At 55.4% G+C, this 140,965-nt stretch overlaps 17 protein-coding genes across 17 annotated transcripts; 8 read left to right on the top strand and 9 right to left on the bottom strand.

Annotated features, from left to right (window-relative positions):
* Positions 1–38,285: 38,285 nt before the first annotated feature.
* Positions 38,286–47,858, bottom strand: IUM83_16571 (dihydroorotase, homodimeric type; the record flags this gene model as incomplete). The annotated part of the gene is made up of 4 exons (XM_067941460.1): positions 38,286–38,758; positions 38,858–38,985; positions 39,052–39,267; positions 47,509–47,858. The coding sequence occupies 4 exons, from the start codon at positions 47,856–47,858 to the stop codon at positions 38,286–38,288; spliced, it is 1,167 nt and encodes a 388-aa protein (XP_067783228.1).
* A 2,637-nt stretch (positions 47,859–50,495) lies between these two features.
* Positions 50,496–51,270, top strand: IUM83_16570 (Rab21/Rab5 family GTPase; the record flags this gene model as incomplete). Its single annotated transcript, XM_067941459.1, has 2 exons — positions 50,496–50,820; positions 50,921–51,270. 2 exons carry the CDS (start codon positions 50,496–50,498, stop codon positions 51,268–51,270), a joined length of 675 nt encoding a protein of 224 aa, XP_067783229.1.
* Positions 51,271–51,792: 522 nt separating this feature from the next.
* Positions 51,793–55,155, bottom strand: IUM83_16569 (ATP synthase F1, delta subunit; the record flags this gene model as incomplete). The annotated part of the gene is made up of 4 exons (XM_067941458.1): positions 51,793–52,489; positions 52,724–52,735; positions 53,323–54,962; positions 55,054–55,155. The coding sequence occupies 4 exons, from the start codon at positions 55,153–55,155 to the stop codon at positions 51,793–51,795; spliced, it is 2,451 nt and encodes an 816-aa protein (XP_067783282.1).
* A 511-nt stretch (positions 55,156–55,666) lies between these two features.
* IUM83_16568 (uncharacterized protein) lies at positions 55,667–56,002 on the bottom strand (the record flags this gene model as incomplete). The annotated part of the gene is made up of 1 exon (XM_067941457.1): positions 55,667–56,002. The coding sequence occupies one exon, from the start codon at positions 56,000–56,002 to the stop codon at positions 55,667–55,669; it is 336 nt and encodes a 111-aa protein (XP_067783296.1).
* Positions 56,003–56,096: 94 nt separating this feature from the next.
* IUM83_16567 (exosome complex exonuclease RRP45-like protein) lies at positions 56,097–57,755 on the top strand (the record flags this gene model as incomplete). The annotated part of the gene is made up of 2 exons (XM_067941456.1): positions 56,097–56,281; positions 56,387–57,755. The coding sequence occupies 2 exons, from the start codon at positions 56,097–56,099 to the stop codon at positions 57,753–57,755; spliced, it is 1,554 nt and encodes a 517-aa protein (XP_067783302.1).
* A 145-nt stretch (positions 57,756–57,900) lies between these two features.
* On the top strand, positions 57,901–60,210 carry IUM83_16566 (kinesin-like protein KIF9; the record flags this gene model as incomplete). Its single annotated transcript, XM_067941455.1, has 3 exons — positions 57,901–58,017; positions 58,109–59,835; positions 59,925–60,210. 3 exons carry the CDS (start codon positions 57,901–57,903, stop codon positions 60,208–60,210), a joined length of 2,130 nt encoding a protein of 709 aa, XP_067783301.1.
* Positions 60,211–62,118: 1,908 nt separating this feature from the next.
* On the top strand, positions 62,119–62,640 carry IUM83_16565 (Uracil phosphoribosyltransferase; the record flags this gene model as incomplete). The annotated part of the gene is made up of 1 exon (XM_067941454.1): positions 62,119–62,640. The coding sequence occupies one exon, from the start codon at positions 62,119–62,121 to the stop codon at positions 62,638–62,640; it is 522 nt and encodes a 173-aa protein (XP_067783304.1).
* A 10,296-nt stretch (positions 62,641–72,936) lies between these two features.
* IUM83_16564 (GATS protein 3) lies at positions 72,937–73,557 on the bottom strand (the record flags this gene model as incomplete). The annotated part of the gene is made up of 1 exon (XM_067941453.1): positions 72,937–73,557. The coding sequence occupies one exon, from the start codon at positions 73,555–73,557 to the stop codon at positions 72,937–72,939; it is 621 nt and encodes a 206-aa protein (XP_067783303.1).
* Positions 73,558–75,022: 1,465 nt separating this feature from the next.
* IUM83_16563 (UcrQ family protein) lies at positions 75,023–75,328 on the bottom strand (the record flags this gene model as incomplete). The annotated part of the gene is made up of 1 exon (XM_067941452.1): positions 75,023–75,328. The coding sequence occupies one exon, from the start codon at positions 75,326–75,328 to the stop codon at positions 75,023–75,025; it is 306 nt and encodes a 101-aa protein (XP_067783298.1).
* A 1,692-nt stretch (positions 75,329–77,020) lies between these two features.
* On the top strand, positions 77,021–78,403 carry IUM83_16562 (Exoglucanase 1; the record flags this gene model as incomplete). The annotated part of the gene is made up of 1 exon (XM_067941451.1): positions 77,021–78,403. One exon carries the CDS (start codon positions 77,021–77,023, stop codon positions 78,401–78,403), a length of 1,383 nt encoding a protein of 460 aa, XP_067783297.1.
* A 597-nt stretch (positions 78,404–79,000) lies between these two features.
* Positions 79,001–80,010, top strand: IUM83_16561 (Glutathione S-transferase; the record flags this gene model as incomplete). The annotated part of the gene is made up of 2 exons (XM_067941450.1): positions 79,001–79,795; positions 79,864–80,010. 2 exons carry the CDS (start codon positions 79,001–79,003, stop codon positions 80,008–80,010), a joined length of 942 nt encoding a protein of 313 aa, XP_067783300.1.
* Positions 80,011–82,366: 2,356 nt separating this feature from the next.
* On the bottom strand, positions 82,367–84,174 carry IUM83_16560 (uncharacterized protein; the record flags this gene model as incomplete). Its single annotated transcript, XM_067941449.1, has 2 exons — positions 82,367–82,659; positions 83,895–84,174. The coding sequence occupies 2 exons, from the start codon at positions 84,172–84,174 to the stop codon at positions 82,367–82,369; spliced, it is 573 nt and encodes a 190-aa protein (XP_067783299.1).
* An 8,583-nt stretch (positions 84,175–92,757) lies between these two features.
* IUM83_16559 (uncharacterized protein) lies at positions 92,758–93,132 on the top strand (the record flags this gene model as incomplete). The annotated part of the gene is made up of 1 exon (XM_067941448.1): positions 92,758–93,132. One exon carries the CDS (start codon positions 92,758–92,760, stop codon positions 93,130–93,132), a length of 375 nt encoding a protein of 124 aa, XP_067783281.1.
* An 8,354-nt stretch (positions 93,133–101,486) lies between these two features.
* Positions 101,487–101,948, bottom strand: IUM83_16558 (uncharacterized protein; the record flags this gene model as incomplete). Its single annotated transcript, XM_067941447.1, has 1 exon — positions 101,487–101,948. One exon carries the CDS (start codon positions 101,946–101,948, stop codon positions 101,487–101,489), a length of 462 nt encoding a protein of 153 aa, XP_067783224.1.
* A 122-nt stretch (positions 101,949–102,070) lies between these two features.
* On the bottom strand, positions 102,071–103,338 carry IUM83_16557 (uncharacterized protein; the record flags this gene model as incomplete). Its single annotated transcript, XM_067941446.1, has 2 exons — positions 102,071–102,336; positions 102,477–103,338. 2 exons carry the CDS (start codon positions 103,336–103,338, stop codon positions 102,071–102,073), a joined length of 1,128 nt encoding a protein of 375 aa, XP_067783223.1.
* Positions 103,339–103,599: 261 nt separating this feature from the next.
* On the bottom strand, positions 103,600–104,659 carry IUM83_16556 (uncharacterized protein; the record flags this gene model as incomplete). The annotated part of the gene is made up of 2 exons (XM_067941445.1): positions 103,600–104,229; positions 104,291–104,659. The coding sequence occupies 2 exons, from the start codon at positions 104,657–104,659 to the stop codon at positions 103,600–103,602; spliced, it is 999 nt and encodes a 332-aa protein (XP_067783279.1).
* A 30,975-nt stretch (positions 104,660–135,634) lies between these two features.
* On the top strand, positions 135,635–135,919 carry IUM83_16555 (uncharacterized protein; the record flags this gene model as incomplete). Its single annotated transcript, XM_067941444.1, has 1 exon — positions 135,635–135,919. The coding sequence occupies one exon, from the start codon at positions 135,635–135,637 to the stop codon at positions 135,917–135,919; it is 285 nt and encodes a 94-aa protein (XP_067783280.1).
* Positions 135,920–140,965: the final 5,046 nt, after the last annotated feature.

Here is a 140,965-nt window from a genome sequence, read left to right as displayed (position 1 = left end):
GGACGGAAAACTCAGTGGTGCGCAAGTTGCACCTGGAACCGTGTGTGGTGTATGCGCGACTGCGAAACAAGCACGCAAGCCATTCAGTTCAACCGAGAAGGAGCTCGAAGCCAGGAGAGTGCACGCAATGACACCACCGTGTGCTCTGATGTGTTGGGGCCTGTCACCCCCGCATCCAAGTCGGGCTACAAGTATATTGTGAGCTTTATTTTGATGAAAAGCCGTTTTGTGACGATCTATCCACTGCGCAAGAAGAGCGAAGTGTGTGAGGCGTTCAAGAAATTTCTCAAAGAGGCAGAAACAAGCGCGGGCATCAAGGTTAAGGTGTTACGCAGTGATAATGGTGGTGAGTATTGCAACGCAGCAATGGAGACTCTTTGCAACGACAAGATGGTCAAGCAGGAGTTTACGGTACCATACAACCCGCAGCAAAACGGTATGGCAGAGCGAATGAACTGTACTCTCGTCGAAATGACACGCTGCATGCTGAAAGAGAGCGGGATTGACAAGTCGTACTGGTGTGAGGCTATGATGACTGCAGCAGACATTCGGAACGTGTTGCCTAACACTTCAAACCCACACTCAAGTCCGTTCCAACTGGTTTACAAAAGGGAGCCACGTCTGGAGCACATGCGCGTTTTTGGGACCGAGTGCTATGCCCATGTGACCAAGCAAAAACGCAAAAAGCTGGATGACTCGGGTATCAAGTGCGTTTTCCTCGGCTACGCCAAACAGCACAAAGCATATCGACTGCTGGATCCAACTAACGGATCAATCGTGATTTCAAGGAGTGTGACGTTTGCTGAAGCCCCACTCGCTACGGCGCGTAAGGAGGGCAGCCAGGAGGCGATCGATATCATCGGCAACGACGAAGAAGAGGAGCGCACGGAAGAACCCAGCGTTGAGGAAGGTTTCCGCACACCCCAACTCACCCACGCCGGGAACCTGATAATCACAGCGGGCCGACTGACTCTGTGCCGACGCGTGGCTCTAGCACTCCGGGGAGAGATGGCGAGGAGGAGTGGATGGTGCGTCCGGCACGCAAAAGGCGTGGAGTTGTGCGCTACCAGGACGAGTACCCCGGGACTCGACGTGGTGAGTTCAACTTGGACGATTTTGAGGGTGAGTTCGATTCCCTCTACTGTCTACTTACTGAAGACGACGACGGCGAGCGTGCTGTTTCATACGACGAAGTTATGCGCAGCAAGTACAAGGACGAGTGGCTGCGTGCCATGGAAAGCGAGATGAAGTCGCTTGAGGATCACCGCACCTGGACTTTGGTGGATATGCCATCAGACAAAAAGGCAATCGGCTGCAAGTGGGTTTTCCGCATCAAGCGAGACCCGAGCGGGAAAATTATCAAGTTCAAGGCTCGTTTGGTGGCAAAGGGCTTCACACAACGCCCAGGAGTTGACTACACGGAGACGTTCGCTCCTGTAGCACGCAAGGAGTCCATCAACATGGTTGTGGCAATTGCTGCAGAGGAAGACATGGAGGCTGAAAACGTGGATGTTGACACCGCGTTTCTATACGGTGACGTGGACGAGGAACTCTATATGGACCAGCCAGATGGTTTCGAGGACCAAAGCAACCCGACTAAGAAGTGTTTGCTGATGCAAGCACTTTACGGCACGAAGCAAGCGGCGCGTCAATGGAACAGCAAGCTGAATAAGCACTTGGAAAGCCAAGGCTTTTGTCGATCGGCGGCGGATCCGTGTGTGTACGTTCGGCGTTCTGGCTCAAAGTTCAGCATTATTGTCGTCTATGTGGACGACCTCATGATCTTCAGCAAGACGAAAGCAGATATTACTGGGATCAAGGAGGCGCTGAAGCGTGAGTTCAGCATTAAGGAGCTCGGTGAGCTAAAGTACTGCCTCGGCATCGAGATCCACCGCGACCGTGAGAGCAAGGTCATTATCATGAACCAACGAGCGTATATTCAGCGACTCGCAGAAAAGTTCGGTGTAGAAAACTGCAAGGCAGTGCACACACCAGCGGATAGCAACTCGAAACTGGTGAAACCCTCGGAGGACGAAGTTTTCGCGCCTAAGTACCCGTACCGCGAGTTGGTGGGGGCTTTAATGTACCTCGCAACTTGCACCCGTCCGGACATTGCTCAAGCTGTGGGTGAAGTGGCCAAGTTTTGCGAGTACTACAACAAGTCTCATTGGGTGGCCGCAAAAAGGATTTTAAAGTATTTGAAGACGACTCAAGACTTGGGGCTTGTGTTCAACGGCCGGACCCAGGGAGAGTTGTTCGGTTACGCGGATGCGAACTGGGCAGGCGATCTGGACACTCGGCGCTCGACTACAGGCTACGTGTTTTTCCTGAATGGGAGTGCGATTTCGTGGAAGTCGAAGCGGCAACCGACAGTGGCAACATCGAGCACGGAGGCAGAGTATATGGCCTTATACAATGCCACCCAAGAGGCAGTATGGCTGCGTCAGCTACTAAAGGACGTGGGGGCTGAGTGTGTGGGTGCTACTACAATATTCCAGGACAACCAAGGATGCATTGCGCTGGCCAAAACCCAGCTTACCACTCACGTACGAAGCACATCCACCTGAAGTATCACTTCTTGCGCGAGAAGGTGGAAGACAAGATCATCGTGCTTGAGTACAAGCCGACAGACGAGATGGTCGCGGACGGGTTTACCAAGGCGCTGGCACGACCCAAGCACCGCCAGTTTATCGTTGGACTCGGCATGGACGACTAAGACGCCAGGCACAGCGCATCAAGGGAGAGTGTTAAAGGGTGATGCGTGCGCGTGGCTTCACACTTGGCGCGCCATTGTGTGTGCGTGCGTGTGCGTGTGCGTGCGTGTGCGTGTGCGTGCGTGTGCGTGTGCGTGTGCGTGCGTGTGCGTGCGTGTGTGTGTGCGCGTGTGCGAGGCTTTGTGGCGGCGTCCAATGCTCAAGATGAGACGCGCAGGCTGCGTGTGCATGAGGACGAGCGCGTGGGAGCGCGTCTGGATGTTCAAGCTGCGTGGATGCGCGGGTGGGTGCATAGTATTTGCATATGTAGAAGTAGGGTGTCCATGACTTTGCACAAGTCTGTATTGCTTAGTGGGTTAGTACCGGGTCTTTGACTCGAAGGTTGTGGGTTCGATTCCCACAGATGTTTGCTTTTCTTTTTGCCAACAAGAGAGCATAGTAGGCAGGCTAGAAGCTAAAACTCACTCAATCAATCTTACTTTTGGTTTTGCAATCTCGGCCCGAAGCCGTCTTTAAGTGTTTCAAGCTTTACAGCTCGTAGTCCAACTTCCTTTTGTTTTATCGTCTATTATTGGGTCGCGGTTTTATAGAGTAATAGTCGGTTATCACTCACACTGATTTGGTTTACTATAGTGTTTGTTGTAGACATGAATCGAGTTACATCCACACAAACAAACAAACAACACCCACCACGCAAACACGCACGCACGCACGCACACCAGCGCCGCCGTGCTGCGTTTACCGAACCCCAAACGATCGCACCATTGCCACGCCCCCGCCCCGATGCAGCCGCCCACCCATCGCATCGCCAAACACACCAAAGCACAATTGACACCACACCCACCCACCCTCACGCATGCGCTACACTAAACACACACGCCGTCCACATGCAGCAGCCCGGCTTCGCCGTCGACAGCGCATTGGGCCTCTGCTACAGCTACGAAAGAACTCAATTGATACGACAAGCTTCGATTCAACAAAACACCGACAATACGATGCGGAAGGCGGGGCGAAGTACCGAGCCAACGCATCAGATAAGGCAAGAAAAGGACCCCCCAAAGGCAGCACAGCACGCACGAGGCGGAGCATAGAGAGACAAGAAACAGAAGCCAACAGCGCACACACAGAGACGGAAACGGACAAGCAAGCGAAACGAGCGCCAGAAGCGCAGCGAGCGTCGGAAGAGCAAAGGGAAAGGGTCAAAAGTCAAAAGTCAAAAGTCAAAAGTGTTACTCAAGGTCAGCGGGATTCGCGGAAGAACCGCGAAGTGCACATTTGGGAAAGTGCTGATGCCAACTGATTTTATCACAGTAACATTGATCACAGTGGAGAAGCAGGGTATCGATCCCTGTACCTCTCGCATGCTAAGCGAGCGCTCTACCATTTGAGCTACATCCCCAGGACAACAACCTACGCGCCCTACCTCCACACAAACAAACAAACAACACCCACCACGCAAACACGCACGCACGCACGCACACCAGCGCCGCCGTGCTGCGTTTACCGAACCCCAAACGATCGCACCATTGCCACGCCCCCGCCCCGATGCAGCCGCCCACCCATCGCATCGCCAAACACACCAAAGCGCAATCGACACCACACCCACCCACCCACCCTCACGCATGCGCTACACTAAACACACACGCCGTCCACATGCAGCAGCCCGGCTTCGCCGTCGACAGCGCATTGGGCCTCTGCTACAGCTACGAAAGAACTCAATTGATACGACAAGCTTCGATTCAACAAAACACCGACAATACGATGCGGAAGGCGGGGCGAAGTACCGAGCCAACGCATCAGATAAGGCAAGAAAAGGACCCCCCAAAGGCAGCACAGCACGCACGAGGCGGAGCATAGAGACAAGAAACAGAAGCCAACAGCGCACACACAGAGACGGAAACGGACAAGCAAGCGAAGCGAGCGCCAAAAGCGGAGCAAGCGCCAGAAGCGCAGCGAGCGTCGGAAGAGCAAAGGGAAAGGGTCAAAAGTCAAAAGTCAAAAGTCAAAAGTGTTACTCAAGGTCGGCGGGATTCGCGGAAGAACCGCGAAGTGCACATTTGGGAAAGTGCTGATGCCAACTGATTTTATCACAGTAACATTGATCACAGTGGAGAAGCAGGGTATCGATCCCTGTACCTCTCGCATGCTAAGCGAGCGCTCTACCATTTGAGCTACATCCCCAGGACAACAACCTACGCGCCCTACCTCCACACAAACAAACAAACAACACCCACCACGCAAACACGCACGCACGCACGCACACCAGCGCCGCCGTGCTGCGTTTACCAACAAACGATCGCACCATTGCCACGCCCCCGCCCCGATGCAGCCGCCCACCCATCGCATCGCCAAACACACCAAAGCGCAATCGACACCACACCCACCCACCCACCCTCACGCATGCGCTACACTAAACACACGCCGTCCACATGCAGCAGCCCGGCTTCGCCGTCGACAGCGCATTGGGCCTCTGCTACAGCTACGAAAGAACTCAATTGATACGACAAGCTTCGATTCAACAAAACACCGACAATACGATGCGGAAGGCGGGGCGAAGTACCGAGCCAACGCATCAGATAAGGCAAGAAAAGGACCCCCAAAGGCAGCACAGCACGCACGAGGCGGAGCATAGAGACAAGAAACAGAAGCCAACAGCGCACACACAGAGACGGAAACGGACAAGCAAGCGAAGCGAGCGCCAAAGCGGAGCAAGCGCCAGAAGCGCAGCGAGCGTCGGAAGAGCAAAGGGAAAGGGTCAAAAGTCAAAAGTCAAAAGTCAAAGTGTTACTCAAGGTCGGCGGGATTCGCGGAAGAACCGCGAAGTGCACATTTGGGAAAGTGCTGATGCCAACTGATTTTATCACAGTAACATTGATCACAGTGGAGAAGCAGGGTATCGATCCCTGTACCTCTCGCATGCTAAGCGAGCGCTCTACCATTTGAGCTACATCCCCAGGACAACAACCTACGCGCCCTACCTCCACACAAACAAACAAACAACACCCACCACGCAAACACGCACGCACGCACGCACACCAGCGCCGCCGTGCTGCGTTTACCAACCCCAAACGATCGCACCATTGCCACGCCCCGCCCCGATGCAGCCGCCCACCCATCGCATCGCCAAACACACCAAAGCGCAATCGACACCACACCCACCCACCCACCCTCACGCATGCGCTACACTAAACACACACGCCGTCCACATGCAGCAGCCCGGCTTCGCCGTCGACAGCGCATTGGGCCTCTGCTACAGCTACGAAAGACCTCAATTGATACGACAAGCTTCGATTCAACAAAACACCGACAATACGATGCGGAAGGCGGGGCGAAGTACCGAGCCAACGCATCAGATAAGGCAAGAAAAGGACCCCCCAAAGGCAGCACAGCACGCACGAGGCGGAGCATAGAGAGACAAGAAACAGAAGCCAACAGCGCACACACAGAGACGGAAACGGACAAGCAAGCGAAGCGAGCGCCAAAAGCGGAGCAAGCGCCAGAAGCGCAGCGAGCGTCGGAAGAGCAAAGGGAAAGGGTCAAAAGTCAAAAGTCAAAAGTGTTACTCAAGGTCAGCGGGATTCGCGGAAGAACCGCGAAGTGCACATTTGGGAAAGTGCTGATGCCAACTGATTTTATCACAGTAACATTGATCACAGTGGAGAAGCAGGGTATCGATCCCTGTACCTCTCGCATGCTAAGCGAGCGCTCTACCATTTGAGCTACATCCCCAGGACAACAACCTACGCGCCCTACCTCCACACAAACAAACAAACAACACCCACCACGCAAACACGCACGCACGCACGCACACCAGCGCCGCCGTGCTGCGTTTACCGCACAAACGATCGCACCATTGCCACGCCCCGCCCCGATGCAGCCGCCCACCCATCGCATCGCCAAACACACCAAAGCGCAATCGACACCACACCCACCCACCCACCCTCACGCATGCGCTACACTAAACACACACGCCGTCCACATGCAGCAGCCCGGCTTCGCCGTCGACAGCGCATTGGGCCTCTGCTACAGCTACGAAAGACCTCAATTGATACGACAAGCTTCGATTCAACAAAACACCGACAATACGATGCGGAAGGCGGGGCGAAGTACCGAGCCAACGCATCAGATAAGGCAAGAAAAGGACCCCCAAAGGCAGCACAGCACGCACGAGGCGGAGCATAGAGAGACAAGAAACAGAAGCCAACAGCGCACACACAGAGACGGAAACGGACAAGCAAGCGAAGCGAGCGCCAAAAGCGGAGCAAGCGCCAGAAGCGCAGCGAGCGTCGGAAGAGCAAAGGGAAAGGGTCAAAAGTCAAAAGTCAAAAGTCAAAAGTGTTACTCAAGGTCAGCGGGATTCGCGGAAGAACCGCGAAGTGCACATTTGGGAAAGTGCTGATGCCAACTGATTTTATCACAGTAACATTGATCACAGTGGAGAAGCAGGGTATCGATCCCTGTACCTCTCGCATGCTAAGCGAGCGCTCTACCATTTGAGCTACATCCCCAGGACAACAACCTACGCGCCCTACCTCCACACAAACAAACAAACAACACCCACCACGCAAACACGCACGCACGCACACCAGCGCCGCCGTGCTGCGTTTACCGCACGCCAAACGATCGCACCATTGCCACGCCCCCGCCCCGATGCAGCCGCCCACCCATCGCATCGCCAAACACACCAAAGCGCAATCGACACCACACCCACCCACCCACCCTCACGCATGCGCTACACTAAACACACACGCCGTCCACATGCAGCAGCCCGGCTTCGCCGTCGACAGCGCATTGGGCCTCTGCTACAGCTACGAAAGACCTCAATTGATACGACAAGCTTCGATTCAACAAAACACCGACAATACGATGCGGAAGGCGGGGCGAAGTACCGAGCCAACGCATCAGATAAGGCAAGAAAAGGACCCCCCAAAGGCAGCACAGCACGCACGAGGCGGAGCATAGAGACAAGAAACAGAAGCCAACAGCGCACACACAGAGACGGAAACGGACAAACAAGCGAAGCGAGCGCCAAAAGCGGAGCAAGCGCCAGAAGCGCAGCGAGCGTCGGAAGAACAAAGGGAAAGGGTCAAAGTCAAAAGTCAAAAGTCAAAGTGTTACTCAAGGTCGGCGGGATTCGCGGAAGAACCGCGAAGTGCACATTGGGAAAGTGCTGATGCCAACTGATTTTATCACAGTAACATTGATCACAGTGGAGAAGCAGGGTATCGATCCCTGTACCTCTCGCATGCTAAGCGAGCGCTCTACCATTTGAGCTACATCCCCAGGACAACAACCTACGCGCCCTACCTCCACACAAACAAACAAACAACACCCACCACGCAAACACGCACGCACGCACGCACACCAGCGCCGCCGTGCTGCGTTTAACCAAACGATCGCACCATTGCCATGCCCCGCCCCGATGCAGCCGCCCACCCATCGCATCGCCAAACACGCAAAGCGCAATCGACACCACACCCACCCACCCACCCTCACGCATGCGCTACACTAAACACACGCCGTCCACATGCAGCAGCCCGGCTTCGCCGTCGACAGCGCATTGGGCCTCTGCTACAGCTACGAAAGAACTCAATTGATACGACAAGCTTCGATTCAACAAAACACCGACAATACGATGCGGAAGGCGGGGCGAAGTACCGAGCCAACGCATCAGATAAGGCAAGAAAAGGACCCCCAAAGGCAGCACAGCACGCACGAGGCGGAGCATAGAGACAAGAAACAGAAGCCAACAGCGCACACACAGAGACGGAAACGGACAAGCAAGCGAAACGAGCGCCAAAAGCGGAGCAAGCGCCAGAAGCGCAGCGAGCGTCGGAAGAGCAAAGGGAAAGGGTCAAAAGTCAAAAGTCAAAAGTCAAAAGTCAAAAGTCAAAAGTGTTACTCAAGGTCAGCGGGATTCGCGGAAGAACCGCGAAGTGCACATTTGGGAAAGTGCTGATGCCAACTGATTTTATCACAGTAACATTGATCACAGTGGAGAAGCAGGGTATCGATCCCTGTACCTCTCGCATGCTAAGCGAGCGCTCTACCATTTGAGCTACATCCCCAGGACAACAACCTACGCGCCCTACCTCCACACAAACAAACAAACAACACCCACCACGCAAACACGCACGCACGCACGCACACCAGCGCCGCCGTGCTGCGTTTACAACAAACGATCGCACCATTGCCATGCCCCCGCCCCGATGCAGCCGCCCACCCATCGCATCGCCAAACACACCAAAGCGCAATCGACACCACACCCACCCACCCACCCTCACGCATGCGCTACACTAAACACACACGCCGTCCACATGCAGCAGCCCGGCTTCGCCGTCGACAGCGCATTGGGCCTCTGCTACAGCTACGAAAGAACTCAATTGATACGACAAGCTTCGATTCAACAAAACACCGACAATACGATGCGGAAGGCGGGGCGAAGTACCGAGCCAACGCATCAGATAAGGCAAGAAAAGGACCCCCCAAAGGCAGCACAGCACGCACGAGGCGGAGCATAGAGACAAGAAACAGAAGCCAACAGCGCACACACAGAGACGGAAACGGACAAGCAAGCGAAGCGAGCGCCAAAAGCGGAGCAAGCGCCAGAAGCGCAGCGAGCGTCGGAAGAGCAAAGGGAAAGGGTCAAAAGTCAAAAGTCAAAAGTCAAAAGTGTTACTCAAGGTCAGCGGGATTCGCGGAAGAACCGCGAAGTGCACATTTGGGAAAGTGCTGATGCCAACTGATTTTATCACAGTAACATTGATCACAGTGGAGAAGCAGGGTATCGATCCCTGTACCTCTCGCATGCTAAGCGAGCGCTCTACCATTTGAGCTACATCCCCAGGACAACAACCTACGCGCCCTACCTCCACACAAACAAACAAACAACACCCACCACGCAAACACGCACGCACGCACGCACACCAGCGCCGCCGTGCTGCGTTTACCAAACGATCGCACCATTGCCATGCCCCCGCCCCGATGCAGCCGCCCACCCATCGCATCGCCAAACACACCAAAGCGCAATCGACACCACACCCACCCACCCACCCTCACGCATGCGCTACACTAAACACACGCCGTCCACATGCAGCAGCCCGGCTTCGCCGTCGACAGCGCATTGGGCCTCTGCTACAGCTACGAAAGACCTCAATTGATACGACAAGCTTCGATTCAACAAAACACCGACAATACGATGCGGAAGGCGGGGCGAAGTACCGAGCCAACGCATCAGATAAGGCAAGAAAAGGACCCCCCAAAGGCAGCACAGCACGCACGAGGCAGAGCATAGACAAGAAACAGAAGCCAACAGCGCACACACAGAGACGGAAACGGACAAGCAAGCGAAGCGAGCGCCAAAAGCGGAGCAAGCGCCAGAAGCGCAGCGAGCGTCGGAATAGCAAAGGGAAAGGGTCAAAAGTCAAAAGTCAAAAGTCAAAAGTGTTACTCAAGGTCAGCGGGATTCGCGGAAGAACCGCGAAGTGCACATTTGGGAAAGTGCTGATGCCAACTGATTTTATCACAGTAACATTGATCACAGTGGAGAAGCAGGGTATCGATCCCTGTACCTCTCGCATGCTAAGCGAGCGCTCTACCATTTGAGCTACATCCCCAGGACAACAACCTACGCGCCCTACCTCCACACAAACAAACAAACAACACCCACCACGCAAACACGCACGCACGCACGCACACCAGCGCCGCCGTGCTGCGTTTACCGCCAAACGATCGCACCATTGCCACGCCCCCGCCCCGATGCAGCCGCCCACCCATCGCATCGCCAAACACGCAAAGCGCAATCGACACCACACCCACCCACCCACCCTCACGCATGCGCTACACTAAACACACACGCCGTCCACATGCAGCAGCCCGGCTTCGCCGTCGACAGCGCATTGGGCCTCTGCTACAGCTACGAAAGACCTCAATTGATACGACAAGCTTCGATTCAACAAAACACCGACAATACGATGCGGAAGGCGGGGCGAAGTACCGAGCCAACGCATCAGATAAGGCAAGAAAAGGACCCCCCAAAGGCAGCACAGCACGCACGAGGCGGAGCATAGAGACAAGAAACAGAAGCCAACAGCGCACACACAGAGACGGAAACGGACAAGCAAGCGAAGCGAGCGCCAAAAGCGGAGCAAGCGCCAGAAGCGCAGCGAGCGTCGGAATAGCAAAGGGAAAGGGTCAAAAGTCAAAAGTCAAAAGTCAAAAGTCAAAAGTGTTACTCAAGGTCAGCGGGATTCGCGGAAGAACCGCGAAGTGCACATTTGGGAAAGTGCTGATGCCAACTGATTTTATCACAGTAACATTGATCACAGTGGAGAAGCAGGGTATCGATCCCTGTACCTCTCGCATGCTAAGCGAGCGCTCTACCATTTGAGCTACATCCCCAGGACAACAACCTACGCGCCCTACCTCCACACAAACAAACAAACAACACCCACCACGCAAACACGCACGCACGCACGCACACCAGCGCCGCCGTGCTGCGTTTACCGCCAAACGATCGCACCATTGCCACGCCCCCGCCCCGATGCAGCCGCCCACCCATCGCATCGCCAAACACACCAAAGCGCAATCGACACCACACCCACCCACCCACCCTCACGCATGCGCTACACTAAACACACACGCCGTCCACATGCAGCAGCCCGGCTTCGCCGTCGACAGCGCATTGGGCCTCTGCTACAGCTACGAAAGACCTCAATTGATACGACAAGCTTCGATTCAACAAAACACCGACAATACGATGCGGAAGGCGGGGCGAAGTACCGAGCCAACGCATCAGATAAGGCAAGAAAAGGACCCCCCAAAGGCAGCACAGCACGCACGAGGCGGAGCATAGAGAGACAAGAAACAGAAGCCAACAGCGCACACACAGAGACGGAAACGGACAAGCAAGCGAAGCGAGCGCCAAAAGCGGAGCAAGCGCCAGAAGCGCAGCGAGCGTCGGAAGAGCAAAGGGAAAGGGTCAAAAGTCAAAAGTCAAAAGTCAAAAGTGTTACTCAAGGTCAGCGGGATTCGCGGAAGAACCGCGAAGTGCACATTTGGGAAAGTGCTGATGCCAACTGATTTTATCACAGTAACATTGATCACAGTGGAGAAGCAGGGTATCGATCCTGTACCTCTCGCATGCTAAGCGAGCGCTCTACCATTTGAGCTACATCCCCAGGACAACAACCTACGCGCCCTACCTCCACACAAACAAACAAACAACACCCACCACGCAAACACGCACGCACGCACGCACACCAGCGCCGCCGTGCTGCGTTTACCGAACCCCAAACGATCGCACCATTGCCATGCCCCCGCCCCGATGCAGCCGCCCACCCATCGCATCGCCAAACACACCAAAGCGCAATCGACACCACACCCACCCACCCACCCTCACGCATGCGCTACACTAAACACACACGCCGTCCACATGCAGCAGCCCGGCTTCGCCGTCGACAGCGCATTGGGCCTCTGCTACAGCTACGAAAGACCTCAATTGATACGACAAGCTTCGATTCAACAAAACACCGACAATACGATGCGGAAGGCGGGGCGAAGTACCGAGCCAACGCATCAGATAAGGCAAGAAAAGGACCCCCCAAAGGCAGCACAGCACGCACGAGGCGGAGCATAGAGAGACAAGAAACAGAAGCCAACAGCGCACACACAGAGACGGAAACGGACAAGCAAGCGAAGCGAGCGCCAAAAGCGGAGCAAGCGCCAGAAGCGCAGCGAGCGTCGGAAGAGCAAAGGGAAAGGGTCAAAAGTCAAAAGTCAAAAGTCAAAAGTGTTACTCAAGGTCAGCGGGATTCGCGGAAGAACCGCGAAGTGCACATTTGGGAAAGTGCTGATGCCAACTGATTTTATCACAGTAACATTGATCACAGTGGAGAAGCAGGGTATCGATCCCTGTACCTCTCGCATGCTAAGCGAGCGCTCTACCATTTGAGCTACATCCCCAGGACAACAACCTACGCGCCCTACCTCCACACAAACAAACAAACAACACCCACCACGCAAACACGCACGCACGCACGCACACCAGCGCCGCCGTGCTGCGTTTACCGCACGCCAAACGATCGCACCATTGCCACGCCCCCGCCCCGATGCAGCCGCCCACCCATCGCATCGCCAAACACACCAAAGCGCAATCGACACCACACCCACCCACCCACCCTCACGCATGCGCTACACTAAACACACACGCCGTCCACATGCAGCAGCCCGGCTTCGCCGTCGACAGCGCATTGGGCCTCTGCTACAGCTACGAAAGACCTCAATTGATACGACAAGCTTCGATTCAACAAAACACCGACAATACGATGCGGAAGGCGGGGCGAAGTACCGAGCCAACGCATCAGATAAGGCAAGAAAAGGACCCCCCAAAGGCAGCACAGCACGCACGAGGCGGAGCATAGAGAGACAAGAAACAGAAGCCAACAGCGCACACACAGAGACGGAAACGGACAAGCAAGCGGAGCAAGCGCCAGAAGCGCAGCGAGCGTCGGAAGAGCAAAGGGAAAGGGTCAAAAGTCAAAAGTCAAAAGTCAAAAGTGTTACTCAAGGTCAGCGGGATTCGCGGAAGAACCGCGAAGTGCACATTTGGGAAAGTGCTGATGCCAACTGATTTTATCACAGTAACATTGATCACAGTGGAGAAGCAGGGTATCGATCCCTGTACCTCTCGCATGCTAAGCGAGCGCTCTACCATTTGAGCTACATCCCCAGGACAACAACCTACGCGCCCTACCTCCACACAAACAAACAAACAACACCCACCACGCAAACACGCACGCACGCACGCACACCAGCGCCGCCGTGCTGCGTTTACCGAACGCCAAACGATCGCACCATTGCCACGCCCCCGCCCCGATGCAGCCGCCCACCCATCGCATCGCCAAACACACCAAAGCGCAATCGACACCACACCCACCCACCCACCCTCACGCATGCGCTACACTAAACACACACGCCGTCCACATGCAGCAGCCCGGCTTCGCCGTCGACAGCGCATTGGGCCTCTGCTACAGCTACGAAAGACCTCAATTGATACGACAAGCTTCGATTCAACAAAACACCGACAATACGATGCGGAAGGCGGGGCGAAGTACCGAGCCAACGCATCAGATAAGGCAAGAAAAGGACCCCCAAAGGCAGCACAGCACGCACGAGGCGGAGCATAGAGAGACAAGAAACAGAAGCCAACAGCGCACACACAGAGACGGAAACGGACAAGCAAGCGAAGCGAGCGCCAAAAGCGGAGCAAGCGCCAGAAGCGCAGCGAGCGTCGGAAGAGCAAAGGGAAAGGGTCAAAAGTCAAAAGTCAAAAGTCAAAAGTGTTACTCAAGGTCAGCGGGATTCGCGGAAGAACCGCGAAGTGCACATTGGGAAAGTGCTGATGCCAACTGATTTTATCACAGTAACATTGATCACAGTGGAGAAGCAGGGTATCGATCCCTGTACCTCTCGCATGCTAAGCGAGCGCTCTACCATTTGAGCTACATCCCCAGGACAACAACCTACGCGCCCTACCTCCACACAAACAAACAAACAACACCCACCACGCAAACACGCACGCACGCACGCACACCAGCGCCGCCGTGCTGCGTTTACCGCACGCCAAACGATCGCACCATTGCCATGCCCCCGCCCCGATGCAGCCGCCCACCCATCGCATCGCCAAACACACCAAAGCGCAATCGACACCACACCCACCCACCCACCCTCACGCATGCGCTACACTAAACACACACGCCGTCCACATGCAGCAGCCCGGCTTCGCCGTCGACAGCGCATTGGGCCTCTGCTACAGCTACGAAAGACCTCAATTGATACGACAAGCTTCGATTCAACAAAACACCGACAATACGATGCGGAAGGCGGGGCGAAGTACCGAGCCAACGCATCAGATAAGGCAAGAAAAGGACCCCCCAAAGGCAGCACAGCACGCACGAGGCGGAGCATAGAGAGACAAGAAACAGAAGCCAACAGCGCACACACAGAGACGGAAACGGACAAGCAAGCGAAGCGAGCGCCAAAAGCGGAGCAAGCGCCAGAAGCGCAGCGAGCGTCGGAAGAGCAAAGGGAAAGGGTCAAAGTCAAAAGTCAAAAGTCAAAGTGTTACTCAAGGTCAGCGGGATTCGCGGAAGAACCGCGAAGTGCACATTGGGAAAGTGCTGATGCCAACTGATTTTATCACAGTAACATTGATCACAGTGGAGAAGCAGGGTATCGATCCCTGTACCTCTCGCATGCTAAGCGAGCGCTCTACCATTTGAGCTACATCCCCAGGACAACAACCTACGCGCCCTACCTCCACACAAACAAACAAACAACACCCACCACGCAAACACGCACGCACGCACGCACACCAGCGCCGCCGTGCTGCGTTTACGCCAAACGATCGCACCATTGCCACGCCCCCGCCCCGATGCAGCCGCCCACCCATCGCATCGCCAAACACACCAAAGCGCAATCGACACCACACCCACCCACCCACCCTCACGCATGCGCTACACTAAACACACACGCCGTCCACATGCAGCAGCCCGGCTTCGCCGTCGACAGCGCATTGGGCCTCTGCTACAGCTACGAAAGACCTCAATTGATACGACAAGCTTCGATTCAACAAAACACCGACAATACGATGCGGAAGGCGGGGCGAAGTACCGAGCCAACGCATCAGATAAGGCAAGAAAAGGACCCCCCAAAGGCAGCACAGCACGCACGAGGCGGAGCATAGAGAGACAAGAAACAGAAGCCAACAGCGCACACACAGAGACGGAAACGGACAAGCAAGCGAAGCGAGCGCCAAAAGCGGAGCAAGCGCCAGAAGCGCAGCGAGCGTCGGAAGAGCAAAGGGAAAGGGTCAAAGTCAAAAGTCAAAAGTCAAAAGTGTTACTCAAGGTCAGCGGGATTCGCGGAAGAACCGCGAAGTGCACATTTGGGAAAGTGCTGATGCCAACTGATTTTATCACAGTAACATTGATCACAGTGGAGAAGCAGGGTATCGATCCCTGTACCTCTCGCATGCTAAGCGAGCGCTCTACCATTTGAGCTACATCCCCAGGACAACAACCTACGCGCCCTACCTCCACACAAACAAACAAACAACACCCACCACGCAAACACGCACGCACGCACGCACACCAGCGCCGCCGTGCTGCGTTTACCGCACGCCAAACGATCGCACCATTGCCACGCCCCCGCCCCGATGCAGCCGCCCACCCATCGCATCGCCAAACACACCAAAGCGCAATCGACACCACACCCACCCACCCACCCTCACGCATGCGCTACACTAAACACACACGCCGTCCACATGCAGCAGCCCGGCTTCGCCGTCGACAGCGCATTGGGCCTCTGCTACAGCTACGAAAGACCTCAATTGATACGACAAGCTTCGATTCAACAAAACACCGACAATACGATGCGGAAGGCGGGGCGAAGTACCGAGCCAACGCATCAGATAAGGCAAGAAAAGGACCCCCCAAAGGCAGCACAGCACGCACGAGGCGGAGCATAGAGAGACAAGAAACAGAAGCCAACAGCGCACACACAGAGACGGAAACGGACAAGCAAGCGAAGCGAGCGCCAAAAGCGGAGCAAGCGCCAGAAGCGCAGCGAGCGTCGGAAGAGCAAAGGGAAAGGGTCAAAAGTCAAAAGTCAAAAGTCAAAAGTGTTACTCAAGGTCAGCGGGATTCGCGGAAGAACCGCGAAGTGCACATTTGGGAAAGTGCTGATGCCAACTGATTTTATCACAGTAACATTGATCACAGTGGAGAAGCAGGGTATCGATCCCTGTACCTCTCGCATGCTAAGCGAGCGCTCTACCATTTGAGCTACATCCCCAGGACAACAACCTACGCGCCCTACCTCCACACAAACAAACAAACAACACCCACCACGCAAACACGCACGCACGCACGCACACCAGCGCCGCCGTGCTGCGTTTACCGAACCCCAAACGATCGCACCATTGCCATGCCCCCGCCCCGATGCAGCCGCCACCCATCGCATCGCCAAACACACCAAAGCGCAATCGACACCACACCCACCCACCCACCCTCACGCATGCGCTACACTAAACACACACGCCGTCCACATGCAGCAGCCCGGCTTCGCCGTCGACAGCGCATTGGGCCTCTGCTACAGCTACGAAAGACCTCAATTGATACGACAAGCTTCGATTCAACAAAACACCGACAATACGATGCGGAAGGCGGGGCGAAGTACCGAGCCAACGCATCAGATAAGGCAAGAAAAGGACCCCCCAAAGGCAGCACAGCACGCACGAGGCGGAGCATAGAGAGACAAGAAACAGAAGCCAACAGCGCACACACAGAGACGGAAACGGACAAGCAAGCGAAACGAGCGCCAGAAGCGGAGCAAGCGCCAGAAGCGCAGCGAGCGTCGGAAGAGCAAAGGGAAAGGGTCAAAAGTCAAAAGTGTTACTCAAGGTCAGCGGGATTCGCGGAAGAACCGCGAAGTGCACATTTGGGAAAGTGCTGATGCCAACTGATTTTATCACAGTAACATTGATCACAGTGGAGAAGCAGGGTATCGATCCCTGTACCTCTCGCATGCTAAGCGAGCGCTCTACCATTTGAGCTACATCCCCAGGACAACAACCTACGCGCCCTACCTCCACACAAACAAACAAACAACACCCACCACGCAAACACGCACGCACGCACGCACACCAGCGCCGCCGTGCTGCGTTTACCGAACCAAACGATCGCACCATTGCCACGCCCCGCCCCGATGCAGCCGCCCACCCATCGCATCGCCAAACACACCAAAGCGCAATCGACACCACACCCACCCACCCACCCTCACGCATGCGCTACACTAAACACACACGCCGTCCACATGCAGCAGCCCGGCTTCGCCGTCGACAGCGCATTGGGCCTCTGCTACAGCTACGAAAGAACTCAATTGATACGACAAGCTTCGATTCAACAAAACACCGACAATACGATGCGGAAGGCGGGGCGAAGTACCGAGCCAACGCATCAGATAAGGCAAGAAAAGGACCCCCCAAAGGCAGCACAGCACGCACGAGGCGGAGCATAGAGAGACAAGAAACAGAAGCCAACAGCGCACACACAGAGACGGAAACGGACAAGCAAGCGAAACGAGCGCCAGAAGCGGAGCAAGCGCCAGAAGCGCAGCGAGCGTCGGAAGAGCAAAGGGAAAGGGTCAAAAGTCAAAAGTCAAAAGTCAAAAGTGTTACTCAAGGTCAGCGGGATTCGCGGAAGAACCGCGAAGTGCACATTTGGGAAAGTGCTGATGCCAACTGATTTTATCACAGTAACATTGATCACAGTGGAGAAGCAGGGTATCGATCTCTGTATCTCTAGCATGCCTAGATCCGGGACTGCCGACTCTGATCGTTTAGCCGGGGCATGATGGTCCGTCGATCGTTGTATGATCGAGCCAACTGGACTCCTTCTGAGTGTCGACGGAGGCGTAACATATTTCGGTTGCTCCACCGCGTGTCCCAGCGTGACCTGTAGTCTCTCGTGTACTTTGGATCCCTCATCGGTAGTAGCCTGGAACGCCAAATTCTGCCATTCCGTATAGCATCGAGATCACATACCCCGGCAGTCGGGGTACCCGATCGCCTGCCAGCCATATTCCGATCCGTTCATTTCGCTGCAGGATAACCTTCTGGTCGCTGATGTTGGTGGTCCTGAGGTATGTCGTGCAGCCAAACCCACTAGTTACCGTAGGTACCCAGCGGTCCCCGCGAATGAGTCATAATTGCTCTCGATCGGACACCCTCAGGCGCGTCGGGGGCTCAAAAGACTTACCGGATTCGATCTGTAAGTGTCCCTCCACGTCTACATGCCTGGCATTCCCGGTGTAGAGCTGGCGCCGGCCACTTAGTTGAATCTTGATCTCGTCCAGCAAACAGATGAATCCGTAAGCCAGATCTAGCCTAATGCAGACCGGGACCTTAACGTCCATGCCTAAAATCGCGTCCTGTCCGGCCAGATCGTCAACCCATATATCGGAAAAGTATACCAACGATCCCGCCAACGTAATCTTGATCTTGGTCCTTCCTTCAGTTGTAAACACGTTTTCGCCGATCCTAACACAACTCTTGCTCCGACTCATGTCGATATAGCACCCAACCTTACTAGCAAAAGTGGTATCCACTATGGACACCTCGGCACCAGTATCTAAGAATAAAATCGCCTTCTCATTGTAGATCGTGCCTGTGATCTTGGCCTGACGAAACATTTCCCAGGTGAGTGGTATCTCCAGTATCCCCTGGATTCTCCGGGAAGGAGATCGGATATTACCGCACCGGATCAGCGAGTTTCCCTAATATGGGGCAACGCTCGATCAGGTATCAGCGGCTCCGTCGTGACCTCGCCTTCAGCTGGCTTGAACCACTCTTCAGGTTGAGATCGCTTCGAATACCCTCTGATTTCCCCAGATCGAAGGCCCAGAGGTGCGTCGGTGTCAGATCGGCAATACTCATCGGTTCCGCAAAGACTCATAATCTTAGCGGAACGTTTCACATGCAGATCACATGTATTACCGCATAGATCGGGTCGTTCACCTAGTCGATCTACCGTATTCCTGGCACACACGCGTCGATTCAGTTTCCAGAACGCTCGGCTCGTACCGGATTCCAACCCGGCGAGCGTCCTAGCTTAACATCTTCTCGGCGAACGCGGGCAGCATGCCTGCGTGCTTCGACGGGTTATACAATTGACGGATCTGGTTGTAGAACTTTTTCATCGTACACTTGCCCGCGTCGTATCGCTCACCGCACCCGCGTCACACAAATAAGCAGTGATCCGCCGGGTGTCTCCTCTTGCCGCACTTGTGGAACGTGACACGCCTCCAGCAATCGAGGTCTGTGTGCCGGCGGGATCCACAATGTGAGCGACGATCGCGATCCGATCCGTCATACCGGTTTCGAGATCGAGAGTCCGATCTGGGTGGATTGGCCTTGTTCCCCCTTTGGCGCGGCGACTCCGTCTCCTTCGACATATCTTCACCGTCATGGCTCGACTCCTCTGCGGAGGCGAGGTAAATTCGGCGCGGATCGTCTTCCGAGTCCGATCCGTCCGAACCAGTGTCTTATCCGGAGTATCGATTGACGATCTGAGCTGCATGCACGGCTCGCTTAGCTGGGGTAGCCGGCGCTGCGGTCGGGTCTTTCTGGCGGTACTTCGATCCAAAAGCCGACCTCTTCTGTCTGTTCTTGGTTCTCCCGCGAGCCCGTAACATCTCCTCTAGGTCATCCGAATCCGCAAGTCTCAGTAGGATGAGTTGATCGGCCAGATCCGGATCGCCTAGCGTCTCGATGAACTGTTCCACGTGCTCGCGGCGCGCTTTCGGGTTGTCATCCTTGATCTTCAACTTCGCGCGGAGCGCGGACACATTCAGCCGATAGAGATAATCGAGCGGCGATTCGTCGGATCGCTTACGGGAATGACAATATTGCCATGCGACCGATATCCCAAGTCCGCAACACTGAATCTAAAAACGCGCCGTAGATCGCTCCACTTGTTTCGAGTCGATCTGGCAAGCTGTCGGTGCCAATTCTTGGCCGGTCCCGTCAACAGATCGGCGAAAGCGAGGCACGTATCTTCATCCGTCGCCTGATCCCACAAGAACGCGGACTTAACTTTGCTGATCCACGCCCTGGTTCGTTCTTCATCTTGATCCTTCCCACCGAATTCCTTCATATCGGAGATCGCCGAGATTCGAACTCTTGGGGTCAGGGACGTCCCGGGCGCTCCGGTTGCAGTCACCGAAATCGCAGCTCGGTTGGGTTCAGGTGTATCGGCATCGTCGGGATCGTATTCCCCTTAAGATCGATTGGGATCTCGTGAACAAGTGGACTCCATCTCAGCGTCCTGCATGCCGGGGTTATCGGCCATCCTCTTCACAGGCCGGTCCGTAACTACTTGCTGTTCTCTCAAAACCCGACTCATAGCGGCTTGGAAGTATGACTCCAATCGTCCCGTCGACTCATCCGATCGGGACTGATTTGGTTGGGTCATCGGCTTCACACTCTGTTTCCGCGGTGATCGCCGTTGCATAAATTCCTTCGATAGGTTTTCTAGCATAGTCGCTCCTGATGGACCGGGGAATATACGCTGGGCGATGTGTCTGATTGGAGCTCGATGGCTGACAGATATGGTGAAGAGGTTCGGCATCCAGTCGATCCGCTCTGAGGCAGTATGCCTGGATCCTGGACCACCGTGTCTGGAATGTTCGGGATCTCCTTCACCAGGGGCCTCAGTCTGTGGATCGCTGTCCTAATCGAAGCTCGGATAACCTCCAGATCCAGTCCGAATACTTAGCTCACTTTGAAGCTCCCACCTCGAACCCTGCTTCCTTCAGCAGGTGTACCAAGCTTTTCACGGCTGATAACTTGTTCATCATGACAGGAGGTGTGGGGATCGACTCCACCAGATCTCCGATCAGCTTCAGTCGGATGATCAGCATCGCAGGGTCATGGCAAAGGAAATCGTGAAGCTCTTTCCGGTAGTAATGTTTTTCCAGATCAGCCTCCGTCCAGCCGGGTGTAGATCTCCGAAGGTCTCCGTTGTCTGGCTCAGGGGCCTTTATCTGCCTATGCGCGGGCTTGGCTTCCGTCAAGATCGCGGTACGTCGGGAGGCATGAGGGATGTAGGGGTCTGGATCAGGGTTGATCAGCGAATCTGCGAATGTATATCGGTTTGATCCGGCCTTAGTATGTTTTGTTAGTGGATCTCGACGCAAGTCGAGATCCACAGTGTAGTGGGTCTAACTTGACTCACTACTTTAGCTTACACGTCGCGCTACGTGTATGAGGAAGCGTAGGAGTTTATTAATAATTTGAATTAATTATACTTGAGTCCACAAGTATAATATAAATCAAATAAAACACCAAGTAGCTAGTTTAAGGTAAAACGAGAACTGTATTGCTTGTAAATTGATCTTCCTCCTAAATCTGCTAAAAACTGTTTATCATCTATGAAAGGGGTTGATAGCGGCTGGCTATCAGAGCCCCACTAATATGCACGTCTCTGATTGGTAGAAAGATGCTGCTTTCTACCAATAGGATCTTTGGGTATGTGTGGACCACTCATTGTGGTGGTCCACTTCAATGTATCCATTGGTGTGTCTTACACCAAGGTGAGGAAGTACCCAAAACTTTTAACAGATAACCTATCTGTTAAATTCACAAGTGGCTTGCAGCCACTTGTGCGTGTAACCCCGTTACACCATCCCCCCCTTAAGGTTAGACGCGCGGGTCTCCGCACGTCAATCTTCGGAATTGACCATTCGTCAATTCTCCGCGTTTGGAGAAGAAATCCGCGCTCATTCAACGATGAGCGCGCCTCAGAAGAAGTCCGCAAAGTCGGTGGGGAGTCATCTCTCCATCGACGACTACTTCGAACGCCAGAAGGCGAAGTACGGCGACGTCGTCGACTTCAACGACGACGATGAAGACATGGAGGGCGAGGAGGACTCGCCCTCAAAGCGTAAAGACTCAGTGTCGAGCGAATCGCTCGATCCTCACGCCAAGAACGTTCGCCCGCGTGAAGGGGACGAATCGGACGCTTCGAGTTCGAAGCGTTCGCGTACTGAGAGCGATACCCCACTCGTTTCCGCTGGGGCTCTCAGTACTCCGCGCGCTTCTGCTGCAGCGCGTGATGTCAAAGCTCAAGGCTCTCCGCGCGCTGCACCTGCAGCGCGCGATCCATGGATGCCGTCCGCGTCCGAGATCGCGGACCGGTATGGGAACTCGGTACCTCCGACTGAGGTGCCGCTGTACGTATGCAGCGCCATCAAAGATGACGCTGTGGCTGCCGAGCTGCACTTTGGTGCGGAAACGCATCAAAGGCGCGATTACTACATCGGACTCTTTCATGAGCTCCGATGGTTTCAAAGCAAGAAGACCTCTTCTCGCAGCAAAGTGCCCGAATGGCAGGCACTTTGTCAAAGTTGGAATGCCTTTGTTGAAAACTTCAACAAGAGGCCGAGTGCTTACCGTGATCGGATTAAGCAAGCGCGTGATCGCTTCGAGACGTACTCGAAGCGTGGAAAGCTGGAGCAACTTCATGTTGCTGCTGAGGAGGCAAATGTGCCGTGCGCTGTGCCCGAGGGCTTTCAGTGCACGAAGTGCTTTCCAGGCGCGGTCCGCTTGAGCGACCGCGACCTGAACGGGTACACGTCGTTCCGTGTGCCCGAGAGTCTCAAAGAGCTCCGTGCTAAGTTCTTAGCACGTGAGGGTTCGGGCGCTAGCGATGATCGCAGCGCTCGTATTACTTCTACTGCACCAGCGCGTACTGCTCCTCGTACGCCCTCACCATTTCCGGAACGTCCTCCAGCAAGACGTTCCGCGGCTCCCATGTATCTCGATGGGGAGGAAATCCTCTCCAACGAATACGAAAACGAGCCCCTTGAGGGTTCGTTTTCGGGATACTATGGTCAACAATCCGCTCAACAATCCAGCGGGTTGAACCGCGGGCGTCACGGATCGGCGGTGGCGGGGGTGGGAACACGCCCCGGGTATGATCAGCCCCGGGCTGATCAGTAGGCGCCTCTCCACGACCGGGTGACCGCCGTGGAGCGTCTGCAGGGCGCTGAGTTCGCCGCCCTGAAACAGGAGCTGGCGAACCAGAAGGCCCAAGTCGCGGCGGTCTCGCAGACCGCCTCGAATATCCAGGTCGAGCTGGGGACCCAGATGAGGGGGTTGCTCCAGCGCGCGGACGCGCTGGAGGAGAGGCTGCTCGTCGCCGAGGCCAAGTCCTCCGCTTCTGCCTCGGCTCCTGCCGAGGCTTCGGGTCAGCCGAGCTAGATGGCTCGTGCTGCAAGTATGGCTTCAGCCATCCGACGTAAAAGGTCGGATGGAGGCGCATGCTAGACGGTATGTCTAGCGTGTATGCGTTGCCGTGCCGTGCCAACACAGTGAACGGCCCGATGAAGCGCGGAGCAAGCTTGCTTGCTCCGAAATCCGAAACTGCATGTCTAGGCAGGTTTTGTGTAGCTAACAAAACTAATGAACCAACTTTAAATCCATTTGTGTTGCCTCTGCCCGCATTGTCTGCGTTCAGCTTCTGTTGATCAACAGAAGCTGCTATTGTGTCTTGGACAAACCGAATCACGGCTTGTCTTTTGGTGATGAAACTGATTGCATCCGAGCTGAAGTCATTCAGCTCGCTCTCCGCTAGAGGCCCGGCCTCTGCGTGGTTCTTTGCGGTGTCTGCGCCCTGCGCAGACCCGTGGTCTTTGTCCTTGTTGTTGGAGGAGTCTGCGCCCTGCGCAGACTCATGTGGTTTGTCCATTGTTGCAGCTGACACTGTGCAGGTGTCAGCGGTTTTCTGCGACTGCTGTGTTGCAGTCGTAGATCCTCCCCCACTTAAAGTGGGAGCTATCACTCCGAGTAAACTCGGTAGGCGTGGATGCCGCATGGCATTCGCGTAGAACGGTGTATGCCCGGTCGAGGCATGCACTGAGTTGTTGATGGCAAACTCTGCCATCGATAAGCACTCGCTCCAGTATTGGAACGAGTGAGCGTAGCTCTTCAACATATCGACGAGCACGCGATTCACGCGCTCGGTTTGACCGTCCGTCTGCGGATGATCCGCAGTCGACATGGAAAGCTGGCTCCCAAGAAGTGTAAACACTTCTTGCCACAGATGCGCTGTGAAGCGCGGGTCTCTGTCCGACACGATGTCGGACGGCATGCCATGGTGTTTGAACACCATGTCGACGAGCAGACGGGCCGTCTGCTTCGCGGTCACTTCTGCCGGCACCGCTGAAGCGGTCTACAAAGACCACAACACCGGTATTCCCTCCGCTGTCCGGGGGAAGACCAAAGATGAAGTCCAAAGACATGGACTTCCAACACTCCGACGGAGTCGGTAGTGATTGCAGTGGAGCCTGCGCGAATGGCGCAGGCTTTACGCGTTGGCATACCTCGCAAGCACGGATGTACTTGCGCACCCACTTATACTGGTGGTGCCAGTAGAAGTCGCGCGTGAGAAGGACGTAAGTCTTCTCACGTCCGAGATGTCCCGCAGTCGGGGCGTCATGGTATTCGTACATGATCCTGAGTCGCAGGTCATGGTCATTTGGCACGACAACGCGATCCGCGTTGTCGTCGACTGCATTGTAAAGCAGTAGGCCGTCGTGCACACGAAAGCGGTGTGCACGCGCTCGAAGGTGCTTGGGCAGCTTCTGACGGGACTTGTCAGAAGGCGCTGTGCCATAGGCCAGCAAGAGCTTCGTGTCCGCGTCGTGCGCGTACGCGGCCTTCACATCATCCAACAGAGACGATGTGGGTTTGCTCGATCGCATGGCGTCAATGGCATTGACGTCAACAGCTTCTGCATAGTCCGGCCGACGTGATAACGCGTCGGCCACTACATTCAGTCTTCCGGGTTTGTATTCGACCCGGAAGTTATACTCCGCAAAGAATGAGAGCCATCTCGCCATTCTTTGTGAAATATGTGGCGACTTCACTGCGGTGCGCAGTGATGCATGGTCGGTGTAGACCACAAATGGTCTACTTCCAAGCAAATACACTCGGAACTTTGCGAGTGCGTACTTCATGGCAAGGAGTTCCTTGTCATGCACCGGATAGTTGCGCTCAGCTGGCTTCAGCTGACGCGATTGGTAGTAGACGACACGATCACGGCCCTCGTGATCGTGCTGCATCAATGCGCATCCGATTGCAAAGTCGGATGCGTCACATACGACGTGGAATGGACGATCTTGGTCAGCTACTGCCAAGATCGGTGCCTCAGTCAAGCCCCGCTTGACTGCATCGAATGCCTTTTGGCAATCGGGTGTCCAATTCCACACAGCTTCCTTCTTGAGAAGCTGTGACAGCGGGCGGATCTTGCCCGCATAGTCCTCCACGTACTTGCACAAGTACGTGGCCAAGCCAAGGAACTGCCTCAGTTCCTTGACACTTGAAGGCGTTGGCCATTCGTTAATCACTCTGACCTTTCTTGGGTCAGGGCGAACACCATTCTTCCCTACGAGACACCCGAGGACGGGTATCTCGCTCGCCCCGAAGATACACTTCTTCAGGTTCGCGTAGAGCTTATGCTTTCGCATAAGCTCGAGTAGCTTCCGGAGATGCACCCTGTGCATCTCTACGTCGGTCTTCTCGTCCACAGCCCGGCTGTGGATGAATACATCATCGAAATAGCTCGGCGCGAAGCCGCGCACCGAGCGCAACAAGTGCGTTACGCACCTGTTGAAAGTCGCAGGGGCGTTCTTAAGCCCCTGTGGCATTACTAGCCATTCCCAGAGCATGCCGCTTGGCGTGCTCACTGCCGTGAGAGGGATATCGCTCTCACGCATTAGGATTTGATAAAATCCATCTCGCAAGTCGAGAGCACTGTAAACGGTGCTCCCGGCCATCGAATCGATGATAACATCTTTTCGCGGTATCGGCGTCTGCGCCGGTACCGTCGCATCGTTCCGCTTGTTGTAGGCATGAACGATGCGCCATCCGCCCTGTGGCTTTTTGACACAGAACGTCGGAGCACTGTGCGGGGACTTTGATTCCCGCACTTGTCCTGCTTTACGACGACTTTCAAAGAAGTCGTCGATCGCTTTCACTTGCTCTCGCGGCAGTGGCCACTGCCGCGTGACACAGTACTTCGTGCCCGGCACGAGATCAATCTCGTGCTGAATGCCCTTATCCTGCGGAAGCTCCGCAGGAATCTCTTCCGGGAGTACGTCTTTGTACTCCCTCAACAGTTCGTACTAGGGACTCGACTTCAGCGAGTCCCAACCTTGTTCCTCGAAGCGCTCTCGCTTCGTCTTCGCACTGAGAGTGTCTTCACTCTCAGTGGTACTTCCCATGAAGAGCTGCCTCAGCTCTTCGCTCTCGCTCTCCATTCTTTCGCTGTTCGAAAGAACGCAGACCTGCTCGATGCGTCCATCGTGCAAGTCGCGTGTGAAGCGTTTCCAGCTCATGGCTGGAAGCGAAGTCAACTCCGACGCCATCGTCGGAGGACTAGCGAGTTCCATGTCACGATACTGGAATCCAGTATCGGTGCGCGTCAAGACGCTTAGCGTCTTGACATTCGGCGTCACCGCCGCAGTCTGCCCAGCAGACTGCTCTTGTTGCGTCTCGGTCCCGGACCGAGACTTGCGCAGCGTTTTCCGCTTGCGCCGTCTTCTTGTTGTGCGGAGCCCGGCTCCGCACAGTTGTTCTTCTGGTCCAGGCCCGGCCGTGGACAGTTGTTCGCCGGCGGACCCTGTCCGCGGGCGCGCGGTATCAAGCCCGGCTTGACCGCATTTTCCTTCGTGCAGCCCGGCTGCACGGTAATGTGTCCCTTCGCCGGCAGACCCTGTCTGCGGGCGCGCGATATCAAGCCCGGCTTGATCGCATGGCGCTTCGTCGTGCAGCCCGGCTGCACGACAGCATGCAAATTGCGTCAGTGCGGTACGCTTGCAACCGTCCGCACTGGTTGCAGCGTCAACTCCCGGAGTTGACACGCCTTCGTCACCTCGACGCCATTCATTGTCGGAGCCCCTCATGACCGAGGGTGCGTCGGCTCCCGGAGCCGACGCGTCGTTGTCGACCTGACCGCTTCGGGTCAGGGACTATCCCTTACACGCTTGAACGTGGGTGTTGGTTCCCGGAACCAACACATCTTTTTCTTCCGACGTCGGCAGCATTGCCGACGTTGGTCTCACTTGTGCGCGCCCTCGCGCACTCCTTGGGCACTCCGGGACAGCGGCATAAAGCGCTGTCTCGACTGGTGAGCCGCGCGCACCTGCTGGTGCGTGCGCTGCGGTAACAGGGCCATCGCTCTCTGCTCCGCTGTCGCGTCCGAAGCGCACGAGCGTGCGCTTCTTCCAGTCTATTACCGGATCATGCCGTGCAAGCCACGGCATGCCCATTACTACGTCGAATTTATCGTCCAGGTCCAGGACGATAAAGTTTTCGACAAACACTCGTTGTTTGTACGAGAAGCGCACGTTCACGATGCGCTTCTCGGTCTTCACGATGGCACCTGTTGCCAGTCGCACTTCCAGAAGACTTCGAGATACTTTTACCTCCTCGAAGTCAAGTCTCGGCAGGCTCCGTAGTCGAACAAAGTTGCTCGACGCGCCTGAATCTACCAAAGCTCGAAGAGAGTCACTCGGTCTCTTCGAGTAAACCTTCAAGATGACTAGGTTTGGCCTGTCATCTTGTTTCTTGCAGTGAGAGCTGGTCTCACTGGGGGCTGCAGTCCTCAGTGTCGCGTGCCCGATGTCGGCACACGCGACTGCATTACCAGTAGGGCGCCCCGCGCCTACTGGATGTTCGCGTTTTTTGTTGGTCCGCGGCGATGCCTAGCATCGCCACGACGGCCACCTCCAGGGGGCATGGGAGCTGTGCACTCCCGTGCAAAGCGACCGATCCTTCCGCAACGGAAGCATCGCACGTTACCTCCCTGCTGCTGGTATCCAGCAGTTGTTGCGTTCGAGAGGTCCATTGGCTCCGGACCTCCCGTCCTCGCTACCGGGCGCGGTTGCGGCCTCGGTACGTTTACATGGAGTTTAGCCTGCCGCAGGCTAAACTCTTCTTGCATGGCAAGAGTGATTGCAGCTTCGAGAGTACTCGGGTACTCTCGGAAGAGATAGGTCTTCACGGGCCCATCTCTAAGTCCTTTCATGAACGTGACGACCTTGGTCGCCTCGTCAATCGGGTTAGTCACGATATTTGATACCAAATATCGTGCGCGCTGCGCGTAAGCATGGACGTCATGCTTACCCTGCTGAAGGCCGAGGAACTCCGCCCTCGACCGGAACTCGTTTTGCGGGGGCTCAAACGCTTGTTTGAGCTCCTCTTTGAACACTTCGTACGTGCTGAAGCACGTAGGATCGGAGAGTCGGCGTCCATACGCCCAACTCCTTGCGCGTCCGCCAAGGCAGGACATGGCGAACGCGACCTTCGACAGCGGGTCGACGATGCGTCGAGCCGCTATGGCTGTGTCGAGTTCGACAAGCCATCGGAGGAGAGGTTCGCCCTCTCTTCCCACGTAATTGCTTACGCTCAACTTTAATGGTTGAGCACGCGGTGTCGTCCCTGACGACGCCGTCACTGAGGAAGCAGCATCACGCTGCTCCTTCATGATGAAGCCCAGAGCAACACCATGTTGCTCCGTCGGCGATAGCGTACGCAGCATCGTGGCTATCGCCGCTTCTCCAATGACTGTTGACAGTCGTTGGAGGGCCTCCCACTCTGGGTCAGACAGGTGGGGGCAGTCAGCGCGTGCAACATGCGTTGCAGGCGTGTTGGAGCTCTCCATGGGCACCTCCGTGCTCATGTGGTTCTCGGCTCCGCGTTCGTACACCGCGTACGAACGTCAAGCAGTCGGTCGTTGGACGGACTACAAAGTGCTACCAGGTGTAGTGGGTCTAACTTGACTCACTACTTTAGCTTACACGTTGCGCAACGTGTATGAGGAAGCGTAAGTACTTAGTAATTACTTAGGTTAATTATATTTGAATACACAAATATAAGTTAAGTAAGAAAGGATTCCAAGTGACTTAGATTAGGTAAAATGAGAACTGTATTGCTTGTAAATTGATCTTCCTCCTAAATCTGCTAAAAACTGTTTATCATCTATGAAAGGGGTTGATAGCGGCTGGCTATCAGAGCCCCGCTAATATGCACGTCTCTGATTGGTAGAAAGATGCTGCTTTCTACCAATAGGATCTTTGGGTATGTGTGGACCACTCATTGTGGTGGTCCACTTCAATGTATCCATTGGTGTGTCTTACACCAAGGTGAGGAAGTACCCAAAACTTTTAACAGATAACCTATCTGTTAAATTCACAAGTGGCTTGCAGCCACTTGTGCGTGTAACCCCGTTACACCATCCCCCCCTTAAGGTTAGACGCGCGGGTCTCCGCACGTCAATCTTCGGAATTGACCATTCGTCAATTCTCCGCGTTTGGAGAAGAAATCCGCGCTCATTCAACGATGAGCGCGCCTCAGAAGAAGTCCGCAAAGTCGGTGGGGAGTCATCTCTCCATCGACGACTACTTCGAACGCCAGAAGGCGAAGTACGGCGACGTCGTCGACTTCGACGACGACGATGAAGACATGGAGGGCGAGGAGGACTCGCCCTCAAAGCGTAAAGACTCAGTGTCGAGCGAATCGCTCGATCCTCACGCCAAGAACGTTCGCCCGCGTGAAGGGGACGAATCGGACGCTTCGAGTTCGAAGCGTTCGCGTACTGAGAGCGATACCCCACTCGTTTCCGCTGGGGCTCTCAGTACTCCGCGCGCTGCTGCTGCAGCGCGTGATGTCAAAGCTCAAGGCTCTCCGCGCGCTGCACCTGCAGCGCGCGATCCATGGATGCCGTCCGCGTCCGAGATCGCGGACCGGTATGGGAACTCGGTACCTCCGACTGAGGTGCCGCTGTACGTATGCAGCGCCATCAAAGATGACGCTGTGGCTGCCGAGCTGCACTTTGGTGCGGAAACGCATCAAAGGCGCGATTACTACATCGGACTCTTTCATGAGCTCCGATGGTTTCAAAGCAAGAAGACCTCTTCTCGCAGCAAAGTGCCCGAATGGCAGGCACTTTGTCAAAGTTGGAATGCCTTTGTTGAAAACTTCAACAAGAGGCCGAGTGCTTACCGTGATCGGATTAAGCAAGCGCGTGATCGCTTCGAGACGTACTCGAAGCGTGGAAAGCTGGAGCAACTTCATGTTGCTGCTGAGGAGGCAAATGTGCCGTGCGCTGTGCCCGAGGGCTTTCAGTGCACGAAGTGCTTTCCAGGCGCGGTCCGCTTGAGCGACCGCGACCTGAACGGGTACACGTCGTTCCGTGTGCCCGAGAGTCTCAAAGAGCTCCGTGCTAAGTTCTTAGCACGTGAGGGTTCGGGCGCTAGCGATGATCGCAGCGCTCGTATTACTTCTGCTGCACCAGCGCGTACTGCTCCTCGTACGCCCTCACCATTTCCGGAACGTCCTCCAGCAAGACGTTCCGCGGCTCCCATGTATCTCGATGGGGAGGAAATCCTCTCCAACGAATACGAAAACGAGCCCCTTGAGGGTTCGTTTTCGGGATACTATGGTCAACAATCCGCTCAACAATCCAGCGGGTTGAACCGCGGGCGTCACGGATCGGCGGTGGCGGGGGTGGGAACACGCCCCGGGTATGATCAGCCCCGGGCTGATCAGTAGGCGCCTCTCCACGACCGGGTGACCGCCGTGGAGCGTCTGCAGGGCGCTGAGTTCGCCGCCCTGAAACAGGAGCTGGCGAACCAGAAGGCCCAAGTCGCGGCGGTCTCGCAGACCGCCTCGAATATCCAGGTCGAGCTGGGGACCCAGATGAGGGGGTTGCTCCAGCGCGCGGACGCGCTGGAGGAGAGGCTGCTCGTCGCCGAGGCCAAGTCCTCCGCTTCTGCCTCGGCTCCTGCCGAGGCTTCGGGTCAGCCGAGCTAGATGGCTCGTGCTGCAAGTATGGCTTCAGCCATCCGACGTAAAAGGTCGGATGGAGGCGCATGCTAGACGGTATGTCTAGCGTGTATGCGTTGCCGTGCCGTGCCAACACAGTGAACGGCCCGATGAAGCGCGGAGCAAGCTTGCTTGCTCCGAAATCCGAAACTGCATGTCTAGGCAGGTTTTGTGTAGCTAACAAAACTAATGAACCAACTTTAAATCCATTTGTGTTGCCTCTGCCCGCATTGTCTGCGTTCAGCTTCTGTTGATCAACAGAAGCTGCTATTGTGTCTTGGACAAACCGAATCACGGTTTGTCTTTTGGTGATGAAACTGATTGCATCCGAGCTGAAGTCATTCAGCTCGCTCTCCGCTAGAGGCCCGGCCTCTGCGTGGTTCTTTGCGGTGTCTGCGCCCTGCGCAGACCCGTGGTCTTTGTCCTTGTTGTTGGAGGAGTCTGCGCCCTGCGCAGACTCATGTGGTTTGTCCATTGTTGCAGCTGACACTGTGCAGGTGTCAGCGGTTTTCTGCGACTGCTGTGTTGCAGTCGTAGATCCTCCCCCACTTGAAGTGGGAGCTATCACTCCGAGTAAACTCGGTAGGCGTGGATGCCGCATGGCATTCGCGTAGAACGGTGTATGCCCGGTCGAGGCATGCACTGAGTTGTTGATGGCAAACTCTGCCATCGATAAGCACTCGCTCCAGTATTGGAACGAGTGAGCGTAGCTCTTCAACATATCGACGAGCACGCGATTCACGCGCTCGGTTTGACCGTCCGTCTACGGATGATCCGCAGTCGACATGGAAAGCTGGCTCCCAAGAAGTGTAAACACTTCTTGCCACAGATGCGCTGTGAAGCGCGGGTCTCTGTCCGACACGATGTCGGACGGCATGCCATGGTGTTTGAACACCATGTCGACGAGCAGACGGGCCGTCTGCTTCGCGGTCACTTCTGCCGGCACCGCTGAAGCGGTCTACAAAGACCACAACACCGGTATTCCCTCCGCTGTCCGGGGAAGACCAAAGATGAAGTCCAAAGACATGGACTTCCAACACTCCGACGGAGTCGGTAGTGATTACAGTGGAGCCTGCGCGAATGGCGCAGGCTTTACGCGTTGGCATACCTCGCAAGCACGGATGTACTTGCGCACCCACTCTATACTGGTGGTGCCAGTAGAAGTCGCGCGTGAGAAGGACGTAAGTCTTCTCACGTCCGAGATGTCCCGCAGTCGGGGCGTCATGGTATTCGTACATGATCCTGAGTCGCAGGTCATGGTCATTTGGCACGACAACGCGATCCGCGTTGTCGTCGACTGCATTGTAAAGCAGTAGGCCGTCGTGCACACGAAAGCGGTGTGCACGCGCTCGAAGGTGCTTGGGCAGCTTCTGACGGGACTTGTCAGAAGGCGCTGTGCCATAGGCCAGCAAGAGCTTCGTGTCCGCGTCGTGCGCGTACGCGGCCTTCACATCATCCAACAGAGACGATGTGGGTTTGCTCGATCGCATGGCGTCAATGGCATTGACGTCAACAGCTTCTGCATAGTCCGGCCGACGTGATAACGCGTCGGCCACTACATTCAGTCTTCCGGGTTTGTATTCGACCCGGAAGTTATACTCCGCAAAGAATGAGAGCCATCTCGCCATTCTTTGTGATATGTGTGGCGACTTCACTGCGGTGCGCAGTGATGCATGGTCGGTGTAGACCACAAATGGTCTACTTCCAAGCAAATACACTCGGAACTTTGCGAGTGCGTACTTCATGGCAAGGAGTTCCTTGTCATGCACCGGATAGTTGCGCTCAGCTGGCTTCAGCTGACGCGATTGGTAGTAGACGACACGATCACGGCCCTCGTGATCGTGCTGCATCAATGCGCATCCGATTGCAAAGTCGGATGCGTCACATACGACGTGGAATGGACGATCTTGGTCAGCTACTGCCAAGATCGGTGCCTCAGTCAAGCCCCGCTTGACTGCATCGAATGCCTTTTGGCAATCGGGTGTCCAATTCCACACAGCTTCCTTCTTGAGAAGCTGTGACAGCGGGCGGATCTTGCCCGCATAGTCCTCCACGTACTTGCACAAGTACGTGGCTAAGCCAAGGAACTGCCTCAGTTCCTTGACACTTGAAGGCGTTGGCCATTCATTTATCACTCTGACCTTTTCCGGGTCAGGGCGAACACCATTCTTTCCGACGAGACACCCGAGGACGGGTATCTCGCTCGCCCCGAAGATACACTTCTTCAGGTTCGCGTAGAGCTTATGCTTTCGCATAAGCTCAAGTAGCTTCCGGAGATGCACCCTGTGCATCTCTACGTCGGTCTTCTCGTCCACAGCCCGGCTGTGGATGAATACATCATCGAAATAGCTCGGCGCGAAGCCGCGCACCGAGCGCAACAAGTGCGTTACGCACCTGTTGAAAGTCGCAGGGGCGTTCTTAAGCCCCTGTGGCATTACTAGCCATTCCCAGAGCATGCCGCTTGGCGTGCTCACTGCCGTGAGAGGGATATCGCTCTCACGCATTAGGATTTGATAAAATCCATCTCGCAAGTCGAGAGCACTGTAAACGGTGCTCCCGGCCATCGAATCGATGATAACATCTTTTCGCGGTATCGGCGTCTGCGCCGGTACCGTCGCATCGTTCCGCTTGTTGTAGGCATGAACGATGCGCCATCCGCCCTGTGGCTTTTTGACACAGAACGTCGGAGCACTGTGCGGGGACTTTGATTCCCGCACTTGTCCTGCTTTACGACGACTTTCAAAGAAGTCGTCGATCGCTTTCACTTGCTCTCGCGGCAGTGGCCACTGCCGCGTGACACAGTACTTCGTGCCCGGCACGAGATCAATCTCGTGCTGAATGCCCTTATCCTGCGGAAGCTCCGCAGGAATCTCTTCCGGGAGTACGTCTTTGTACTCCCTCAACAGTTCGTACTAGGGACTCGACTTCAGCGAGTCCCAACCTTGTTCCTCGAAGCGCTCTCGCTTCGTCTTCGCACTGAGAGTGTCTTCACTCTCAGTGGTACTTCCCATGAAGAGCTGCCTCAGCTCTTCGCTCTCGCTCTCCATTCTTTCGCTGTTCGAAAGAACGCAGACCTGCTCGATGCGTCCATCGTGCAAGTCGCGTGTGAAGCGCTTCCAGCTCATGGCTGGAAGCGAAGTCAACTCCGACGCCATCGCCGGAGGACTAGCGAGTTCCATGTCACGATACTGGAATCCAGTATCGGTGCGCGTCAAGACGCTTAGCGTCTTGACATTCGGCGTCACCGCCGCAGTCTGCCCAGCAGACTGCTCTTGTTGCGTCTCGGTCCCGGACCGAGACTTGCGCAGCGTTTTCCGCTTGCGCCGTCTTCTTGTTGTGCGGAGCCCGGCTCCGCACAGTTGTTCTTCTGGTCCAGGCCCGGCCGTGGACAGTTGTTCGCCGGCGGACCCTGTCCGCGGGCGCGCGGTATCAAGCCCGGCTTGACCGCATTTTCCTTCGTGCAGCCCGGCTGCACGGTAATGTGTCCCTTCGCCGGCAGACCCTGTCTGCGGGCGCGCGATATCAAGCCCGGCTTGATCGCATGGCGCTTCGTCGTGCAGCCCGGCTGCACGACAGCATGCAAATTGCGTCAGTGCGGTACGTTTGCAACCGTCCGCACTGGTTGCAGCGTCAACTCCCGGAGTTGACACGCCTTCGTCACCTCGACGCCATTCATTGTCGGAGCCCCTCATGACCGAGGGTGCGTCGGCTCCCGGAGCCGACGCGTCGTTGTCGACCTGACCGCTTCGGGTCAGGGACTATCCCTTACACGCTTGAACGTGGGTGTTGGTTCCCGGAACCAACACATCTTTTTCTTCCGACGTCGGCAGCATTGCCGACGTGGGTCTCACTTGTGCGCGCCCTCGCGCACTCCTTGGGCACTCCGGGACAGCGGCATAAAGCGCTGTCTCGACTGGTGAGCCGCGCGCACCTGCTGGTGCGTGCGCTGCGGTAACAGGGCCATCGCTCTCTGCTCCGCTGTCGCGTCCGAAGCGCACGAGCGTGCGCTTCTTCCAGTCTATTACCGGATCATGCCGTGCAAGCCACGGCATGCCCATTACTACGTCGAATTTATCGTCCAGGTCCAGGACGATAAAGTGTTCGACAAACACTCGTTGTTTGTACGAGAAGCGCACGTTCACGATGCGCTTCTCGGTCTTCACGATGGCACCTGTTGCCAGTCGCACTTCCAGAAGACTTCGAGATACTTTTACCTCCTCGAAGTCAAGTCTCGGCAGGCTCCGTAGTCGAACAAAGTTGCTCGACGCGCCTGAATCTACCAAAGCTCGAAGAGAGTCACTCGGTCTCTTCGAGTAAACCTTCAAGATGACTAGGTTTGGCCTGTCATCTTGTTTCTTGCAGTGAGAGCTGGTCTCACTGGGGGGCTGCAGTCCTCAGTGTCGCGTGCCCGATGTCGGCACGCGCGACTGCATTACCAGTAGGGCGCCCCGCGCCTACTGGATGTTCGCGTTTTTTTGTTGGTCCGCGGCGATGCCTAGCATCGCCACGACGGCCACCTCCAGGGGGCATGGGAGCTGTGCACTCCCGTGCAAAGCGACCGATCCTTCCGCAACGGAAGCATCGCACGTTACCTCCCTGCTGCTGGTATCCAGCAGTTGTTGCGTTCGAGAGGTCCATTGGCTCCGGACCTCCCGTCCTCGCTACCGGGCGCGGTTGCGGCCTCGGTACGTTTACATGGAGTTTAGCCTGCCGCAGGCTAAACTCTTCTTGCATGGCAAGAGTGATTGCAGCTTCGAGAGTACTCGGGTACTCTCGGAAGAGATAGGTCTTCACGGGCCCATCTCTAAGTCCTTTCATGAACGTGACGACCTTGGTCGCCTCGTCAATCGGGTTAGTCACGATATTTGATACCAAATATCGTGCGCGCTGCGCGTAAGCATGGACGTCATGCTTACCCTGCTGAAGGCCGAGGAACTCCGCCCTCGACCGGAACTCGTTTTGCGGGGGCTCAAACGCTTGTTTGAGCTCCTCTTTAACACTTCGTACGTGCTGAAGCACGTAGGATCGGAGAGTCGGCGTCCATACGCCCAACTCCTTGCGCGTCCGCCAAGGCAGGACATGGCGAACGCGACCTTCGACAGCGGGTCGACGATGCGTCGAGCCGCTATGGCTGTGTCGAGTTCGACAAGCCATCGGAGGAGAGGTTCGCCCTCTCTTCCCACGTAATTGCTTACGCTCAACTTTAATGGTTGAGCACGCGGTGTCGTCCCTGACGACGCCGTCACTGAGGAAGCAGCATCACGCTGCTCCTTCATGATGAAGCCCAGAGCAACACCATGTTGCTCCGTCGGCGATAGCGTACGCAGCATCGTGGCTATCGCCGCTTCTCCAATGACTGTTGACAGTCGTTGGAGGGCCTCCCACTCTGGGTCAGACAGGTGGGGGCAGTCAGCGCGTGCAACATGCGTTGCAGGCGTGTTGGAGCTCTCCATGGGCACCTCCGTGCTCATGTGGTTCTCGGCTCCGCGTTCGTACACCGCGTACGAACGTCAAGCAGTCGGTCGTTGGACGGACTACAAAGTGCTACCAGGTGTAGTGGGTCTAACTTGACTCACTACTTTAGCTTACACGTTGCGCAACGTGTATGAGGAAGCGTAAATACTTAGTAATTACTTAGGTTAATTATATTTGAGTACACAAATATAAGTTAACTTTAGACAAGACTCCAAGTAGCTAGTTTGAGGTAAAATGAGAACTGTATTGCTTGTAAATTGATCTTCCTCCTAAATCTGCTAAAAACTGTTTATCATCTATGAAAGGGGTTGATAGCGGCTGGCTATCAGAGCCCCGCTAATATGCACGTCTCTGATTGGTAGAAAGATGCTGCTTTCTACCAATAGGATCTTTGGGTATGTGTGGACCACTCATTGTGGTGGTCCACTTCAATGTATCCATTGGTGTGTCTTACACCAAGGTGAGGAAGTATCCAAAACTTTTAACAGATAACCTATCTGTTAAATTCACAAGTGGCTTGCAGCCACTTGTGCGTGTAACCCCGTTACACACCTCGATTAATCGCGCAGTACCTCTAGCTGCTCCTCTCTGCTCAACGCAGTGGTCTTGATCGCGCCACTGCTTTTGCTTTGTGAGGCCTGTCCGCTTGAAGGAACGAAGCGGCCATCAGGACCGTGGCAACGCCGGTAACGTTTCTTCTTCGGACCCATTTCTCGAAATGAAAGAATTGATCACAGTTTTGTTGAAGTCTATTGGCTCCAATTTCCTACGTTTTATCAAGAGGGTTAGCAACCAGTACACAGCAGACCATTGCTACTCATAGGCTGAGAGATGACCTCTTCTTGTCGGGCAGACACAGCGTCGAACCCGATCGCGGCCTGAACGCACTTGACACGGGAGGCAACGACACTTAGCACTGCGATTTTGATGTCGATGCAGCCCCAGGTACCAGTCTATCACAGGTCTTTATAGGTGTCGGCCATGATATGGTAGTTCATCTTGTCGGAGCAGTTGAACACGTAGCCATACAGCACCATGGCTTCATCCAGTTCCTTCGTAGCCTCCGTATTACCAATGTCAGCAGGCCCGGCAGGGGCTCCACTCAAGAGCGGTTGCAACCACCGTCAAGATCTATCCGTAGGCAGAGTGATCATGAGGTGACCAGTGTTACAAATCCATTCATACGAGTACTTGGACCGGAAGTCCGCGATGTGAATGTCTACGTCATACTTCTCCAGGCGCCAGATGAACCGGAGCTGCTGCTGCCTTGGAGCCGGACTCGACGCAGTCGCTGCTGTTAAACCGGGTGGGCACCACGGTCACCTTGGCCATAGACGTGCTCACGACCTTGGCGAAGGCCTTGCGCACGAACCTCAGCTGCTACGGGTACTTCACCTGAACTGCCCACACAAGAGAGAAATCACCACACTAGTGGCGCGCTGCAGCTTCCAGTGGATGGTTTCGCCGGCCGTTGGGGGGGGGGGGGGGGGGGGCGACGACGCCGTTGTCGAACAGGTAGCGTCCGGAACCTTCCACTCCTCCTGTCTCAAGACTGTCTCGTTGCGCTTGAGGCTGTAGAAGTCCGCGCCGTTCTCGCTCTCGAACGCGCGGAGCAGATCCATCATGCCCATCGACTAAAAGGCTTCGGCCTACAGCTCGGGCACAGCGTGGACCGAGTAGATGCCCGCGCGACCGCAGCTGACTCCTTTGGCGAGACGTGGGGCGCGTTGTCCGTTCCGAGGAAGGCTTTTTGCTGCCGCCGGCAACGGCATGCAGGGGAGCCTGACGGTGTGTCTCGCGCTTGAGTACCAACAGGCAGTACTTGAACAGCGGCACTGCGGCGTGATGGTGGCAGCGATGTTGGCCGGCGCGTTGGTAACGAAATCGGTATCCTCCTTGATCGTCATATTCTCCACGACCACCTTGAGCGGCGGGAACTTGGCCATCAGCGGCTTGATCAATTGCTCAACGAAAGTAGCCGCGCGGTCGAACAGGTTTGCGGACGGGTCAGTCACCTCGTTGTGCACTAGCTGCGGCATGCCGAACTCGCTCATGGCCTCAAGCGCCAGGTAGATGTTGTTTATCTTGGTCACGCCCGAGTCCGGGTTGGCCGTCGCTCCAGCTGCAGCACCAGAACATCAACACGTCAGTCAGTACGTGTAAGTGTGCGTGCTCCTTGCTGCTGCTAACACATTTCAAGCGCGAGTTGTGTGTTGGGTACCATGGTAGGGCTTGACGACGAAGATCTTGTTGGTGGCGGCAGCGCGGCGGATTTCGTCGGCAGTGGTGCCGTCCGTCATGTAGAACGTCACGAGCGGCTCACAGCCCTTGACGCCTCCCTTGGCGCCACTGGGGTGGCGGAGCTCCTCGGGCACATCCACCAGAATGTGATCGCGGTAGACCAGCGCCCGTTACGTGGTGGTCACGGGCGGCACCAGGTTGGGCATGACGATGCAGCGCGCGAACTGGGACGTCGCGTGGGACACGGTCCGTGCCAGCGCCGCGTCGCCCTCGCGCAGGTGGTGGTGCAGGTCATCGGGGCGAGCGCTCACCCACTTGGCCTTGGTGCTGCATATTGCCTGGGGCGCGCACTGCCCTCTGCCTGCACGCTCATGTTCATGCACTCTTTTTCTAATCATTATTAGCACAGGGGTAGGTTATAATAGTGATTTGATTGTCTTTGAATTTGTCACCTCCTCCGTTAAAAGCTGCTTTGGCTTGTCCAACCATTATACAACCGTGAAGGAGGGGTCAATGCGGTGTTAGTAGTCATAGACACGTACACGAGGTTTGTTACAGTGTATCCCGTGAAGACGAAGCACAATGACGACGTAAATCCGCTGTTCAACTGAATGCGACTCCCGATATGTGACCAGACCTACATTATCACATATTCTGTTTTCGTTTGCTGTTCCAGCACTCTCTGCATTGTTCTCTCGTCCGCGACGGTCAGCATTCGCCTTTGCCGCAGCAGTCATAGCTGCCCGATGCTCACGTCGAGCTTGTTTGGCCGTTCGAGCCTCAGTATCTTGCACTTCCGTAGGTACCGCATACAATGCATCCGTCTTGAACTCGTCTGACACGTACTTGAGCACTACTTGGTGCATCGTGTACACCTTTTCGGGGTTGACTGGTGGTGGCGGAAGCGCGGATAGGAAGTGAATGAACTTCCTGGTAACCTTTGTGCCTTTAGTGAGCACTCAGTCAATCTTTCTCCGAAGATCCTTCTCTTCCACCGCGCTGTCGGGACGCTTTCTGGACTGCATCACGCCTAGTTTACAGCTCTCCATGGTGAAAATCTGGTACTGATGAACGCCAACTAATGTCTTGTAGAGTTCACTGACCAGTGGGTTGTAGCTCATGAAGAAATCATCACGCCAGGATATGTGTACTGCAGTGTTCGATACCACGAAATCTTTCACAGCAGTTACAATGTGGTCCATTGTCCACAGATCTTGCTGTGAGACGTGCTTGCGAATGTGCCCGAAATCTCTGTCGCAGGAATTCTTTGTGTGTCGTTTGACAAAGAATTTGTACTCGATTCTCTCGAACACGCCCATTTGAACCTGGGCTAGTAGGAACTTGATCACGAGGTTGTTTTTATTCAGACCGGAACATAGACTATCAAATTTTCTTCTTAGCCGGAACAAGACCGGTTCGAATAAAGTGATCAAGCATAGAGTTCACTTGATCTGTGCCCTTCCGACTGACGCTCTCACCATACATGTAGCTTGTCTGAATGTCATCATTCTCGTAGAAGATTCCAAAGACGTTGAGTTCACAGGCGAACAAAAGTACCACTGTGACGGCGTTGGCGAAAGCAAAGGACTGTCAGATTTTGGGAAACGTCCATGACAATGCCAGCCGTGCCATTGGCTGACGCATCGGAACGTGCTACTGCCTTGCAACTTTGTATTCCTTTCTGTTTAGCAAAAGTAGAATAAAATGAGATTAGTGTCGTTAGCCAAATAAAAGGTTACTTCTATCCACATCACTCGTTGTTACCTCATGCGTCTCCCTGATTCTGTGTGAAGCACAAGCTCCTCCGATTCATCAGCAGTCGGACCGCTTCGCATTCTGGACTGGTAGATAGCGTAGAGGTCACAAACGTTCGACCGGGGAGAACGAATACGAATTGTTGGGCAGTGAAGGCTCAGCAGCTTTCGCATCGTGGCTGGGACTGGCTCCCTCACGCACAGACTGATCTGGTCCACATAGGTGTGCATCTCGTCGTAAATAGCGGTCCATGAAAAGCAAGCCGGTAGCATGATGTGGTCCTCGCGACTATAATATTTTGTCGTTTCCCCATTAACGGTCTTCTGGAGACGAACTCGTACAGGAACCACATCGCCAACTTCTGCGGCAAACGCTTGAGGCCACTTCACAAGCCACACAACATCAACTTTTGCTGCGTGCTTGCTCAGCTTATTGCCATGTGCTTTCGGGGCGATATTGCCATCACGAACGCTGCGCTTGTAGCGTTGGGCAGTGAGTGGGGCGACATCGAGACACCCTGCAAATGACGGACGGCACACTTGGTCGATGAATGGAAGGTAATAGTGGAATTTGTCACGCGCTCCCGCACCTCGGCGTCGAGCCACAGTGTCTGTCTGCATCAGCAATGCAAGCATCGTGTAGATACTTATCGTTCGCTCATCTGAGAATGGGAGCACACCAACCACTCGATCTCGCGCGCTTTCCCCTCCACACAACGACGTTCGCGTTCGTCTGCCTGGATCAGGCTAGCGTCCTTCTGCTGAAGATCGACCTCAATCAAATTGTCACATATCCTCGCCAGCGCTTTCTACACTATCAGCCGTCCAATTGGAGACCTCCTGATCAGCAGTACTCTCCCCCTCACTCCAGTCCTCGCCCGCACTGTCATCTGGATCGTCACTCGTCTCTTCTTTGCGTTCACTCTACATATCGCTCTCACAACCTCGACTCTGGATTCGTTGAGAGTCTTGAGCAAGTTCGATGTCGCCGTGGGGGGTAGTTGCAGTTGCAATCTGACATGGGGACAGGGGCGTCAGCGTCGGCGAAGTTGACAGGGGTTTGTCCACGGTGGGAGGGCCGGACGTGGAGCTTGAAGGCACGGAAGCTGATGACGTAACGGCGGATTACATCGGAATGGTGGATTGCAATGTGAGTTACAACAGTGTGGTGCAGTGCGCAGGGCGGTTTCAGTTTAGTGACTGGTTGAAAAGCTGCCGTTTCTCGAAACTTCACTTAACTACGAAAATAACTTCATCTAACTTTAAAGGCGATTATCTCCAAAACAAAAAGGCGGATTAGTAACCAGATATTTGCCGAAATCTCATTTTAGAAATGTTGAGTGTATAAGGTCAAGTACGCGCTTTAGGGCCTTCACCAAAGCGGCCGCGAGTGGCACGATGAATTGAACGCGAGGCTGGAGAATCACGGATGGAGTCGCTGTGCCTCAGAATCTTGCTTGTATGTGTACAACAAGGTGTGTGTGTGCGTGTGTGTGTGTGTGGGGGGGGGGGGGGGGGGGGGGGGTGCGCACGCTCTTGCTAGTCTATTTGGATGGCATCATCTGTGGAACGATCAACGAGGCGTGGAAGGTGTCGTTCTTTGCGGAGCTGAATGCAAGATACGGCATTAGGACCAAGTCAGGCTGCATAGCTACCTGGGAGTGCAGATGGAGTTCACAGAGGAGGGTGCATTCTTGCATCGAACCAAGTACGCTTAGAATGTTCTTCGTAGATTTGATTTTGAAGATGCCCGGGGATGCAGATCATCGCTGGACCTGATGATAAGGTTGCGGCCAATGGCTGGCGTAGATAAGCAGCCGGATATTGACTACAGTGCTGCTATCCGCTCATTGATGTGGCTACCAGGTCCGACCTGGAGTTTCCGGTAGGGAACTTGAGTCGGTTTGTGGAGAATCTGACCGTACAACTTGGTGGTGCGCTCAAGGGCGTGCTTCGGTATCTATAGTGGCCTCGGCCGACCACGGGGTTTCTTCAAGAAGCCGAAGGCTGATAGTACGTCAAAGGTGAATGCTATCAAGATTGAGGGATTTTGTGACTCGGACTGGGGGAACTGCCCAGAAACCCGGAAGAGCGTCACGGGCTACGCCATGCTGGTAGCTGGTGGATCTGTTGCCTGGGCTGCGCGTAGGCAGACAGTGGTATCGCGAAGCACGGCGGGAGCGGAGTATGTAGCATCATGTGAGACGTGCATGGAGGGACGGGGTTTGGCTAACGTGCTGACAGAAGTCCTGCCGAAAACGAGAGTCAACTTTACGCTCGGAGTCGATAATCAAGCAGCAAGTACATTGCAATCGAACCCGACCAACAGCAGGAAGACCCGACATATCGAGTTGAGGCTGCAATAAGTTCGCGAGCAAGTTGCGCGAAAACCAGTCACCATTTGGAAGGTTGGCGGCGATGTCAATCCCGCTGATCTGCTCACCAAGCCGCCTGGGTACCTGCGGCCCATCAAGGTGAAGCAGCTAATCGGTATGCACTCCGAGACTGAGCCGGCTCCACGCGAGAAGCAGCGCAAGCACTACCACGATGAGCAGCAGTGCGGCAGAAGGGCAAGTTCGAGGGGGCTGACTAGTTCCGAGACTAATACTCGGAGGCGTAGCTTGTAAGTGGTGGAGACCAAGAGACTACAAGACAAGACCGAGAATGGCTCAAAGAAGATCCAGGGAAAGTTGACATGTCGAGGCTGTGGTAGTCGTGGCTCTAGTTTTAGCCTCAATGTCAAAATCGCAGTGTCGAAGCAAGAGTAGCAAGTTCCAGGGGGCACTGGAGCAGTAACAATTCAACAGGTTACATTTATTTCATGGACGAAGCTGCCGTCCAGGTATTTCGAAGGGTTAGGTCAAGTATACTTCGGGTATTTTCCAGGTCTGGCGACAGGTTTAAACCAGGTATCGAATTTACACATAAACAGTGCGGTAATTTTGGTTTATATTACCTGTGCAGGTATTGCCCGGGTCCAAAACCTGGACAAATCATACGTGTGCAACTTTGGCAAAAGTGCAAACGACGAAGATCGCTAATCGTCGGTACCTATCTGAGCAAGCAAATCATCACGCTAACATTTGTCTCGACCCAGGTATTTACCAGGTTTAGTCCATGTATTGACGATGAATTACTTCAGATAACAATTTCAGGTGCTACTCTGTGCAATGCTTCATCGCCAAAATCGCATCCATCATCTGCCAGTGTAGCTTTACGATGCCCGATGGCGAGAAGTCCTTTGGAACTCGAGTTGCCACCTGGCGCATAAAATGCATGCAGGTGAAGACACCACAACTACTTCCATCCTTTTGACGTGGTAGCTTCACGACACTCACGGTGTATTTTTCACCCAACACTGCACTATTGACCTCATTTGCAATTGTCTTCAACACCTTCTGCACAGCTCTTGAATGCATACTATCGTACACGAGCAGAGTTTTTGAGCCCCGAACGACGACAACACTGGCCCAGTGGCTCTTGTCGAAGTTTACCGGCAAAAACACATAGTCACATCCTTCACGTACACACTCGTGGATGCGCAATATACTTTCTCCCGAAACAGCATTTTCTTCGTCGCTCGAGGCTTGTGGCAAGAGCACACAGGCGTTGTTTTTGTATTGCTTTTTGAGAACGGATGCATAGGCCAATATGGTATTGTCATTTAGCCATGTTCCACCGCGAAAACGATATAGTTCGCAGTATAGCATTTGCACACCGGGAACTGAATCGTAAGGCCATGCATTCAGGAGCATTTCGGATACGCCGTCCACATTACCGTCATTGTCCACCAGAACTTTTACTCTATCTTTCAGCCACATGCAACATTCGTTTCCGTTGTTGCATATACTCAGCAAATTCCACAGATATTTCATGGCCTGCAACTGATCACGTGTAAATTGGCCGATCTTCTCGAAAACGACTACCACATTATCTTCATTGCTCTCTCCATCTATCACAATTTCGTTCAGTAGCGGCTTTCCGCCATTCAAAACAAGCTTTTCTTTATCAAGTCGCGTGAGTGCCATATCCACTGTAGCCTCAGGGAGGCGGTAACGCACAGTATCAGGCACAAAATCTGAATCCACTTCCCAAGTAAAGGCAGGAACTCCGCTTTGTAGGTACACATGATGTGTAGCTAAGTACGAACCTGCTTCCTGGAGAGAAGGAGTAATTTCATCGAGGCAGGCCACAAAGTCAGAAACGTCCTTGTCTCGAAGGAGGGCTCTCAATTTCATGCCTCTATTGTACTCTTTCAAAGCGCAGCGAGCCGCGTTTCGACGTTGAACCCGATTAACGCGAGGCCGGCCCACCACAGGAGCACAGACATTCACTTTTATAGCAACCTTGGCTTCTTCAAGACGATCGTCGGATGCAACTTGCGTAGGCGGCATATCGTAACAGTCATCACAATCTTCATTGTTCTGATTACCTTTATCATCTCCTTTACCGGTGCTCTCTGCATCCTGGAGGCTCTTGGGTTCTGCAGCAGCGCTGTTTTCGCTCAGCACACGACCATCACTTTCGCCACCGTGCTCGTTGCTATCATTGGCAGCGACGGGTGATGTAATCTCCACGTTGCCTTGTCTGACATTGTGCCACCATTCATCAAATTTGGACATTGCTGTGTTGAACATCGCGTCGGAAAGCTGGCACAGCTCCCCGCTCATACGGCCAAATGCTTGCTGAGCGCGCCGGTATTTTTCGCGCTCAGTCATAGGTCCTCCATGAGATTGATTTTCAGCTTTGTAAACTTTGGCAAGAAACGGCGAAGATAATGTACTTACTCGATCCATAGTACTGCGACTCTGGCCAAACCACCTACACAAAAGAAAACGTGGCATGTGAGTGAAAACCTGCTCGATACCTGACCAATACCTGGTAAAAACCTGGCAAAATCTGCGCGTACCTTGGTTCGATCGCATTGAATGGGATGAAGAATGCGCTACCAGTTGACTTCTTGTACACCATCGCGTGACGGAAAGGTAGCTTCATTGTTTTCGCAAAATCACAGTCGCAGTCTAGTCCATCTTTTTGTATTTGGTATTCGTGATGCTTGCCTCGCACTGTAACTGAAGTGTCGTTGTCTGTGAAGGTGTAGCCTGCTGCCAAAGTTGGATCCGATGCAATCTTGTACTGCGTCTCTATGGCTTCCGCCACCCACCGAGTAGTCATGCTTAGCACAATATTCATCTCCTCTGAATATTCCTTAATCCGTAAAGTTCCTGGCATCTCCACAACTGACTTGTATTCATCTTCCTGTCTGCGTTTCCAAGCCAATAGAGCAGCAAGACTGGCGCGCATGGTGAAATGGCTTTTCATCGTTTGCTTGACTTTCCCAAAAAAGCTCTCCACTCGGTTATTAGTGTGATTGTTAAAATGTGGGAGCTGCGAGCGGTGTGCCATCACCCACATATCCGAACAAGCATCCCAGTTATCGAGAAAATACTGCCAGAGAGCGTGCTTTCCATCTCTTCAAGCCAAACTCTTAAATTCGTCCCGATGAAATTCGTAAACATCAACGGCTGTCGAGTAAGTCATGTTTGTTATAACATGCTTCAACTGCTCGACCACGTCCTTTGAAAATGATTGATACTTCCCACTTCGAACCACCTCGTGCAGCCACTTTATGACATGGAAGTGACACAGAAAACTACAGGCTTCAGGAAACTTGCGTCGAATGATGTCCACATCCCGCATATCCTTGTCCACGATAACGATTCGAATGAACCGCCAGTGTTCGTTCGCACGTTTAACATGATCGAGAGCTTTTGCCATGTGCCAATCCGATGTAGTCTCGAGCAACGAGTACTGAACCGGCTGACCATGCCCAAATTGATCCATCGCTACAATCGAGAGCAGTTGGTAGTTGTACCTGCACAATACCCGGTTAAAACCTGTTAAATACCTGGCAAAAGGATGTTACTGTGCCCACCTGTTCGTTTTGTGAGTACAATCCATTTGCAGCACCTCTGGAAAGCTATCAAACATTGCTCGCATGTGCCCAGTTGTGAACGATATAACCCCTGTATTTCCTTTGGCACTCTGATTAGCGGTGGAGACATTCTTGGCGGATTGTAAATTGAAATCAACTAGCATTTCGGTGACAGCGTCGTCATCTGAAAGTTCATCACCTACAAGTATCCAACATTATCCCGCATTAGATGCTCAACATACATGACCGCCTCTGCTAACACCACGCACCAGAACGACGTAAACGCGCCACCAAATTCTGAACATCCTTCATAGTGACACTGTGAGACGAATTCTCTCTGATGTAGTCGTAGATGCTTGAAGGTTTTGCATTAGACTGCATGAGCAATTCAATGCCGGGCATAAGTGGAGAATTGTGTGAAACCTGGCGAATACCTGGGTAAGACTTGTAGATATTCTCGCTGATGTCGTGGTTGTGTCTGTAGTCCTCTCGACGAAGTTCAATAGCCCACGATTCGTCATCCTGCTTCGTCACTTGAGCCAGAAACTGAAAGGGGCAATCAGCCCGTCGTAATTTGTGAACCTTACGTTTACCGGTGGTAGATCGCTCGCGCTCGCCCCACCCATGGGAACATATGTATTTGCGCTGGTATAACTTCATCTCAGCTGGAATGAAAGGAATCTCGTCGTCTGACTTGCCTTGGTACTGCTGCTGCGCACGCAGTGCATTGTTGCGTCTTTTGACGTTAATATTCTCCTTGACGACGAGAACCTGGCTGGTGTTCTTCGTGTAATCTTTGAGGGCATCCTCGAAAGAGGCCAGCTGCGTTGTCCTGCACCTAATGCAGGAACTGTCACCATGACTTCGTCTTCGACATCACTCAGCGTGCGCTTCTTCTTAATACGGGATGTGATTGCTGCTGCAGCTTTTGCTTCGTCTGACCTTTCCTCCACATCAGATTTGTCATCATTGCGATCCTCCTCGTCATCCTCCGCACGTTCCTCCTCCTCGTCCTCACCTCGTTCCTCTTCGTCAGCCTCAGCACTCCCATCTTCGTCTTGCATCCCTTCATCTTCGCTGGCATTGCTAGTGCTACTAGACTGCGGCACATTTGGCCCACCAGCATTCCGCTCTTCAGCAGCCTTCTTCATCGCTTGTGCCTTCTCCGACCTCGTCCGTGCCGCCCTTGTGCTCTCTCTGCGTGCTTCCTCTGCTTCCCTGGCTTCCTGCTCCTCTCTAGCTTCATCAGCCATGCGCTGCTTGATCAGCGCCGTCTTGTGGGTGCGTGCCATGGTTGCCACGTGCCGCTCCCGCCGATTTGAGTGAATGAGTGGCTGGAGGGTGGTAAGAAAAAAAATCGGAAATTTATTTCAATTTACATACCTGGATAATACCTGTTTCAAGGACTGGCAAATACCTGCTACTCAATACCTGGACGCGAGCTTTGCCGTTATTTCATACTCGCGCCGCTGGCATTCGCAAAGCAACAGCGTACACAGGACACCCGATCTCAGCATAGCTGAGCGGGGTGACCGCAGCCCAAACTTTGCAGGGATCAGGTCAATCCATAGTCGACATCAGTCATCATTACCGGAGTCATGGTAGTCTCATCGATGTGGCCGAGACTCTCAGCCGAAAGTGTATCCATGCGCTCCGAGCCAGTTCTGGTTGAAGTGACTGCTCCTTGAACCTCATCTAATAATAGCCATTCGTGGGACTTAGGGTGCGTTGTCGGCAGGCTGATGACGCGTTCGCTGGAAAAGTCCGAGCACACACGAGCAACCTTTTCTATCGGATTCCCGAGCTTCATGTTCATTAGCTTCATCCCGAATCCGACAAACACGGCTGCTGTACTACGATAGCTGACCGAATATGAGATGCAATCGATGAAGGCTTCAAATTGATCCCGATCTACAACTTCAACTTCGATCATGCAATCCCCATCGTCCCACTCGACAAATAGCGGTCCAACGTTTGATTCTTCATTGTCAAAGTACAAACACCTCAACAATGCCATCGCCCTCGCCAGCACACGCATCGCGAAAGCAGGCTTGGTCAATACGAGGAAATGGGCTGCTCTTGCTTGAAGTAGTTCGCGCGCACTTAGGCGGGTTTTGGGAGCTTTCCGAACTCCGCCCAGCGTTGTGGATGCTAACAAATCGAGTACCTTGAGATTATCAATCCGAAACGCTGTGAAGACAGCAGGCTTTTTTCGACGTTTATTCTTCGGCGCCAAATCTCCAGCAAACTGAGACGCATCGTGTACTTCAGCAGAGGCCTTCATGTCCTCACGGCCAAAGCGCGCACAGAACTTACAAACAGCGCCCGAAACGACACCTCAATCGGTCGTACTCCCTGGTTTTATTACCAAAATCATCCCGTAGCGCGACTGCCAATCCTCACGCGATTATCGTATTGCCCGCTTCGTCTTCGTGCTGGTAAGAGACTCGCCGATGTCTCCCGCTCGCTTGTCGTGGCTGTCGTCAGCTTCTATTGCTCTCGTCATCTTGCTGGAGGTGAAGGTCCGAAGGCTGCGCCAGAGCCCTTCGGACATGTGCCCAAAGCTAAAGCACGGGCGGTTTGGGTCTAAGGGAGTTGTCAGGACTCCAAATGATGCTCGCTCGATCTTTTCGGCCTTTAGCCAGTGGTTTCATTACGATTGCTTTGAATCCGTAGCGTGACGGTGCCGACAGCTGCCGACGGCAGCCGACAGCGTCATCATTGGTGGAAATACAGATTTGGTTTATAAACCCAGCTATTGTTCAATTTCAACTGGCTCTGGTGTAGTCCACAGCGGAGCCATTTGAACGAAACACACACCAAGTCAAGTCACCGCGTCGGCCGACGAGGGTGGGGGTGGGGGGACCGGCTCCGGGCGTCGGAGCATGACGAGGGTGGGGAGCATGACGTGGGCGGAGCATGACGAGAGCGGGGAGCATGACGAGGGTGGGGAGCTAAAGGAGGGCGGGGAGTATGATGAGGGCAGGATGATAATGGGCGGCGGCCTAAAGTGCAGCGGGTGGGAAGGAGGATGGCGAGGAAGCTAGAGCACAAGTACTGTTGACTACGAATAAGTTGTAATAAAGTGTTTATTGTTTATATTTATTTATCCTCTTCGTGCTTTAAGTGGCGCGCTCGTATCTACCTAACTCATGTTGAATGCTGCTCGTTCATGTCGTGCTGGGTGAGTTGGAGGGCATGTCCAGGAAACTCGGTTGAGTTCGCGACAGTAGTTGAAACGCCATTGCAATGTTCTCAAAGCAGTCTGACAGTCAATACAAAAGCTAAGTAAATTTGTCGGCTACATGGCAGATTTTCGTATTATACGTTAATCACTGAGATTCACTATGTGCTGGATACATATTTTGGCGGCATTGCCGACATTATTCGTCGGCACGGTGTCGGCAACAAATAAACCTATCCCTAAATACGATGATTGGCCTAAATTTGATTCAACCGGCTGCTTATTCGCTATAAAGATACCTTAAACATCTGATTGGGCCACGGAGGACATGCAGTGGCCAAGTCAAAATAATATATGTCGGCACCGTCACGATATTCATCCATGTCTTCGAAGGAGGTTTCAAAACGGCCGAGCTTCTGACATAGCCATACATCCATCCTGAAAATCTAAGATGCTGTGGAATTTTAACGTTAATTCAGGCAGTGCACCCAACTTTTGTACACTCTTCGTAATTTAACGGTGCCTGCCAATTAGAGGCGGCCTCTTGCGAATATCATCCAAACTTTGCGTTTTGTCCAAAAATCGTTTTGGTTTAAAATTGCGAATTCATTAGAAAAAGACATTTCGTGCCTTGTTTAACGTGGCTCACACAATTGTGTGTACCGTACCGCATCACTCCTAAGGTGTCTCTTTTTTTTGGGTTCTTCCGCATAGAAGACCAAGTCCCGAATCAGCCGGCAGCAGGATGGAGGACGTGGGGCTCGACCGCAAGCTGGTGATCATCGGCCCCACGGACGTGGGCAAGACGTCCATCACCATGCGCTACTGCCACGGCAGCTTCTCCACGCCCACGTCGGCCACCATCGGGGCCTCGTTCCTGCAGAAGCGCGTGATCGTGGGGGACGACGCTGGCGCCCGGCGGAAACTGACGCTGCAGATCTGGGACACGGCCGGCCAGGAGCGCTTCCGCTCCATGGCGCCCATGTACTACCGCAACGCCAAGGCAGCCATCCTGGTGTTCGACCTGCAGAGCGAGGCTAGCTTCGAGAAGATCAAGGAGTGGCTGCAAGGTGCGTCATCTTCTTCTTCTCGTTCTCCTTCTCTGTTCCATGTAGAGGCGGTATAGTGAGAGTGACACCCCTTCTCCTGTTCTTTTCCGCCGACCGGCAGACCTGCAGCACCACGTGGGGGACGACATCGTGCTGGCGGTCGTGGGCAACAAGAGCGACGTGCCGTCCGACTTCGACTTCTCCAAGGCCCAGCAGTTCGCGGACGAGATCGGCGCGCTGGTGTTCCGCACGAGCGCCAAGACAGGCGAAGGGGTGCAGGCGCTGTTCGAGAGTCTGGCGGTGCAGCTGCTCAAGAAGCACGACCAGGAGCAGCGGACACGATCGCGCGACGGATCCAGAGCAGGCAGCGCGGCCGGCCCAGGGTCCTACGGCTACGGAGGTCAAAGCCCCGTCATTCTGAGTCAAGCCAACGCCTCAGGGGGCAAGTCATCCAAGGGCGGCTGCTGTTAGTTCGTCTACAGGTCAGCGCATAGAACGACAGGCAAGGGGCAGAGGGCGCCTCGTGCACAGCACAACACAATTTGAGGGCGGGCAGGGAGCAGGAGAGAGGGAGAACAGAAGAGGGCATCATGCCGTCGGGGAACAGCGCGCTCGGCGTGTGGCGCCATCGATGCTAGCAAATGTTTTTTTATTCACAGCAAACAAGTCGCGTTTCGACTACGTTATGCCTGCGCTTCAAGTGCTCGAAGTGGCGTTACAGTAGTTGACAATGTTCGCTGTATTTGACAAACCAGGGACGCCGACAGGTTGAAGGACCAACCACCAACACCAACTGGGACGCAGATGACGAACACGAGCTCATTCATTTCCGTTGTAAGTTCTTCATTTAGTCGTCGGCTTCCGTGCTAGCTCCGCCGCTCGCCGAGCGAAACCTCGTTGCTACAGACACGTGGGCATGGATGAATGCCCTCCCGGCCTCCCACTAGCTACGCCACGTTCACTCGTAACCCTGCCTGTCGTCGGAAGACTGACTTACTGCTGGCTCGAGTTGGCGAGCAGTGTGTTGATCTTGTCGATCTTGGTGGCGAGCGACAGGTCAATGAAGTAGTTGCCGATCTGCACCTTGAGACCGCCCAGGATCTCCGGGTCCACGACCGTCTCCAGCAGCAGCTTCTCGTTCTTCTCCACGCGGGCACCCAGAGCCTTCTTGACCTGGTCCAGCTGGGCCTTGGTCAACGGGTCAGCCGACGTGACCTTGGCCTGCACCTCGCCGCGGTAGGCGCCCATGAGCTTCTTGTAGGCGGAGATGACGCCGGCGGCGTCCGGCAGACGGCCGTTCTCGGCGAGCACCTCGAAGAGGCCAGCCACGGGCTTGGAGAACTTGGCCTTCTCCATAACCTTGGCGATGTCCTCCTTCTTGGAGGCGCGGGCGATCGTGGGGTCGTGCAGGAACGAGGCGAAGTTGGGCTCCTTGGCGATGGTCTCCTCGATGGTCAGCAGCTCCTTCTCCACGGACTCGAGCTGGTTCTGCTTGGCCGCCACGCTGTACAGGGCGTTGGCGTAGCGGGCGTGCAGGCCGAAGAGCTGCAGCTTGGGCTGCGTCATCTGGCCGAAGCCGCCGATCTCCTCCACCTCCTTCGTGGACGAGGCGGCCGAGGCCAGGCCGCGCGTCAGGGTGGGGGTCACCGCGGCCTTGCGCACCGAGTTCTTGATCGTCGAGGACAGCATGCTGGAGGTGGGGGAGTAGCAGCAACAAGAACAGGGGACACATACGGTCAGTCAGTCGGCGGACTTCGATGTCTTCCCTTGCTTCCGGCGCAGCTTCCAGGGCGCCAACCACAGCGCCACGAGCGCCGAAGCGAGCGCAACACGCGGACCCGTCTAGTGTAGTCGCGGATGGGCTCGCCCTGGGCCCGGAGCGCGTCGTTTAACACCCGCATCTTTCATCCGCTCGCGTACTCACCTTCCGTTCCAGCTAAAGTCGCGAGTGGTCTTTGAGCCCCCTGGCCCCCTCGATGTGCGGCTCCAAGCCACTCAGTCCGCTGATTGGTCCGCCGATTCGTGTGTGGTACACCTTAGAAACCTATCTTAAAAGGTCTATTGATTTTAGAAAGGTCGTCGAAAAAGTTTCACGCGCGGTGCACTTCACTTTGAGCTTGGGCGTCAGGGCATATTGCCGACCAAAAGCATCCAAATTGATGAGCCACCATGGAATTGCAGTCCGACCTTCACGGCTATTGACCAAGAATCTTCCATCAGAGACCCCAGCGGATCCACTCACCAATTCAACGAAATGTCACGCGCCCGAGGCACACCGGAAGCCAAGGTTATCAACGGCGTGTGACGGCTCGATGGCCCTTGAAAGGCAAGTTGCCCCAAGCACCATAGCTCCGGCTACTTCAAACACGCGCTGGCTTTCGTCTACCGTGTCTATGCGGAGCCGCCCCCCATTCCTGTCCTCTTCAATTGCAGCCAACTGCGTCCTCGCCTCGCGGACGTTCGCCTTCGCCTGCTCCAGATCGCGCAGAGCCTCCGCGCCGGGGTCTGCGCCGCCCACCGAACCGGTCGAAGAGCTCCTTGTCGCTCTCTTCGGAGGCGGCCGGCGCTGATGCTCCGCGCTCTTGTCGCCCTTGCCACTCTTGCTGATGGTCCCTCTCCGGCCTCTGGTTGTCTCTGAAGATCGGCGGCAGCACCACTACCGCGCCGTCAGTCTTGCTGTTCTTGCTGCTGCAGTTGGTGCTGCTTGGGGCAGACGACGGACTGGGGCCAGGAGGCGTGTGGCCTCGCAGCGCGCGGATCTGCGCCACCATCTTGCTCCCAGTTTTGCCTGTCGGAGTTGGCGCTGGCACGGCAGACCCTTTCATATCAAGGCACAGCGAACGGAACGTGTGCAGTAACCGCTGCACCTGTCGTAGACTCTCAACCGGAGGGACCAGCTCGGCGTTGTCCAAGAACGCGGTGATCTGCTGCCGGCGAGAACGTTCTTCTTCAGCAGCACTCTCTTTACCGTCGTGAGTCTGTCCAGCGATCGCGTCATACAGCGCCAACTCCTCACGCAGGACCCGCGTCTGTCCAGCGATCGCGTCATACAGCGCCAACTCCTCACGCAGTCGCCGAATCTCGTCACGGTACGCAGCGCGCTCCTCACTCGCCAGCTTTGACCCAGCAGCCCCAGAGCCTGATGCCACAACGTTGACAACAGCCTGCGTCTTGACGCGACGCATCCTCGCCGCGAAGCGCAGCGTGGCCAGGCTTTGGTCTGCGTGAGTCGGCGCTGGCCACACGCATGCCACCAACAGCGTGCGGCAGTTGCCACCCAGCGAGTCCTTCAGCAAGTTGGTCAGAGGCGTCTGTCGAAACGGCACGTGCGCTCTGGTCTTGCTGCTCAGCGCGAGCACAACCTGTTCCAGGAATGTCAGTGACCGGTTGATGTAGCAGGCCTCGTTGGCCCGTGTAGAACCCGACTCCGTCATCGTTTTCTTCATGCGCTCCGAGCCGGCCAAATCCACCAGGTGCAGTTTGCTGTACACGACATCGTCGTCGCCGTGTGAGCGGGACCCGCTTGCTTCGTCCCCAGATGCATCTCCCTCGATGAACTGGGTGGACATGACGCTCCGCTTGCGCTCCAGGTACAGCGTGAAAATGCAGTGAGACCGCGTAGACGCGGCGTTCAGTGCGTGCTCCGCCACCGCGCGGCTCGTGTCGCCCTGGAATACAAGGTCCAACGCCTGCTCCTCGCTAGACACGAGCGCTGTTGTGAGTCCCCGCACGAAAGTCTGTCCTCGAGCGTTCTCCTGGATGGCCAAGTCGTTCGAGGCGTTGCAGGTGCCTGAGCTGCCAACGTCCGGGGCAAGCAGGTCAATGAGGCGGTCGTTGTAAATCTCCAGGTACGACATGCGTAACGTGTAGGAATGGTCGGCGTCCTGTTGCGTGCGCTGGAAGACGCGAGACAACGATCGAGCAATGAGCCCGCGATCCTCGAAGCGGCGACGAGGACCCCCTCCAGACATTGTGAAGGTTTTCCCCGCCCCCGTTTGTCCGTAGGCTAGAATGCAGCCGTTGTATCCGCTCAACGCTCCGTCCACTACGTCAGACGCTACCAACCGGAACACACCGGCTTGGTCGATGTTGGGAGACAGCACTTGGTCAAACCGGAAGCTCGTGCCACCGCCCGAGGCCGTGTTCGTGACTACACTAATAGTCTGCAGCACACGCGAGGAACTATCGTTAGGTCATGATGATACGCTTGATACCAGCAGCAAAGAGACTCAAGCAAGCCACACCCGACCTTACCTGCTGTTGTTCATCAATTGCCACTGCATCGCTGTAGCCGTGGTCAAGGGAGCTGGGAACATATTCGATCGTGGCAGACCAAGGGCAGCACGCGCAGTTCATTAGCTGCTGGAAAACCAAATGCAAAGGAGTTTCTTGTATCACTCAAGAACCAGAAACTAGGGGATCATTATGCCTGTTGATGATCCCTTGTAGTGCATATCTGTCCTTGCCAATGTGCATCCATTTTAACCATGTTGCGTATCGAAAGTTCCAGTTACAATACCATGATGCCCTTAGCTCTCGACAATCATAAATGAAGCCAGTAGTAGCTGGCGCGCGTGTACTCACTCACAGGCCGCTGCTTCTGTTGTCCATTTAGTGCTCAAATGGAGCTACGACAGTCCTGCGCTAGTGAGTTGCTCTATGTTGCAAATTGCTTGTCCTCAGCTTCCATCACAGCTCAAACGAGCCATCATACGTAATTCACCGTATCCTCATCGGAGGTGCTAGGCAAACACTCAAGGTAACCATGTAGATCGGCAACCTGACCACTGATTCTCCAACCCCGATAAAGCCCTGTCGCGTCCGACGAATGGCGCTCGAGCCTCGCTCCTGCAGGAACTCGATATAATCACGATCTCTGACGCAGTTTCAGCCGCACGGGCACCTCCTGCTCCCCTCCCTGGTCCTGCTGCGGCAAGTGCAGGTCGGCGACGCAGTGGTTCAGCCTGATGTCGTGCGGCTGGGCGCGCGCCTGCACGCTCCAGTCGTCCAGGAACCGGTTGAAGGCCGTGAGCTGCCCCGCCAGCTCCAGCGTCTCGTGCGTGGACGTCCGGCGCAGCTCCGCCTGCATGGCCTCGTCGAAGAGCGCGAAGAGCAAGTCTCCGTCCAGCTCCAGCTCGCCCTCCAGCTCGCGCAGCGCGTCGGCCAGCGCGCGCCCCAGCAGCGTCTGCCTGTACCCATCCATTGCTGTTGTATCGGTTGGAGAATTGGCCAATCAGCGGGCGCGTCGCTCCTGCGCCAGCAGCTCCCGAGCCACTCGAGCACTAGAGCAGAGGACGATGGCGCTGCGGGACGAGCACGACTTCCTGAGCGAGAACGAGCGGCAGTTCCTGGCCAACTGCCTGCGCCAGCCGCCGCACGTGCGCGCGGACGGCCGCGAGCTGCTGCAGCAACGCAAGATCCGCGTGCAGTTCCGCCGCAGCGAGAGCGAGAGCCAGGCGGAGGTGCAGCTGGGGCGCACTCGGTGCGTCTCCGTCCTTCGCCGCAGCAGTGAGCTGACGCGCCCGACTGACGCTTACCTTGTCTCTCTCTGTCTGTCTGTTTCTCTGTATGTGTTGTGGGTGTGCAGGGTCATCGGCAACGTGCACGGCGAGATCGTGCCGCCCTTCCCGGACCGGCCGACCGAAGGCTTCCTGCACTTCGCGGTGGAGCTGTCGCCCATGGCGTCGCCCAGCTTCGAGGCCGCGGCGTCTGCAGGCCGCGGCGCCGCCTCGTCCGTCGCCGCTGCGGAGCTGGCGCGCCTGGTGGAGCGCGGCGTGCGCGAGAGTCGCGCGCTGGACACGGAGGCGCTGGCCGTGGTGGCCGGCGAGAAGGTCTGGGCCATCACCTGCCACGTGCACGTGGTGGACCACGGCGGCAACCTGGTGGACGCGGCCTCGCTGGCCGCCATTGCAGCGCTCATGCACTACCGGCGCCCGGAGGTGGCCGTGAAGGAGGGCTCCGCAGGCAACGGAGGAGTCACCGTGTACAGCGTGGACGAGCACGCAGCCGTCCCGCTGAGCCTCCACCACATCCCCATCTCCATCTCGTTCTGCTTCCTGCAGCCAGCTGCGACGATGCAGGCCAACGCTGGCAACGAGGGCGACGTCGACGCTGACGAAGACGGCGAGCCCATTATCTTCATGGACCCCACGGACCGCGAGGAGCGCATCACGGACGCGCGCATGAGCTTCACGTTCAACTCGTTCCGCGAGCTCTGCGCTGTGCACAAGATTGGCGGTGCCGCCATTTCCCAGTCGACTGTGCTGAGGTGCGCGAACGTTGCGGCAGCGCGTGTTGTTGAGCTGACGACGTTTCTAAAGGAGGAGGAGGACAAGGCGGACAAGGAGGCTGTGCAGCGCCGCCGCGCATTGCTTCGCGGCCGCGCATTTGCTGATGTTTCGTCAACGCTGGATGAAGCAACCGCTAAGAGCACCGTGGAGAAGGTTGACTTGGGTGCAATGACAGACTTTTCGACCCTGCACGCTCCTATCGCGCTGCGCGACGACCCGTCAAAGGAGGAGACGGCCCAGCAGGTGACGTCGATGGCTGAGCTGTTAGAGTCCCTCGAGACTGCCGCTGATCTTGCAGAGGAGGAGCCCAAGCCAGCTGAAGCAGGCCTTGCGATGACTGATGCAGCTCGAGATGAGTTCCGGCAATTGGCCAACAGCGAGACTGTGCGCGACTTGATCCACGGCAGCAAGAAGGAGCAGTTGAAGTCAACTCAGCCCGCCAAGAAGAAGCCCGTGGTGGACAGCGACAGCGACAGCGAAGAGGAAGGTGGTCTACTGCAGAGCGAGTTTGGCACGGCAGCAAAACAGGAGGAGCCCGTCAAGACAAAGTCAAACGCAAAGCCAGTGAAGAAGACTCCTGCCAAGAAGGGCAGAAAAAAGAAGGTGGAGTCTAGCTCAGATGAAGACGAGGACATGGATCTCAGCGCCGCCATCAAGCGCAAGTAAGTTGGCAGGGATAAACTAATAGGACTACGGTACGTTTCGCCATACACATCGTTTGCTGCGCGACCGTTTCGAAGCGACGCCATCGTACGAGCCCCCAAAATGCTGGGGATCTGCTGGGTCGACAAGGTGATTGCAGCGTCGTAGAATGCAGAAGCGAGTCAAAGTCTGCATTCGGGTGCGGCCTACCATCACTAGGAAAGATGCTGCCAGCTCCCTTGACCACGGCTACAGCGATGCAGTGGCAATTGATGAACAACAGCAGGTAAGGTCGGGTGTGGCTTGCTTGAGTCTCTTTGCTGCTGGTATCAAGCGTATCATCATGACCTAACGATAGTTCCTCGCGTGTGCTGCAGACTATTAGTGTAGTCACGAACACGGCCTCGGGCGGTGGCACGAGCTTCCGGTTTGACCAAGTGCTGTCTCCCAACATCGACCAAGCCGGTGTGTTCCGGTTGGTAGCGTCTGACGTAGTGGACGGAGCGTTGAGCGGATACAACGGCTGCATTCTAGCCTACGGACAAACGGGAGCGGGAAAAACCTTCACGATGTCTGGAGGGGGTCCTCGTCGCCGCTTCGAGGACCGCGGGCTCATTGCTCGATCGTTGTCTCGCGTCTTCCAGCGCACGCAACAGGACGCCGACCATTCCTACACGTTGCGCATGTCGTACCTGGAGATTTACAACGACCGCCTCATTGACCTGCTTGCCCCGGACGTTGGCAGCTCAGGCACCTGCAACGCCTCGAACGACTTGGCCATCCAGGAGAACGCTCGAGGACAGACTTTCGTGCGGGGACTCACAACAGCGCTCGTGTCTAGCGAGGAGCAGGCGTTGGACCTTGTATTCCAGGGCGACACGAGCCGCGCGGTGGCGGAGCACGCACTGAACGCCGCGTCTACGCGGTCTCACTGCATTTTCACGCTGTACCTGGAGCGCAAGCGGAGCGTCATGTCCACCCAGTTCATCGAGGGAGATGCATCTGGGGACGAAGCAAGCGGGTCCCGCTCTCACGGCGACGACGATGTTGTGTACAGCAAACTGCACCTGGTGGATCTGGCCGGCTCGGAGCGCATGAAGAAGACGATGACGGAGGCGGGTTCTACACGGGCCAACGAGGCCTGCTACATCAACCGGTCACTGACATTCCTGGAACAGGTTGTGCTCGCGCTGAGCAGCAAGACCAGAGCGCACGTGCCGTTTCGACAGACGCCTCTGACCAACTTGCTGAAGGACTCGCTGGGTGGCAACTGCCGCACGCTGTTGGTGGCATGCGTGTGGCCAGCGCCGACTCACGCAGACCAAAGCCTGGCCACGCTGCGCTTCGCGGCGAGGATGCGTCGCGTCAAGACGCAGGCTGTTGTCAACGTTGTGGCATCAGGCTCTGGGGCTGCTGGGTCAAAGCTGGCGAGTGAGGAGCGCGCTGCGTACCGTGACGAGATTCGGCGACTGCGTGAGGAGTTGGCGCTGTATGACGCGATCGCTGGACAGACGCGGGTCCTTCGCGACGGCAAAGAGAGTGCTGCTGAAGAAGAACGTTCTCGCCGGCAGCAGATCACCGCGTTCTTGGACAACGCCGAGCTGGTCCCTCCGGTTGAGAGTCTACGACAGGTGCAGCGGTTACTGCACACGTTCCGTTCGCTGTGCCTTGATATGAAAGGGTCTGCCGTGCCAGCTCCAACTCCGACAAGCAAAACTGGGAGCAAGATGGTGGCGCAGATCCGCGCGCTGCGAGGCCACACGCCTCCTGGCCCCAGTCCGTCGTCTGCCCCAAGCAGCACCAACTGCAGCAGCAAGAACAGCAAGACTGACGGCGCGGTAGTGGTGCTGCCGCCGATCTTCAGAGACAACCAGAGGCCGGAGAGGGACCATCAGCAAGAGTGGCAAGGGCGACAAGAGCGCGGAGCATCAGCGCCGGCCGCCTCCGAAGAGAGCGACAAGGAGCTCTTCGACCGGTTCAAGTCGGTGGGCGGCGCAGACCCCGGCGCGGAGGCTCTGCGCGATCTGGAGCAGGCGAAGGCGAACGTCCGCGAGGCGAGGACGCAGCTCGCAGCGCTGGCGCTGACTGTCAACCGCGTGAAACTGTACGTGGCATGTGATTGGCCAACCACTTCAACTCGAGATGGATACATTTGACTGACTGACTCATTGAATTGACCGGCTGAACCCACAGCGAGATCGACGGCTACGCGCTGCAGCTGCAAGAGCTGCGCGACCGCAGCACGCCCGACCCGGAGGACGAGGTCGAGATCGAGCGCCAGAGCGTTCCGTTGCTGCAGCTCCAGGACGCGAAGAAGCGGTATCGCGCTGCGTTCGAGCAGCTCCAGGAGAAGAAGGCGGAGGTGGGCTACTTGGGCAAGATCAAGGCGCAGATGCTGCAGCAGGTGGCGCTGCAGTTCCAGGCGTGGAAGAATCAGCAGGAGGAACCCGAAACGGTGGCGAGCGAATGGCCCAGCTGAGTCAAAACCGAACGGGGGTGTCCACTGCTGTGCAAGGAAGATTGGCTGCAATTGAAGAGGACAGGAATGGGGCCGGCTCCGCATAGACACGGTAGACGAAAGCCAGCGCGTGTTTGAAGTAGCCGGAGCTATGGTGCTTGGGGCAACTTGCCTTTCAAGGGTCAACGCGCCGTCACATGACGTTGGTAAGCCTGTGCGGCCGGTTCGCCTTGTTTCATCGCTCCTGCGGCACAGTTCATGACCCAGTAGCAACGGCAACAGCAGGAGCAATTATTCATGACCCAGTAACAACGGCAACGGCAGGAGCAATAGCAGTAGCAGTAGTAGTAGCAGTCGACCGGAGCAGTGTAGCTACATATCTGGCTTAGCACCACAGCAGAGCGGAGCTCGCTCTCTCGGTCCGTGACAACACGCTTTTGTGATAGGCGTTGAACTTGGTATTGCAGGCACGCCGAATGCTCGTCGATGGTGAAGCTCGCGATGCTGCCCCGGCCATTCCCTGTGACGAAGCAGCAAAACGTCTTCGATTGCTCATGTTGCCTTTGGCTTCAAGGTGGTAAGCCCACGCAGCGGTTTGTTAAGGGTAAGTTTTTCCGGGACGCAGCGAACCGGCGCGGTATCGAAGCGCGCCCCCAGCAATTGTGCGGGAGCGCTACGTCCCGAAAAGACAGGTTCAGTCTGACGTCGCCCTGTGAACAGCTCGGTTTGGATGGCCGCAAGGACACGCGCAGCCTGAGACGCGCCAGCGCGATTTAACACACCGCCGGCATGTTTTTTGCTGCTGACCCAACATCGAGCGGAGCGCCAAAGCCACGCGCCCGAGCACCAAGCACCGACGGGAAATGCCGAGCGTTTTAGCCAGAGGTGGTTTCGCCCGGCCTGTTTGTATAGACGCGGGGCCAAGATTCCAGTGCACGTGGAGAATGCCGGGCTCAGCCTGCGCTCTCTAGGTCCAGCTCTAGCGCCAGCGAATGCATGGTGGCGAGCACCTGTCGACGCACGACTGCTACCGGCAAACTGCTGGCGGGGAGCAGCCCGAGTGGGGTCTGTTAAATTAACGCTAAACAGCGCTCTGTTAAACGTTGGGTGCCTACGGTATGCTCGCTTCAAAGACGCGGTACACCTTCGACCAATCGCGCTGGAAGTTCAACTCGCAGCATCCGGAGTCGCTCGCTGGTCGAGCTAAGCGCCTGTAAACGGCAGGAGGAAGCCGTGGCGTCGGCGAGACAGTTAAACCGGGCCCGTCATGGCCAGCATCGCGTACGACACGCCGTGCTCGCTACTAGCGAGAAAGCGTGCTGGCCGTTGGGGGAGGCCTGTCGAAGCTTTTCGTGCGGCTTACGGCCGCTCTTCTGAGGGTACACGTCGTCTGACTGCATGCAAAGCAGACCGCGCGCCTTTGCAGCGCCTCGCCGAGCATCAACTGCTGCTGCTGCGTTTGTAGTGACACGGAACACTCTAAACTTGCGCCTTCCAAACGCGTGCGGCTGGACCCGATTGGCGTTGCGGGAAGCCTAACCCGCGTCTCCAACACGTTCACGGCAGGCTGGTCCTGGGTGGGTGTCGGCGGACACCCATCATGTTAAATGCCAGCGATGCAGTACCAGCCGTCATAGCGCGTTAAATGGGCGGCTTCGCCAGGTGGTGCGGCTTCTTTGACAAGCGCGCCGTGCGCACGAAGCAGCCCGTTGAATCGCAAACTGAAGCAAAGAGACACGCTCCCGCCAACTGCAACTAGGGCTTGAGGTGCTTTGACTTGATTCCAGTAACGTTTAACAACCAGCGCCACGCCGCATATCTTTGCGGCGGACGCGCCATGCGAGCATGCGGGCTTGGCGGCGCCGCTGTCGCCGAGGCCCATTTCCCATTTGAACGTCTTTCGATCACATCGACACATTCCCCGCCACCATGGCCATGACCGTGCTGCCCAGCTTCCAGACCTTCCTGCAGAACTCGGCCACGCCGCAGCCGCCCTCGCCGCTGCTGAACGGCGAGCAGCGCCCGCAGAGCCCCAGCTACTCGCCCTACGGCTGGCACCAGGCCAGCGGCATGCAGCTGCCCTACAACACCACCAACACCACCAGTTACTACAGCTACCGCCAGAGCTACTCGCCCGTGTCCACCACCTCGGGCTCTGAGACCGAGGACGAGGACATGGCCTCGAGCCGCCGCTCGGGCTTCAAGCGCCCGCTGACCAGCGTGGGTCTCTCCGCCGCGCCGCTGTCGCCTTCCACCGCCTGCGGGACGGCCGGCAAGCGCGTCAAGAAGAAATACCTCAAGGAGCGCGAACGCTGCGAGATCGTGCGTCGCGTGCGCGCGGGCGAGAAGCAGGCCCACCTCGCCAAGGAGTTCGGCGTCTCGCGCGCCGCCGTGTGCTACCTGCTCAAGCACCAGATAGAGATCATGCGCCGCTCGTCGCAGCGCCTTTGAGGGCCGACAAACGCCCAGAGTAGCAGCAGCAGCGCGAACGCGCAGTAGGATTATTATTATTTTTATTGATAGCTAGGTGCATCAATACATTTTTGTGTGGCAAACGTCCAAAAGCTTCACGAGGCAGGCTCCAACCACCACTACATGTAACGCGTGTGGCCTCGTTTAACGTACATGTACTGGGTGGGGCGGAAAGACACGCTCGGCCGTGTCTTTGCGACGTGCAATTCCCGATGGATAGGGAGCGCGTCGATGACGGTCGACTCGACAATGCCCAAGAACGGGCCCTTCGACCGCAAGCAAGCCTCGGCAGCGATGGTGTGGTGGCCTGCGGCTGCCTTGGTCAAAGCCGCCGCGATTGGCAGTCTACACGCGCCGCGGAGCTTGCGAGCTCTGCGTGTGGAAACCTCACGTGTGCGCGTCAAGCGGCACTCGGTGTAATCCCAAGCGGACTGAGTTTCTGCCTCGTCACATGCCTTGAACTTCAACGCGCCAAAGAGACCGCACTTCGCGCATCAATGCGCTGTCGCCACACCACTTTAACACCACCGCCGCCCTGGACGTGGGGCTCACGTCGGCATTCGGCGGCCGGTATGCTCGATGTGTCGTCTCCGGGTTGTATGACTACTACATCTACGACCGCCAAATTGGTAGTACGAATCAACACTGGCGGGTGTACGTCGATCGCCGACATTTGAACGAGTTAGCCTTCAACCATGCTCTTACAGTATCAGTACCGCCCTGCAGCTTGGTTCGCAGTTTATTGCATCTCGGAAAGTGCGTGGTGCTATTTTTTATTTGATGCTGCCGAGCCCAGAGGTGCTCAGCTCCTAGTAAAGAACAGCGAATTCTTGCCGTGGGTAGTCTCGTTGATTCATGCGCAAGGCGCGACTGTGCGTGCACTTACAGCAGTCTCAACTTCATCAGATTCCCGCAGAGTTATCGAGGTATTCAACTGCCAACAACTTCTACCAATCTGCTATCCAATACATGGATTGAGTGCCGCCTCCTCGATGTTTTTCAAGACCAAATTCGCAACCTCTTCCAAGACCACAGCATAAATACATCATCATGTTCATTCACGCCCGCTGCCTACATAGCCTCAGAAGGTTGAACCGATCTCCGAGTGGCATGTGGGACATCGCATCTCCTCGTTCAGCTTCGGCAGGATACACTCGTCGTGGAATTGATGACCGCATGAAAATGTCGTGATGTAGCTCAGCACGCTGCTGCGACGGCTCGACGAGCTGAGGAATGACGAATTGCTGCAAGAACTTCTGGAGCTGTGAAAACTAGACACGTCCGACACCGATGAAGTATCGAACGCCTCGCCGTCCAGACTCGCGCTGCATAGCGTGCACACGCCGGCATCCTGCGCCTCGTCCGCCAGCACGTCGCCTTCGTCCGACGTCACCGACGGGGACGAGCACACGCTGTCGCGTAAGCTGCACAAAAGACTGCCGCTGCTGCTGCCAAGCCCGCACAGCCCGTTCAGCGGGTGACGCTTGTCGCTCACGTCGCCCAGCACGAAGTCCGCCACCAGCTGCGTCACGCTGCCGGCCACGATGGAGCACGCCGCCGCGTTCTGGCGGTTCACCACGAACTTCTGCAGCGACGTCAGCACGTGCTCCAGCGCGGCGCGGCGCTTCTCCACGGCGCAGTCGCTGTGGCCGCCCAGTCCGAAGAGCGTCGCGGAGCCCGGGAAGTAGCTCTTGACGAACGTGTAGAGCCACGGGCACTCGGCCTGGCAGAAGTGGCCGAGGCGCAGCGCCGCCAGCAGCCGCGCCTGGAGGTCCTTGTACTCGTCGAAGGAGCGCGCCTTGCGCCAGCGGGTCTGCGAGGCGGCGTGCTCCACGACGAGCTCGTAGCGCACGTCGCGCCTGGAGCGGCGCACAGCGGCCACGCGCAGCGAGAGCTGCTCGAGCAGCGCGGCCAGAGGCTGTAGCGGCGTCGGCGCCGCGCGCTTGCGGGCGGAGGAGAGTCTGGAGCTGGAGTGGCGGCGTTGCGGCTGGTGGTTCATGCCGAGCAGCCTGCCGTTGGAGTGGTGGTTGAGTGGGCTGCTCGTGCACAGTGTGGATGCTGGATGGAGACCGAGTTTCTCTCCGCGCAGATTGGGGAATGGCTTCTCAAGATCGGCGCCGCCGCCGACTTATGCGGCTGCGCAGCCGAGCCGAGCCGGGTTGATGCACTGCGTGGGACGACGAGCCCGCGTTGGAGTAATCGTACGCCTCCCCGTATTAAGCGGCGTCACTTGCAGTAAGTCGGCGGAGCATCCGCGTTTTGCCGTGCGTCGCGGAGAAGCTGGGCACTTCAACCAGCCGCAGCAGTAGCAGTGGCAGTAGCAGCATGAGACGCGCGCTGGGCAGTGGCAGCGGAGGGTTTGACCAGGCTTGAGCTGCGGCCGGAGCCATTGCCGCCTGTCGTGACGTCGAGCGGATACATGTACGCGGAGCGACACGATGACAGGCTTACAGTACTGTACCGCCCTGCCGTCATCGCAGCGCCCGAGCCTTCGGCGGCGGGATTTTTCTCCCGCCCGCTGCCGCTGCAAAGCGACCGGCGGGATCCCATCGACGGCGCCGGCGGTCTCTGCGCGCGGCATCGTGACCCATTAGGCGAGTCAACGGCGACCGACCGACGTGCTTGACGCGTCCTGACAGCGAGAGCAATGTGGCCGTCGGGTGGTGCCTGGCCATCTTGCTTCTTGTCGGGGCTTATTGGGCGAAAGTCGGTGCCGCGCGCACGACGATTGGCGCAAAGTGCGTTAAGTCGGCGGGAATGGTGGTCGCGGGGCGATTGCGCCGGCGGCGAATCCTGACAGTGGATCACGACGGCGGTCGGACAAGTAATACCTTCCATAATGCATACTATGATTCTACGACGATTATCGCTGTAGGAGCTCTTTTAACGCAGAGATAACGGCTGGACTGTAGCTCCCCTTTGTGCCAAGGATATCGGTTTCCACAGATAAATCCGAAAACAAGCATCGCGTTCCGCAGGGCGACATGCGCCCTTGACAGTTTACGCATCGGCTCCTGTCGCGGGAGGCGCAGCGCCGGGCCATATTACGCACCGCGCGCAGTCTCTCTTGCGCTGGACGGACGCGATTGCGCCGAGTGATTCCCTCTCATGGGCCCCGCAGCGCTCCATCCATCACTACCGAATTGGCCACCAAGCAGGCAAACCGAGCTCGTGCATTCGCAGACTGTAGTCGACGACAACGACAACGACAACGACGACCGAGAACGCACCAACCTTCACAATGATGCTCACGGCCCACCACCAAATGTACCACCAGCACCGCCACTCGAGCTCCAGCTCGTCCGCCGGCGCAACTTCCGCACGCAAGCGCCCGGCGCCGACGCCGCTGCAGCCTCTGGCCGCGCTGCTCGAGCAGCTCTCGCTCCGCGTGGCCGCTGTGCGCCGCTCCAGGCGCGACGTGCGCTACGAGCTCGTCGTGGAGCACGCCGCCTCGCAGACCCGCTGGCGCAAGGCGCGCTCCTTCGACGAGTACAAGGACCTCCAGGCGCGGCTGCTGGCGGCGCTGCGCCTCGGCCACTTCTGCCAGGCCGAGTGCCCGTGGCTCTACACGTTCGTCAAGAGCTACTTCCCGGGCTCCGCGACGCTCTTCGGACTGGGCGGCCACAGCGACTGCGCCGTGGAGAAGCGCCGCGCCGCGCTGGAGCACGTGCTGACGTCGCTGCAGAAGTTCGTGGTGAACCGCCAGAACGCGGCGGCGTGCTCCATCGTGGCCGGCAGCGTGACGCAGCTGGTGGCGGACTTCGTGCTGGGCGACGTGAGCGACAAGCGTCACCCGCTGAACGGGCTGTGCGGGCTTGGCAGCAGCAGCGGCAGTCTTTTGTGCAGCTTACGCGACAGCGTGTGCTCGTCCCCGTCGGTGACGTCGGACGAAGGCGACGAGCTGGCGGACGAGGCGCAGGACGCTGGCGTGTGCACGCTGTGCAGCGCGAGTCTGGACGGCGAGGCGTTCGGAGCTTCGCCGTCGCCGTCCGAGACTGGCAGCTCGTCAAGCCGCCGTAGCAGTGTGTTGAGCTACACGACGACGCTTTCATGCGGCCACCAGTTCCACGACGAATGCATCGTGCCGAAGCTGAACGAGGAGATGCGATGCCCCACGTGCCACGCGGAGGTCGACCAGTTCTAAGGAGCTGGCGGAGTAGATCTTCTAGAGTTATTTATTTATGCGTGCGCAGCGCATGCCGAAGCCATATCAACAACAGCGATATCTTCTTTTGAACATTGAGTTGTGATCGACTTTTATTTAGGAGTTATCTGAGTGCGATGAGCTTTTACGTACTAGGTGGCCTGGTGCAGCTTGCATCGCTGCTAACGCGTCTTCAAATTTTTCGCAGGTTGTAGCGGAATTCAATTTTGGCTAGCAAACAAAAAAGCTGAAGTCCTTTCGGTAGTGTATTTGTTCGAGGCTGGTATATTTCTTCCTTCTTTCATAGTGGGGTGCCCGCGATCGCGCGTTTTGAGTTCTACTCGTAGTAGCTTTCAGTAGCTCAAGCATGACTTAGTGATTCAGCAATAACAAAGCATTCCTCCGTGGCGACGAGCGTTGTGTACTAAGTAAGGGTTTTAATCACTTTTCATCGTCATCGTGAACCAATGTGCCCGAGTATTCACAAGGGTCAGCCTAAGTCACGAGTATCCATTATACCGGTAGTTTCGACTGACGTGTACGTGGATGGTAGAATTGTATTTAACGATAACGAAAGGGTTAATGAAAACTAAAACTAATTTGCCCCTGGCAATCCATAAAAAAAACTATTGTACCGGCCAAATTTGATGGGCCCAAAAATATTAACACCTTGCTATTTTCGATTTCTACTGCCCCAATTTCAGCGAACAGCACCTGAAACGACTTTCCATTTAGCAAAGAAGAGGACCAAAACATCTATCAAGCACAACCAGCTCGATGGAACCAGCTCCGAAGCACGAATTCAGCGTCCATGAACAGCGGATGATTGTTAGTGCATACAAATACTTCGACAAACTGCGAGATACAAAGCTCGCTGGTGGCCAGAGGTCGCGCGAACGTGTTCGTGAGTGTCTAGGCTGTTCAATAAGCACTGTAAAACGTGTCAATATGGAGGCACTCACGATGATGAGGCGCTTCAATAATTTGAGCACTAACCAGATCTCCCTCTGCCACACGCACATCCAAGCCGCTCACTAATTGAAAGTCTTCTGCTTGGCCCAGACTCTAAAGCTACAGTTCCTATGTTATGGATCTCATAACTGTGCACTGTTCACGTATTTCAAAGGTTTAGTTTATCAGTCTCAAATCTTGCGGTAGTACGTAGAGTTGCATCGAAGGGGAGTACAACACACGCTGCCGCCACGGAGGAATGCTTTGTTATTGCTGAATCACTAAGTCATGCTTGAGCTACTGAAAGCTACTACGAGTAGAACTCAAAACGCGCGATCGCGGGCACCCCACTATGAAAGAAGGAAGAAATATACCAGCCTCGAACAAATACACTACCGAAAGGACTTCAGCTTTTTTGTTTGCTAGCCAAAATTGAATTCCGCTACAACCTGCGAAAAATTTGAAGACGCGTTAGCAGCGATGCAAGCTGCACCAGGCCACCTAGTACGTAAAAGCTCATCGCACTCAGATAACTCCTAAATAAAAGTCGATCACAACTCAATGTTCAAAAGAAGATATCGCTGTTGTTGATATGGCTTCGGCATGCGCTGCGCACGCATAAATAAATAACTCTAGAAGATCTACTCCGCCAGCTCCTTAGAACTGGTCGACCTCCGCGTGGCACGTGGGGCATCGCATCTCCTCGTTCAGCTTCGGCACGATGCATTCGTCGTGGAACTGGTGGCCGCATGAAAGCGTCGTCGTGTAGCTCAACACACTGCTACGGCGGCTTGACGAGCTGCCAGTCTCGGACGGCGACGGCGAAGCTCCGAACGCCTCACCATCCAGACTCGCGCTGCACAGCGTGCACACGCCAGCGTCCTGCGCCTCGTCCGCCAGCTCGTCGCCTTCGTCCGACGTCACCGACGGGGACGAGCACACGCTGTCGCGTAAGCTGCACAAAAGACTGCCGCTGCTGCTGCCAAGCCCGCACAGCCCGTTCAGCGGGTGACGCTTGTCGCTCACGTCGCCCAGCACGAAGTCCGCCACCAGCTGCGTCACGCTGCCGGCCACGATGGAGCACGCCGCCGCGTTCTGGCGGTTCACCACGAACTTCTGCAGCGACGTCAGCACGTGCTCCAGCGCGGCGCGGCGCTTCTCCACGGCGCAGTCGCTGTGGCCGCCCAGTCCGAAGAGCGTCGCGGAGCCCGGGAAGTAGCTCTTGACGAACGTGTAGAGCCACGGGCACTCGGCCTGGCAGAAGTGGCCGAGGCGCAGCGCCGCCAGCAGCCGCGCCTGGAGGTCCTTGTACTCGTCGAAGGAGCGCGCCTTGCGCCAGCGGGTCTGCGAGGCGGCGTGCTCCACGACGAGCTCGTAGCGCACGTCGCGTCTGGAGCGGCGCACAGCGGCCACGCGGAGCGAGAGCTGCTCGAGCAGCGCGGCCAGAGGCTGCAGCGGCGTCGGCGCCGGGCGCTTGCGTGCGGAAGTTGCGCCGGCGGACGAGCTGGAGCTCGAGTGGCGGTGCTGGTGGTACATTTGGTGGTGGGCCGTGAGCATCATTGTGAAGGTTGGTGCGTTCTCGGTCGTCGTTGTCGTTGTCGTTGTCGTCGACTACAGTCTGCGAATGCACGAGCTCGGTTTGCCTGCTTGGTGGCCAATTCGGTAGTGATGGATGGAGCGCTGCGGGGCCCATGAGAGGGAATCACTCGGCGCAATCGCGTCCGTCCAGCGCAAGAGAGACTGCGCGCGGTGCGTAATATGGCCCGGCGCTGCGCCTCCCGCGACAGGAGCCGATGCGTAAACTGTCAAGGGCGCATGTCGCCCTGCGGAACGCGATGCTTGTTTTCGGATTTATCTGTGGAAACCGATATCCTTGGCACAAAGGGGAGCTACAGTCCAGCCGTTATCTCTGCGTTAAAAGAGCTCCTACAGCGATAATCGTCGTAGAATCATAGTATGCGTTATGGAAGGTATTACTTGTCCGACCGCCGTCGTGATCCACTGTCAGGATTCGCCGCCGGCGCAATCGCCCCGCGACCACCATTCCCGCCGACTTAACGCACTTTGCGCCAATCGTCGTGCGCGCGGCACCGACTTTCGCCCAATAAGCCCCGACAAGAAGCAAGATGGCCAGGCACCACCCGACGGCCACATTGCTCTCGCTGTCAGGACGCGTCAAGCACGTCGGTCGGTCGCCGTTGACTCGCCTAATGGGTCACGATGCCGCGCGCAGAGACCGCCGGCGCCGTCGATGGGATCCCGCCGGTCGCTTTGCAGCGGCAGCGGGCGGGAGAAAAATCCCGCCGCCGAAGGCTCGGGCGCTGCGATGACGGCAGGGCGGTACAGTACTGTAAGCCTGTCATCGTGTCGCTCCGCGTACATGTATCCGCTCGACGTCACGACAGGCGGCAATGGCTCCGGCCGCAGCTCAAGCCTGGTCAAACCCTCCGCTGCCACTGCCCAGCGCGCGTCTCATGCTGCTACTGCCACTGCTACTGCTGCGGCTGGTTGAAGTGCCCAGCTTCTCCGCGACGCACGGCAAAACGCGGATGCTCCGCCGACTTACTGCAAGTGACGCCGCTTAATACGGGGAGGCGTACGATTACTCCAACGCGGGCTCGTCGTCCCACGCAGTGCATCAACCCGGCTCGGCTCGGCTGCGCAGCCGCATAAGTCGGCGGCGGCGCCGATCTTGAGAAGCCATTCCCCAATCTGCGCGGAGAGAAACTCGGTCTCCATCCAGCATCCACACTGTGCACGAGCAGCCCACTCAACCACCACTCCAACGGCAGGCTGCTCGGCATGAACCACCAGCCGCAACGCCGCCACTCCAGCTCCAGACTCTCCTCCGCCCGCAAGCGCGCGGCGCCGACGCCGCTACAGCCTCTGGCCGCGCTGCTCGAGCAGCTCTCGCTGCGCGTGGCCGCTGTGCGCCGCTCCAGGCGCGACGTGCGCTACGAGCTCGTCGTGGAGCACGCCGCCTCGCAGACCCGCTGGCGCAAGGCGCGCTCCTTCGACGAGTACAAGGACCTCCAGGCGCGGCTGCTGGCGGCGCTGCGCCTCGGCCACTTCTGCCAGGCCGAGTGCCCGTGGCTCTACACGTTCGTCAAGAGCTACTTCCCGGGCTCCGCGACGCTCTTCGGACTGGGCGGCCACAGCGACTGCGCCGTGGAGAAGCGCCGCGCCGCGCTGGAGCACGTGCTGACGTCGCTGCAGAAGTTCGTGGTGAACCGCCAGAACGCGGCGGCGTGCTCCATCGTGGCCGGCAGCGTGACGCAGCTGGTGGCGGACTTCGTGCTGGGCGACGTGAGCGACAAGCGTCACCCGCTGAACGGGCTGTGCGGGCTTGGCAGCAGCAGCGGCAGTCTTTGTGCAGCTTACGCGACAGCGTGTGCTCGTCCCCGTCGGTGACGTCGGACGAAGGCGACGAGCTGGCGGACGAGGCGCAGGACGCTGGCGTGTGCACGCTGTGCAGCGCGAGTCTGGACGGCGAGGCGTTCGGTACTTCATCGGTGTCGGACGTGTCTAGTTTTCACAGCTCCAGAAGTTCTTGCAGCAATTCGTCGTTCCTCAGCTCGTCGAGCCGTCGCAGCAGCGTGCTGAGCTACATCACGACACTTTCATGCGGTCATCAATTCCACGACGAGTGTATCGTGCCGAAGCTGAACGAGGAGATGCGATGTCCCACATGCCACTCGGAGATCGATTCAACCTTCTGAGGCTAACTTATGTAGACCGCGCGCGTGAATGAACATGATGTATTTGTGCTGTGCTCTTGGAAGAGGTTGTGAGCTTGGTCTAAGCTAACAACCTCAGAAGAATGGTGTTGAAAAACAACGAGGAGGTGGCACTCAATCCATGTATTGGATAGCAGATTGGTAGAAGTTGTTGGCAGTGGAATACTTCAATACTGCGGTTGGCAGTTCCAGGCGGCACATAATATGGCATATAATATATGCCATGACAAGAAGTCGCGTAAGATGGCAAAAAGTCGCGTAAGATGGCATATAATATATGCCATGACAAGAAGTCGCGTAAGATTTGTGTACAATGAAGTACTGCCGTGTTCGATGCCTGACTCATTTTCAGGCCTCTCAAAATTAGGTAGTGTGTGAAGGGAAAGTGCAAAATGCCTAATCCTATTTTTCAAAATACCTAATTGCGGACATGCCTGAAACCACCCTGGCTCGCAGTCTATTCGCGTCGCTGCCTGTGCATTCCACCTTTCGGCACTCTCCACCTCCTAGCACGAATGGGGAAGACAAAAGGATCGAGGCGAGGGTCTAAGAAGGGTGCTCGTGGAGACCAACAGACCGCACCACAGCCTAAAGTCACTAGTGCAAACCGCTGTGTCAACGCTGCCCTTGTGCAAACTAAAATCACCCCTCCGCAGCAGCGACAAAAATGGATCCCCAAATACGAGGCTGAGCTTGGTCTTCAGCCTTTGAGTACAAGTGTTGTTGATGGTGAAATTACCGAGGCATGGTGCAAATTCTGTCAAGCGTTAGGCGGCGAAATTGCACCTGCTTAAGAGCGCTAAGAGGCTGACTGAGAAAAAACCGCCCCCCAAGACCACAAATATCAAGTCGTTCTCATCTTTCAGGCGTGACAACATTCTCACGCACATGTTGCAGATGTGAACTGCGAGGGCAATTACACGTTACTGTTCGCATTCGTCGCTGGAGTGGCGGCGATATCACCCGGCACTCACTCAGTTGAGAGTGAGTTCAGCGCCTTGAAGCAAGTCAAGAACCCGCAGAGAACAGCTCTAACCAACTATGCAATGGAAGGCCAACTCCAGTCGCTGCAGTACTTCTTTTTGCTCGATCTAGCTGAACGCGTCGCTAGGAGTCCACGTAGCTGAGACAATTCACTTGAATAAAGTATACCACCTGCATGCCTAATTTGGATTTTGAGCCATTTGTATCGAACTACAATTCACTTGAATAAAGTATACCACCTGCATGCCTAATTTGGATTTTGAGCCATTTGTATTGAACTACTTAAGAACTACCTATTCAGACTTTTCCCAAAATGCCTAATCGAGGTCAAATTAGATAGGTAGGTATTTCTGCCTAATTTTGAGAGGCCTGCTCATTTTCATGCCGATTGTGATCCGGTTTGATGTAAAGCGTGCGAACAGCAAAAAACAGACATTTATTGACATCTTGGTACACCCCTTACATTCGCAGGCGCTGCTGCTGCTGTTGCTGCTGCGTGGAGTCCGAGTTCGAGCCAGACGTCAGCGGAATGCAAGCCTTGTACACCTGCCACGAGTAGGCGTTCCTCAGGAAACGCACTCCTAGCCAATACCAGCGAAGCGTACACGTGCCCTTGCACGACGAGTAGTCGATGATGTAACCCTTGTCGGTGATCTTCTCGTGGCAGTTGTCGCTCTGCAGTACACGCGTGTTGTCGAGCCAGACCTCGCACGGTCCGTCGTGGGTGTATCCCGTGGAGCGCATGGCGTTCCCCGCCGGAATAGGTTGTGGCGTGCCCTTGGGGTCCGTCCAACCACAAGAGAAGTCGGCACCCTTGGTCACCGTGTACTTGCCGTGGTCCATGAAGTCGCGCAGGGTCTTGTAGCCGTTCTTGGTGCGCCACAATCGAAAATCTTGCTGCGTAGCGAACCCTTGGTTCTCGAGGAAGGCCAGCGGGTTGTACTTGGTTTCCTTGTCCTTCGTAGTCCACTGGGGCTCAGGCTGCAGCACAATCTGATGGGCGTCGGCGGTTGGCGCCAACAAAGTCGCGCTAGATAGAGCACCAATCACGACGAGCGTCGACACGAGCGAAGGGGTCATGGCGAGCGTTGAATGGAGTGGGTTGCTACTGCCGGATGAACGACAAAAGGCGAAGTGAGAGCGAGCAGCGTTCACCTTTGATCGAAAGCAAAAGGTGCGTGGCAGATGTAGACAGCAAGGTCAGGGTACACTGGTGGGTGGATACCAAATGGTTCTGTCAGTACACCATTACGTTCTTCCCATGATCCTCGGATGTGGAGGCATGCTCTCTGAGTCAGGGGCCCTGACTCAGGGCAGTTGAGTGCCGGAAGTTGCCGTGTCGATTAACGAAAAAAAGAAAAAAAAACGAGAGTAATAGCGAGCGAAAACCATTCATGTGCAGCCCTCACGAAGAAACAACCTCTCACTGGAAAATCTCTATGCTCCCTGCTGCTGGATGAAAACAGGGCTGTGCACGGTATGCACCCGATGCACTGCATTGAGCCAAGGCGAAGGAGGAAAAACGTAAGCTTGCACACAAGTTACATACGCTGTGGCGTTGTTCGGCCCAGGCCAAATTTTGCGGTGCATTCAGCCCAACAATGCAAGAAGAGCAAGCAGTGATGTTATCTCAGGGTGGAAGTGCTACTTCGTCACCTAGGGAGTTAGTTGGTCGGCATTTTGGCAAATATCGCATCTGTAGTGATGAAGTATAGATCCTCCTGAGAGCATGCCAAATCCCGTGAGAGACCTAACCTGCAAAAAATTAGGTAATTCGGGGGGTTCGAGTGCAAATCAATCGTTCAAGTGAGGCAATGCAACTATCTGTACTGTATTTAAATATCACGATTTCCACGAATTCCTGCACTTGTGCACTCCCGCGGCGACTCCAACGAGCTTAAGCTCGCTACCGTTCGATCTTATCCAAGTACATCGACTCGAGCATGCACTTGCTCGATCGGGAGTGAGATCAACACGTAAATGCGCGGGTTCTGAGCCAAGTATGAGAGGGCTTACTCCTATGCTCGGTGGGGTAGTGCACAGGCAAGTAATTGAAATGGTTCGAAGCATGCGAACACGAACCCCGCCAGGGTGCGAGGACACACCTCGCCATATGTCCAGTTACCAGCGCACCACACACTCAGTTTGTCCGAAAGAAGATGGCAAACACCGAGTATTTAAACTTATTTTAATAATTTATAAAACTCATTTTTAATAAGTTCAAGTATTCGGTTTTTACCATCCTGCTTCGGACATTAGGCCGTCTGGCGCTCTCGCTTGCTGCAGAGTGGGCCGAATTAACTTTAGTTCTAGTACAAGTGATACAACTTTTAATTAATGGAAGTAACAGTCATAATCGAGATACTCTGTTGCACTCGACAAGGATGGTCGCGGTAACGAATGAAGCAAGGGCGATCTCAAATCGTTTGGCATGGCTGACTCGCTTATTTTGCTCACTGAGTGAGGACACGCCCTCAAAATACTCAACAAGAGAAGTACTTAGCCCGGTGTTGTTCACAACAGAGCAATAACCAGACAATCCTCTTCAGCTCCAGTGCGATCGGTGCTCCTTGTCGTTGACGGTCTTTCCCCATGCGATGGTCCCGAACAGTAGCAGCGCTGCCGGGACGAGCACAGGGCCATTCTCCTTGATCTTGCGCAGCGTCTTGTGCGGTAGCGTGGCGATGAGACTTCGGACAGGGTGAATCTCGTAGGGCGAGAGATGGCGCGTCACGCGGTCCGTCTGGTACGCGGTCTTGCGCCACCAGTTGACCATTTCTGGGCCGGGCGACATCTCGGCGGGGAGGGTCCAAGTCGATCGGTCTGTTGCGCGCCACTGCGAGAATTGCATTCTGGCACTGGTGATCATTATGTTGCAGTGAGCAGGCTGACGCGTACAGGGTGATGCGCGCGCGATTGCGCCGCCCAGGCCGGCATAATCGTTCGCTGATTGGCCAACTTATCAGGGACCGCTTAATTGGCATTTTACAGTAACCACAACGTGTGCTGTAGCTATTTCTTCAGTGTTTCCTTTGCTTCGTACAGTCTGTATGCATTCTTGTATCGTCGAGAGCACTGGCGCAGCCTGTGCTGCGCAGCGTACCGGTACTGTATCCACCAGTTGTCGTAGCCAGAGACATCTCAAGCCGACCAGCTCTCGGGGAGATCCAAAGTGCAGCCGAGATTATGGTATTAAAAGCTTCTGGTCATTGCCACAATGCAGCATAATTCGCGTGGAAAGTTCGAACATCTGTTCGGCAGTTTGAATTGCAGGATCACGCGTGGGGATACAGCTTGATACCGTACATTGTCAACAAATTCCCAGTCTACAAGGCAACGGAGTTGGGCGCGGTTTATTTTACCCTGTGTTCTGCATGTGTCTGCAGGCTCCAATTGAAGATAACAGCAATTGACGATGAATTCGACTCATTGTGACTGGTATATGGAAGAATATCATCACTTATCGGACCGTACTTAACGCGGGTTATTACAAAACTCAAGTTAATTTGTGCAAATCATCGGACCTCGTATCAAATATACTGAGTCCGAGTCAAACGTGATATGCAGAGCTCTGATTGGTCCGACCCTGGGGACGGATGGCACGAGCGAGCTCAGCGAGCCCTGCCTGCGGTTTGACAGTCCGTGTGCGGAGCACGCGGCTGCAAACTCAGGACCCAGCAGGGGTCTGCGTAGCAAGCGGAGGCGACGCGTGCGAGCCGCACCGGGCTTAGGGTTCTGGACCAGCGAGCGTAGCGAGCCTTTAGGGGTTTTGGGGCGCGGAGCTGGGTGATATAGTATGGGTGACACCCCTCCGTTTCGGCCTGACTACGTTTAGGGTTTGGGGTCCGAGGGTCCGGTATGGACAGTATTTGTAAGCCCGTGAGCATCTTCTTTGGGTCATTTTCTTAGTTATTGTGACCAGATTATTATTAATACTCCGCTTCTCGCATCTCATCTCTACGACAAATGCGTTCAGTGTGTGTTCGTCATCTCCGTGCTGGGTTCCGAGGCATCCGATGCTAGCTGCAGCTCACGTCTTCTACATCTACGAAGTGAGTTGTGAGTCCATCGAACTGCACGATACAGTGCGGCCTTCAATTATTAATATATGCTTAATACGATCATACAAACGACTTGCTTGGTACACCTTGCCCAATGTACTGTCAGCCCCTCTACGGAGTCTGAGCAGGATCGGTTTTCCCCAATCTCAAAGCACCATCCAATCCCGACCTCAACATGTGTTGCCAACATGTGTACAGCTCATCATGATACAGGGAGTTAACTAAAGCATGGCACACAAACGCCTCGTCCTGCCACGGTGGCATATCCATTGATACGGTGGCTACCACCGTATCAACGAATATACCTAACCTGCTGGTTTCGTTGAACGCCCTTGAGCGCGAAGGCCATGTTGTTGAGAACAAGCGCCATGCACTTTACTGATCCGAGCCCAAGGAGGGATTTGGTTAAGCAGCAGCACCACTCACTTTGCAACTTGCCGGTTTCCGATCAAGGCCTCCACGACATCAAACGCCACTGCCCTATGAAGCTCTCCAGGACCACCGTTGGGCTCGCAGTCGTCGTTGTTTCCTCGATTGGAGCTCCTTCCTCGGCGCAACAGCCCGGAAACAACGTTCCGGAGAAACACCCGTCCCTGCCATCACAGATCTGCACGAAAGTCACCGACGTACTGGCTCAGGTCGACCAGGCGGATTCGAAGGTTGTCAAGTGTTTCACCGAGAAATCCTCCGTGGTGATCGATGCCAACTGGCGCGCCATGGTCACCGTCGGAACCAACGAAAGCTGCTACGCCGACAATAAATGGAACTCGACAACTTGTTCGACTCCGAAAGAGTGCGCCAAGATCTGCGGACTTGAAGGCGCTGACTACGCTGGCAAACACAATATCACAACGTCCGGCGATACGCTCAACATGAAGCTGGAAACTACCGGCGGGGTGGGCACTCGCGTCTACATGCTGGATGCATCGGGAAAGAAGTACAAGCAGTTCAAGCTGCTGAACCAGGAGTTTACGTTCGACGTCGACATGTCTTCACTGCCGTGCGGTTCCAACGGCGCTCTTTACTTCTCCAAGATGGACGCAGACGGCGGCACTTCCCGCTTTCCGACCAACAAAGCTGGTGCCGCCTATGGCACGGGTTACTGCGACGCTCAGTGCATGAAAGACGTCAAATTCATCAATGGCGAGGCCAACCTCAACAACACTTACGGCTCCTGCTGTGCCGAGATGGATATCTGGGAGGCCAATAGCATGGCGACGGCCTACACGACCCACCCGTGCTCCACCGATGGCCAGGAAAGATGCATCGACGACAAGGATTGCGGCGCCACCGACGAGACGCGCTACACGGGTTGGTGCGATAAGCCGGGCTGTGACTTCAATCCGTTCCGGATGGGCAACAAGAAGTTCTACGGCCGTGGCAAGAAGTACGATATCGACACAACTCGTCCATTTTCGGTCATTACGCAGTTCGTGACTGATGACAACACCGAGACCGGCGAACTGGTAGAGATCCGCCGGTTGTACAAGCAAGACGACCGTGTGGTGGGCAACCCGAAAAGCACCTGGCCCGCGCTGAATGGCACTAATTCGATCACCGATGACATGTGCAACGCATCCAAAGCGTATTTCGGTGACCACCCGTACGTTATGGGAGGGCTCGCTCAGCTCGGCAAGCAAATGGTCGGCGGGATGACATTGGCCATGAGTATCTGGGTGGACTACGGGTCGAACATGACGTGGCTGGACAGCTACTCGGCTGGAGCCAATCCGAATACCCCTGGAGCTGTGCGCGGCAGCTGCCCGAGCGATGGCGGCGACCCTGAGAGCGTTTTCGCAGAGAGTCCCGACGCGACAGTGAAGTTCATGAACATCCGCTCAGGAGATTTTGGGTCAACGTACTAGACTACTTCCTCTAGACATGTTCGTGTTGATGTGTTAAAACTGAGAATTGTGATATTTCTTCTTCGGTATATGAACGGTGCCAAAACTGCGCAAACATCCAAACTCAAGATCTTCCCCGACATTTTAACCTACTGGAAGCATTGTCTTCGATCGAAAGAAAAAGGGTGTGCATAAATGTCAATCGCTCCGACAACTCTGGCGTGAACCGTGTAAAAAAACCAGAAGTTGACCCCGACGCTGGCAAATACGGTACTTTGCGAAATAAAAGTACGTATTATTTCGATATTACAGAAGTGGTCGTTGTCTACACTACAGCATTAATTGTCGGAAGCCCTCCAGCCCTCCTGTGTCATTCGCTTCGCATTTTGGCATTGGGCACCAACGGAAGCAGCAGAACAAATCCAGTCCATGAATCTGTGGCCGTAACAGCGGGGGGGCTTCAAATCCCTTTTAAGATCACGAGGGATTCGTCAACACTTTTTGGGGGGCTACCTTTGATAATAAGGCGACGCAAGCTGATCTCGCTCATTTACCAATTCGTCACGTCCTGCTGCAACCCCAGCTCTCCTACACCCTTCGCCATCTTCGACAACGAACATGGCCGCCCAACCAGCACCGTACAGTTCCACTATCGAGCCCAACGCCAACGCCGAGTTCCCGGCTGAAAAGGGTCGCTACCACCTCTACGTGACCTACTCGTGCCCATTTGCCTGCCGAGCACTGGCCGCTCGCAACCTGAAGGGCCTCGAAGACGTCATCGGACTCTCAGTAGCGCACCCAGTGTACCAGAAAAGCAAACCGGATGATGAGAACGACACGCACTTGGGGTGGGTGTTCGTTGACCCCGAGACGACCCCCACGATCGTTGGGTTCAACGGCAAGGAGTACTCACCCGAAGGATGCATCCCTGACACTGTGAACAACGCCAAATTTGTGCGGGACCTGTACGAGAAGGTGGACACGACACCTCGTAAGTTTTCGGTGCCTGTGCTGTGGGACAAGAAGAAGCAAACCATCGTGTCGGAGGAGTCGGCCGGTATTCTCCGCACGCTCGATTCAGCCTTCCGCAATTTGGTGCCGTCCAACTTCCAGTTGTATCCAGAGGAACTGCGTGAGGAAATTAATGCTGTGGAAAACGGGTTGCTGGCAGAGATCAGCATGAGCCTCATCAAGTCTTTGTTTTCGAAAGACTCGGAAACCGCTCAAGCGGAGCTAGAGAATGGATTCGCGAGTATCGCCAAACTGGAAGAGCTTCTGTCCAAGCAGCGGTATGTTGTTGGCAACAGCGTGACCGAGGCCGACATCCGCCTATTCAACACGCTGATTCGCTTCGACGTTTCCCAAAAGAAGACCAACCAGCAGAACCTCACGCAGTTCCCGAATGTCGTCAGTGTAAGTTGCTGATGTGGCGTTATTTAGTGATGCAATCGGTATTTACATGTGTTGTTTGTTTTTATCAGTATCTGCGGGATCTGTACCAAATTCCTGCCATGAAGCGCACGGTGCATTGGGGTCATCTGAAGATTGCTATTGTGAACCACCGACCCGATGCGCCAGTGGCCGAGGGACCTTTCATTGATTATGACGTTCCTCACGGCCGGAACTAAATCATTGTGTTCGAATTGTCCCGCCGCAGCATGCCGATTACCCTGATATTTCACTGACGTCGTGCTTAACAATTTGAGGTGAATGGCATATTAAAGTATGCGTTTTGAACTTCATTCATCCATGTTTTTAGTGCAATCTTCTAATTGGGAGAATACTCGATTCCTGCAGCACAGTAACGACACAACTAGCCACTTCGATATCAACGAAAACGGAACTACCGACACTACATAGATGCAAAACTAGTGTCCAGTTCCACCGACACAGAGATACCGAAGCACGTGACCTGTGGCATGCTGAATATTAGATCTTAACAGCAAAACTTCTTGGTGGCACCCAGCTAGTCCATGCGAAAACGAGCATGTACAGCACCTGCTTGTTATTCCAACATCCCCTCGACGAAGTCGTGCGCGGCACGAAGAGAAGCACTGAAATTTCGTGGCCGAAATTTAAAGAAGCAGATGAACAAAGCTACGTCCTGCCTCCATTTGTTTATTTATCGTAGCCTACGCGGCGTGAGCGCGGTCTAGGCAAGCTCTAACAAAGCTCTTGGTTTCAATTTGCGGACCGCACAGCATAACAATAGATAGATTTTGCTGTAATATAGTACTGCTCTCATCTTTTCTTTAATATCAGAAAATAGGTAGTTTAGTTGTTTCTTCCACCGCACTACTGTTCCAAACGGATATAGTACAGTAGTCGGAGCTAAAACAGAACAGCATTGCAATACTTAATGGGAAATTCGCCTTCACTTTTTACCTATCACACAACTGCTTGAAACTGATACTCTATTAGTAGATAAGACTGGACTGCTCAAGGAACTACGCCAATAATACGGACGTGTTAAGTAGCGTGGACCGTACGATGAACCCAAATTGTCCGGGTATTGGTCAGATAATTTTATTATCGTTGCACTTTCGAAACCTAAGTCGCTCGTTTTGTTCGAGAAATATTGGCAATCCATAAATATTGAGAAATTACCCTCACGTCACCTATGTTGTAAAATTTCGTGCTACCAAAAAGCAGTCAAGGCCCAGTTAAATCCACTCGTGGATCGTGGTATGCATTTTCTTATTTTTCATTCGGGGACCCGGGTGGTGGACCCGGGGGGGGGAGGCGCAGTTCGAAGGTTGAAACAAACGACATATAGACTGAACAGGAATAGATTAATTGGAATTACAAGATTGCAAAACGGCAGCGGATAGAGCGCATAACCGTTTTTCTGCTTGCAATGCCGATGTTGGAGGCTTGGACCACTGAGCAAGGTTAGGAGTAAAGGGAGATAAAGTTGAGAAAGCCGAACGAGAAACGACGCGAGAAACCAACATATATGTTTGCTGGGGCTTATTAATGATTCGGACCGATGACTTCCATTCGACGACAACCATAGATTCCAGTGTCTCCCCTTGCACTTTATAAATGGTAGAAGCAACCGCAGTAACGATAGGGAGCTGTTGCAAACGAAGAGATAACGATCTTTTCTCACCAGTGACAGACTTGGAGAGAGCGATAGAAGTCTTAGAGTACGCTTGTGCGTCGTAGAAAAGTGGGGAAATGGCGGAATCTAAATCTGCATCAATAGCGACCGCATTGGGGCCCCGAGCAATACGAACGAGTGCGTAAAGTGGTGGGTTGGAGGCAATCTTCACATCAATACCAGCGTTCGAGTAATGAATAATTTTGAAGGTCGAATATGCAGAGAAGGCGACATGTTCTAGAGTACCCAAAGTATCATTGGCGGCACCCTTGGTAGGACGGACATTTTGAGTAACTTGAACAGGCATTTTAACAGGAAGGAAGCTCGACTTGGGGGAGGGCGTGCGAAACGAAGAGCAGGCCTTCCGATAATAGTACTGCAATAGTACTGGTACCGCTTGGAAAAATAAACTAGTGTCGCTAAGCATGAATACCAAGAAGTAAGTTATTGGGGTGAAAAGTATTGTATTGACAATTGCCTGACCTTCACCACGGCATCGTAAGTAGACCTACTGGCCGTTTACCACCTTGGTGACAGTGCTCGCACTCCAAAAGCGTTTGTTGAGCTTTAAGAATAGGATGGTTTCCAAGTGCATTGGCAGCATTCCCTGGCGGTGGTGAGAAAGCGTGTACTTGGCAACGCTAAAAAGCCGTTCGACAGCGTTAGAAGTTGGAGGGATAAATCCTACCCCACCAAACTCCTTTTTCGCCGTACGCTGTTTCTTTCGAGCGGACAGCACTTGGTCAGCGAAGCCTTGAGGGCGGCCACTGCGCGTGGGTGTTGCAGCTGCTGCCGAGACAGTCTCGAAAGAATGCAGCATTAGCCACTGGTCCTCCGTCAGCTCCTCGGACTTGTCCGCAAGCACCAGCACGCACGCTTCCTCAAAGGCAGGGTCCTTGACGATTGTAGCACTTGTCCACAACGGGATGCTTCTCGACGGGTGCGTCGAAGATGCCGTGCACGTCGAGAAGAGTCACGCCCTCTTCCTGCAACTTCATGGTGGCCAACTGGAAGTCACGAAGCTGGTCGAGCAGAGCTCGCAGACGGTTTTCTTGCCGACGTGTAGGCATTAAAGACACGATGTCGTCATCGTCCGTGTCCAGCGCGTCGCGCAGGTCGAAGTACCGGTCGATTATCTTGTAGGTCGATCCCCATCTCGTCGCCTGGCGAAGCACTGGACGCAATTCAGTTTTCCCCTTATTACACAAAATATACAGCACATTAAAAACCAGGATAAAAAGTCACTTAATCAGAATCCCAATTTTGACATGGCACAAAAATAGAACAGAAGTTACATTACCGGAGTCGATTGCCTTGTTCATTCCTCGCAGCTTCCGCATAAGGTGTTGTATTTGCTCCAGTTGGGGCTCGTAGTCGTCAAGAAACAAATTGACTGCCAGATTAAGTCGATGGCTGGCACAACCAATTAATGGCACTTGCAGCAAATACGTGAGCCTCGTGTTGACCGAGCAGTTGTCACCCACAAGGTACACAATGCTGGTGATGTCTCGTTGAAAGAAAGGTAGATTACCCGTGAGAAAAGCGACATGTATCCCAGCCGTCTGGTCCTCGACACCACCATCGACAATCGGTGCCAGTGCCAGGAGCACCTTCTAGGAGTGTTGATCGTGTTCAAACACGGCAAACACAGCAACGTAATGCTCCGAACGAAAACTCCACCCGACAATCATGATACCAAATTGGCGAGGGATGAACACGCTGATGGCATTCTCGACCTCCTTGGTCACCAAAACAGCGTGCTTCAGCAGCGTTTCGGTGCAGTCTTCGTGTACTTGTCGGCAATTGGGTTCTCACAAAACGAAAACGACAGGTTGCACTCGGTAATGAAGTCGAGCCAGCAGTACACTGTCTGGTTGTTCTGATCGATAAACGTCACAAGCGTCCCTGAGTTGAAGCCGCTGCTCTTCAGCGTCGTGACTTAGTCGGGGTGCTGTTTCAGCACGTGGCTGAAGAGGTTGGAATAACCGGTTTTAACATCTTGCTTTCGAACTACACCGCACTGGCAGCGGAAATGCTCAGTAGGTTCGTCTTGCTCGTCGAGGAGCGGGTCCAGAAGCCAGAATCTCCATCGGCAGAACTTCCAGTTCTGCCTCGACGATTTGGTTGTCTCCCAACTTGACACGAATGCTCTTGTCACAAAATTTCGTTGTCCGTAGCTGATGTGCCTCGACCCAACGTTTTGACACGTAGATTGTGGTAGCTCCACAGTCAAATAACATTCTTCCTGTGGTGAGACTATTGTCACCAGCGCTGGTTTCTCCAATTACTGAGAACAGCGACCGTGACTTGTACACCAGAGGGTTTTCACTCAGAACGTTAAGGCTCATATTCTCAAACTTAAGTGTTCCGGTTACGCTTTCCGCCACGCCAGGACCCTCTTTAACTGACGTGGTTGCCCGTTTCCCTGCTTCTCTAGCTCCTTCTTCCAGATGGGGCAGTTGGTTTTGATGTGGCCAGGCGTCTTGCAGTGAAAGCAGGTGCGACCTTCGGCGCGCTTAGGATCAGATCTCGGCTTGAAGCGCCCTTGGTAACGGAAGGGTTTCCCCTTAAATGGCTTGTCTCCTTTGGGAGCTTGGCCAGCTGAGATCTTCCTCTTGTCTTGACGAGACTGTCGGTCGCGCACGTCATCGATGAAATGCGTGACTTCGTACTTGACGGCCAAGCTCATGGCTTCACTCAGATTCTCGGGATTCTCGAGCCTAACGTAGCTGCGTGTACGAGGCGTGAGGCCGTTCGCGTAGCACAGGACCTGATCGAGTACGCTCTTGCCTTCAACCCGAAAGATAAGAGCAGAGTACTCACCGTTGTAGGTCTTGTGGTGTAATGCCACACCAAAATTCGGTGACCGGCATGTGACCCGACACCGATTTCCGGTGACAACAGCCTGGGCGAATAATTTGGATTAATTATACTTGAGTCCACAAGTATAATATAAATCAAATAAAACACCAAGTAGGTAATTTAAGGTAAAATGAGAAGTGTATTGTTTGTAACTTGATCTTCCTCCTAAATCTGCTAAAACTGTTTATCATCTATGAAAGGGGTTGACAGTGGCTGGCTGTCAGAGCCCCGCTAATATGCATATCTCTGATTGGTAGAAAGATGCTGCTTTCTACCAATAGGATCTTTGGGTAGGTGTGGACCACTCATTGTGGTGGCCCACTTCAATGTATCCATTGGTGTGTCTTACACCAATGTGAGGAAGTATCTAAAACTTTTAACAGATATCCTATCTGTTAAAATCACAAGTGGCTGTAGCCACTTGTGTGTGTAACCCCCGTTACACCATCCCCCCCTTAAGGTTAGACGCGCGGGGTCTCCGCACGTCAATCTTCTGAATTGACCATTCGTCAATTCTCCGCGTTTGGAGAAGAAACCTGAGCTCATTCAACGATAAGCGCGCCCCAAGTGACGAAAAACCCGAAGGCGGTGGAGAGTCATCTCTCCATCGATGACTACTTCGAGCGCCAGAAGGCGAAGTATGGCGACGTCGTCGACTTCGACGACGACGACGAAGACATGGAGGACGAGAAGGACTCGCCCTCAAAGCGCAAAGACTCAGTGTCGAGCGAATCACTCGACCCCCATGCTAATAACGTTCGCCCGCGTGAAGAGGACGAATAGGACGCTTCGAGCTCGAAGCGTTCGCGAACTGAGAGTGATACCCCACTCGCTTCCGGTGGGGCTCTCAGTTCTCCACGCGCTGGGTTCTCCGCGCGCTGTAGGCGCAGCGCGCGATCCGTGGATGCCGTCTACGTCCGAGATTTCGGACCGGTATGGGAATTCGGTACCTCCGAATGAGGTGCCGCTGTACGTATGCAGCGCCATCAAGGATGACGCTGTCGCTGCCGAGCTGCACTTTGATGCGGAAACACATCAAAGGCGCGATTACTACATCGGACTCTTTCATGAGCTCCGATGGTTTCAAAGCAAGAAGACATCTTCTCGCAGCAAAGTGCCCGAGTGGCAGGCACTTTGTCAAAGTTGGAACGCCTTTGTTGAAAACTTCAACAAAAGGCTGAGTGCTTACCGTGATCGGATTAAGCAAGCGCGTGATCGCTTCGAGACCTACTCGAAGCGTGGAAAGTTGGAGCAACTCCACGTTGCTGCGGAGGAGGCGAATGTGCCGTGCGCTGTGCCCGAGGGCTTTCAGTGCACGAAGTGCTTCCCAGGCGCGGTCCGCTTAAGCGACCGCGACCTGAACGGGTACACGTCGTTCCGTGTGCCCGAGAGTCTCAAAGAGCTCCGTGCTAAGTTCTTAGCACGTGAGGGTTCGGGCGCTAGCGATGATCACAGCGCTCGTGTTACTTCCGCTGCGCCAGCGCGTACTGCTCCTCGTACGCCCTCACCATTTCCGGAATGTCCTCCAGCAAGACGTTCCGCGGCTCCCATGTATCTCGATGGGGAGGAAATCCTCTCCAACGAATACGAAAACGAGCCCCTTGAGGGTTCGTTTTCGGGATACTATGGTCAACAATCCGCTCAACAATCCAGCGGGTTGAGCCGCGGGCGTCACGGATCGGCGGTGGCGGGGGTGGGAACACGCCCCGGGTATGCTCAGCCCCGGGCTGATCAGTATGCGCCTCACCACGACCGGGTGACCGTCGTGGAGCGTCTGCAGGGCGCTGAGTTCGCCGCCCTGAAACAGGAGCTGGCGAACCAGAAGGCCCAAGTCGCGGCGGTCTCGCAGACCGCCTCGAATATCCAGGTCGAGTTGGGGACCCAGATGAAGGGGTTGCTCCAGCGCGTCCGCGCGCTGGAGGAGAGGCTGCTCGTCGCCGAGGCCAGGTCCTCTGCTTCTGCCTCGGTTCCTGCCGAGGCTTCGGGTCAGCCGAGCTAGATGGCTCGTGCTGCAGGTATGGCTTCAGCCGTCCGACGTAAAAGGTCGGATGGAGGCGCATGCTAGACGGTAAGTCTAGCGTGTATGCGTTGCCGTGCCGTGCCAACACAGTGAACGGCTCGATGAAGCACAGAGCAAGCTTGCTTGCTCCGAAATCCGAAATGGCATGTTTAGGCAGGTTTTGAGTGGCTAACAAAACCAATGAACTAACCTTGAATTCATTTGTGTTGCCTCTGCCCACATTGTCTGCGTTCAGCTTCTGTTGGTCAACAGAAGCTGCTATTGCGTCTTGGACAAACCGAATTACGGCTTGTCTTTTGGTGACGAAACTGATTGCATCCGAGCTGAAGTCATTCAACTCGCTCTCCGCTAGAGGCCCGGCCTCTGCGTGGTTCTTTGCGGTGTCTGCGCCCTGCGCAGACCCGTGGTCGTTGTCCTTGTTGGTGGAGGGGTCTGCGCCCTGCGCAGACTCATGTGGTTTGTCCATTGTTGCAGCTGACACTGTGCAAGTGTCAGCGGGTTTCTGCGGCTGCTGTGTTGCAGTCGTAGATCCTCCCCCAGTTAAAGTGGAAGCCATCACTCCGAGTAAACTCGGTAGACGTGGATGCCGCATGGCATTCACGTAGAACGGTGTACACCCGGTCGAGGCATGCACTGAGTTATTGATGGCAAACTCTGCCATCGATAAGCACTCGCTCCAGTATTGGAACGAGTGAGCGTAGCTCTTCAACATATCGACGAGCACGCGATCCACGCGCTCGGTTTGACCGTCCGTCTGCGGATGATCCGCAGTCGACATGGAAAGCTGGCTCCCAAGAAGTGTAAACACTTCTTGCCACAGGTGCGCTGTGAAGCGCGGGTCTCTGTCCGACACGATGTCGGTCGGCATGCCATGGTGTTTGAACACCATGTCGACGAACAGACGGGCCGTCTGCTTCGCGGTCACCTCTGCCGGCACCGCAGCAAGATGTACCATCTTGCTGAAGCGGTCGACGAAGACCACAACACCGGTATTCCCTCCGCTGTCCGGGGGAAGACCAAAGATGAAGTCCAAAGACATGGACTTCCAACACTCCGACGGAGTCGGTAGTGATTGTAACGGAGCCTGCGCGAATGGCTCAGGCTTTACGCGTTGGCATACCTCGCAAGCACGGATGTACTTGCGCACCCACTTATACTGGTGGTGCCAGTAGAAGTCGCGCGTGAGAAGGACGTATGTCTTCTCACGTCCTAGATGTCCCGCAGTCGGGGCATCATGATATTCGTACATGATCCTGAGTCGCAGGTCATGGTCATTCGGCACGACAACGCGATCCGCGTTGTCGTCGACTGCATTGTAAAGCAGTAGTCCGTCGTGCACACGAAAGCGGTGTGCACGCGCTCGAAGGTGCTTGGGCAGCTTCTGACGGGACTTGTCAGAAGGCGCTGTGCCATAGGCAAGCAAGAGCTTCGCGTCCGCGTCGTGCGCGTACGCGGCCTTCACATCATCCAACAGGGACGATGTGGGTTTGCTCGATCGCATGACGTCAATGGCATTGACGTCAACAGCTTCTGCATAGTCCGGCCGACGTGATAACGCGTCGGCCACTACATTCAATCTTCCGGGTTTGTATTCGACCCGGAAGTTATACTCCGCAAAGAATGAGAGCCATCTCGCCATTCTTTGTGATATGTGTGGCGACTTCACTGCAGTGCGCAGTGATGCATGGTCGGTGTAGACCACAAACGGTCTACTTCCAAGTAAATCCACTCGGAACTTTGCGAGTGCGTATTTCATGGCAAGGAGTTCCTTGTCATGCACCGGATAGTTGCGCTCAGCTGGCTTCAGCTGACGCGATTGGTAGTAGACGACACGATCACGGCCCTCGTGATCGTGCTGCATCAACGCGCATCCGATCGCGAAATCGGATGCGTCACACACTACGTGAAATGGGCGATCTTGGTCAGCCACTGCCAAGATCGGCGCCTCAGTCAAGCCCCGCTTGACTGCATCGAATGCCTTTTGGCAACCGGTTGTCCAATTCCACACAGCTTCTTTCTTAAGAAGTTGTGACAGCGGGCGGATCTTGCCCGCGTAATCCTCCACGTACTTGCACAAGTACGTGACCAAGCCAAGGAACTGTCTCAGTTCCTTGACACTTGAAGGCGTTGGCCACACATTGATCACTCTGACCTTTTCCGGGTCAGGGCGAACACCATTCTTTCCTACGAGACACCCGAGGACGGGTATCTCGCTCGCCCCGAAGATACACTTCTTCAGGTTCGCGTAGAGCTTATGCTTTCGCATAAGCTCAAGTAGTTTCCGGAGGTGCACCCTGTGCATCTCTACGTCGGTCTCCCGTCCACATCTCGGCTGTGGATGAACACATCATCGATGTAGCTCGGTGCGAAGTCGCGCACCGAGCGCAACAAGTGCGTCACGCATCTGTTGAAGGTCGCAGGGGCGTTCTTAAGCCCCTGCGGCATCACTAGCCATTTCCAGAGCATGCCGCTTGGCGTGCTCACTGCCGTGACAGGGATATCCCTCTCACGCATTAGGATTTGATAGAATCCATCTCGCAAGTGGAGAGCACTGTAAACGGTGCTCTCGGCCATCGAATCGATGATAACATCTTTTCGCGGTATCGGCGTCTGCGCCGGTACCGTCGCATCGTTCAGCTTATTATACGCATGAACGATGCGCCATCCGCCCTGTGGCTTCTTGACACAGAACGTCGGAGCACTGTGCGGGGACTTTGATTCCCGCACTTGTCCTGCTTTACGACGACTTTCAAAGAAGTCGTCGATCGCTTTCACTTGCTCTCGCGGCAGTGGCCACTGCCGCGTGACACAGTACTTCGTGCCCGGCACGAGATCAATCTCGTGCTGAATACCTTTCTCCTGCGGAAGCTCCGCAGGAATCTCTTCCGGGAGTACGTCTTTGTACTCCCTCAACAATTCGTAATAGGGACTCGACTTCAGCGAGTCCCAACCTTGTTCCTCGAAGCGTTCTCGCTTCGTCTTCGCACTGAGAGTGTCTTCACTATCAGTGGTACTTCCCATGAAGAGCTGCCTCAGCTCTTCGCTCTCGCTCTTCGTTCTTTCGCTGTCCGAAAGAACGCAGACCTGCTCGATGCGTCCGTCGTGCAAGTCGCGCATGAAGCGCTTCCAGCTCATGGCTGGAAGCGAAGTCAACTCCGACGCCGTCGTCGGAGGATTAGCGAGTTTCATTTCACGATACTGGAATCCAGTATCGGTGCGCGTCAAGACGCTTAGCGTCTCGACGTCCGGCGTCACCGCCTCAGTCTGCTCAGCAGACTGTTCTCGTGGCGTCTCGGTCCCGGACCGAGACTTGCGCTGCGTTCTCCGCTTGCGCCGTCTTCTTGTTGTGCGGAGCCCGGCTCCGCACAGTTGTTCTTCTGGTCCAGGCCCGGCCGTGGACTGTTGTTCGCTGGCGGACCCTGTCCGCGGGCGCGCGGTATCAAGCCCAGCTTATCGTCCAGATCCAGGACGATAAAGGGTTCGACAAACACTCGTTGTTTGTACGAGAAGCGCACGTTCACGACGCGCTTCTCGGTCTTCACGATGGCACCTGTTGCCAGTCGTACCTCCAGAAGACTTCGAGGTACATTTACCTCCTCGAAGCCAAGTCTCGGCAGGCTTCGTAGTCGAACAAAGTTGTTCGACGCGCCCGAATCTACCAGAGCGCGAAGAGAGTCACTCGCTCTCTTCGAGTAGACCTTCAAGATGACTAGGTTCGGCCTGTCATCTTGTTTCTTGCAGTGAGAGCTGGTCTCACTGGGGGCTGCAGTCCTCAGTGTCGCGTGCCCGATGTCGGCACGCGCGACTGCATTACCAGTAGGGCGCCCCGCGCCTACTGGATGTTCACGTTTTTTGTTGGTCCGCGGCGATGCCTAGCATCGCCACGACGGCCACCTCCAGGGGGCATGGGAGCTGTGCACTCCCGTGCAAAGTGACCGATCCTTCCGCAACGGAAGAATCGCACGTTGCCTCCCTGCTGCTGGTAACCAGCAGTTGTTGCGTTCGAGAGGTCCATTGGTTCCGAACCTCCCGTCCTCGCTACCGGGCGCGATTGCGGCCTCGGTACATTTGCATGGAGTTTAGCCTGCCGCAGGCTAAACTCTTCTTGCATTGCGAGAGCAATCGCAGCTTCGAGAGTACTCGGGTACTCTCGGAAGAGATAGGTCTTCACAGGCCCATCGCTCAGTCCCTTCATAAACATGACGACTTTAGTCGCCTCGTCTATCAGGTTGGTCACGATGTTCAAGACCAAGTACCGTGCACGCTGCGCGTAAGCATGAACGTCATGCTTACCCTGCTGAAGGTCGAGGAATTCCGCCCTCGACCGGAACGCATTTTGCGGGGGCTCAAACGCTTGTCTGAGCTCCTCTTTGAATATCTCGTACGTGCTAAAGTACGTAGGATCTGAGAGTCGGCGTCCGTACGCCCAACTCTTCGCTCGTCCGCCAAGACATGACATGGCGAACGCAACCTTTGACAACGGGTCGACGATACGTCGAGCCGCTATGGCTGTGTAGAGCTCGACAAGCCACCGGAGGAGAGGCTCGCCCTCTTTTCCCACATACTTGCTTACGCTCAGTTTCAACGACTGAGCACGCGGTGTTGTCCCCGGCGCCGCCGTCGCTGAGGAAGCAGCATCGCGCTGCTCCTCATGATGAACCCCAGAGCAACACCATGTTGCTCCGTCGGCGATAGCGTACGCAGCATCGTAGCTATCGCCGCCTCCCCAATGACTGTTGACAGTTGATGGAGGGCCTCCCACTCTGGATCTGACAGGTGGGGGCAGTCAGCGTGTGCAACATGCGTTGCAGGCGTATTGGAGCTCTCCATGGGCACCTCCGCGCTCATGGGGTTCTCGGCTCCGCGTTCGTACACACTGTACGAACGTCACGCAGTCGGTCGTTGGACGGACTACAAAGTGCTACCAGATGTAGTGGGTCTAACTTGACTCGCTACTTTTGCTTACACGTCGCGCTACGTGTATGAGGAAGCGTAGGAGTTTATTAATAATTTGAATTAATTATACTTGAGTCCACAAGTATAATATAAATCAAATAAAACATCAAGTAGCTAGTTTAAGGTAAAATGAGAACTGTATTGTTTGTAAATTGATCTTCCTCCTAAATCTGCTAAAACTGTTTATCATCTATGAAAGGGGTTGGCAGCGGCTGGCTGTCAGAGCCCCGCCAATATGCACGTCTCTAATTGGTAGAAAGATGCTGCTTTCTACCAATAGGATCTTTGGGTAGGTGTGGACCACTCATTGTGGAGGCCCACTTCAATGTATCCATTGGTGTGCCTTACACAAATGTGAGGAAGTATCTAAAACTTTTAACAGATATCCTATCTGTTAAAATCACAAGTGGCTTGTAGCCACTTGTGCGTGTAACCCCGTTACACTCACTGTGTCATGAAGTCAGCGAGATATCAAGATAGTTACATAGGGACTCAGCGAGGGGTCAGTTGAGATCTGAAACCCCTTCATTTCATTAGGTATTTGTATAGGACACAAGGAAAAGTAGGTTAGAGCCCTAGCGGCTCTTCGGAGAGATAACAAACAAACAGAGCAGAATTTTCCAAGTCCAAGACAAGCGTACACTGTCCGGTAAGTCCCTGCGCGGGCTGGATTATGTCTGCCGTCAGCACCCGAGAGGCATAGCTTGTAGGGTGTTGACAGGTAGCGCCAAGAGACAAGTCGGCCCGGGAAGGGCAAGGAACTCGCCGAGCGCGCCAAGGACAAGTCCCGCCGAGTCTGTGGGCCGGTACGCCGGATAGCCCGGGTGCCGTGACACTTCTAGCCGAGAATCCTTTGCTCTCGGTGGCCCGTAAAATCGCTCGCGCGCCGTTGTCCATCATTTGGTGGACGGCACGGGTTTGGGGAACGGGAGTCAGTGAGCTCAGCTGACTTCCGGGGACGCTCGAGGCCAAGGAGATGAAGATGTGTATGAGGAGATGGAAGAAGTCGACGAATATGTCAAGTCGACAACTGAGTTACTCAGCGAGGTGGAGGAGTTGTTGCTCCAGGTGAGTCGAATGGGAAATCCACGCCCTGTTGGCGCAGCCTCGTCGCCGAGTTGAACGCAAGTGCGGATCAAGACGACGAAGATCCTGACCAAGGGGATGACCAAGGGGAACGTCCGCCCCTTATTCCAAGAGCAACCCGGAACGCCGACACGCCGAGTGCTCAGCCGACTCGGCGAGGAGATGAGAGTCCACAGTGAGTGGATGGTGATGTTTGCGCCAGTCGCGATGGCGCAGGCGAAGTGGCCGGTGCTGGAGCCCGAGCTGACTCAGCCAATCAACAGCACCAATCTGGACCAACTCGTCGAGGACACGGCGCTGCTGCTGAAGGCGATGGGACATCGCTGCACAAGCAGGCCCAACAGCTTGATGTTATCCGACTGGGATGTTCGCCGAGCTGGGAGTGAGCTGACTCAGTGGAAACGCCGGCTGCCCGCTGAGTTCGGTTTGGAGCGGGCTCCTGGAGCCAAGCAGACAATTACTAAGCGGATCGCCGACTTCGGTGAAGATCCAAGCAAAGTCCCTCTGCCCCTGACCCCGGAGACGATGAAGACCGAGAAAGCCGAGAAGTTCCAGTCGACCGTGGGAACTCCGTACTTCGAGGACTCCCATATGTTGACCCCGAAGAAGGGCAAACCGGGTCGTGGTCGCTATGACCACCTGTACGACCCCGGCGATGAAGCGGAACTCGGCGAGGACCCGTGGAATGATAAGGGTGATCCCGATGAGTCGGTGAAGGCGTAAATCCCCCGACTCAGTTATGACGGCGAGGAACAAGCTGACTCCAGGTGTCTGGAAGTGCGCCCTCACCTCTCGCTCGACAAGATCGCCGAGTTCGAGGGCAAGCAATACCGTTCAGGCGCGTCCTTGCAGTGGTTGAAACGCTTCATCAACGAGATGAAAGGGACTTACCAACCCCAAAACTCGTGGTGCGAGCCATTCTCGCTGAGTCTCGGTCGAGCGGCTAATAGCTCGTATCGCCAGCTGCCTAAGAAGACTCAACAGCGTTGGAACCTACTCAGCGGAGCGTTTCGCGACTATTACTGCTCTCAGTTCGACCAGTCCGTGCGGACCGGATACTACTCGGCTACACGCAAAGAGAATGAGCCGATTTGCGACTTCCTCATCCGACTCAACGGATACGCCCGCACCGCCAAGATCCACTACGAGAAGGGCGGTGCGGATGCGGCCGACCACGTTGAGCAGTTCCTGCTCAACTGCGGTGACGACGAAGTCATGGACTTGCTGTACCCGCTCCAACTCGCGCCAGTCGAGTCGGCGAGGCAGCGGATATGAGTCGTCGAGCAGCGACGGTGGCTACAGCAGCTTCAGCGATGCTGACTCCGACAAAAGCCAAGATCACGTAGACGCTGGAGCCGTGAGTGACCAGTCCACAGGTCGAGGCAACTCGGCGGAGCGACGCAGGGGTGATCGCCCAGCTCGTCGAGAAGAGTCGGGTGAGCGGCAACGTCCACGGCGCCGAGAGGGGTCAGCGGAGCGCCAACGTTGGGATCGCCGAGATGATACCCGCGACAGACGGAGTTACGACCGCCGAGATCGCCGAGGCGAGTTCAACGAACGTCCTCGCTATGGCCCGTGCGCAGCGTGCGGGAGCAATAGTCACTCGGCGCACTTCTGCCCCAGGCGATGCAAATTCTTCAAGCAAGTCCACGAGGTGGGTCGTTGCGAGATGTTCCAGCGGCTCGAGAAGCTCACCAAGTTCGTCCGCACCTCAGTAAACAAGTCAGCGGTGGCCGCCAACCTCCACGATATCTATGAGCCGAAGGATTTAAACTAGGTGGACCGCTAACTCCGACTGGGTTGGATAACATCGGGCTGCCACAGTCAGCTGAGCCGGAGGTCGAAGCGAACTTCGTGTTTGCTTTCGTCGGCAAAGCACGACGGCCCGAGATGATATGTGGAGAAGCTGATGAATTGGAGTGTGAAACCGACGGACATGAATGTGAATTTGATTGGAACAATGAACTCGGCGACACAGAGGAAGGCTGCCGAGCTATTACGAGTATGGTGAAGGAGACGCAGCTGAGTACAAACGAACCAGACCACGCCACGACGATGAGACTGCACTCTGGTGAGCGCATGGGGTGGTGGTCGGCGATGAAGCACGATCGCCGAGTGCGCATGCGCGCCTAGTGATGGGTGCGGTGAACGCCAAGCGGACTCAGATTCTGCTTGATACTGTAGCAAATGTCTCGGCGATCACTGTGTCCTTCGCGAACAGAGTACGGTTAAAACGCATTGCGAGCAACGATAAGTAGATTAATGTGCAAGGCGTCAACAAGGGCAAGCTGAGTACGACAGCTCGAGCAATGGTAAAAGTGACTCTCGGCTGGCAATTGGTCTACGAGTTCGAAGTATGGATTATGCCGCACTATGCTGGTGTCGATCTAATTCTCGGGACGGAGGTTATGATCCCAACTTGTGTGCGGTTGGATCTGTTCAACTCGACCGCGAAATTGCCGGACGAAGTGGTTATACCACTGCTGAAGTCGCGGGCCGCCGAGTTGGATGAGTCGCCTTACGAGAGCCGAGGGAGCGGCGGCCCAGCCGAGTCAATGAGTATTCAGCCAAGGCAGGTCGCTGAGTTCGCCTTGAGACGCAGACAGCCGAGTTTCGACACCCATGAGTTGTGGATACGACGGACAAGTGATTGGATACCTACGGTTGTTCATGGCTCGCGGAACAAACCAACCAAAGCCCATCTGACAAATGTGAGCGAGAGGCTGGTGTGGTGCCCCGCTCACTTTTCAGTGGTCCTCTGGATGTTGCACGGAGAATTGCCACCGATGATGGGTTTGTGCGTTTGAACTCGGCTAAATATCGCGATTGGCAAGTTCTCGCAAACGAGACTGCGATCGACAAGTCCTTGTTGAGGAAGTTGAGGAAGGAACAGCGCCCGTACGACGACTGGCTGGCTAAACAACCACCTGCCGTGGAAACGAAACCATATCGGACCCCAACAAAGGTGCTCAAGCGAAGCCCGAGGCACGGCGATGGCGAGCTAGCCGAGTTGACTTGCGCCCAAAGACACGAACTACTTGAACGACTGGCTCTGGTAGATACCGGAAACAAACTCGCCGAGCCAGCGGAACTGACGCAGACAGGAGGACACAGCGCCGAGGCCGCTGAGTTTCAAGCGACGATGGCGCCAGTGGTCCAGGGGGTGAGTGCTGAGTCCCCCGCTGAGTCGGCTTGGGTGACAGACGCTCTCCGCGGGAAAAGCCGGGTCCACGACGCTGACGCTGAAGATACTTGGCCGCGTCAGTCGCTACGATCCACCGGTGCTTTGAACGACAGGCTGGGAGGGAATGCTGATGCGTCGCCTGGGGCGATGACCATGAATGCACAGAATTAAGGTGAGATTGAAGTTAGCGATGACTCACTAGCCGATGACCCCGCCGAGGATTTACGCTTACGCTTTGCCGCAGCCATGGTGCGGTGTGAGAGCGAGTTGATCGCCGTGATGGTCGACTCGGCTGACGAATCCGCTGAGTTCGAAACCACCGGAACTGAGATAGATTTGATTGACTACGCACACGAGCTGGCGTTCCTGCCGGATCGCACTGACTCGGCACCGACGACTTTGGATTATGAGGGAAAGAACGTGGTGTGCACAGCCCACTCGGCGAGTCAGCGAGAGGGGCTAATCGCTACACTCAGGTCCCATGAAGGTATCATGATAGCCAGCGGCAATGCTCTACCACCTCCGGCGTATGGGGCGATCTGCGACATTGACGTGCAAGGACACCAGCCCATTAAACAGCGAGCTCGCCGAGTCCCGTTGAAGCACCTTAAGAAATTATACGAATTGTAGTAGGGGCTGCTCACAGCTGGGCTCATCGCGTTCTCGAAGAATCCATGGGCTTCGCCCATTGTGATCGTCCTGAAGAAGAATGGTGTCGACGTAAGGCTGTGCATTGACTATAAAATGGTCAACGCCACCACGGTGTTGATTGAATATGCGATGCCTTTGGTCGACGACTTGCTCACCGAGTTGGGAGCTACCTGTGGTTTTGCTCGCTTGATGCAGCAAGCTGGTACTGGGCAGTTATGCTCGCGAGATCTCAGCTTTTGTCTGTGCCTTGGGGCATTTTGAGTGGCTCCGAATGCCATTCGGATTGAAAGATGCGCCCATGATATACCAGCGAGTCATCGACAACGCGCTCTGGGGATTTGTACAACCCCGAAGCGGGTAGAATGCACATGCGGAACGCATCCGCCGAGCTGAAGCAGCTACTGCAACTCAGCGACAGCATAGGTCAAGCGTGAACTCGGGACAATCATCCGGATCGCTGAGTTCGATGCCAAAGTTTGAGGCCGATCTACAAGCCTCCGCCGAGTCGGACCCACTACAAGACCTAATCAACGGACTGGACGGAGATATGTTCTGCACGGGTGGGTCAGACAAATCTGCGCTGACTCCGGTTTTCCAACGGCGGTCTTTTGTTGATGACATCTGTTTCGGGGGAACGACTTTCGACGAGTGCCTGGAGACTCAAAATCGATTGCTGACTCGGTTCGCTGAGTACAGAATCAGCATCAGCTTCACCAAGAGCATATTTGTCCAACCGGCAGTCGACATCCATTCTCACGAAGTCTCGCTGAGTGGAATCAGAGCCAACCCAGCCAAAATGGCAGCGATCGCCAAGTTGCCGTTCCCAAAGTCAAAAGAAGGGAATGCAGGCGTTCCTCGGTGCTCTGAACTATTACAACCGGTTTAAGGAGAATGAACTCGGCTATCATTCCGCCGAGAAGGAAGTGTTGGCTTTGCTGCACCTACTGAAAATTTGTCATACTCTCCACGCCGGAAAGACCCTCCATGTCTACACGAGATTCTCTACCCTGGAGTGGGTCTTCCAATCGAAGTCGTTATATGGGAGGGCAGTACGCTTTGCGGTCTTACTGTCTCTGTATCGCCTAAAGATCAAGCGAGTCAGGGAGAAGAACGCTGACTTCGCTCAGTGCTACAAGCGACTGTCACACCTCATAACGGTCTCGACGAGTCGCTGAGTCACCTTGCCCCGCCGTCCAAGAACTCGGCTACGGTTCGACTCGACCCGGAGTTGCTATATGCTCACGTACCCTCGACCTTTGAAGGGCACGTCTTATCGTTTGACGGCTCGGCGAAGACGGCGAGGAATGGAGGCTACGGCAGGCTTAGCGGCGTGGGACATTGAAATCGCTGCGAGTGCGTACCTTCCGTCGACTACAGTGAATATCGCCGAGTACATTGGCATGAACAATGGAGCCATGGCGGCACTGTCTCGAGGAATCGCCGACTTGATCATTGTAGGCGACTCACGGCTTGCAATCCAGCAATCAATGGGGGTGATCGCGTGCAAGAAGGAGACGTTGCAAATGGAGTTAGCGCGCCATAAGAAGTTGACCAGTCAACTGAGCTCAGTTCGCTACTTGCATGTAGTGCGGCACTATAACGCGGCCGCCGACGCTCTGGCAACGGAATCCCTAGAAACTCGATCAGGCCGAGTAGTACTCAGCAGTGAGCGAAAAGCCGAGCTCAAGGTCCTGAATCAAATAGCGGAAGGCCTGTACGCTGAAGCTGACTCGGTGGAGTCAAAAGCCGAGATGGCGGTAATGACAAGGAACCAATCTCGCCGAGTCCACTTTGAACACGATGTCGAACCAGATACAACTAGATGTCGGCCGCGGCGGAAGAAGCAAGCAGAAACGCCCCCCACGCTGAGTCCAGAAGGCGGGAACAATGAATACGAATCGGGAAAAGCCCCTCCGCGGATCCGCCGAGTTGAAGGCCACGCGGAAGTTGAAGTCGATGAAGACCGCGTGCCGGCCTCAGCTGACAGTGGCCCGGCTGTGGTGCAGGCGGAACGGCGTCGACGCATTTCGAAGGCCCAGGACAAGGAGCTGAAGTGTGCCGATTTGAAGACATTTCTACGAGGAGAACTCGACGAGCTCACACATCGCCGAGCCCAGAACGCGGGCAAACTCGCCGATAATTTCGTACTCAGCGAGGATGGCCTGCTGTACTACCAAGGTCGACGGAGACGTATTACTGAGGCTGACTCAGCGGACCTTGCTCTCCGACTGGTAGCGCCGACGACATGATCGACGAGATACTCCACAATTGTCACAACTCGATCGAAGGAGGGCACCAAAGTATTGTGCGAACCTTCCACAGAGTGAAAACCGAGTTCTACTGGGTCGGACTGTACGCGGATGTGGTCAAACATGTCCAATCCTGCGAGGACTGCAGTACCAGTAAGAGCAAACCTCAGCTGAGAGGGTACTCACCTGGCAGCGTGGCATCCGAGTTCCCGTTCCAAATGGTGTCAATGGATTTCGTGATTCCACTCCCACTAACTCAGCGAGGCACCACCGCGCTGCTGCTCTTCCAAGATCACTTCACAGGTTATGTCATCGCCAAGGCGATGAGTGAGACAGCAGCATTAGATGTAGCCAAGGCCTTTGACGAATGCGTGTTCCGGAGGTTTGGGGCACCTTCCCTCATCCGACACGACCGAGACCCTCGGTTTATGAGTGAAGTGTTCCAGGCGTTCGCCGAGTTAATGCAGTCGAGATCCCGAGCCACGCTGAGTTACAGACCGCAAGCCAGTGGCCAACAAGAGCGCTCAGTCAAGACGATGATCCAGACTATACGGGATTATGTCGAACCCACTTCAAGCTGACTGGGGCGACATCGCTGAGAAGATGGTGCACGCTATCAACAACCCACGAGACTCAACTCGGCGAGAGACTCCATTTTACGTCGTACATGGTTGGGACACCCAGTCGACTCTCAAAGCGATGACGTCGACAATAAGGAAGGGCTCGGCCAACTCGGCGGAGGCCACCCAGTGGCGCCGAGAAGCCAATCGACAACGATAAATTGCCCTTCAGCTCGCCAAGGAATACCAGCTGGCCGAAAAAGCTCACCGAGCTAAAGAACATAACGCTCGACCCAGAGGGAAGGAAATGAAAGCCGTCCCTAACTCGGCGGAGTCAGCTGGAGAGGCTGCTGAGGAAACTGCAGAGATCCCTGAGTCCGCCTCTTAATTGTTTAAGGCCGGAGACTAAGTCTGGTTGTTTATGGAGCGAGTGAAGCCGGGTCGGAAGAAGAAACTGGCCCACCGCTGGCATGGGCCGTTCAGAGTGAAGAGAAAGGTCGAGGAGTTTGCCTACGAGCTCGAGTTGCCAGACAAGAGCGGCTACCGGTTTTACCCGGTAGTCCATTTGTCTTGTCTGAAGCAAGTCACTGACCTAGGACAACGGCCGTCAGTCCCGCTGATCGATGAACTCAGCGAGGACCAATGTTATGATTTCGATGAAGAACTACTTCCCGAAGACAGCTTTGAACTCGGCGAGAACTCGGAAAGATTCGAATTGGAGGCTATATTAGATGACGAAATGCCCACATCGACGTGTACCAGCCGAGCTCAGCGGTTGTTTAGAGTTAAGTGGGTCGGCTATGACGAACTGACGTGGGAATCCCTTGCAAATCTGTCGTGCGGAGGCCTGCTGTTTGATTAGTTGCGGAACAAGAAGCGTGAAAACCGTCTGCAAATGGTTCAGGTTGCAGACGAGGACTATGTTACTGCACCACATGTTGACCACCGCCGAGTGATAAACAGGCTCGGCGGAATGGATAAGCTACTATTGAAATTGCACGATGTATATTGGAAGAAATGACTGGGGTACGGACTCAGCTGAGTTCATATACGTTACTAGCTACTAGACTACCGCTCAGCTGGGCTATTAGAAGGAATCACAAGACTACGAGGGCGCCGGTATCGCCCGTGGCATCATGGTCACTGTCGGAGTCGTCGAGAACGTTGTCGAAGATGACGACCTCCCCGCGATTGGCTGGACTCGGCGCGTTCGGGGAGCAGACAGGTGAAGCCGACTCTGCTGAGTCCACGTCCTCGACAGTAGTCCGCCGAACCGGCTCCGCGGCGAAGTCAGCTGAGGCGAACACCGGAAACCCCTGATTCAGTGGCAGGAATCACGCATTGTTTATGATTCGTAGCCGGATCGCGGAGCCACCAAGCACGCTAAGGCTCTTCTTGGTCTATGGCGACGGACTCAAGCGCCCGGTCAGGCTTCTCTTGAAAACAGGGGAGATTGGCCGGGGGCGCGAACGGGACAGAAGGGTCGAAGTAAAGCTTGAGATCCAAGTCGGGAGCCCGTGGCGTCGAAAGCTACGGCCGCCTTGTGCAGTGTCCCATACAGCTCGGCGAGAATGGGGCGCAGGGCGTCACCACAGCGTTTTCGCTCGTGGCTATACTGCTGCCACAGCTGGAAGCACAGAGCGAACTCAGCGATGGGGCGGCCCAGGTACAGGTCGAGGTGTAGACCCAGAACGACGCATGAGTCCACGAGCCAGTGCATGCGCTCGCAGAGCGCAATGAATACCTTCACGAAGTCAAGCCGCTCACCCCGACACTTGCGTCAGCACTCGGCGGCTATCTCGACAGGCGGAGCTGACTTGAGTGTAAAATTCCGGGATCGAACTCGACGCAGCAAATCCGGCGACAGGATGAACGCGGTATCGCTGAGCTTGGACCGCAACAGCTGACAAGAATGCCGGGTCGACGCCACGTCGAGGAAGGCGGCAATGCCCTCGGGCGACGAAGACGGCGGACGAACGCATAGCTTGGCGTCGACTCTCTCCATCATGATGTTGACCCCGCACTGACGGAGGATCTTATTCCAACACCGGGTCGAGCCATGATGGAAGAATGACGGATCCCACCAAAGCTTCATCTGAGCGGAAACTCGGTTCTCACGAGCCACGGCTTGAGCCGCCCGGACCCGCAGGGTAGCGAGCGGCAGCGCCAGCACCTCAGGGAGCGGCATGTCCGACGCACCCGACCCGCTAGCTGAGTTGGTAGCTGGCACAGACCCGACCACAGCTGACGGTACTACTGGCGTGGAGGCAGCTGACTTGAATGGACGCTGGGGTTTGGCCGACGTAGCGGCCGAATGGGGCCTAGCTGCCTTAGTCGCTGACTTGGCTGTCGTCTTGGCCGCTGACTTGGCGGTCACCTTGGCTGTCGCCGTGGCCGCTGATTTGGCCGTCGCCTTGGCCGCTGACTTGGCGGTCACCTCGCCAGTCGGCTTAGCCGCTGACTTAGCTGCAACTTTGACGTCGACGTGGTTGCTGACTTAGCCGCTGGCTTGGCTGGCGACGTCACGGCAGCTAGCTTAGAAGACCGAGCCTTCTTGGACACCACGCGAGGAGAAGCAGGTCGAGCGCGCTTGGTGCCGCTGGGAGCCGGGGGAGACGACGGCGCGCTCGAGACTTGGGCCGCGGCGGTGGGAGCACCAGTCGCGACGGCCAGTGAAGGAGCCGGCGGCTTGTCCTTCAGCTCCTCGTCCTCCTGGTTGACGGGAACCGGAGCAAGAGTCGGCGAGGGCTGTCCTGCCGCGGCGAGAGATCCAGCTGAGTCGGAAGTCAGCTCCTCGGTAGCATCCGAAGGCTCGACTTCCTGCGACGAACTCGGTGAGGAAGGAGACGACGGGCCATCTGGCCGACGCAGCACCTCGTCTTCCGAAGCATCCAAGGTCTCCAGAACCAACGCCTGCAACACGCTAGCATTCTGGGCAGCCACCCGGGGAAGGGATCGCGTTCCGGAGGCTGTGGAAGGAGGTGTGGGCTTCTTGGAAGCGGGGGACGGACGGGGTCTTAGCCGGAGTCTTGGCTCAGGAAGCTGCAGGTTGTGTAGCGGTAGCTGATTTCCGGGATGGCGCAGAGTGCTTGGAACCCGCCGACTTCGGGCGAACTGGAGACGGCGTAGTACGTGCAGCCGACTTCGGTCCCCGAGGGGACAACAAGCGAGGAATCGGCGATCCAGACAAGTCTAGCACCGGCCCCGCGGACGCCGAGGAAGAACTCGCGGAACGAGCCCCAGCCGTCGACACAGGCGCTGAAGATGGGGAACTCGAACCCAGCTAGATGGACGCAGTAATCTCAGATATCGCCGAGACAGCGAGGTCAGCGGTCGGGGAAGAAGACCGTTGGGCCCCTAAGTCGGCTGAGCTGTCCAGGTTAACCACGGCCCTGCGGGAAGAACTCGGCGCGGTCGACGCACCAGCTGAGGCCGGAGGAAGATGGGCTGAAAGCGGGGTGGCTGGAGTCAAGTGATCCCGACGGTATCGACTCTCAGGAACTCGGCGGGGCTCGAGCGAAGGAACGTTGAGGTCTAGCGAGCTTTCATCCAGCTCGTAGGAACCTCCAGCTAACTTGCCGGAGCCACCTGTCCCACTGGTCGACGCTTGACTCGGTGAAGGATCCGAAGGCGGGGTGTGGATCGGAGGAATAGCACCGCTGACTCGGAGAGTAATCTCTCTACTCTCGCCAGTCGGGATCTGAGCGAGCTCTGGCCAGTGAGCTTCGAGGAGACGGCACAGACGAGCATTGAGCGCCAACTCACTCGTCGAGAGTCCTGGGGCGTCCACACCTGCAGCGGCAGCCACGGCCAAGGTCGGGTCGGTCACCGAGATATGGTCCTGGTGGCGGAGTATGTTCTTCTGCCGCTGGATGACTCGGCACTGATGCTCGATTGTGTGGTTATCGATCCGCAAAGCCCGGTCAGCACCACCGGACGAGACGACTCGAGCTGCTTCTTGGACACGCTCGAAGTAAGAAGAGGCCACGCCTTGGAGAGCCGAGTAAGCTACGTCACGCTCGACGAGTTGATGACCTAGGCGCTCCAGATCCTTGTCACGCTGCCGGATAACTTGGTGGTCGATCACCACTTGCGAAGAATCAACTCGGCGGTTGGCTTGCCGAGTTGCCTCCCGTAGCTGTAACTCCTGCGTGCACACGGTCTTGCGGAGAGAGGAGACGAACTCAGTATTATACTGAGCTCCCCTCTTCCGCTGGTCCCGCTCACGGATAACAGCGGCGAGTCCGTGGGTCAACCGAGCTGACTCGGCGATGGCCACCTGCATCCGGCGATCCAGAGCCCGGTTTGCCCGCGTCAGTGACTCGACATGGACCCGCAAGTCAGCGAGTTCTTGGGTCGAGCACGGGAGCGAAGGAGCCCCCGAGGAGAGTAACTTCAGCATCTCTCGGGGCGTGGACTTGGCGAGAAGGTCCCGGCAGAGAGCAGCATCAGCCGAGGAATGAGGGCGAAGGAGTGCATATGCGCTTAAGCGGGCTAGATCACGATCTTCAACTTGGCGAGCGTAATCCCATTGGCTGAGCCGAATCTACAATTCAGCGATCGTCTGCGGAGGCGGGCCGGCAGTATCAGGCGGTACACTGGGCCCCATGGACGCGACTTGAACTCGGCGAGGCGGCGAACTCGGCAGGAAGCTGTCGGAGTCGGCGGCTGGAAGAAGTGGCAAGCCGTCCACGGGCAAGCGGTCACGCCGGTAGCCAGCAGTCACGGGGCTGAGAGCAGGGCTCTGCGAAGGGGTCCTGCGTGGCGAGTAGATGTCGCTGTGGGCGACCGAAGAACATGGCGACCCACCTCCAGCCAAGTAGGCTTTGGCGACCGGGGAAACAGACCGCATAGCTGTGTAGTCGGAGCTCGGCTTGGAGGGGGACTCGACGAGTGGGAACCCTTCCTGGCCAGAGCGGACGCTAGGATAGTGCGGGGACGAGCCGACTGTGAAGTCTAACTCGGCGAAGCAGCCGTTGAGTCCGAGGAAGTGTCCAGAGCTGTTGGGACTCGAGGAGTCGAGAGAGGTCTTGGAACAACTCAGCGAGTTCGGCTGACGACTCGAAGGGCTTGGCATAGGGGAAGCGCGGACCCGCAGCAACCCCATGAGCGGCGCACGAATGATCGAGCTGCTGATGACCGAAGCCATTCTCGCTGGCGCGAGGCTGGCCGAGACCTGTAAGAAGAAGTGAAGGTTAGCAGCAAGTCAGCGATGATGTGAGAAGAAGTCGACATACGTGGCTGGCGTGAGCAGTGTCGTCGCGGAGGAGGTCACGCGTCTTCGACTCGGCGTGTTCGCCCTCCTCGAGGTCAGCGGAGGACGCCAGAGCCGTGCAGGGACTCGGCGGGGCAGCATCAAGTTCAGCGAGCGACACTCCCCAAGGCGCCGAGTCGGCGGCGGCCAGAGCCGGCAAGTCTGCTCCGGGGACAGGGGAGACGCTAACCGCGGGTGCTGGAGGCAAGACTGGAGCAGCCCCAGCACCACGCGAACTCGCAGCTGTCGGTGGAGGGCTCGCCGAAGCAGGAGTAGAGTTAGGGTAGTCGTCGACTGGAGGACCGACCCCGGAATCAACACCAGCCGACTTGGCGTGAGGTGAGCTGGCCATGGGAGCGTCTGGAGCATCAGAACAGCTATGTCAGCTAGGATATTACACATCACAAAGGCGCCGCTGAAGCGACGTACCGGCAGGAGCGTGATCGGCGAGCGACAACCGTGCGAGACGACTTGGCGGGTGAATGTGAGCGCGGAGTGAAAGCGCTGACTGACAGAAAGGGACACAGGCTGCGACACAGCAGTTGGGTCAAGACACTCGCCAGTGGGTCGTATGCGGTTGTGGTGTAGGGTCACACCAAACTTCGGTGACCGGCATGTGACCCGACACCGATTTCCGGTGACAGGAGCCTGGGAGAGTAAAGGCGTTGCAGAATGAGAGCGGTCTGTGGTCTCATAGTCAGATCGGCTACGGTACTACCAAGGTGTCTCAGAGTGAGAGCGGTTGGTGTCTCAGAGTGGGAGAGGTTACGGCACTTCCCGCCGAATACCAAAGTCGGTCAAGTGTTTCAAAGTCAGAGCGGCCGGGCGTTGCAAAGTGAAAGCGGATACGGGGGTAATTCTCACTGAGTCATGAAGTCAGCGAGATATCAAGATAGTTACATAGGGACTCAGTGAGGGGTCAGTTGAGATCTGAAACCTCTTCATTTCATTAGGTATTTGTATAGGACACAAGGAAAAGTAGATTAGTGCCCTAGCGGCTCTTCGGAGAGATAACAAACAAACAGAGCAGAATTTTCCAAGTCCAACACAAGCGTACAATGTCCGGTAAGTCCCTGCGCGGGCTGGATTATGTCTGCCGTCAGCACCCGAGAGGCATAGCTTGTAGGGTGTTGACAGGTAGCGCCAAGAGACAAGTCGGCCCGGGAAGGGCAAGGAACTCGCCGAGCGCGCCAAGGACAAGTCCCGCCGAGTCTGTGGGCCGGTACGCCGGATAGCCCGGGTGCCGTGACACTTCTAGCCGAGAATCCTTTGCTCTCGGTGGCCCGTAAAATCGCTCGCGCGCCGTTGTCCATCATTTGGTGGACGGCACGGGTTTGGGGAACGGGAGTCAGTGAGCTCAGCTGACTTCCGGAGGAACGACTGGCTTGGTTGCCTGGTCTGGGCGAGGACCGCCACCACTGTCCCGGAAGGGACGGACCGCTGGGGACAACCTTGCGTAGGCCAATAAGCGCTGACTGGCTCGGCGATTTTTGTGTCTGTGTGCTAGAATTAATTTGTGATTTCTGCTACACCACAGTCTTGATTTCCGCCGTCTGCTTCAGTCGCTGAAGCTTCTCACGCAAGACAGCCTGGTAGTCGGCGCTTCGAAGTGTTGGGGCACATGCTCACGGAAACCCCCCCACGTGTGCTGCTCGCTTCTCGTCGTCGAAGACCAGTGCAGGAACCACCCTGAAGCCGGCTTCTCCATGGCCGACCCAGCGACTCCCAGCAGACCCACGCCTGCGTCGTCGATCTGGATGCCGTTGATGCGGCAGGCGTTCTCGAACTGGAACAGCCATTCGCGGACGTCCTCTTCCTCTTGCCGGTGACCTTGGGCGGATTGCTCGGCACTCACGTGCGCTCTGCCATGGCTTGAATCAGCCTGTCGATCCCGGCCAGTAGCTGGGCGTTCGTCGGCATGGGCTCTTTGTGGTCAGGTTGCTGGGACCAACAACTGCTACCAGTTTAACAGGAAGGAAGCTCGACTTGGGGGGAGGGTGTAGTGGGTCTAACTTGACTCACTACTTTTGCTTACACGTTGCGCAACGTGTATGCGGAAGCGTAGGTACTTAGTAATTACTTAGGTTAATTATATTTGAATACACAAATATAAGTTAAATAAGATAGGATTCCAACTAGCTAGTTTAAGGTAAAATGAGAACTGTATTGCTAGTAAATTGATCTTCCTCCTAAATATGCTAAAACTGTTTATCATCTATGAAAGGGGTTGGCAGCAGCTGGCTGTCAGAGCCCCGCTAATATGCATGACTCTGATTGGTAGAAAGATGCTGCTTTCTACCAATAGGATCTTTGGGTAGGTGTGGACCACTCATTGTGGTGGTCCACTTCAATGTATCCATTGGTGTGTCATACACCAAGGTGAGGAAGTATCTAAAACTTTAACAGATATCCTATCTGTTAAATTCACAAGTGGCTTGTAGCCACTTGTACGTGTAACCCCGTTACACCATCTCCCCCTTAAGGTTAGACGCGCGGGGTATCCGCACGTCAATCTTCGGAATTGACCATTCGTCAATTCAAGAAATCCGCGCTCATTCAACGATCAGCCCGCCTCAGAATAAGACCTCGAAGTCGGTGGGGAGTCATCTCTCCATCGACGACTACTTCGAGCGCCAGAAGGCGAAGTATGGCGACGTCGTCGACTTCGACAACGACGATGAAGATATGGAGGGCGAGGAGGACTCGCCCTCTAAGCGCAAAGACTCAGTGTCGAGCGAATCGCTCGACCCTCACGCCAAGAACGTTCACCCACGTGAAGAGGACGAATAGGACGCTTCGAGTTCGAAGCGTTCGCGAACTGAGAGTGATACCCCACTCGCTTCCGGTGGGGCTCTCAGTTCTCCACGCGCTGGGTTCTCCGCGCGCTGTAGGCGCAGCGCGCGATCCGTGGATGCCGTCTACGTCCGAGATTTCGGACCGGTATGGGAATTCGGTACCTCCGAATGAGGTGCCGCTGTACGTATGCAGCGCCATCAAGGATGACGCTGTCGCTGCCGAGCTGCACTTTGATGCGGAAACACATCAAAGGCGCGATTACTACATCGGACTCTTTCGTGAGCTCCGATGGTTTCAAAGCAAGAAGACATCTTTCTCGCAGCAAAGTGCCCGAGTGGCAGGCACTTTGTCAAGTTGGAACGCCTTTGTTGAAAACTTCAACAAAAGGCTGAGTGCTTACCGTGATCGGATTAAGCAGCGCGTGATCGCTTCGAGACCTACTCGAAGCGTGGAAAGTTGGAGCAACTCCACGTTGCTGCGGAGGAGGCGAATGTGCCGTGCGCTGTGCCCGAGGGCTTTCAGTGCACGAAGTGCTTCCCAGGCGCGGTCCGCTTAAGCGACCGCGACCTGAACGGGTACACGTCGTTCCGTGTGCCCGAGAGTCTCAAAGAGCTCCGTGCTAAGTTCTTAGCACGTGAGGGTTCGGGCGCTAGCGATGATCACAGCGCTCGTGTTACTTCCGCTGCGCCAGCGCGTACTGCTCCTCGTACGCCCTCACCATTTCCGGAATGTCCTCCAGCAAGACGTTCCGCGGCTCCCATGTATCTCGATGGGGAGGAAATCCTCTCCAACGAATACGAAAACGAGCCCCTTGAGGGTTCGTTTTCGGGATACTATGGTCAACAATCCGCTCAACAATCCAGCGGGTTGAGCCGCGGGCGTCACGGATCGGCGGTGGCGGGGTGAGAACACGCCCCGGGTATGATCAGCCCCGGGCTGATCAGTATGCGCCTCACCACGACCGGGTGACCGTCGTGGAGCGTCTGTAGGCGCTGAGTTCGCCGCCCTGAAACAGGAGCTGGCGAACCAGAAGGCCCAAGTCGCGGCGGTCTCGCAGACCGCCCTCGAATATCCAGGTCGAGTTGGGGACCCAGATGAAGGGTTGCTCCAGCGCGTCCGCGCGCTGGAGGAGAGGCTGCTCGTCGCCGAGGCCAGGTCCTCTGCTTCTGCCTCGGCTCCTGCCGAGGCTTCGGGTCAGCCGAGCTAGATGGCTCGTGCTGCAGGTATGGCTTCAGCCGTCCGACGTAAAAGGTCGGATGGAGGCGCATGCTAGACGGTATGCCTAGCGTGTAAGCGTTGCCGTGCCGTGCCAACACAGTGAACGGCCCGATGAAGCGCGGAGCAAGCTTGCTTGCTCCGAAATCCGAAATGGCATGTTTAGGCAGGTTTTGAGTAGCTAACAAAACCAATGAACTAACCTTGAATTCATTTGTGTTGCCTCTGCCCACATTGTCTGCGTTCAGCTTCTGTTGGTCAACAGAAGCTGCTATTGCGTCTTGGACAAACCGAATTACGGCTTGTCTTTTGGTGACGAAACTGATTGCATCCGAGCTGAAGTCATTCAACTCGCTCTCCGCTAGAGGCCCGGCCTCTGCGTGGTTCTTTGCGGTGTCTGCGCCCTGCGCAGACCCGTGGTCGTTGTCCTTGTTGGTGGAGGGTCTGCGCCCTGCGCAGACTCATGTGGTTTGTCCATTGTTGCAGCTGACACTGTGCAAGTGTCAGCGGGTTTCTGCGGCTGCTGTGTTGCAGTCGTAGATCCTCCCCCAGTTAAAGTGGAAGCCATCACTCCGAGTAAACTCGGTAGACGTGGATGCCGCATGGCATTCACGTAGAACGGTGTACACCCGGTCGAGGCATGCACTGAGTTATTGATGGCAAACTCTGCCATCGATAAGCACTCGCTCCAGTATTGGAACGAGTGAGCGTAGCTCTTCAACATATCGACGAGCACGCGATCCACGCGCTCGGTTTGACCGTCCGTCTGCGGATGATCCGCAGTCGACATGGAAAGCTGGCTCCCAAGAAGTGTAAACACTTCTTGCCACAGGTGCGCTGTGAAGCGCGGGTCTCTGTCCGACACGATGTCGGTCGGCATGCCATGGTGTTTGAACACCATGTCGACGAGCAGACGGGCCGTCTGCTTCGCGGTCACCTCTGCTGGCACCGCAGCAAGATGTACCATAGAACACTTGTAGCGGCTCTACTTGACCTTGCGCGCGCCGCCGGGGGCAGGGACTTGGTCCCTGTGTAGCAACACGCCCGTTGGCGCAAGACGAACTCCACAGCTTGCGGTCTTCGGGGCAAAACAAACTCTGATTATTATCATGCACATGCACATACAAAGGGCCTATCAAGTAAGGGTGTAAACATCTCCTGGGTACACCTTGAACAAGGGTGAGACACCCACTAAGCTACTGGCTTGGCGGCGCCCGTGAATGCGCGTCGGCCCTTCCATTGGCCTGTCTGTGTGAGTCATCACTTGATTACACTGATTACACCTGGGTGCAAATCAGTGATATCCTGATTACGCCAGGATCTTGTGGCCGGGATTGGGCGGACTTGGTCTGTCATCACCTGATTACACTGATTACTCTGGGTACAAATCAGGTGTAATAAGGATGACGCCAAGATTCTGCGGCTCCCGTTGGCCCAAATCCATAGGCGACTGGTCAGGCCGAATCTTGTGTGCCCGACACCAGGGGCCGAAAAGCCACAACGGGGCGACCCTTCAGAGCGACCTTCCAAGCGGCAACCGCCAACTCCAAAGAGCAACTACCGCAGCTCCCAGACCGGCAATGTAGCCATCGCTGTGTACCCACTTCATAGGCGAGACCACGAAGTCGCACTTCAGGCCCTGCAGGCACGCCGTAGGCTTTTAGTCACGTCCTAGGCTTGGAGCGTCAGCTGTCTTTCACCAGTTGCCACTTATCCTCACGAACATCGTGCATCCAGACACCAACTTGCGCCCACAATCACCGTGTCTCAGGTTTGGCACAAGTTGAGGGACTGCCGGGCTGAAAACCTGAGCTGGGGGCAAAAATACGATGTTGATTCCATACCCCGGCTGTCCGACCAATTTGACGAGTCTCAGTTTTGGTTCAACTTCTGGGACTCTGAGTCTGGGAATCTGAGCTGGGGGCAAAATTACGATGTTGACTCCATATCTCAGTTGTGGCACCCCAAAGCCGAGATGAAATCAGACGCCGCACGCCACGCCTTCTTCCCAGACCCCAGACTGCACATTTCAGGGTCTGGTCCACAGGCAAACCTCAGACCGAACTCCAAATCACCAAGTCTCAGACTTTTGCCACCACTCTCAGGTCTCAGAACTCCGGGCATTCCAAACTGTGAGGTCACCAATCTGAGACCTGGGGTCTGAGACTTAAGCAACCATGGGACTTCAAATCACAGGCCCAGAAGGCCAGGGCTCAGCTCTTCGCCCAGAGTCCGATTCAAGGCCTGGAACCTCAGATCTGTGGTCTCTAGAGCAATTCTCAGACCTCAGACTCCAGACCGAATTCAAATCTCAGACCTGGGGATCTGGGGTCGCCGCAACTCGACGGTCGCAGAGCTCAGTTTCCAGATGTAGCCAGCACAACTTGAAGTATGTACAAAAACCAGACTTGGGTCAAGAAATATCCACGTTTCAAGTGACATGTGGCCGGTACGTGGTAGGGTTTGGGCTTCTGACTGATGGGTCCTCGCCAAGAATTGGCTCGGACCTCGTCACACCAGTATTGGAACGAGTGAGCGTAGCTCGTCAACATATCGACGAGCACGCGATTCACGCGCTCGGTTTGACCGTCCGTCTGCGGATGATCCGCAGTCGACATGGAAAGCTGGCTCCCAAGAAGTGTAAACACTTCTTGCCACAGGTGCGCTGTGAAGCGCGGGTCTCTGTCCGACACGATGTCGGTCGGCATGCCATGGTGTTTGAACACCATGTCGACGAGCAGACGGGCCGTCTGCTTCGCGGTCACCTCTGCTGGCACCGCAGCAAGATGTACCATCTTGCTGAAGCGGTCGACGAAGACCACAACACCGGTATTCCCTCCGCTGTCCGGGGGAAGACCAAAGATGAAGTCCAAAGACATGGACTTCCAACACTCCGACGGAGTCGGTAGTGATTGTAACGGAGCCTGCGCGAATGGCTCAGGCTTTACGCGTTGGCATACCTCGCAAGCACGGATGTACTTGCGCACCCACTTATACTGGTGGTGCCAGTAGAAGTCGCGCGTGAGAAGGACGTATGTCTTCTCACGTCCTAGATGTCCCGCAGTCGGGGCATCATGATATTCGTACATGATCCTGAGTCGCAGGTCATGGTCATTCGGCACGACAACGCGATCCGCGTTGTCGTCGACTGCATTGTAAAGCAGTAGTCCGTCGTGCACTCGAAAGCGGTTTGTACGCGCTCGAAGGTGTTTGGGCAACTTCTGACGGGACTTGTCAGAAGGCGCTGTGCCATAGGCAAGCAAGAGCTTCGCGTCCGCGTCGTGCGCGTACGCGGCCTTCACATCATCCAACAGGGACGATGTGGGTTTGCTCGATCGCATGACGTCAATGGCATTGACGTCAACAGCTTCTGCATAGTCCGGCCGACGTGATAACGCGTCGGCCACTACATTCAATCTTCCGGGTTTGTATTCGACCCGGAAGTTATACTCCGCAAAGAATGAGAGCCATCTCGCCATTCTTTGTGATATGTGTGGCGACTTCACTGCGGTGCGCAGTGAAGCATGATCGGTGTAGACCACAAATGGTCTACTTCCAAGCAAATACACTCGGAACGTTGCGAGTGCGTACTTCATGGCAAGGAGTTCCTTGTCATGCACCGGATAGTTGCGCTCAGCTGGCTTCAGCTGACGCGATTGGTAGTAGACGACACGATCACGGCCCTCGTGATCGTGCTGCATCAACGCGCATCCGATCGCGAATCGGATGCGTCACAGACGACGTGGAATGGGCGATCTTGGTCAGCCACTGCCAAGATCGGTGCCTCAGTCAAGCCCCGCTTGACTGCATCGAATGCCTTTTGGCAATCGGTTGTCCAATTCCACACAGCTTCTTTCTTAAGAAGTTGTGACAGCGGGCGGATCTTGCCCGCGTAATCCTCCACGTACTTGCACAAGTACGTGGCCAAGCCAAGGAACTGTCTCAGTTCCTTGACACTTAAAGGTGTTGGCCACACATTGATCACTCTGACCTTTTCCGGGTCAGGGCGAACACCATTCTTTCCTACGAGACACCCGAGGACGGGTATCTCGCTCGCCCCGAAGATACACTTCTTCAGGTTCGCGTAGAGCTTTTGCTTTCGCATAAGCTCATGTAGTTTCCGGAGGTGCACCCTGTGCATCTCTACGTCGGTCTCCCGTCCACATCTCGGCTGTGGATGAACACATCATCGATGTAGCTCGGTGCGAAGTCGCGCACCGAGCGCAACAAGTGCGTCACGCATCTGTTGAAGGTCGCAGGGGCGTTCTTAAGCCCCTGCGGCATCACTAGCCATTCCCAGAGCATGCCGCTTGGCGTGCTCACTACCGTGAGAGGGATATCGCTCTCACGCATTAGGATTTGATAAAATCCATCTCGCAAGTCGAGAGCACTGTAAACGGTGCTCCCGGCCATCGAATCGATGATAACATCTTTTCGCGGTATCGGCGTCTGCGCCGGTACCGTCGCATCGTTCAGCTTATTATACGCACGACAGATGCGCCACCAACCCTGTGGTTTCTTGACACAGAACGTCGGAGCACTGTGCGGGGACTTTGATTCCCGCACTTGTCCTGCTTTGCGACGACTTTCAAAGAAGTCGTCGATCGCTTTTACTTGCTCTCGCGGCAGTGACCACTGCCGCGTGACACAGTACTTCGTGCCCGGCACGAGATCAATCTCGTGCTGAATACCTTTCTCCTGCGGAAGCTCCGCAGGAATCTCTTCCGGGAGTACGTCTTTGTATTCCCTCAACAATTCGTAATAGGGACTCGACTTCAGCGAGTCCCAACCTTGTTCCTCGAAGCGCTCTCGCTTCGTCTTCGCACTGAGAGTGTCTTCACTATCAGTGGTACTTCCCATGAAGAGCTGCCTCAGCTCTTCGCTCTCGCTCGCCGTTCTTTCGCTGTCCGAAAGAACGCAGACCTGCTCGATACGTCCGTCGTGCAAGTCGCGCGTGAAGCGCTTCCAGCTCATGGCTGGGAGCGAAGTCAACTCCGACGCCGTCGTCGGAGGACTAGCGAGTTCCATGTCACGATACTGGAATCCAGTATCGGTGCGCGTCAAGACGCTTAGCGTCTCGACGTCCGGCGTCACCGCCTCAGTCTGCTCAGCAGACTGTTCTCGTGGCGTCTCGGTCCCGGACCGAGACTTGCGCTGCGTTCTCCGCTTGCGCCGTCTTCTTGTTGTGCGGAGCCCGGCTCCGCACAGTTGTTCTTCTGGTCCAGGCCCGGCCGTGGACTGTTGTTCGCTGGCGGACCCTGTCCGCGGGCGCGCGGTATCAAGCCCAGCTTATCGTCCAGATCCAGGACGATAAAGGGTTCGACAAACACTCGTTGTTTGTACGAGAAGCGCACGTTCACGACGCGCTTCTCGGTCTTCACGATGGCACCTGTTGCCAGTCGTACCTCCAGAAGACTTCGAGGTACATTTACCTCCTCGAAGCCAAGTCTCGGCAGGCTTCGTAGTCGAACAAAGTTGTTCGACGCGCCCGAATCTACCAGAGCGCGAAGAGAGTCGCTCGCTCTCTTCGACGTTACCTTCAAGATAACCAGGTTCGGCCTGTCATCTTGCTTCTTTTTGCGAGATCTGGTCTCACTGGGGGCTGCAGTCCTCAGTGTCGCGTGCCCGATGTCGGCACGCGCGACTGCATTACCAGTACTGCGCCCCGCGCCTACTGGATGTTCGCGTTTTTTGTTGATCCGCGGCCATGCCTAGCATCGCCACGACGGCCACCTCCAGGGGGCATGGGAGCTGTGCACTCCCGTGCAAAGTGACCGATCCTTCCTCAACGGAAGCATCGCACGTTACCTCCCTGCTGCTGGTAACCAGCAGTTGTTGCGTTCGAGAGGTCCGTTGGTTCTGGACCTCCCGTCCTCGCTACCGGGTGCGGTTGCGGCCTCGGCACATTTACATGCAGTTTAGCCTGCCGCAGGCTAAACTCTTCTTGCATTGCGAGAGCAATCGCAGCTTCGAGAGTACTCGGGTACTCTCGGAAGAGATAGGTCTTCACAGGCCCATCGCTCAGTCCCTTCATAAACATGACGACTTTAGTCGCCTCGTCAATTGGATTGGTCACGATATTTGAGACCAAATATCGTGCGCGCTGCGCGTAAGCATGGACGTCATGCTTACCCTGCTGAAGGTCGAGGAACTCCGCCCTCGACCGGAACTCGTTTTGCGGGGGCTCAAACGCTTGTTTGAGCTCCTCTTTGAACACTTCGTACGTGCCGAAGCACGTAGGATCGGAGAGTCGGCGTCCATACGCCCAACTCCTTGCGCGTCCGCCAAGGCAGGACATGGCGAACGCGAACTTCGATAACGGGTCGACGATGCGTCGAGCCGCTATGGCTGTGTCGAGCTCGACAAGCCATCGGAGGAGAGGCTCGCCCTCTCTTCCCACGTAGTTGCTTACGCTCAATCTCAATGATTGAGCACGCGGTGTTGTCCCTGACGCCGCCGTCGCTGAGGAAGCAGCATCGCGTTGCTCCCTTCATGATGAACCCCAGAGCAACACCATGTTGCTCCGTCGGCGATAGCGTACGCAGCATCGTAGCTATCGCCGCTTCTCCAATGACTGTTGACAGTCGTTGGAGGGCTTCCCACTCTGGGTCAGACAGTTGGGGGCAGTCGGCGCGTGCAACATGCGTTGCAGGCGTGTTGGAGCTCTCCATGGGCACCTCCGTGCTCATGTGGTTCTCGGCTCCGCGTTCGTACACCTCGTACGAAAGTCAAGCAGTCGGTCGTTGGACGGACTACAAAGTGCTACCAGATGTAGTGGGTCTAACTTGACTCGCTACTTTTGCTTACACGTCGCGCTACGTGTATGAGGAAGCGTAGGAGTTTATTAATAATTTGAATTAATTATACTTGAGTCCACAAGTATAATATAAATCAAATAAAACATCAAGTAGCTAGTTTAAGGTAAAATGAGAACTGTATTGTTTGTAAATTGATCTTCCTCCTAAATCTGCTAAAACTGTTTATCATCTATGAAAGGGGTTGGCAGCGGCTGGCTGTCAGAGCCCCGCCAATATGCACGTCTCTAATTGGTAGAAAGATGCTGCTTTCTACCAATAGGATCTTAGGGTAGGTGTGGACCACTCATTGTGGAGGCCCACTTCAATGTATCCATTGGTGTGTCATACACCAATGTGAGGAAGTATCTAAAACTTTTAACAGATATTCAATCTTTTAAAATCAAAAGTGGCTACAAGCCACTTGTGCGTGTAACCCCGTTACACTCACTGAGTCATGAAGTCAGCGAGATATCAAGATAGTTACATAGGGACTGAGTGAGGGGTCAGTTGAGATCTGAAACCCCTTCATTTCATTAGATATTTGTATAGGACACAAGGAAAAGTAGGTTAGTGCCCTAGCGGCTCTTCGGAGAGATAACAAACAAACAGAGCAGAATTTTCCAAGTCCAACACAAGCGTACAATGCCCGGTAAGTCCCTGCGCGGGCTGGATTATGTCTGCCGTCAGCACCCGAGAGGCATAGCTTGTAGGGTGTTGACAGGTAGCGCCAAGAGACAAGTCGGCCCGGGAAGGGCAAGGAACTCGCCGAGCGCGCCAAGGACAAGTCCCGCCGAGTCTGTGGGCCGGTACGCCGGATAGCCCGGGTGCCGTGACACTTCTAGCCGAGAATCCTTTGCTCTCGGTGGCCCGTAAAATCGCTCGCGCGCCGTTGTCCATCATTTGGTGGACGGCACGGGTTTGGGGAACGGGAGTCAGTGAGCTCAGCTGACTTCCGGAGGAACGACTGACTTGGTTGCCTGGTCTCGGCGAGGACCGCCACCACTGTCCCGGAAGGGACGGACCGCTGGGGTCAACCACCACCCGGGTCCCCGAATGCCGAAGTAGTCGTAGATCTCTGGACGACTGCAGGCGCTGTTGATGTGTAACCGCCCTGTATTCCAGAGATGGCTGGTGTTGTACCTATGTTACTCGATGACATCCCTGGAGTAGGAGAATGTTGCACCTTTCCTTGATACCAGTCGTAGGGGCAAACAAATGCATTACAGTGAAGGCAGAGGCCTTGGCCTCCAACTCGGCCGAATTGGTTCCCCCTGTTTGAGGACAATGACGCTGCCTTACTGGAGGTTGTGCAACTGTCTGGTGCCGCTGACGATTACGGCTGATAACGTGGACACCGACTCCTTGCACAATCTTGTGTACTGTTCGAAGGTGTTTGATGCCCAACGACCTTGAAACTGTATCGTCAGAGTATCAACCCCAGCGCGATACTGGTGTGTGGCACCGCCAGCTCGCAGAGAGTACCTGCTATACATACTTTTTTTTTTGCCAGCACGAGAGGCGGCCTGCTGAAGTACCCTTGAGACGCGTTGCGCTTTCACGCATTCAGGTGCGCCCTTCTCGTTCAGAAATACGGCAGCAGGAATACTTGCAGGTAGCCTCTTGTGCGCCTTGAGCAGACATAATGCTTTGAATACCGGTACACGATGCTGTGACCTGAGCGGATAAGGAAACGCAGGTTGGATCGGCCTTCTGGTTTGTCTTCGAACCAACTAACCTGATGTGAACGGACGATCCATTACAAGCACACGTTGTGACCCGGCCCTCATTATTGCAGATGCTGACGTCTTCGGCTTTTAGTGCGAACCATGCGAAGCACCCAGTTTCAGTCGCGACGATTTCTGAGCGTCTGAGTAGAAAGAAGAATGATAGACACAACCCCCCCCCCCAAAGAACTCGGTCAGCTGGTGCGTCGATATTGAGTGCTTCAAAGCAGGACCCGAGCGAGCATGCTGATGGAGACCGGAGTCTTGTGTTGCCGCGGACGGTCGAGACGACTGATGCCCTAGATGACCATGCGGATTTGTGGATGGTCCGACCGAAATGACAGCCCCGATGCACGGAAGAAATGTCGAATGCCTGTTAGAGTAGCCGCGATCATTGAACTCTGTAGGGGTTGGCCTGAGCCGTAGCCGCTGTGGAAACCTTGAAGTACGAAGTCAGTAATGTGTTCGTTTGCAGATGCCGGTGGCGTTCCACTTAATGCAGGATCAATCCCGCGTCTCGAACACCACGTGAACTACTTCCGGAGGGACTTGAGATATTGCTCGTAGGTTGTAGCCGCGACAGAGTGCGCGCGGAGATAGAACGCCACTTCCGTTCGAGTCCAGCCGCGTCCGTTCGGGGGGAAACCTGACGCCATCCGCGGGTTAAGGAAATGAACAAGTTAGCTTTGAGTTCACTGTTAGTCCTCCGCGAGCCTGCATCAGCGATAACATTTCCGGAGCCAGGAATGTGAGAAGACGAGAAGTGCAGATTCCACTCATGTTCCCAGAGTCCGGGAAAGCGGATTAGAGTTTGTGCCCGCTTGTTGGACGCGGACATCTTGGACTGCCAACTTGCGGCGGACGTGTTGTCGATGCGAACGTGGATGTGAACGGGTCGTGAGCCTTCGATGGTGGAGTTTCAAGCCGCCCGTGAAGGCCCCAACGTATAGCTGCGAGCGCTGCGGACAAAAGTTCCCGATAGTCGATGTCAAAACCCACCGATGAGGGTGCCTTGGTCAGGCGGATGAGCTTGCGTTCGACGACGGAGAAGGAATGCACGATGGTTAACTTCTCGGAGCGCACTAGAGCACACAGGCCCTCGTCGGATGCGTCCATTTCGACCACAATATCGGGAGGAGGGTATGAGTGGAAATAGATCAGCGAGACACCGTTGAGGTTTGGAGACTGCAGCACTTGTAACCACCATAGCAGGTCTTGACGCATTGCCTCAGTAACGGAAACAATCTGACAGCAGTGGAGGTGACGTTCGTGTTGACGGAGCGGCTGTAAGAACGCTCGAGCCGGACGAACACAAGCCGCCACGTGCCGCAAGCACCCAAGGAGCGACCGGTACTCCGTGCGGCGCAGGGAGGTAGCATGAAGGGTGTTTAGTACGATCCGTCGAGCTTTCTCAATTTTTGACGACGTCATGGATGCAGAGCTGCAGACAGAGTCGAAGATGAGACCCAAGGCCTTTTGGTGTAAATTCAAGGCAGTTAATTTATTCTCGTTGATCGCACGGGGTCGCACGACCGTGTCCATCGCATGGCGTAACGATTGTTCGATGTTTTGACAATTGGAGCCGATGTCGGCCGCGACATTCACGTGATCGTCGACCCAGCAGTAATTGAAGAACCCATGGTGTTGTGAGAATTAGCGGTGTGGCCGTGAATGAAAGTGATTGCACCACCGACAACACCATAGTTGCCTGGTGAACCAGCCCACCCGAACGCCGCCGACATGTTAATTACAAGGGCGTTGTCTGGTTCGAGGCGGCCTCCGAACAAATCAACGGAGTCACTGTGAATGCAAACTTTCTTGTATGCCGACGCATTGTCACCGGCCTGGGCTAAAATAGGTGCATCAGGGTGAAGCTTCCTTTGACTGACAATTTCCGCCGCGATTGTGTCGCAGTGGATGAAATGGGGCTGGAATACCGCCTCCCGGTCAGTGGTGTCGTTAAGAGACCGATTGATTGGGTAGGACAAATCGTGAATCACCGGACCGGACGTGGTTGGAACACCGGTACGTTTGTCCACCACTCCGAATGCACTAACGTGCACCTCCGGCAAAATTTCAAAAATGTCGAGGTCGACCACGATGCACCGCTACATGTCTTGCTTCTTTCGAATGTTCTTGACAAGAACGGCATGGCTCTCATCGGCCGTGCGGTGGTTCGAAGGTCGGTGCGTCTGGTGTGGAAGATCACTAACAAGTGGAACCTAGACGCCGGATTCTGCTATACCAAGAAGACACGGAAGATGGTCGTATCCACGGCATGCCGACGCTATGACGGAGGAACCATGTTTTGGTTCGGTCGATAATCGTCCACGCCTTGTCCTCGCAGGAGTTCCGTAATTTGGCGCAAGGGAATTCGCGTCCGTCGAATGAACTAGGAGACCGCAGCTTGCAACGTCTTGTCGAGACCGGATCTAGCGGAACGAGAACGATCACGCGGCGGAAGTTCGAGCCCCAAACGCTGCAGTGCTCGATTAATGCGAGTAATGCGAATAGTTTCCCACCGTTCCAAACGTAGCGCGGCTTCGTCGGCAAGCCGCTTCGTTTGCTCCTGCGTGGGGGCCCGTCGAAGTTGAGGGTGAGCGGGGGGATGGTCATGAGGTGACGCACAGCAGCGGCCAGTGTGTGCGCGGGGCGTGGGCACCTCACCGTCACGGGGTGAATCTGGGGAGGAGAGGGGTGTGTCGGCATGACGTGAATTTTGCAGCGACAACGGTAAACCGTAGGGCGCTGAACCGTGGATACCATGGGGCGATCCCGTTTGAGAGGGGCTGCCATGGGGCGAGCCCGGGAACTGTGACTTGGTAGACAGCATGCCATGGGGCGATGCGCCTGTAGTTTTGGTAGGAGCGTTGCCGCGTACACCAAATGAAAGAGGTATGGAACGCTCAGGAGCAGAAGTGAACACATAATCTGTGGAATTGGAACTAATGCACGTAGTCGACCGAAGTTTTGCAGAGCAGACAGCACCTCGGCTCCATCACTGGCGAGCATCGTTGCCGTCCAGTTGACGGTCGGTTTTGCGGTCGGCGCGACGGTTGGGTCGACGTTCGAGATGAAGATGACGGTCGATGAACTCCTGGACGTCGCGAGGCAGCCGGCCGCTCCAGCGATGAGTACGTTGCGGGTGCCCGCAACGCTCGCTACTGCCGCCGTAGCACATGCCGCCAGCTGCAAAACGTAAACATGGTTCGCGGCCGTCGGTATCACGGGGAATCTGGCGGCGGACGTAGTCCGGCATGATTGTTGTACGCGTCGCAGGGCCCCGGCGCGGTGCGCCAGACACTCCACGATCTTGCTGCCTTGACGACTGCACAGATGATCGCTGCCGAGCCATACGCAAGGCGAGACTGTTTAACGCAGACTGCCATTCTGCTCCAAAGAAATCAACAGCCCGTGTAGCCTCGCAGAACTGGTGCCACCATGTGGGCGTGTCAGCGACGAAGTGAGAGAGGGCACGCCTCAAGAATGCGTTCACAAACAACATTACCAGGGAGACTCGCTCTGGGGTGTCGTGATCCCGTTCCTGGTTCGCCATCACGAAGCGCTTCAATCGCGAACTCAAGCGGCGGACGCAAGGGTAGAACAATGCATCTCCAAGTGAGGTTAGACCGTTAACAGCCGAAAGCAGGTCTTCGTAGATGGCGTTAGCACCAAAGCCCACTCAAAAATTAGCGTTGGTTGAACCTCGCTGAAGCTGCTCCATTTCGTCAAGCGGTGAAAATGCATGATCGTAAGTCCACGGCTGCTGATCCGAGCGCTGTACAGCGCCATAAGTACTGCCGGCGACACATCGAAACGCACGGATTCGTGCTCGCGGAGGAACAAAACGAAAGCCATGGGAGAGTCCAACGTACCTGGTTCAGCAAGCGACTTAAACATCCGATGAGCCGCGAGTTGATGAGCCTGCACAGAGTAGTATTCACCTTTAACTCGGGTGCGAGGGACTGGAAAGTTTGCACAGCGAAGCTCTCGGACTGCGAGCGGCGGCAGGTCAGCCGCGTTGCCGAGAGGAGGTAACGTCCACGAGCTGCCAGAACTCACAAGGGTGTCGCTGGGAAGTCGCTGCTGCTCGACAAAGTTCTCTGGTATCGACGCAGAAACGTTGTAAGGGGTCGATGGCGGCGCGCTACTGGAGGAATTTTTGTGTTGAGGACGAAGTTGCTGCTGAAGTTGCAGCGCCATCTCGAATAGATGGTCTACCTTGCGTTCGAAAGGATCGGCTCGGTTGTGGTGAGTTGGTTCAGGGGCCGAAGAAGACGCAGGTGGGGCGTGGAACTGCCCCCATGAACTCATCGAGGTTGACCGGCACACGGCATTGCGCCTCAGCAGCAGCACGGGAGGTGCTTGAAGGCAGTGGTGCGGAACTCGGCGGCTCGGACCCAAGGTGTGACTGCTGAGGCTGAACGGGTTGCGTCGTCACGGGCGCATGCTCCACTGGGGGCGTACTGTCCTCAAGTAGTACGACGGAGCGGCGTGAAGTGTTCAGGCGTTGGATTGGCCGTCCACTGGGAGTATCGCCGATGTCCGTCGATTCGGGCGGGCGTGCCGAGGGCCCTGCAGGCTTTGCTGACGGCGACGCGACAGTAGTACTAGGAGCGGATACTGGCTCGGGGTGGCTGGGTTTCTTTCGGGGAGAACTCCGGGTTGTCATGCGCTTCTTCGGCGCCGCGGTGGCGCTGCCGGTAGCTCCGCCCGACCGCGTAGTAGCAGGCTTCAATGGCTTCCGTACAATAGCAGCGGGCACGCGTGCTGCAACCAGGGCGGTGAAGCGCTGAGGCGAGGCAGCGGAAGCCGCAGCCACGTCCTCCTCATCGACTACTATAACGCCTCCAGGGGGCGGAGATGAAGCTGGCTCGGCTGCAGTTCCGTCGTGGACGGAGGCTGCAAGCGGTTGGATTCGAGGTCGATAGCGCGATCGCTGTCTGACGTGTCATCGGGCCGCTGTACGCGGCTAGCGGCGCGAGCGAGTGCCGCACGGGCTGGGCTTGAGGCAGGCGAGATCATGCTGACGGAGGCAGTATTAGAGGTAGCTTGCCGGGAAGAGGATTTCAAACTGCGCTCCTGGTGTAACGGGGTTACATGGAATAGTAACCCTGGCACTATTCAGGGATGGCAACAAAAGGTCACTCCCCTGAGTAGTGACCCAATAGGCTTGAGAGCCAATCGATACATTTTATATAGGATAAACTATAGGGAACTTTGGATTTGTATGCAGGCCAAATCTGTACTAACCTATAAATACATTCAGTCTTAGATCTACCGTACTTCTGGTCAATCAGTCCCCTTAGGCCAACTGCCGTTCACCGAAAGTTTGCATACTCTCGTTAGCACACTTCCTCTGTGCAAGGTGCTCGTGTGACCCCTTCGTACTTGGTAGCACTTGTAGTCAATCCTACACATACGCGGGTAGATTGGACTGCCTGAATCCTCTGTGGTCTCAACGAGTGAGCCAACATGGATAGAAGTAAGTTTCCTCACTTGAACGACTCGCAGTTCGAGTCAGTTCGAAAAATGGTCGGCATCTTTCGAATAGATGCTCTGCGTAGCTTAGCGTCAAGCGACGCCAGTTGAACAGGTCGAGCGCATCAGGGCGTTCGACACCTACGAGCAAGGGCTCATTGCCCATATTCAGGGGCTGCAGGCTCCGGCAGCCGCGACGAAGCCGGTGCAACCGAAGCCGTTGAGGCTGAAGGTTCACCCCTTTGAAGGGAAGGAGGGTGAGAACCTCCACTTCTGGGTCCGAGAGGTCGAACTCACGATGGACGCGGCCTCATTTCGGACGAGCGACTCCGTGTCGCTTTTGCGCTTTCCGATCTTAGTGATCGCGCTAAGGGTTGGGCGTATACGCGCGAGACGACCACGCCAGGATGCTTTGCATCATGGTCCCAGCTCTGTGAGCGGGCCATCTGTGAGCGAGCCACGTTCCTTCCGGTGAACTATGAGTATCGCCAGCGCTCGCTCTTCCTCGCCTGCAAACAAGGAAGGCGCGAGTACATACAGGAAATGGGAGTAATCACAGTCTCGCTGGTGGGAACGCCCCTGCCCGAACACATCAAGGTGACCGTGTTCATTGACGGTCTGCGTGTTAGCCCAGCCCGCACGCAGCTGTTCCGGGTGCAAGCAAGCACTATGGAGGAGGCGATGCTTGTAGTGGGCCTACTTTGGAACACTACTTTTGCTTACACGTCGCGCTACGTGTATGAGGAAGCGTAGGAGTTTATTAATAATTTGAATGAATTATACTTGAGTCCACAAGTATAATATAAATCAAATAAAACACCAAGTAGGAAGTTTAAGGTAAAATGAGAACTGTATTGTTTGTAAATTGATCTTCCTCCTAAATCTGCTAAAACTGTTTATCATCTATGAAAGGGGTAGACAGCGGCTGGTTGTCAGAGCCCCGCCAATACGCACGTCTCTAATTGGTAGAAAGATGCTGCTTTCTACCAATAGGACCTTTGGGTATGTGTGGACCACTCATTGTGGTGGTCCACTTCAATGTATCCATTGGTGTGACTTACACCAATGTGAGGAAGCAACTAAAACCTTGAACAGATATCCTATCTGTTAAACCATACGTGACAATTGTCATGCACAAGTGACTGTTGTCACTTGTGACCGTTGTCATACACAAGTGACTGTTGTCACTTGTGTGTGTGTAACCCCGTTACAATACTGATCGCCCTCCAGGAGGAGTATTGCCACAAACAGCCTCGTACCACTGCCACCGTATGGCAAAGCAACCCTGTACCAGGTGGTGCGCCGAAAGGTGGTTCCGGCAATGGAACCTCCAATGGGTCAGTTCCCATGGATTTGGGAATGGCCGAGCAGCACGAGATTCGCTGCTTCGGCTGTGGCAAGCTAGGGCACATGAAACGTGCCTGTCCTGCGGGAGGACAAAAGAAGAGTTATTCTCCGAAGCCCTTTGGGTCTAAGGGTCGCTGGCAGAAGCCGCGACCCAGGGACCAGGGGAACGCAGGACACCAGTAGGGGCGGGGCGCCCTACTGGGGAGTTCCTAAGTCTTCATGAGGGGTGTGCGGGTGGCGCGCGCCATGGAGACTTAGCCCCTGAGAGTCTATGCACTTTCGAAACGGAGAAGGGCCGCGATGGGCTGCTCGTGGTACACGCGAGTGTACCGGGATACGATCATCCCTTGAGAATCTTGATCGATTCTGGGGCGTCAAAGAAGTTTGCGCGCCGCCAGACAGTCGCGCGCAACCACGACAGGTATGCCGATGCTCTACGTGGCAGCAAAGGCAACGGGGTGGTCTCCGTAAGGCTAGCCGACGGTACCGTGGTAGAAGTACCTCGGGTCCACATCGACCTGGCTGTCAAGTTCGAAGCCTTTGACAGCAAGGAGCCGGTCTTGGTCCTAGTCATGGACAAGTACGACTTGATCCTTCGCATGCCGTGGTTAGAGAAACACGAGACTTGGATCGATTGGCGCGGCAAGGCCATTGGGGCAAGCCGTCCCCCGCGCTCTGACAGAGCTTTGGTGAGTCCTGTTCCCACCTCCGGCAGAAGCTGGGGCGCCCGTGAGGGCCGTCACGGTGCAGTAGCGTCCAAAATGTTAATTGGGGTCGTCGAGACTGAGGGCGACCCTGAAGGTAACCGGGCCGACCAGGTTCCGGGTGTGGGGGTGCCAGACGACACCTACCAGGTGGGTAACTTAGGCCCACGTGCGGGTAACAGAGTTCCGCGGGCAATAAGTGCTGCAAGAGAAGGCACCGTCGGGGCTGGCGTGGGTAACTTAGTTCCACGTCCGATCACGCAGACCTTAACTGATGAGGAAGCCACCACAGGCGCTTCCTGTGTGGGTAACGTAGTTCCACACGAGGTCGCTCAGATCATAACTGATGAGGAAGACACTATAGGTGCTTCCTGTGTGGGTAACACAGTTCCACACGAGGTCACTCAGACCATAACGGATGCGGGAGTCGCTGGGAGCGCCTGGAGCGCCTGGAGTGGGAAACCAAGTTCCACACAGCGGGGTGGGTAACATAGTTCCACACGTCAAGGCGGGTAACATAGTTGCGCATGAGACCAAGACGATCCGTGGTGCCGTCAAGTCGGCACCACCAGACGTAGACACCCGAGTGTCACGTCGTAAGCCGGGCCTAGTCGCCCGTTCGGCGACGTCCGTCACCAACGAGTTGGAGCCATCCATGTGGGCTCCAGCCGCCGAAGAATACTATCACATCTTCGACAGCGTGACCGGTTGCCAGGTCAAGGCAGGTGCCGTTCAGTTTACGGCCCTGCTTGAGGTTGCAGAGTTATTGAACCTCGAAGAGCTCTGTAACGGGGTTACACGTACAAGTGGCTGCAAGCCACTTGTGAATTTAACAGATAGGTTATCTGTTAAACGTTTTGGATACTTCCTCACATTGGTGTAAGACACACCGATGGATACATTGAAGTGGACCACCACAGTGAGTGGTCCACACATACCCAAAAGATCCTATTGGTAGAAAGCAGCATCTTTCTACCAATCAGAGACATGCATATTAGCGGGGCTCTGACAGCCAGCCGCTGCCAACCCTTTCATAGATGATAAACAGTTTTTAGCAGATTTTAGAGGAAGATCAATTTACAAACAATACAGTTCTCATTTTACCTTAAACTAGCTACTTGGAGTCTCGTCTAAAGTTAACTTATATTTGTGTATTCAAATATAATTAACCTAAGTAATTACTAAGTACTTACGCTTCCTCATACACGTTGCGCAACGTGTAAGATAAAAGTAGTGAGTCAAGTTAGACCCACTACACCTGGTAGCACTTTGTAGTCCGTCCAACGACCGACTGCTTGACGTTCGTACGCGGTGTACGAACGCGGAGCCGAGAACCACATGAGCACGGAGGTGCCCATGGAGAGCTCCAACACGCCTGCAACGCATGTTGCACGCGCTGACTGCCCCCACCTGTCTGACCCAGAGTGGGAGGCCCTCCAACGACTGTCAACAGTCATTGGAGAAGCGGCGATAGCTACAATGCTGCGTACGCTATCGCCGACGGAGCAACATGGTGTTGCTCTGGGATTCATCATGAAGGAGCAGCGTGACGCTGCTTCCTCAGTGACGGCGTCGTCAGGGACGACACCGCGTGCTCAACCATTAAAGTTGAGCGTAAGCAATTACGTGGGAAGAGAGGGCGAGCCTCTCCTCCGATGGCTTGTCGAACTCGACACAGCCATAGCGGCTCGACGCATCGTCGACCCGCTGTCGAAGGTCGCGTTCGCCATGTCCTGCCTTGGCGGACGCGCAAGGAGTTGGGCGTATGGACGCCGACTCTCCGATCCTACGTGCTTCAGCACGTACGAAGTATTCAAGGAGGAGCTCAAACAAGCGTTTGAGCCCCCGCAAAACGAATTCCGGTCGAGGGCGGAGTTCCTCGACCTTCAGCAGGGTAAGCATGATGTCCATGCTTACGCGCAGCGCGCACGATATTTGGTATCAAATATCGTGACTAACCCGATTGACGAGGCGACCAAGGTCGTCACGTTCATGAAAGGACTTAGAGATGGGCCTGTGAAGACCTATCTCTTCCGAGAGTACCGAGTACGCTCGAAGCTGCGATCACTCTTGCCATGCAAGAGGAGTTTAGCCTGCGGCAGGCTAAACTGCATGTGAACGTGCCGAGGCCGCAACCACGCCCGGTAGCGAGGACGGGAGGTCCGGAACCAATGGACCTCTCGAGCGCAACAACTGCTGGTTACCAGCAGCAGGGAGGTAACGTGCGATGCTTCCGTTGCGGAAGGATCGGTCACTTTGCACGGGAGTGCACAGCTCCCATGCCCCCTGGAGGTGGCCGTCGTGGCGATGCTAGGCATCGCCGCGGACCAACAAAAACGAGAGCATCCAGTAGGCAGGGGCACCCTACTGGTATGCAGTCGCGCGTGCCGACATCGGGCACGCGACACTGAGGACTGCAGCCCCCAGTGAGACCAGCTCTCACTGTAAGAAACAAGATGACAGGCCGAACCTAGTCATCTTGAAGGTTTACTCGAAGAGAGCGAGTGACTCTCTTCGAGCTTTGGTAGATTCAGGCGCGTCGAACAACTTTGTTCGACTACGAAGCCTGTCGAGACTTGACTTCGAGGAGGTAGATACACCTCGAAGTCTTCTGGAGGTACGACTGGCAACAGGTGCCATCGTGAAGACCGAGAAGCGCGTCGTGAACGTGCGCTTCTCGTACAAACAACGAGTGTTTGTCGAACACTTTATCGTCCTGGACCTGGACGATAAGTTCGACGTAATGGGCATGCCGTGGCTTGCACGGCATGATCCGGTGATAGACTGGAAGAAGCGCACGCTCGTGCGCTTCGGACGCGACAGCGGAACAGAGAGCGATGGCCCTGTTACCGCAGCGCGCGCACCAGCAGGTGCGCGCGGCTCTCAGTCGAGACAGCGCTTCATGCTGCTGTCCCGGAGTGCCAAGAAGTGCGCGAGGGCGCGCACAAGTGAGACCCACGTCGGCAATGCTGCCGACGTCGGAATAAAAGATATGTTGGTTCCGGGAACCAACACCCACGTTCAAGCGTGTAGGGACAGTCCCTGACCCGAAGCGGTCAGGTCGACAACGACGCGTCGGCTCCGGAGCCGACGCACCCTCAGTCATGAGGGGCTCCGCCAATGAATGGCGTCGAGGTGACGAAGGCGTGTCAACTCCGGGAGTTGACGCTGCAAACAGTGCGGACGGTTGCAAACGTACCGCACTGACGCAATTACATGCTGTCGTGCAGCCGGGCTGCACGACGAAGCGTCATGCGATCAAGCCGGGCTTGATATCGCGCGCCCGCAGACAGGGTCTGCCGGCGAAGGGACACCTTACCGTGCAGCCGGGCTGCACGAAGGAAAATGCGGTCAAGCCGGGCTTGATACCGCGCGCCCGCGGACAGGGTCCGCCAGCGAACGACTGTCCACGGCCGGGCCTGGACAAGAAGAACAACTGTGCGGATCCGGGCTCCGCACAACAAGAAGACGGCGCAAGCGGAAACGCTGCGCAAGTCTCGGTCCGGGACCGAGACGCAACAAGAGCAGTCTGCTGGGCAGACTGCGGCGGTGACGCCGAATGTCAAGACGCTAAGCGTCTTGACGCGCACCGATACTGGATTCCAGTATCGTGACATGGAACTCGCTAGTCCTCCGACGACGGCGTCGGAGTTGACTTCGCTTCCAGCCATGAGCTGGAAGCGCTTCACGCGCGACTTGCACGATGGACGCATCGAACAAGTCTGCGTTCTTTCGGACAGCGAAAGAACGGCGAGCGAGAGCGAAGAGCTGAGGCAGCTCTTCATGGGAAGTACCACTGAGAGTGAAGACACTCTCAGTGCGAAGACGAAGCGAGAGCGCTTCGAGGAACAAGGTTGGGACTCGTTAAAGTCGAGTCCCTATTACGAACTGTTGAGGGAGTACAAAGACGTACTACCGGAAGAGATTCCTGCGGAGCTTCCGCAGGATAAGGGCATTCAGCACGAGATTGATCTCGTGCCGGGCACGAAGTACTGTGTCACGCGGCAGTGGCCACTGCCGCGAGAGCAAGTGAAAGCGATCGACGACTTCTTTGAAAGTCGTCGTAAAGCAGGACAAGTGCGGGAATCAAAGTCCCCGCACAGTGCCCCGACGTTCTGTGTCAAGAAGCCACAGGGCGGATGGCGCATCGTTCATGCCTACAACAAGCTGAACGATGCGACGGTACCGGCGCAGACGCCGATACCACGAAAAGATATTATCATCGATTCGATGACCGGGAGCACAGTTTACAGTGCTCTCGACTTGCGAGACGGATCCTATCAGATCCTAATGCGTGAGAGCGATATCCCTCTCGAGGCGGTGAGCACGCCAAGCGGCATGCTCTGGGAATGGCTAGTAATACCACAGGGGCTTAAGAATGCCCCTGCGACCGTCAACAGGTACGTGACGCACTTGTTGCGCTCGGTGCGCGACTTCGCACCGAGCTACTTCGATGATGTATTCATCCACAGCCGGGCTGTGGACGGGAAGACCGACGTAGAGATGCACAGGGTGCATCTCCGGATACTACTTGAGCTTATGCGAAAGCATAAGCTCTACGCGAACCTGAAGAAGTGTATCTTCGGGGCGAGCGAGATACCCGTCCTCGGGTGTCTCGTAGGGAAGAATGGTGTCCGCCCTGACCCAGAAAAGGTCAGAGTGATTAACGAATGGCCAACGCCTTCAAGTGTCAAGGAACTGAGGCAGTTCCTTGGCTTGGCCACGTACTTGTGCAAGTACGTGGAGGACTATGCGGGCAAGATCCGCCCGCTGTCACAGCTTCTTAAGAAAGAAGCTGTGTGGAATTGGACAACCGATTGCCAAAGGCATTCGATGCAGTCAAGCGGGGCTTGACTGAGGCGCCGATCTTGGCAGTGGCTGACCAAGATCGCCCATTTCACGTAGTGTGTGACGCATCCGATTTCGCGATCGGATGCGCGTTAATGCAGCACGATCACGAGGGCCGTGATCGTGTCGTCTACTACCAATCGCGTCAGCTGAAGCCAGCTGAGCGCAACTATCCGGTGCATGACAAGGAACTCCTTGCCATGAAGTATGCACTCGCAAAGTTCCGAGTGTACTTGCTTGGGAGTAGACCATTTGTGGTCTACACCGACCATGCTTCACTGCGCACCGCAGTGAAGTCGCCACACATTTCACAAAGAATGGCGAGATGGCTCTCATTCTTTGCGGAGTATAACTTCCGGGTCGAATACAAACCCGGAAGATTGAACGTGGTGGCCGACGCGTTATCACGTCGGCCGGACTATGCAGAAGCTGTTGACGTCAATGCCATTGACGCCATGCGATCGAGCAAACCCACATCATCTCTGTTGGATGATGTGAAGGCCGCGTACGCGCACGACGCGGACGCGAAGCTCTTGCTGGCCTATGGCACAGCGCCTTCTGACAAGTCCCGTCAGAAGCTGCCCAAGCACCTTCGAGCGCGTGCACACCGCTTTCGTGTGCACGAAGGACTGCTACTTTACAACGCAGTCGACGACAACGCGGATCGCGTTGTCGTGCCAAATGACCATGACCTGCGCCTCAGGATCATGTACGAGTATCACGATGCCCCGACTGCGGGACATCTCGGACGTGAGAAGACTTACGTCCTTCTCACGCGCGACTTCTACTGGCACCACCAGTATAGTGGGTGCGCAAGTACATCCGTGCTTGCGAGGTATGCCAACGCGTAAAGCCTGCGCCATTCGCGCAGGCTCCACTGTAATCACTACCGACTCCGTCGGAGTGTTGGAAGTCCATGTCTTTGGACTTCATCTTTGGTCTTCCCCGGACAGCGGAGGGAACACCGGTGTTGTGGTCTTTGTAGACCGTTTCAGCAAGATGGTACATCTTGCTGCGGTGCCAGCAGAGGTGACCGCGAAGCAGACGGCCCGTCTGCTCGTCGACATGGTGTTCAAACACCATGGCATGCCGTCCGACATCGTGTCGGACAGAGACCCGCGCTTCACAGCGCACCTGTGGCAAGAAGTGTTTACACTTCTTGGGAGCCAGCTTTCCATGTCGACTGCGGACCATCCGCAGACGGACGGTCAAACCGAGCGCGTGAATCGCGTGCTCGTCGATATGTTGAAGAGCTACGCTCACTCGTTCCACTACTGGAGCGAGTGCTTACCGATGGCAGAGTTTGCCATCAATAACTCAGTGCATGCCTCGACAGGGCATACACCGTTCTACGTGAATGCCATGCGGCATCCACGTCTACCGAGTTTACTCGGAGTGATGGCTCCCACTTTAAGTGGGGGAGGATCTACGACTGCAATACAGCAGCCGCAGAAAACCGCTGACACTTGCACAGTGTCAGCTGCAACAATGGACAAACCACATGAGTGCTGCGCAGGGCGCAGACTCCCCCAACAACATGGCCAACGACCACGGGTCTGCGCAGGGCGCAGACACCGCAAGAACCACGCAGAGGCCGGGCCTCTAGCGGAGAGCGAGCTGAATGACTTCAGCTCGGATGCAATCAGTTTCATCACCAAAAGACAAGCCGTGATTCGGTTTGTCCAAGACACAATAGCAGCTTCTGTTGATCAACAGAAGCTGAACGCAGACAATGCGGGCAGAGGCAACACAAATGAATTTAAAGTTGGTTCATTAGTTTTGTTAGCTACACAAAACCTGCCTAGACATGCAGTTTCGGATTTCGGAGCAAGCAAGCTTGCTCCGCGCTTCATCGGGCCGTTCACTGTGTTGGCACGGCACGGCAACGCATACACGCTAGACATACCGTCTAGCATGCGCCTCCATCCGACCTTTTACGTCGGACGGCTGAAGCCATACCGGCAGCACGAGCCATCTAGCTCGGCTGACCCGAAGCCTCGGCAGGAGCCGAGGCAGAAGCGGAGGACTTGGCCTCGGCGACGAGCAACCTCTCCTCCAGCGCGCGGACGCGCTGGAGCAACCCCTTCATCTGGGTCCCCAGCTCGACCTGGATATTCGAGGCGGTCTGCGAGACCGCCGCGACTTGGGCCTTCTGGTTCGCCAGCTCCTGCTTCAGGGCGGCGAACTCAGCGCCCTGCAGACGCTCCACGACGGCCACCCGGTCGTGGAGAGGCGCATACTGATCAGCCCGGGGCTGATCATACCCGGGGCGTGTTCCCACCCCCGCCACCGCCGATCCGTGACGCCCGCGGCTCAACCCGCTGGATTGTTGAGCGGATTGTTGACCATAGTATCCCGAAAACGAACCCTCAAGGGGCTCGTTTTCGTATTCGTTGGAGAGGATTTCCTCCCCATCGAGATACATCGGAGCCGCGGAACGTCTTGCTGGAGGACGTTCCGGAAATGGTGAGGGCGTACGAAGAGCAGTACGCGCTGGCGCAGCGGAGTAACACGAGCGCTGCGATCATCGCTAGCGCCCGAACCCTCACGTGCTAAGAACTTAGCACGGAGCTCTTGAGACTCTCGGGCACACGGAACGACGTGTACCCGTTCAGGTCGCGGTCGCTCAAGCGGACCGCGCCTGGAAAGCACTTCGTTCACTGAAAGCCCTCGGGCACAGCGCACGGCACATTTGCCTCCTCAGCAGCAACATGAAGTTGCTCCAGCTTTCCACGCTTCGAGTACGTCTCGAAGCGATCACGCGCTTGCTTAATCCGATCACGGTAAGCACTCGGCCTCTTGTTGAAGTTCTCAACAAAGGCGTTCCAGCATTGACAAAGTGCCTGCCATTCGGGCACTTTGCTGCGAGAAGAGGTCTTCTTGCTTTGAAACCATCGGAGCTCATGAAAGAGTCCGATGTAGTAATCGCGCCTTTGATGCGTTTCCGCATCAAAGTGCAGCTCGGCAGCCACAGCGTCATCTTTGATGGCGCTGCATACGTATAGCGGCACCTCATTCGGAGGTATCGAGTTCCCATACCGGTCCGAGATCTCGGACGCGGACAGCATCCACGGATCGCGCGCTGCAGGCGCAGCGCGCGGAGAGCCTTGAGTTTTAACATCACGCGCTGCAGCAGCAGCGCGTGGAGTACTGAGAGCCCCAGCGGAAGCGAGTGGGGTATCACTCTCAGTTCGCGAACGCTTCGAACTCGAAGCGTCCGATTCGTCCCCTTCACGCGGGCGAATGTTCTTTGCGTGGGGGTCGAGCGATTCGCTCGACACTGAGTCTCTGCGCTTTGAGGACGAGCCCTTCTCGTCCTCCATGTATTCATCGTCGTCGTCGAAGTCGACGACGTCGCCATACTTCGCCTTCTGGCGCTCGAAGTAGTCATCGATGGAGAGATGACTCTCCACCGCCGTCGGGTCCTTCTTTTCTTGGGGCGCGCTCATCGTTGTTTGAGCGCGGGTTTCTTCTCCAAACGCGGAGAATTGACAAATGGTCAATTCAGAGATTGACGTGCAGGGACTCCGGGCGTCTAACCTTAAAGGGGGATGGTGTAACGGGGTTACACGCACAAGTGGCTACAAGCCACTTGTGAATTTAACAGATAGGTTATCTGTTAAACGTTTTGGATACTTCCTCACATTGGTGTAAGACACACCGATGGATACATTGAAGTGGACCACCACAGTGAGTGGTCCACACATACCCAAAAGATCCTATTGGTAGAAAGCAGCATCTTTCTACCAATTAGAGACGTGCATATTGGCGGGGCTCTGACAGCCAGCCGCTGTCAACCCTTTCATAGATGATAAACAGTTTTAGCAGATTTAGGAGGAAGATCAAGTTACAAACAATACAGTTCTCATTTTACCTAAACTAAGTCACTTGGAATCTTTAATTGATTTATATTATACTTGTGTACTCAAGTATAATTAACTCAAGTTATTACGAAGTACTTATGCTTCCTCATATATACGTTATATACGTGGCGCGACGTGTAAGCAACAGTAGTGAGCCAAAGTAGGCCCACTACACCTTGCGTCCGCCGATTGAGTTCGCGATTGAAGCGTTTCATGATGGCGTACCAGGAACGGGATAACAACACCCCAGAACGAGTCACCCTGGTAATGCCGTTTGTGGACCCATTCTTGTGGGGTGCCCTCTCTTACCTGGCCGCTAACACGCCCACATGGTGGCGTCAGTTCTGTGAGGCTACACGGGCTGTTGATTTCTTTGGAGCAGAATGGCAGTCTGCGTTAAACAGTCTCGCCTTGCGTATGGCTCGGCAGCGATCACCAGTGCGGCCTTCGGTACAGCAGTGGTCAAGGCAGCAAGATCGCGGAGTCTCCGGCGCACCGCGTGGGGGGCCCTGCGACGCGTACAACAATCATGCCGGACTACGTCCGCCGCCATATCCCCCGCGATGCCGACGGTCGCGAACCATGCTTGCGTTTTGCGGCTGGCGGCATGTGCAAGCGAACGCTGCGGGCATCCGCAACGTACTCATCGCTGGAGAGGCCATCTGCCTCGCGATGTCCAGGAGTTTATCGACCGTCATCTTCGTCTCGACCGTCGGTCTGACCGTCGCGCCGACCGCAGAACCAACCGTCAACGGAACGGCAACAATGCTCGTCATTAATGGGGCCAAAGTGTTGCCTGCTCTGCAAAACTTCGGTCGGCCACGTGCGTTAGTTCCAATTCCACAGATGATGTGTTCACTTCTGCTACTGAGAGTCCCATACCTCTTTTATTTGGTCTAGGCGGCCACGCCCCTACCAAAACCACAGCCACATCGCCCCATGACATGCTGTCGACCAAGTCACAATTCCCGGGCTTGCCCCATGGCAGCCCCTCTCTAACGGGATCGCCCCATGGCATCCACGGTTCAGCGCCCCACGGCATACCGTTGTCGCTGCAAAATTCACGCGATGCCGACACATCCCGCTCCTCATCAGATTCAACCCGTGATCGTGAGGTGCCCACGACCCGCGCAGACACTGGCCGCTGCTGTGTGTCACCTCATGGTCATCCTCCTGTGCACCCTCAACTTCGACGGGCCCCCACACTGGAGCAAACTAAGCGGTTTCCGACGAAGCCGCGCTTCGTTTGGAACTGTGGGAAGCTATTCGCATCACCCACATTAATCGAGCACTACAGTGTGTGGGGCCCGAACTTCCGCCGTGTGATTGCTCTCGTTCCGCTAGATCCGGTCTCGACTAGAAGTTGCAAGCTGTGTTCTCCGAGTTCATTCGACGGACGTGAATTTCCTTGCGCCGATTTGCGGAACTGCTGCGCGGAAAACCGCGGACGATTATCGACTGAACAAAAGCATGGTTCCCTCCATCCTTGCGTCGGCATGCCGTGGATACGACCATCTTCCGTGTCTTCTTGGTATTGCAGAATCCGGCGTCAAGATTCCACTTGTTAGTGATCTTCCACACCAGACGCACTGACCATCGACCACTGCTCGGCCGATGAGAGATATCCCGTTCTTGTCAAGAATATTCGAAAGGTGCAAGACATGTGGCGGTGCATCGTCGTCGACCTCGACGTTTTGGAAATTTGGCCTGACGTACACGTTAGCCCATTCGGAGTGATTGACAAAGGTAACGGTGATCCAGCTACGTCTGATCGGGTGATACACGACTTGTCCTACCCAATCAACCGGCCTCTTAACGATGCCACTGACCAGGAGGCGGTCTGCCAGCCTCATTTCATCCACCGCGACGCAATCGCGGCGGAAATTCTCAGGCAAAAGCAGCTTCACCCTGATGCGTCGATTTTAATCCAGGCCGGTGACGTTGCGTCGGCATACAAGAATGTTTGCATCCACAGTGACTCCGCTCATTTGTTCGGAGGCCGCATCGAACCAGAATACGCCCTTGCTATTGACATGTCGGCAGCTGTCGGGTGGGCTGGTTCACCAAGCAACTAGGTGCTGTCGGTGGTGCAATCTTATTCATTCGTGGTCACACCGCTAATCCCTCACAACCCCCAAGGGTTCTTCAATTATTCCTGGGTCGGCGATCAAGTGAATGTCGCGGCCGACATTGGCTCCTATTGTCAAATCATCGAACAATCGTTACGCCATGCAATGATCACGGTCCTGGGACCCCGTGCGATCAACGAGGATAAATTCACAGCTTGGAATCCACACCAAAAGGCCTTGGGTCTCATCTTCGACTCTGTCAGCAGCTGTGTGTCCATGCCGTCGTCAAAAAGTGAGAAAGCTCGACGGATCGTACGAAGCGCCCTTCGCGCCACCTCCCTGCGCCGCTCGGAGTACCGGTAGATCCTTGGGTGCTTGCGGCACGTGGCGACTTGTGTTCGTCCGACTCGAACATTCTTACAGCGGCTCCGTCAACACGAACGTCAACTGCACCGCTGGTAGGTTGTTTTCATTACTGAGGCAATGCGTCGAGGCCTGCTGCAGTGGTTACAAGTGCTGCAGTCTCCAAACCTCAACGGTGTCTCGCCGATCTACTTCTACTCACAGCCTCCTCCCGATAATGTGGTCGAAATGGACGCGCCCGACGAGGATCTGTGTGCTCTAGTGCGTTCCGAGAAGTTATCCATCGTGCATTCCTTCTCCATCGTCGAGCGCGAACTCATCTGCCAGACCAAGGAGTGCTCCTCGGTGGGTTTCGACATCAACTATCGGGTGCTTTTGTCCGTAGCGCTCGCAGCCTATACATAGGGGCTTCGTGGGCGGCTGGCTACGCCACCAGCGATGGCTCACGACCCGTTCATATCCGCTTTCGCATCGACAACACGTCTGAAGTGAGGTGGCAGTCCAAGATTTCCGCGTCCAACAAGCGGGCACAAACTCTAATCCGCTTGCTCGGTCTCTGGGAACATGAGTGGAATCTGCACTTCTCGTCTTCTCGCATTCCTGGCTCCGAAAATGTTATCGCCGATGCGGGTTCGCGGTGAACTAACAGTGAACTCAAAGCTAACTTATTCACTTCCTTAACCTGCGGATGGCGTCACCTTTCCCCCCGAACGGACGCGACTGGACTCGAACAGACGTGGCGTTCTATAACCGCGCGCTCTGTCGCGGTTACAACCTACGAGTGATATCTCAAGTCCTTCCGGAAGTGGTTCACATAGTGTACGAGACGCGGGATTGATTCTGCATCAAGTGCAACGCCATCCAACACATTACCGACCTCGCACTTCAAGGTTTTCACAGCGGCTACAACCCAGGCCAACCCCTCCAGAGTTCAACGACCGCGGCTAATCTAACAGGCATTAGACATTTCTTCCGTGCATCGGGGATGTCATTTCCGTCGGACCATCTACAAATCCGCATGGTCATCAAGGGAATCCGTCGTCCGTCCACGGCAACACAAGACTTCGGTCTCCATCAGCATGCTCGAGTCCTGCTTTGAAGCACTCGATATCGACGCCTCAGCTGACCAAGCACTTTGAGGGGGGGTCTTTCATTCTTCTTTCTACTCAGACGCTCAGAGATCGTCGCGACTGAACTGGGAGCTTCGCATGGTTCACACTAAAAGCCGAAGATGTCAGCATCTGCAATGATGAGGCCGAGTCACAGCGAGTGCCAGAGACGGAGCCTCCGTTCACATCAGTCTAGTCGGTTCAAAGACAAATCAGAAGGCAGATCCAACCCAGCGTTTCCTTATGCGCTCAGGTTACAGCATCGTGTGCCCAGTATTCGGAGCACTATGTCTGCTCAAGGCACACCAGGTGCTCCTTGCAAGTATTCCTGCTGCCGTATTTTTGAACGAGAAGGGCGCGCCTGAATGCGTGACAGCGCAACGCGTCTCAAGGGTACTTCAGTAGGCCGCCTCTCGTGCTGGCAAAAAACCAAGTATGTATAGCACGCACTCGCTGCGAGTTGGTGGTGCCACACATATGTATCGCGCTGGGGTTGAAACTCTGGCGATACAGTTTCACGGTCGTTGGGTATCAGACACCTTCAAACAGTACCCAAGATTGTACAAGGAGTCGGTGTCCACGTTATCAGCCAAAATCATCAGCGGCACCAGACAGCTGCACAACCTCCAGTAAGGCAGCGTCATTGTCCTCAAACAGAGGGAACCAACTCGGCCGAGCTGGAGGCCAAGGCCTCTGCCTTCACTGTAATGCATTGGTTTGCCCCTACGACCGGTATCAAGGAGACGCTGTTCAAAACACTGCTTCCCCTAAACCTTCATTACAAAATCCTAGTGAAAACGCCAAATCTGGTGACAACTTTCACTCCCCTCACCATCCATCCTTGCGGTCTGCTCGCCAAGCAGAACCTCATCACATCTGAACGCGATGCAACGGTGGACGGCAAGCGCAAGGACATCGCGGACACCGATGAAGCGCTTAAATCATCGCTGACGAGCCCTACAAAGGCAGCTACGGCAAAGTAATGGAGATGTGGCAGCACGTGGCAGACGCCCTGACGACTTCTTGCGCGACAATGAACTCGGCTTCCTCCACGGCGCAGCGGCCACCGCGTTCTGAGATGAAAACCACCGGTAGGCGCAGCAGCCTCACCAGCCTTAGCGGACACTGCTGCGGATAAGACACTAGCAGAGCGCAGGGTGGGTCCTGCTGCGTAGGTGGCCTTGCCGACGAGCACCAAAAGAGCGGCTGCGTCACTTAGCTCAACCAGAACCAACATGAGAATGCTTTCATTGTTCTTTTTATCTGCTACCGCATACTCCCATATCCAACGTGTCGTACACGAGGAGGGAAAGCTGTCGGACATGCACAACAGCAACTTCAACAGTAAAAAAAAAAAAACTTTATTCTGTCGCGTCCCAACTAACGGCGCGCAGATCGTCTTGTCTCACGTCCGACCTGGCTCCGGGATGAGTAACTCTCACAGCATTCATCAACGTGAAATATAGCAATCGGGATCAGCCGATTCCTGCAAGCCTGAGAATACCGCCCATATGTAACCGAAAGTAGTGCTCAGCGTTTGCGTCCGTGCACGCGAGCAAGTTGACGGGCTCGGGTGCGTGCACGGCGCCGACCGCCACCAGCTCCAGCAACGTGTTCTCCTCCCCGTACCGGACGAGCACAGCGCGAAGCTCAAATGCTTCGCTCTGCGTCAAGCGCATTGAGATACACGCACGCAATGCCGTACTCGCTCAGAGACAGCATAATGGCGTGCAGCGCCTGGAGAGCGACGCCGTTGGTGGTTTGGACGCGCTGCGCCTTGGCAGCGGCGCCGGTGATGCAGGTCTTGGGGCAGATGTGGCGAGCGCGTGGGCGCTGAAGTGTGCTTAGTACTCGCCACCCATATCCACAGTACCGTAGTGAACAGTAAATTAGTATTGAGTATCCTCCAGTAGGCAAAATGTGAGTATAGTGAACGTCCGAAAACTAAAAAAACTCGACGTGGCTTTCACTATCACCAAGCAGGCTGTGAGGGTAATGGCAGTGAAAGCGCAATTTCGAAACCTCTCTAATGCTCAAAAAATAAACACCTTGGAGTTATGGGGGTACCCGGTATTATCATCACCGGGGTCCGGCCCGGGACTGGGTGGTACCCTGTGGATTCAGGACAAATCACTTCAGTTATTTCCGGTTTTGAAGTAGGATAATTGGTTATTTGAGCGCCAAGACTTATGGTTGCTGGTTGGCCAAAATTATGGCTGCCAGAGGCTAGACGCGCTCAATCACAAAAAACAATGGCCGAGGAAGCACGCATGCGCGTCGAGCTGAAGGAGTCGGTGCAGCGGACCTATAGCAGAGCAATCAACCTTAGACCAAAAAATACAGTGAGGGCGTACAGCAAGCGCCAGGAGGAGTTTTTGGACTGGTGCAGGTCGAAGGGAAGCTCGTTTAATGAACCCACGCGCTTCACTGTGACAGGGGAGAAGCTCCATCTCTTCCTGGAAGAGTGCGTGATTGGGAGGGTAAAGCGTCACAAAGGATCCAAGAACACCAGCGAAAAGAAAACCACAATAGGGAGATCAAGTGTGAATGCATATGTTGCAGCGATGGTAGATCTTTGGAAGCAGCAAGCGCGGGCAAACATTAACAGCAATCCCTCACCTCGCGACGACGCCTTAACAGCACTGTTGAAGCTCACTCAGTTTGAAGAAGACGACAGAAAGCGGAAAAACTTTGCAGATCGCGGTGCTGACACCCTTCTTGACGGGTATACTACGATGGAGCAGCTTCAGCAGATATCTCATTTTTTTTGGACACCAGGACGCGATTCTGGTTGAGGAATCTCTTCGCGTTTTTGCTAAGTCACTACGCCTTAATGCGCGGAGAGTCCGCGCGTATGCTGGAGTTAGCAGATTTACACTCCATTCTTCTTGAAAATGAGGGGTACAGTCCGGGCAGAGCACTGGTGATGGTGATGAGGCAGGGAAAAACCAACCAGGTTGGCCGCATTGAGTTTGGTGCTTGCATGCGCAGCAAATACGTTGAAATTTGCCCTCATGGATTGCTAGGGTTTTACTTGTTTTGGCGTTGGCATATCGATGGCGAGCCTTTCCCAGACTTTACATCTTCGGAAAGCTGGTACCCAACCAAGCTATTGAAAACGGGAAAGGATACTACCAAGGCAATGTCATACAAAACCCATAACGAGGCTATCACAGCGGCATTAATATTTGTCGGTGTTCATAGTACAGCCAAGACACATGTTGGCCGTGGCTCTGGGTCGCGCATGGCGGACTTAGCTGGTGCAAGCGAATCCCAAATTCGACGCCTTGGCAGGTGGAACAATCAAGCCATGCAGAAATGCTACCTCACATCGCTTCCTAGGGAGGCAATGCGCACATTGGCAGGTTTTGAGCCCGCGCGAGGGAGTTTTTTTGTTGTCCGCGCATCTGTTGATCCACCTGTGGCACTGGAAAAACAAGTTTTCCCACAGGTAGAAGGATGGCAAGAAGCTATCAACACCGGGGCGGCGGAGCAGTCAATTGCGTCAGGTGGCTTTCTTGAACTATTACAATATCTGCGGAAGGTTGTGCTGCAAGATGCTGTTTTGCTGCAGGATATAGTACCAAACCACCCGATTTGGAAGCACAGGTTAATTATATTTGAGTACACAAATATAAGTTAAGTAAGAAAGGATTCCAAGTGACTTTGATTAGGTAAAATGAGAACTGTATTGTTTGTAAATTGATCTTCCTCTAAAAGCTGCTAAAACTGTTTATCATCTATGAAAGGGTTGGCTTCATGTCTCTGATTGGTAGAAAGATGCTGCTTTCTATGTGTGGACCACTCACTGTGGTGGCACTTCAATGTATCCATCGGTGTGTCACACCAATGTGGAAGATCAAAACTGATAACCTATCTGTTAAGCGTTACAAAAGCTGTACCTGTTCTGAATGCGAAAATCGATGGCGTACATAATGATCTCAAAAGTGCGATATGTCAGGCGCGTTCAACGTTAGAAGCTGTTGAAGGCAGCCTTACCGAAGTCCTGAAGTGCTGGCTCCCCTTCAGGATGGTAAGGCAATCCTCCAAGTGCAGATTCTATCAGGAGACCAACCAAGTGCTCAGCTAGCAACCCCAGTTCAAGCGGCCTCGGTTTCTCCACTAACTCAGCGCAGCTCTAACGAGAGGCAACAGTACAAAATGCGCCGAGGATTGGAGACTGTACAGCAATTATGGAATGAATGGTCTCTTGGTATAGATGGTGACGTCGCTGTACGTGATCTCGAGTCGCAGTATGGAACTAAATGGTGTGATTCCGAGGAACGCCGGTTTTTTAATCGTCGGCGTCGTGTTTTGGATCTTGTAATTGCTGTTGCAAACA

This window comes from Phytophthora cinnamomi (assembly GCF_018691715.1).
Source record: "Phytophthora cinnamomi strain GKB4 chromosome Unknown Contig100, whole genome shotgun sequence".
In the NCBI taxonomy this organism is placed as follows: Eukaryota; Oomycota; class Peronosporomycetes; order Peronosporales; family Peronosporaceae; genus Phytophthora; species Phytophthora cinnamomi.
This window is presented reverse-complemented; position numbering and strand designations above follow the sequence as displayed.